The sequence below is a fragment of the Ziziphus jujuba genome, chromosome 3 (assembly GCF_031755915.1).
Source record: "Ziziphus jujuba cultivar Dongzao chromosome 3, ASM3175591v1".
Lineage (NCBI taxonomy): Eukaryota > Viridiplantae > Streptophyta > Magnoliopsida > Rosales > Rhamnaceae > Ziziphus > Ziziphus jujuba.
This window is the reverse complement of record NC_083381.1, coordinates 4,486,410-4,630,588: the sequence shown is the minus strand read 5'-3', so window position 1 is coordinate 4,630,588 and position 144,179 is coordinate 4,486,410. Positions and strand designations below refer to the sequence as shown.

Sequence of the window (144,179 nt, the reverse complement as noted above, 5' to 3'; positions counted from 1 at the left end):
ATATTTAGTGGTTGTTGCTGCTGCCGAGCTTGCTATGTTGCTGCTGGTGCTCCTGTATTACTGCTGGTGCTGTTGCTGGTGCTGCTGAGCTTGCTGTGTTGCTGCTGGTGCTGTTGCTGGTGCTCCTGTATTACTGCTGGTGCTGTTGCTGGTGCTGCCGAGCTTGTTGTTGCTGCTGCCGAGCTTGCTGTGTTGCTGCTGGTGCTGTTGCTGGTGCTTCTATATTGCTACTGGTGCTGTTGCTGGTGCTGCCGAGCTTGTTGTTGCTGCTGTCGAGCTTGCTGTGTTGCTGCTGGTGCTCCTATATTGCTGCTGGTGTTGTTGCTGGTGCTGCCAAGCTTATTGTTGCTGCTGCCGAGCTTGCTATGTTGTTGCTGGTGCTCCCGTATTGCTGTTGGTGCTGTTGCTGGTGCTGCCGAGCTTGTTGTTGCTGCTGCCGAGCTTGCTGTGTTGTTGCTGGTGCTCCCGTATTGCTGTTGGTGCTGTTGCTGGTGCTGCCGAGCTTGCTGTGTTACTGTTAGTGCTGTTGCCGAGCTACTGTGTTGCTGCCGAGCTTGTTTTTGCTGTCGCCGAGCTTGCTGTGTTGTTGCTAGTGCTGTTGCCGAGCTACTGTTCATGTGCACTATTCACCTGTGTTTAAATATCTTTTTTTTTTTTTTTTGGCTAAAATATCTGTGTATAAACATCAATCTCCAGCTTGTATTGTTGCCGAGCTACCGTTTACGTGTACTGTTTATGTGCACTGTTCATCTGTGTTTAAACATTTTTTTTTTAGATTTTTTTAAAATTTTTTTGGCTAAAATACCTGTGTATAAACATCAATCTCCAGCTTGTGTTGCTGCCGAGCTATGTTGCTGCCGAGATACTATTTACGTAACTGTTTATGTGCACTGTTTACGTGTACTGTTCATCTATGTTTAAACATCCTTTTTTTTTTTAGATTTTTTTTTTATTTTTTTGCTAAAATACCTGTGTATAAACATCAATCTCCAGCTTCTCTTTCCTGCTAACTGAAGTAAACCACATTGGTAAATAAACGGCAAACTAGACTAAAAGCAAACTAGCATACATTTAGTCAAATAATTAAACAAGACTTCATGTTTCCAATACATGGCAATTTAAGAAGTCTATAATCATAACTCAACTCTCTTTTAGTAACTAAGCTGATAGTTATTGCAATATGACAAAAAAAGAAAAAAAAATGTAAGAAAAAGAAGAATGTTTAAATGCAGGTAAACAGTTTACGTGAACAGTACGCGTGAACAGTAATCACGAAGCTTGTTTTCTTAAGTTTCTTGCTTTCTTAAGTTTTCTGTACTAGTTTGTACTATGGCTTTTTTATCCTAGTTAACAAATATACCAACCAATGACAGAATCCCATGAAAATAATCTAGTTTTCTACAAAACCAACGAATAAAATATCAGCTTTTTGTTCTATGCAGAACTTACCACAGCATTGAGCATCCTATTCCTTAGAGCAGTTTCCTTTTTCGTTTTGATTATTAATGTCCCATAGGATATTTTTGTGTGCTTCATCTAGCTTAGGACTTTTTAGATCTTTTTTTGAGATGCCAATCTATCCATTGACAAACACACCTAAGTAGAGGCCAGAAAATTCCTAATAAGCATAAGTCCAATAAACAGGCATAGAAAAAACATGAGAAAGATGAAATAAACAGGCCAATAAGTCTTCTAACAAATAAATTAAGGTGGTGAAGTACAATGTGGCATTTTAGAAGTAAATCAATAACATGACAGATTAGAATATTGAAGTAGAGCAAAATGGCAGTGGTATGTGGAAGAAGATAATCTGTTGCAAAAATGGCTGCTCTTCTCTTCATTTATCATGATGTACAGAAATTAAACGTTCCAAACATAAAGAGTAGCACGTGAATATACGGCAAAACCAGTATACATTCAATCCAATAATCAAAACACATCTCTATTTTATATAGTCAACTGATAGTGCTTGCTATAAGATAGAAAATCCCAGACAAGCACACCAAAATAAAAAAACAACTTCTTCTCCCAAATTGTTGCAAGATAGGTCATCCTTTAATTTTCTCATGCAGACCTGCCAAAGTCCAGCACGTCCTTAGATTAGCAGCATGTTAGTTCAATAAAATATCGAAGACCATACGATACCACTTAGTTTCATACCTGTGGAAGACAAACTATCAGCTTTAGAATCATATTCCGAGGCGTGCTGAGGACTTTCCTCATTTTGCGAGGACCTATATAGATGAGCAGCATGCTTTGTACAAAATATGATCATACAAATTGCATAAGAATAATAAATAGTAAATGTATTATTTTCTTACGGATTGTTGAGGAGTGGACAGTTTCCTTTGCGGCATTTGTTGCCTTCTCCTTTCCCCTTTTTAATCTTTGTCCGCATCCCTTTGCCCTCACAGCAGATGGGTCTTTCAAAGCCTCATAGTCATGAGCAGTGCTACCTTTTTCAGAAATGCCTCCACTTTTTGTGTTGCTAACTATGGATTCAATCTTGCCTAGCAAACTTTGAAGACCATCATTCACAATTACACTTGCCTCTTCATATATTATGGCTTTATCAATGACTTCCGAAGCAAGTTGGAATAGTTTAGCTTGCCAAGTCAACATTGAACTACACTGTCCACCTATCTCAACACCTTGCTTATCGGTTATTATTTGACATTTTGCACCTCTAGTCCACCTTTTCATTATATATTGATTTGGCAAAGGAATGTTACCAAACAGTCTCAAGAATGCCAAGATATGTCTACAGGGAAGTCCTTCACTCTCAAACTTCTTACATGTACGAGATGTAAAGTCCAATTCTTTATCATAAGCAATTTCCCGCACTCTACGAACATGTTCTTTTGGACTACTCTCGACCATATACATTTTGTGTGTAGCATTTTCACGAACAAATTGTGGCATTATTACTAAGCTATTCCACAACTCATCTTGAAACTTAAGAAAAATTTTGCATGTGTAAATCTCAGCCATTTGCTTTTCCATTTCCAATGGCAATTTCAAAACAAGCTTCTCATTAATATCAACGTGATCAGCCCCTAATTCTTCGTGACGTTCCTGTGTAAGCGCCCTATTAAATCGAAGTATGAAATCCATCAATAAGTTTCTCTTCGAAACATATTTCTTGAAAAATGCATGGGAGCTTTCCGCACGTTGGCTACTTGACATTCCAGCTGAGAATATATGGTTAACATATGCAGGCACCCATCTTGAACATAGCTCAAATATTGATTTTAACCAATCATTGTTATCTAGGCTTGCCTTCTCAATGGTAGTCACCCATTTTCTTTCAAACTCTTCAGGGCATTCTGATTCCCAAATGCATTGTTGGAAGTCCTTATAAAAATCTCTATAGGTGATCGCATTTAAATACGTAGAGAACTTCTCAAGTATGTACCAACTACAATACCTATGAAATGTATTCGGTAAGCTCTGAACTATAGCCTTTGTCATTGCAGGATCTTGATCTGTAATGATCATTTTTGGGTTGTTCGTCAGCATGCTATCCTTTAATAGCTCAAACAACCAAACAAATGATTCTGTTTTTTCATCACTTAAAAAGGCACATGCAAAAAGCACCGTTTGACCATGATTGTTCACCCCCACCAAGGGTGCAAATATCATACCATATTGATTAGTGTTGTAAGTTGTATCAAATACAACTACATCACCAAAACATTCATAAGCTCTTCTAGACACCGAATCAGCCCAAAAACAACGCTTCAATTTACCATCATCATCTACATCTATTTTAAAAAAGAAGCATGGATCTTTTTCTTGCTCGGTTAGGAAATATTCCTTTAAAAGTTCTGCATCTTGTCCTCTTAATTCATTCCGCACCTTAGCTTCATGGTTATATATATCCTTCTTTGTACACCCAATATTCCCTATACCTCCAGCTTCAAATTCAAGAATGCTTATTTGTTGATGAGTTGGCACATTTGCTGCTGAAAACTGCAAAGTTAGTGACTTCTTGGCTTAAGACACACTACGATGTGATCTCAATAAATGCACTCTTCGAGGGGTTGATAATGGATGACTATGTTCTTCAACAAATACAGTGATGACAAATTTCCCCGTTTTTGACCTAACCACGGCAAGTTTAGCTTTACAATTTTCTCTTGTCATCCCCTGCCACCTTTTTCTCTCACCGTCCTTTATAGAAGATACTCCTTCCTTAAAACACACAAATTCTTTCCTGACAACTTCTTTCGCACCTTTACATCTCTTAGTCAAACTGCTACAAACACTAAACCCCGCCTCTTTTGCATATTTAATGTAGAACTCATGTACCCCATCTATCGATTCAAACTCTTGTCTAACCTTTGGTTTGCAGTTTTCAGCCACTTGGGGAATGTAAACGTCATCCACGGATTTTGAATGTGACAGCAAGGATATGTCTTCAACTCGTCTACAATCTGAATTTGCTTCCAACTGTTCTACACTCATGTTTCCAATCTGAATTTGCTTCCAACTATTCTACACTCAAACCAGCTTCCTATTGATCAATTTGTAACCTAGTAGATGGCAAAGCAAAACCATCTTGAGAGGTGGTAATATCTTTTATTTTAAGAAAGTTTAGTTTCTAAATAGAAGAGAAAAATATTGCAAAAATAAAGGCACTTCAGCCAAAATCTGCCGAGTTTGCATTATGGTTGCTGATCCAGCACACTCTATAATGAAATAAACAAATATGCGTGCACCAACAGAAAAAATAAATAAATAAATAAATCTGAATCATGGGGTTCAAAAAGGTTAATAATACATATAAAAATGAAAAATATAAGTTGCAAAACAATGAAATAATTACATCTTTGCTAGATAAAGGGAAACAAAAATATTGATACATAACTCTTTAATCAATGAGAGGTTAACAAATCTATGCAAAGGCTATTAAAAGAATAAAAATAAAAAGCAATGATATCAATTTAATCTATTAACTCTATGTTTCATGCATATTAAGGGGATTATAATTATTTAAAGTTCTTATTCAAGGATATATATATACATATGTCTTTATGTGTGTGTGTGTGTGTGTGTGTGTGTGTAGATATAGGAATTACAAAATAGAATTACTTTGCATTCCAATTATAACAAACTTATTTTCTCTTGTATAGCATGCATGGATTGGCCATTCGTATACTCCAAAAACAAGTGGTGTAAATATCTCTTTCGTGTTATTATTATGATAGACTAAGTGAATTGATTATTACACAATGAACAATATGCGTGAACAGTGGTATTTATACACCAGGAAAGAAAAATAACATGCATACATTCATGCTTTTTCTGCGAAAAGTATCATTTTCTAAATTTTCAAAAATCATCATGAAGATTGGCCTTCGTTCAAGTTATTTCTCAACCCAAATCACAATCCCACATTTAACAATTTCAATTATGCAAGATTACATAAAATCACCAACATAAAAAACAGAATGAAAAAAAAAATTACAAAACATAAACTCACTCACTCACAGATACGAAGAGCTAGAATATAGACATGCAGAGTAGAAGATTATGAGCTGGTGGGTACAGAGAAGGGTGGCAATCGTGGTGCGAGCAGGTGCGTTTACAAGATGGCAATGCTGTGGCAATGGTGGTGCGATCTGGTGGGTTTGCAAGGATGGCAATGCTGGTTGCTACTGGTGCGATTGGGAATTTTGGCTGGTTACTGCTGGTGCGATTGGGAATTTTGGCAAAGTCCTTTCGAGCTGGTGAGAGCGGGAATGTGAGCGGGAAGGGCTCAGGGGAAATTTGGCCAGTCATTCTCACATGAGAGTTGCTTTGAAGTTGGGCCGTAGATGCCAGTAGTGCAAATCGAAGGGCAGAAAATTTCATCACATGTTTGGTCCGCATATAACCCATGCGGTCGGTCCTCATGCTAGCCTCTCTGTATATATATATATATGTATATGAAAACTAATTATTTGAATTATAACATAATAATCATCAATAGAACTAATAACAACACGAACTTGCCAATCTAAGATATCCATCAAACTGCAAATTATATATAATCAAATAAAAAACATACAGTACTATTATATTTAACTTGTTCTGTAATGCTAAAAGAAGAAGAAATAAAAAAAAGAAAAGAAAAAAAAGAAGAAACACAAAATTGTTAATCACACATAAACTTAATAACAAAGCAAATTACAACGTTATTGATGGCACCATCAAAGATGTACCATATGGCTTGAAGTACTTCTTAGGTAAGCAAACTGATGTAACAATTCCATCCTTCAAGTTGAACACTTTGATTTTGTTGTCAGCCTCACCATAACTTGAGCAATAAATTGCGTTTGATATCAATCCCGGATAATTGGATGCTAAAACTAATATGCTCTGATTATCTCCGAAAAATAAACAATCACCTTCCAAGTTCTCAATTTGAACAAGTTCAACCTGCTCTTCTAAGCTCAATCATATCAGTTTGTACAATCTATATCCCTTGGAAGTCATACTATGAGATCCCACATTGGTTGGAAAGGGGAACGAAACATGCCAGACCCAGATTGGTGTGCCAGTGAGGACGCTAGAGGGGGATGGATTGTGAAATCCCACATCGGTTGGAAAAGGGAACGAAACATGCCTTATAAGAGAGTGTGAATATCTTTCCCTTAAGAGGCCTTCCTGTGAGGAAGCAAAGCCATGAGGTGGTGAGCCAAAGCGGACAATATCTCGATTGGGCCTGGAAGGCCTGGGCCAGTGAGAGTGGCAGGTGAAGGGGTGGGACCCTTAATGTCAGAACCCATCTAAAATTCCTCATCGGAACCCTAGACAAGCCCTGATCCCAGAAAAATCCTACCGGACTTTTCAATGGAAAATCCGGCAGAACCTCCCCTAAGGGTTGGACTTACCACAAATTTCCTGCACTGAAAACACACTTCTATATACACCACTTTATTCCTCCCACATTACTACAATTTAATACCACAAATTTACAGCACTCCAAAATAATAACAAGGAATCAATATATGATTCAATAAATATGTGTCCAATCAGTATACAGAGCATTATACAAATGATTGTGAAACTAATACAATGACAGATGAAGCAATACAAGATGGAGAGGAAAAAGAAAGAAATGCTTCTTGGACTTTCGGTAATGAACTGAGACGTCCAGTTCGCCCGGGACAATCAACGTCAACTAACCTGGACCTAAGGGAATGGAATTTAAAAATATGATATGCTAATCATCTCAGTGAGTAACCCAATCTAATATACAATTGTAATAGTAATAATAATTATAGTACACTTGATTAATTAAGAATAAATAAATATATAAATAATAATTAATGGAAAATAATATTTTCTCTCAAAACCCTCACGATTCACTCAATTAGAAAAGTTTCCTTTCCAAAACGATTTACAAAATCCAATATTTTATGCTCCGAAAACCAAGGAAAACAATTAGTCAATAATTTTCCAATAAAACACGAAAATTCGAGGATCCAAAATTTATAATGAAACAAATAGAAATAAAAATAACTTGTAACGATTACTAAATAGTTAATGCATGTCATAACAATTAATATCGAAATATTAATAAAACTCACATTAAACAATTCATGGAATAATTAAGTAATTAAAATAAATCAATTTATTGAACAATTAAGCAAAGGAAAAATTAATTCAAATTAAAACCTCCATTTAAAATAAATGGTAAGAACATAGTAAGATCTCTTTAAAATCATCAAATCAATGTAAATAGTAAAATCAAGATAAAATGCATTGTTAAAACATTAATATAAATAGGTAATTAAAAACATAATAAAATTTGTATTAAAATCTCCAATTGAAATAAATAATAAAAACATTAAATACATTCTAATTTAAATATAATTTCAAAATATTTATTTTGAAAATCATGTTCCGAAAACTACTTGATGCACCCACTATATACCAGTGGCGCCAACCGTACCCAGCGTCCCAAGGTACCGCCAGACAGGAGGTTAAAGAGAAAAATCGGCATACGGTCACGTGGCGTCCCACCGTGCCATTGCAAACAGGCGTCCCGGCCATGGAGGGGCGGCCTACTCTCATCCGATGGCAACCACAGGACAATCCCATAAATCATCTGCGCGCTACTCACACCCACCTATGCGCTAATCATACCATATGCGCGCTAATCACATCCATATACACAGAACACCAGTACGTGTATGGTGCATCTAAAAACTCGTAAATCATAAATCAATATTTTTCAAAATCTCAAAATTTCATAAATATCATCGGGTTTATTCCATCTAATTAAACATGTAAATTTTCCACAATTCCTTCATAAATCATCGTCATAAATCCATCGCACAATTTCCATCAATTTCAAATCCATCAACTTTCAAATGCATAAATTTTCCAATCCACAATATTCAAATGCGTAAGCATAATTTTTAAAATAATATCCTTAAATCCTTAAAATTCAAAGTAGGTATAATTTCATTAAAATCCCATAAAATTTCCAAAATTCATAAATCCATATAAATGCATTTTTATTCATCAAAATAAACTCACAAATAAATTCCACAATAAATCAATTAATATTAAAATCACAATTCCTTTAAATATCAAATTTCCATAAAATCTAAATTTCCATAATTTGTCAAAAATCATATATGATTTAATGCACATATACATTTCAATTTATTCAAAATGTGCTATCAAAATTTCAAATATAATTTTGCTAAATATTTAACACATAAATATTAAATCTAAACATTTAATTATCATAAAATAAATATAATTTAACATCCAAAATTAATTTTGAAGGTGGTTCACTCACCTCGAGCACGCAATTAACCCAAGATCCTCCATGGGATCAATTCCACAACGCACACGTGCTCCTAGAACAACAATATTACACAACTCAAATAAATTAATATTTTATTCGGATAAATAATACCGGTACCCGAGGGGTTTAACACAAACGTAACCAAAATTCGTGAGTAATATACCGAAACGAAGCATATGGAACGAGGATCACAGATTGAGACTTACCTCCCGAAGATCGGACCCATGGTGGCCGGGATCTCGCCGGAAAGTTCTCGGAATTCAAGTCCTCGATTCTCTCAATCCATTGTGAATTGGAGGAAAACGACCTCGGATTTGGGTTCAGAGGGTCGGAATTAGTGGGAAAGGATGGGCGGTGCAACTGGAAACTCGTCGAAAAGTCGATTTCCCGACGAGCCGCCGTGGTCACATGAATCCGCCACCGCCGGCGGTGCGTCTAGTGGCCACTGGCCGTGATTTTTGGTGGGAAGGTAGATCGGGGAATGGGTGACTCAATGGGACCGGCGGTGAGGCAAACGGAGGTCAGAATAGAGACAAATCTGGGTTTGAAGAAATCGGCGTCGCCGCCAAAAAAAGTCTCGATCCAGGCACGTCGGCGGTCAGTTGACTGTGATTTTTGGTTGGCCGGCCAATTTTCAGGTGGGCTTCAAGCTAGGGTGGCATGTGTGCTATTCTGGTGGCCGGAAATGGGTGAACGGCGGTTGGCCGGTTGGGTTTCTCTCTCTAGCTCTCTCTTTCTCTCTCTTCCCTTCTTTCTCTCTCTTCCCCTCCGGCTCACGTGTTTTTGCCAAAATAAAAGCCACCTGTGGGTGACACTGTTTACTCACAGGATTGGCTGAAAATACGACACGTGGCACACACTGTTCACTCAAGTAAAAAAATATTAAAATAATATTGTATTTGAAAAATTCTACAGGTCCATAACTTTCAAACCACATGTCCAAATCGAACGTACCACTAGTCTATGAACTCGTATCGAGGAGTACTTCACAACCATACATGAGTCAAATCTCAACTTTCCATGAACAAAAAGTCAACTCCGGCATCCCTTGGACAGTTTGGACCTCAACTTATTTTGCTCATAACTTTCAAACCGTAACTCCGTTTTCAACGTGCTATTAGTTTATGGACTCGTGATAATGTGTACATTTTAATGGTACCCCGGTCAGTGTGAAATTCCATCAGGAACAAAAAGTCAACATTTGACCCCTTCTCGGTCAACGACAATCAAACCCAGTCAACCTTGGTCAAATTTTAGAAATTTCTGATGTGCTTTGGGATGGGGTGTTAAACTTAAACCACTGAGAGGCCTTCCCATGAGGAAACAAAGTCGTGCGGGCCAGGCCTAAAGCGGACAATATCGTAGTTGGACCTAAGGTCCGGGCAAGTGAGACTGGCAGGTAAAGGGGTGGGACCCCTAACCACTGCGACGCATTTTCATGAGGGAAAGTAAAATCGTGAGGGGTAGGATTGGGCTCACCATCTAGCTTCCAAAGCGGACAATATCGTGATTGCGCCTGGGAGGCAAGGGCCAGTGGGACTGGCAGGTGAAGGATGGGACCCCTAACCATTGAGACGCGTTTTAACAAAACCATGGGGGCTGGGCCCAAAGCGAACAATATCTCATGCGGATGGACTGAGCTGTTACACATACAATCAGAATCATCATCCAGATCCCATTCATAATGTCTAAGCACCATTAAAAGGTGACCATTTGTGGTTTCCATAAAATAAGAAGATACACAGATATCATCACCCCTCAACTCCTTCTGCGCTCTTGGAATTTCTTTAACAGACATCTTAGAAGGATCAAAATCACAACTGGTTATATGTAAAAGCAAATAATTACAATCATCACGATCAGCAGAAATAGCGAGTATATGGTCTTTGGTATATATAAAAGACTCAAAATCATTATAAGCATAAGATTTCCAATGTTCAAAATAGGTCCAATCTTCATCACCAGATTTGTAATGCCCTAACACATTATCACAACATGATGAAGCAAGTACCTCAAAAGATCCTAATGAAGCGTCTCTTGACAATATAAAAGTATTAAAATGATCTATAGATCTACTCACATCGAGGGCAGGAAGACTAAAGAAGGCGCCAGAAAACGGGTTTGAAAGTCTTGGTACGAAATTTTCCGTAAAAAATAACCAACCATGAGAAGATCCGCAGAAAGTTTTGTCATCAAATTTACGAAAGGGCTTGATATGCAACTTGGATTTGCAGATTTTGCCAGTGCTCAAATCGTACAAACACAGGCCTTTGACATCGTAGGGACCGTGGCTTCGGCTTCGGAGGCATAAAAGTAAGAAAGGAAGATGGTGGTTTGTAAGTGTGATGTGTTTTCTTGTGTAGTGATTCAACATACATGAATTCCATGCTTTGCAGAAAATGCCAAATTGAATATAATAAAAAAGATTAGTGGCTAACTTGTCTAAGATTGAATCTAAAAGATGTCCAGAAACATGCTTAGGAAGACTTGCCCAGTCTGATTCTGATTCTGCTTTGGATGATGATGATGAGAAGATCGAAGAAGAACAGCAACTGCATATCGCCATTGTAAATTTCTTTGTTATGTTTTGTTTTGCTTCTTGTGTTTTTGAATTGGACTCTTATTATTAATAATGAATAAGTTTTTCTCTTTTACTTTGCTTGTCCTACAAGTTAACAACTTGGCAAGGGCGGTTGGTTTATGCGTTAGCCTAGCTAGCCGCCTTCTAAAAGAATTTAACAAAGATTTAAACTCATATAATTATTTTGGAGGTGCCATTTAAAAAGATAATAAGGAACAAATATATTTATTTTACATGATTCAGTATAAGAAAATATTGTCATCCCTTCTTAAGAAAGGTCTTCCCTATCTACCAAATTAGCACTAGTCTTAATAGAAACTATTAATCATCATGAATTCTCTTTTATATATATAGAGAGTCCATCTATGGTTTGGACGTCCGCACATTCTTATCATACAAACCTTCAATGACGGTTTTTGAAAAAACCGTCATCAGTACTATCACACAGAGATAGCATTGACCATTGTCATCAATAACTAAGATCCATATGCAAACTGTCCGTACCGTAAAATTTCCTTACAATATATTTATTTATTTGTAAATATATAAGTTTATCACCAACTTATTAGGCAATTTTTCTATATTAATAGATTTAATGGTGTTGTGTATAAACATAATCAAATAAGATAGATATGTAAAGTTCAATAAAAAGCAATATTGATAAACAAGTTGATATTCAGTAATATTAATTAGGGATTCGTTTAAAATTCCTAAACGAAAAAAAAAAAATGCAAGTTTGATACAAAAAAGAATTTATTATTTTTTTGAAATAAACTTTTATTAAACTCAAGCAAGATTATTGTCTCTCATATCAAACTGGAGTAAACGAGAAAGCCATAGAGGCACCTCACCAAACCAAGAAATAAAAGTTTCAAAGTCATGTTTATAATATATAATGGCTATTTTTCATAAAATTGAAATATCTATTAATAGGAATTAAAAAAGAAAAAAAAAATATTCCTATTGATATATTGGTTATTATCTTAAAGTTATTTAGGGAAAAAGAATAGATATCGCTATTAATTTTTACTTATTCAATGTTTAATTTTTATAAAGATTCTTTTTTTTCCAAAAATATCAAATTTAGTGAAAATCAATTAAAAATGTATTTTTAATTTTGGATAATTAATCTTGATTTAAATATATTTTAAATATACTAAGAATATTTATTATTCCAATGAAGAAATAGCAATTCTGATATTTTTGAAAGTAATAGCTATTTCTTAAAATGAAAGAATAAATATTTCTATGAAATAAATATTCTTGAAATTTAAAATATTATCAAATGTAGTAATAAGTCAGTCCTATGTAATATCTATTCTATTCTTACATCTATTGCGCATGTCAAATGTGCCCTAAGAGTTTTAGCAAATTTAGCAATTCCATGCGCAACTTGTTTAGCTTCCCTACTTGCAAAAGAATTTATTATATTATAGTTTCTCATTATTATTTCTTTTTGAGTATGTGCTCAATGTTTATATTGATGTACTAAGAGCATCTCAAATAACTATGTGATTGCAACATTTTTGTTGCCACATTAGAAATATAGAGAGGGATTTTTATTTTTTATTTTTAAAAACGAAACCTCTCAAATGGGTCCATGTATGAATCATGTCAAGCTGATGTGGCCAAAACTAAAAGACATTGCTAAGGAAATTGTCTATTTTAAATGATAGTTTAAAACATGCTTTATTAAAATATTTTTCAAAAGGAGAAAATAGATAATTAAATTATTATTATTTTGTTAAGGAAAAAATATGTACAAATCATCAATTAATTGAAATTTAAATGAAACCATTGTAGAATTATTTTTGGATTGGTTTTCTATCAAGTAGACATTTATGTCACATAAACTAAAATCGCTTTCAGTCTATGTGCAATAACAATCCACAAATCCATTGGAACTACTCTTATGTAGCTTTTGAAGAAGCATGGTTGGCAAAAAGGAAATGGTCTTGGGATTTCTCAAGAAGGTGAGGTTCATATTATATTTTTCAGTTTGCTTATCTGTCTCGAATTTTGTTGGTTTATTTTATTGTGTTTTTTGGGTGTATATTTAGGCATTTATTTTAATTACTTGTTTTAACGCGTGGAAAGCCAAAATATCCATAGCTTGTTTATTTATTGTTTAAAAATCTTAACTTTTACACTCACATTTGGGAGTACTTAATTATGTTTAAGTTGAATCCATCAAGGTGTGCTACTACAATATATGGGATAGAATTTAAATTTTGCGGGTTTTGTTGGAGCAAACTTGTAAGGATTTTTAAGGATATATGTACCTAATTTGATGATGCATTTGAAACATCTAGTATCACCCATTTTTAAACCCTAGTCATACATATAAAGATAATATATATGCAAAATGACATCATAGGCACATTAGGGAAACTAGTTTAGTTTTATCGTCTTAAGCAGGATTGCCATTAAAATTTTGAACTTATAGTTTCAGTGCTACTGTCTATGTAATCAATGAAGAATGCTAGATGTATCATTTAGTTTATCAAAACATCTACTAAGTGTGTATGAGTCATTATTTGATTGATTTATACTTAACTATTTAAATGAGTCATTCAAGTGTTCACTATGGTTTTTGATAATTTGGTGGTTTTGGAAAGAGAACTTTAAAAAGAAGATTCAAATTAAGAGGTTGAGTTGGCTTGAAAGTATAAATGGAATTTGAAGTATGGGGAAGTAAATCATAACCTTATGCAATAGGATTTCTAAGGATTTTTTGTTATTCCAATGAAGGAATGCTTTAAGAGGAGTCCATTAGATAAACCCATTGCTGATAATTTACTGAGCCATCCATTTATATATTGTGGATTTGGCAATGAGATGACGATGATGATGATTTTGATGAGCTAATGTCTATGCAATCAGATAAGATTTCATCTTTGCCATTATCTGAGCCTCGTGATGAAATCAAAGATGGTTGTAGCTTTATAGCTTTTGGCTGCTCAAGCTTTGGAGAAACAGAAGCTATTAAAGGAGATATCTAATACCTGCAATTTCATATAAAGTGAGGCTAAATAATCAATTTTGCATTCTATGGTGCAGCATAGTTGCACAGTATATACGTACGTATGTATGAATTAATGTATATATCTATGGATGACTTTTTGTGATCGGGTAGGTGTAATGACCCATCCGAAGTAGACACATAGAATTTGAGTTTGACCGAATGGGACCTATAAGGTTAAAAAAATTCACTTTTTCTAGGTATAGAAGTTGCTTTCAACTTTGGTACCATTGCATAAAAGCTTATTGATACCCTGGACTCGTAGGCAACATGATTATGGGGCTAGCTCTACATGGACCACATTGGTTCGCCGCCTCCATATGGTGCAGTATAATATCAAACAATATAACATACAAATACATGTACGAACATAAACGAAAAATACTTGAATAAAACACCCTTAATTTCAAATATCACTTTGAAAAGTATTTAATTTTTTTTAATAATCGATCGGGAAAAATATTTTGACACCTTGAAATTGATCGACACACATCCATACTTGGCAACAAGTATCGATTATGGGTGATGACCTTGCTAAATCGTTAATAGCCGATACACACCTTTAGGCAATCATCTTTCTTCTCCATGTATGAGACAATGCCATTCACGATGATAAGCTTGACCTAGTGAAACCTTTATTCACCAAATCTTGCAGCTAAGCCTTTAAGTCCTTTAACTTTAATGGAGTCGCACGGCATGGCGGTACTGAAATAGATCGATGTCCAAAGCCAATTCAATAATGATTCGATATCCTTTTTACGGTCACCATCTAGATAACTTGCTGGGAAAATGCTTTCGAATTGCTTCCCACTATTAGCAGTTCCAACGCTCACCATCTTTTTTGGCATCAACCACCTGAGCCATAGACCCTTAACAACCATTCTCCGATAGCTCCTTGGAGACGAGGACAGAAATTAACCACAGCAAAGGTCTCCTAACTCCTCCACGAAGCACCACTTCAGATAAGCTGAATCACTTTAACTTTACTCCTTTATGCTAGCGGTCCATAAACATAAGAACTACTCACTCCATATCTAGGGTCACTTCAGATCTCGAAAAGATTCACCGAATTAGATCTGCCCCCATACTTGAGCTTCGAAAAGAAAAGGCAATCCTCGACCATCGACTAGGCCATAGGAATTCCCCGTTAGGATAGGTGATTCTAATTGACACCCTCGAAGATTAGAGTTATTCAAACTCGGGTAACGAATTTGCTTCGAGACAAACGAAAAGAACGCTTTAAGACGGGTAAAACGAGAGATTAGATGCGGATGGGATGCACAACAATGCACAGTCCCTTAGGAATACTAGAACCTAGAGCTCTGATACCAACTGTCAGAACCCGTCCAAGATTCCTCCACGGAACCCTAGACAAGCCCTGATCCCAGGGAAATACCACCGAACCTTCCAGTGGAAAATCCGGCAGCACCTCCCCTAAGGGTAGGACTTATCAAAAATTTCCTGCACTGAAAACACACTTCTATAATCATCCCCTTATTCCTCCCACTTTACTATAAATCGATTCCACAAATTACAGCACTTCAAAGAACAACAGCAACTCAGTGCATAAATAACAACTACATGTCCAACACAGTATACAGAGCATTTTACAAATAAATATGAAATTAATACGATGACAGATAAGAAGTAATACAAGATGAAGAGGAAAAAGGGAAGAGATACTTCTTGGACTTTCGGCAACGAACTGAGACGTCGGGCTCGCCCCGGACGATCTACGTCTCCCAACCTGGACCTAGGGGAACGGAATTTAAAAATGTGAGATGCTAATCATCTCAGTGAGTGACCCTATCTACTGAACACCTTTAATATTAATAATATAACAAATAAAGAAATTTAATTAATACCAACAATTAGATAAATAAATAATAATAAACAATTGAGGTAATAATTTCTCTCAAAACCCTCACTATTCACTCCGTTGGAAATGTTCCCTTTTTAAAACGTTTTCACAAAACCCGATATTCGTACTTCCCGAAAACCAAGGGATCAAATAATTTAATAAACAACAATTAAATAAATAAATACCCCAAATATAAATAAAATGTAATAAATTATAATAAATAATTTTTGTACTCTTTGGGGTTTAAAATTTCTATCCGAAAAATTTTACTTAACGCACCATACCATATACCAGTGATGTCCTCCGATACCCAACGTCCCGAGCACCGACTGGCGGGGAGGTTAAAGAGAGAAATTTACAAACGGCACTTCGGCGTCTCGACAGTACCGCTGCTGAAACCGTCATCCCGGCCAAGGAGGGGAGCGGCTGTGCCCAATAACAAACTTGCCTGCCCACGGTCCAATGGCAACTCACGGGAGATATAATAATACTTGCGCGCTGAACCACATATACATATACCAGAACACCAATACTGTATGAATGCGTCTAAAATAATTATTAAACCAACTGTACCGTTTTCCAAAATTACCGTGGGAAATATACCAAAATTTTACACTTACCATCCCACATATTTTTATTTAACAAACCAGTACGAAAACATCGATAACAAATAAAACCATAATTTTCTCGTAATACGAGGTTCAACAATTAAAATACCGCGGGCATAACTTATAAAATTAAACCACCAATTTAAACAAATATTTTCATAAAATATTTAACCCAATTATGCCCGAAAAATAATACTTAAAACCACGTACGATTATTACCGAAATATACTTTGCTCATGCATAAATGATGAATTAAACCACAATAAAATAATAATTAAATCGTACCACATGAGCATGATTCAAATACCAATTAAACATAATTAATTGCCCAAAATATTTGAAAAGGTGGGTCACTCACCTGGAGCACGCAATTAAACCATGATCCACCATGGGATCAATTCCACGACTCACCGGTGCTCCTAGAACACAGTTCACACACAGTCAAATAAATTAATATTTTATTCGGGTAAATAATACCCAGTACCCGGGGGGTCAAACACAAACGTTATCCAAAATTGACAAATTATATGTCTATGGAAAGCTTGTGAGATGAGGATCACATTACCGACCTCCATTGAGTTCAATTCGACCGACGGTGGTCGGAATTTGGCCGGAAAGATTCCGCCGAATTTAAACTTGAGGGATCTCTCAAACGGTGGGGATTTTGGACAATCTAACCCCGGAAATGGACTCAGAGGGGTTGAAAATGGTGGGATAGAGGTATGGGTCAGGCTGGGTTGGCCGGAAACGGCGAGAATCGCCGGAAAAACTTAACCGGCCGCCGCCGACTTCACCGACCCGATCTGGGGCGCGTCCGGCGACGACTGGCCGGGAAAATTGGAGGCTGAGGTCGCGGGGAGCTGGGCTTCACCGGTGGCCGGAGAGTGTAGCCGTCCGACGACTAAAATCCGGCCAAAAGGTCGATCAAAGAGAGAGAGGGAGAGAGTCAAAGGAGAGAGAGAGAGAGAGAGAAGTCTCTGTGTGTTTCTTGTCTTTGTCGGGCTCAGGGAAGAAGGAGAAGGGAAGGAAAGGAAAAGAAAAGAGAAGAAGGTGTTTTCCCACATGGGGAAAAGAAAAAAAAAAGAAAAAAAGAAAAAGAAATAATTTAAAATTAATTAAACAATATTAAAAATAATATTATTACATAAAACAACAATAATAAAATAATTTGGTATTAAACATGGTTGACATGTGGCATCTCAACATAGTGACACATGGTCACATTTATTAAGTCACATGTGGCACATCGTTACACGTTTAAAAATAATATTAAAATAATACAGTATTTGAAAAACTCTACAGGTCCATAACTTTCAAACCACATGTCCAAATCGGACGTGCCGCTAGTCTACGGACTCGTATCGACGAGCACTTTATAACCATGCATGAGTCAAAGATCAACTTTGCATGAATAAAAAGTCAACTCGGGCACCCTTGGACAGTTTGGACCTCAACTTGTTTTGCTCATAACTTTCAAACCATAGCTCCGTTTTCAACGTGATACTAGTCTACAAACTCGTGCCAACATGTACTTCGTAACGGTACCTTAGTCAACCTAGAATTCCAATCGGGTCAAAAAGTCAACTTTTGACCCTTTCGGTCAACGGTCAACGGTCAAAGTCAAAGTCAATGGTCAATGGTCAACCTCCGTCAACGTGCAAAAATTCCGACATGGTTCGGGACGGGATGTTACAATGGGAGTCTTTTTCATCATCATGTTCATTTGATGTTCTTGACCATCATGCAGGTTCTTTTCTCTAGGTGCGGTCCTAGAAATTTAACCTTCATCATGATGCTTAGAAGATCGTGTATCCACAAAAAAAAAGATATGTTAATTATTTTGTTAACAATCAATGTCTTTAAATGCATAAGAGCATATCATGTTCGAAGTATCAGTAATTTGAAATGAAATTGTAAAACAAATTAAAATGAATAATGCTTAAAAATATGATTTCCATAAACAATTGTGCTTGAAAATAGGAAACTGATTTTCAATGGGTTCTTTTATTCCTTAACAATCAGAAGGACTTAAACAAACAAAATTCGAATGAAATAATAATGAACAATTGAAAGAAATTGGAAATCTGAAACAAAATCTTGAGACTTTAAAAGCTTGAATGATTGAACACTTGTTTAGTGTTGATATGAGAGAATTTCTGTTGATTGAGTGTTTGAATGTGTGTGTAGAGACAGATATCCAAATTCTGAGACTTCACCTATAGGCTCTAGTGATTTTTAATCATAGTTGAATTATAACTCTTTTACATGTAACCCTAATAAAACTAGAATTTTTATCTGTAAAATTCCTAAATCAATAATATTTCTTCATAAGAAGGAAAAACAAATAAATAAAATCCACTAGCATTAGACTTCACATGTAACAATTACTTTGGCCTAACATTTTCAACTTTGATGTTCATACACTGTACGTTGGCTATAAGATTATTTTTGGATAACTAGGATCAACATTATAGCTAAAATTTCATTCCCAACTTCAAAAAACACTTTTAGCCCAATATTTTATTAAAAATTTTGTTCCTAACTCCAAAAAGCGAGCTCTAGGTTCAACATAAAATTGTTATTCCAAAACCAAAAAAAAAAAGGTTTTTAGGCCCAAAATCAAATATATAATTCCAAGACTCAAAAAATAAACTTTAGGCTCACTTTGCTCCAAAAAGTTGTTCCTCTAAAATGTTTTCCCATATATAAAACGTTCCACTTAGATCCAATAATTTTACATGTATTAAACAATTATTCACAAAAAAAAAAAAAAATGTGTTATGTGTTGAAATAGCCAGCCAAAAAACTCTTTTTTTGAAAAAAGATAATGAAAGTTTCAATTTATGGTTAAAAACTTAAAATAATCACAATTTCTCAACAATTCAAAAAAAAATAATAATAAAGTGAAAAAATAAAGAATAAAAAAGGGGATATTGACACTAATACACTATAAAATTCAAAGTTTGATACTTTATACCTTAAACCTTCTTTAACGCGTAAGAACCTGCCCTTGGGAGGGGAACAACAGCTGGAAACGGCTGCTTTTTTGACATTATACGTCCAAAACTTCACTTTGTTTACATTTATTGCACCTTTTTTTTTTTTTCGTTATGTTTTTAACAGACTTGTGGCAATGAATAAGGTAAAAAATAAAGATGCAAAATATAATTTTGTATAATTTAGAATGCAAAATAAAAAACTTCTCAATAAAAGAAAATTAATGAAAAATCAATAAACATTTTTCATCAAAAAGAAATATTATTCTTTTAGTAAATTAATAAAGTTTAAAAGGAATGTAAATATAGTTTTTAAAAAATAATAAAAAATAATAATATGTAAACATTATAGAGTTCAGAAAGTAAAAAAAATAAATAAATAAAAGACTTATCGATTACAAAACCGCTAATCCCTTTCTACTTTCACAGGCCCCACACGAGTCACAACCTGTCAAGCAATCGGGTTGGTTATACCTGGCAATTCGGGTTGGTGGGTCGTGTTCGTGTCAACCCGTTTAATAATCGGATCAAAAATGTCTAATCCGAACACGACCCATTTATTAATCGTGTCAGGTACCTAAAACACTAACCCGACCTGTTTATAAACAGGTCAACACGACACGACCCGTTTAACACGATTATTTTAACGGGTCGTGTTGACCTATTAACCCGTTAACCTGAAATTGACCTATTAACCCGAAAACTAACCTATTAACCCGTTAACCCGAAAATTAACCTATTAACCCGAAATTTTTTTTATTTTTTTTTATTTTTATGTTTTTGTTTTATTAAAGATGTATTTTTTGTTTTTAAAAAATTAGTAATAGACAATTATTTTTATAAAATTTTTAATTTATAATATTTTTTAGTTATTAAATATTATATTAGTGATAAAATATTAATTTAAAATTAAATTTAAATGGGTTGTAATAGGTATATAATCGTGTTAAACAGGTCAACCCGAAAATGACACGATTAATAAATGGGTCGTAACGGGTCAATTTCGAGTTAAACAGGTCAACCCGAAAATGACACGATTAATAATCGTGTTAAACGGATTGACCCGATTATGACCCGAACCCATTTATAATAAACCCAAACCCATTTATTCCGTGTCGTTTTCGAGTCGTGTCGCCGTGTCATGATCCAAATTGCCAGGTCTAGGGTTGGTAGTCCTTTTTGTCGCTGGGTGCCCATTGACGAAAACCCACACTAAAGTGTGAGTCATGGCAGGGGTTAATGTAAGTTGTTTCAAGAAATTTGCATTAAAATATTATTGATAATGAAATTTGCATTGGGAAATTTTCTTGTTTGGTTTCTTATCGATGGGATTTTGTCTTTCAGTGTTTTTCTGTTTTGGAAAATTCTTTTGTTCTTGTGGACTTGAACTGGATTGAATTTTAGAGAACAGTTATATCAGTCTTCATCCTCCCAGAGATTATTATCATTATTATTATTATTCTGTCTGCTATATATATATATATATACACACACATCTGATTAAATTATTTTATTTTATTATTATTATTGTATACATTAATGTAAATATAAATATATGAGACTCAATAATTGAAGGAAATCAACCCGTTTCAGTAAAACCCTTTTTGTATTTGGTTGAATGCCTTGGATCTTGAATTCTTTGGAAGCTGTAGACATAAAGGGTCTAGAGCAGCTCCTATTTGTAGCTTAAGAAACATATGGAGATTAGGCAAGATCGATGTCATTAACAATATGATTACTTCTAATCTCAATTCTGAATTTCTTTTCACCAGTGTTAAATAGTTTAATCAACGGTTGAAGAGGAAATCTGCATTTGTCTGTTGTTTTGTTTGAACTAAGATTGGGGCAGAAAAATGCTTCTAGAGAATTAATGTAAGGAATTTTTTTACATATGTATATAAGAGCATGTGTATATGCTTTTTGGTTTTCTCATCGTTTAGGACTTAGAGAGATATACATCTATATTATAAGACATTCAAGCTTAAATAGCAGTATGTCACAAGTCTTTTAGAAACTTTAGCAGTTTTTGGTCTAATATTATTGCAAAATACTGGATTGGTAGTCGACGATAGCAATTGTGTTCCATAGGAGCAATTGTTCACCCAAAGATTTGGGGATTCTCTCTTGTGCTAGGATTGCAAATGACTTTGATCCCAAAGTCCTCAAACAAGTGCAATGTTTAAACTGCCTTCCTTTGATTTTAGAGGTGAAAAAGGAGACAATTTAGAGGGTAACAATTTTAGAACCAGAGGCATATATTATATAAATAATTATGAAATTATGAAAGCTGATATTGGTCATTTTGATTTTCTATATATTATTTGATCATATATATATATATATATATATTTATATATTATTTTAATGTGATTTAAAGAACCATATTTGGTTACCATCCATTCAAAAGACTAGGTAGATCGTTTTTCTTTTGTTTTTTTAACAATATCATATGAATTTGTATGCAAAAATCCGAGTACTAAATTATGGGTGTAGATCAAATTTCACAAAAGTTACGGAGGCAAGCAGGTGAAAACTAGTAAGCACTTGCACATGCAAGACTGTGAATGGTTGTCATCCACTTATTTAAATTGCTTCTCTACATATCATATCCTGTAATTAATAATTTAATTATAAGAGCTTTCTTAAAAATAATAGAGAGTCGTATAAGCAAAAAGATTTCGCTAAATCCGCCGTTGCTACCTTACCTCAACCCTTTCTTTGATCCTAATCTTTTTCTTCCGTCTTCATTACCCTTTTTCCTTCCCAAAAGAGCCACTGTTGAGGTAATTAAATCAAGCTTTATAAGTTATTTATATCTATAATATATTTATTATGTATCTTTAATTTTACTCATGCTCTCTAGCTAGTTTGTGGTCATCATCATCATCTAGCAGTTTTTCTTTAATATTGTTCATATAAATTTGATTGGCTATAATCTCTTTTGATCAATGATTAATAAATTGAACCTTTCTGATTTTGCTCAACTGAGAAAATGAAACTTTTAACTGATATATTTTTTGGGTGTTGTACAGGTTGCACCACCACCAGCGGCAGTCCCAGAGAATGAGACAACAACTAAGGAGGTAGTCAAAACTGGACACAAACTCAAAAGAGGCAGTTGCGAAATTCCCAGCTGCTCCTGAGCCTGAAACCTCAGAAGAAGAAGAAGCAAAAGAAGCAGTACCTGAAGCTGCTGAAGTAACAGAGGAAACAGAGGCCAAAGCAGAGGATGATAAGCCAGCACCAACAGCAGAGAAAGCAGTTGAGGTGAAAGAAGAGAGGACTGCAATGGCAAAAACTGTATGTAATTTGTGTTCTTCTTCTTATTCTACATCGTCGAAATCAGAACCAGAACTAGAGTCAGACTGGGCAGGTCTTCCTGCACATCTGGTAGATTTAATCTTAGGCGAGTTAGCCATTAATCTTTCTGGTTATATTCGATTCGGTGTTGTCTGCAAAGCATGGAATTCAATAAAACCGATATTTTTTTAAAAAAATATTGGTTTTGATGTGGATCTGCGTCCGAACGGATCGCACGTGGTCTTTCTCTATGGATATATATACAACACTCTTTTAGAACAATAAATAGTGCCTCCTCTTAAAATAATAAATAGTGTTGCTTTATAAAATAGTGCCCCCATTCTAATTTTCAATTTTAAATTACTTGGATTCTATATTTTTTATATTATAAAATTTTTTTGGGGGGAAGTTAAGATTGATTATTAAAAAAAAAAAAGTTAATTTTTTTAAAGAAGTTTGAATTTGATTCAAAATAGTAGCAAATAGTTAAATTCTTATTTAAAATTTATTATATTTAAAAAAATAATAATACGTAGCTATCACAGTTTAATGTAATATTTATATTATCATTGTTTCGAAAAATATATATTACATTATTCAACCGCCCCTAATTAAAATTTCTAAATCCTCCACTAATTGATAGAACATTTTTTTTCTAAGTATTTCCGTCTATATAAATGACATACTTTATTTCGTTGTAAATTAGAGGAAAAAATAAAAAACACCATGAACCTCTCAAGAAGTTTCTTTCTATGCATTTGAGTTTTTGTTGTTCTTGTCTTTTTGTATGGCATTGCAATTAATAAAAACACATTCCAAACCAGCTTAGCTTTTTCTTTTTTAGTTTTCTTTTCTTTTTTTTTATTATATAAATATTTTTTTTTGGAAAAACTGCAGAAACAACCCTCCATATTTCATATATATATATATACAGAGTAATTTTACAGTGCGAACCATTCGTATAAATCGATTTTTGTTGCAAAAAAGTATCGACTTTTGGTATGGTCCGTATGCGGACCGTCCGCACCATAGAATATTTCTATATATATATATATATATAAATATATTTTGTAATACCCTCCATTTTTCATGTTTGTTGCAACAACCATTCTCCTTTAACAAACGTTGGGAAAGATCGTGTTCGTTAAATATATATATATATATATGTTAAAATTTATAATAGTAATGTTAGAGTCATTAAATTTTAAATACCAAATGATGTGGGATGATTTTATTGGAATTGCTTTTTCGAATTTAGTATATAATTTTCTGTCAACTACTAATTTCATGCTACATCATTCGATAAATAAATTTAGTGTCATTAACATAACCTAATTGGCAATGTAATAGACACCAAAATGTTTATCAAATTATACATGTTAATATATTTTTAGTCCGCATACATATATATGTTAGATAGTGATTTTATTGGATAAAGTTTGTACTGTGATTGGATTGAATTTAGCAATTAACTTTTTGTGAGAGAAGAATTCTCTATTTTGCTTTCGGTAAGGTGGACCGAGCCAAGCCAATAAGTGTGGACTTGTGTGCTCTTCGTTATGTTTCATTCTGTCCATAAGGGAAAAATATTTAGTAGCCTTGATTAACCACATCTCTTATTGATAATCTCCAATGCTACTTTAGTGGGACTATTATTATAACTTTAGTTAGCATTCTGCATGTTGCGAGCATCGATTAGCAGTGGGAACTTAAAAAAATAAAAATAAAAAAGATATATGTCACCATAAACTATCTGAATATTAAAGATCACAATTCACAAAATTGCTGAAGTTTCTGGCATTCATCTTTGTTACAAAAAGTAAATGGGTTCTAATATTTGTCTTGGCTATTTATATATTTATTTGTTTAATTTTTATCGTACATATATATAACCCAACTTAGGTCACTTGGATGTTATGAAACAAAGCATTTTCCACCTGAAAATGGAAGAGAGGATTTTGGTTAGAAATCAGGAATATTCTAATAAGATGTCAAACTAGCTATGAGCAAATAACCATATCAAAGTATTAGATACACATGAACAAAAAGATGACAAATAAAACAAAAAAAAAAATGGGAATCAAATTTCGGTCTTTATGGCTCAACAATTTTTTTTCAATAAATAAATAATGACAAATAATTCTTTTATTTATTATTTTGGTTAGGTATATATGTGGCATTAGGGTTTTAAAAATGCTATGCAGGCCATAAAAACAAAGAGAAAAAGACCAGTTTGACGGGGTTTTCAATGTGAGAAAACAAAGTAAAATCTATTTGTTTTAATTAAAGATTTAAAGAACACTTGGGGCTCATTCAATGGTAACAATCTTTATTAATCTAATAAAGTATTTTCAAGTGGAAAAGCAAGACACCAAACTCCCCAAGTAAGCAATCTCTAGTAGCTGCCTCATTCTAATTAGCTTTTTTTCATAATTTTCTTTGAATGTGTCTAAAATTAGAAACCTTGGGACATAGAAGGAAACATAGAAAGCCATAGAAGAAAATGAGAGACGATCTTATAGTTTTCGTGTTAGAGAGCTTAATAAATGTGGTGAAGGAAGAAGCAAGTTTGCTTGGTGGAGTGAAAGATCAAGTGACATCGCTTCAGAACCATCTTCAAATGATAAATGCTTTCCTCCAAAACTCCGAGCAAGAACGAGATGAGAGCGACGTTGTGAAGGAGGTTTTCATCGACCAATTGAGAGATGTTACCTTTGAAGCTGAAGATGTTATATACGAATACATGGTCCACGTTATAATGCAAAAGAGGAGGAACGTGGTAAAAAAATCACTCCATTTTCATGATCTTCATGATGTTGCAGATACCATAACATCCATAGACAACAAGATCGAACAGATTCTGAGGCACAAAGAAACTTATATCACCAGAGGAGCTTTACAAGCAGATCATGATCATGATGTTAAGAGATATTCACTTGACAGAAGCAAATCAAAAGTTGAGAGAGATGATTCAGTTGGATTTTCCCACCATGCAAACAATTTGATAGACCAGCTTCTTGATGAAAAGAATCAACAACGCGATGTGGTTTCGATCATCGGTATGGGTGGCTCGGGAAAAAGTAAGCTTGCTAGAAAAATCTATGACATTGTTGGTGTTGATCATGGTTCCTTTGAATGCTGTGCTTGGGTTTATGGATGTCGAGAATTCAAATACCGAGACTGGTTGCTGGGTATATTGAATTGTCTTGTATCGCGAAGCAGGAAAAAAGAAACGGAAGACAAGTCCGTTGATGAACTGAAAGCTACTCTTCTTGATTGTTTGCAAGGAAAAAGGTATTTTGTTGTCTTGGACAACATGTGGAAGACAGGAGTTTGGAACATCATAAAAGCAGCTTTTCCTGACGATTCAAATGGAAGTAGAATATTAATCACATGCCGTGAAAAGGTAGTATCCATGGAGGATAGTAGAATTCCTCCTTATTTTTTGCCATTTCTTGACGAAGTTGAAAGTTGGGAACTCTTACGCAATAAAGTATTTCAAGAAGAACAATGCCCCAGTGATCTCGAAATCATTGGGAAGCAACTTGCACAAAGTTGTAAAGGATTACCACTTTCAATTGTTGTATTGGCAGATCTTCTAAAGCATATAGAGTTTTCTCATTGGACTTGGTCTAATTACATTGGAAATGTCAATTCCTATCTCACTGAGGATAAAACTAGATGCTTAGATGTTATGGCTAAGAGCTACAAACATTTGCCTAAACACTTGAAATCTTGCTTTCTATATCTTGGTTCGCTACCAGATGGCTTTGAAAACCCTGCAAGGCAGATAATGGAACTTTGGTCGGCTGAGGAATTCATACAAGCAAATGACACGAGGGAGGTAATCAATGTTGCTGAAGAGTACTTGACAGACCTCGTTAATCGAAGTTTGGTCCAAGTCTCGAGTAGAAGAACCGATGGAGGTGTGAAGACATTTCGTATCCACGAAATGCTACGAGAGCTTGCCAAATTCGAGAGTGTCAGAGAGAAGTTTCTTGAGGTTCACTCAACTGCCAGGCCTATTAATTCGTCTATGGGCTGCAAAGTTCGAAGGTTATCCATACAAGGTAACACGTCTCAATACTTTGCTTCAGACGCTTATTGTAATCCATCATTATCTGCTCGTTCTTTGCTTCTTTTTGGTGAAAGAAATGTGTTTGAGACAAAACAATGGCAAAGGGTTTTCAAGATCTTTATTTATATCCGGGTATTGTATCTTTGGGAGGTTCACGTGAATTCCATTCCAAAAGAAATAGATAATCTGATTTCTCTAAGATACATTAGGATTTGGAGTGATGGATTGCTAACAATTCCATCAATCCCATCTTCTATTTGCAATCTTGGGTATTTAGAAACAATTGATATAAGTGGTGATGTAAAAGAGTGTATGCCAAAACATATTTGGAGAATGAAACAATTAAGACATTTGAGAGTTTCTAAACATCTCAGGTTGCCTAAACCTTCAAGAAGAACAGGTCGACATGAAAATTTGTCGAACCTTCGAATCCTTTCGGGTCTAGTTGTGGATAAGAAAACAAAGTTTCTTATGGCTCAGCACAAATTCCCAAATGTAAAGAAACTTCATTTAGTGTATGATATAAAGATGAACATGAATGAAGCTGAAGTGGCACAAGTATTGGAAAGCCTTAACAATTTAAGACAGCTCAAATGCTTGAAACTGATTGGTTTTGCCAAATTCGAACCTCGTCCAAATTTGTTACCCTCAACAATTGAGAAGATAACGTTTATAAGTTCCTATTTGGATTCAGAGCATTTGGAAATCCTCGGAGCACTTTCTAACCTTCGGATACTTAAGATAAGAAAAACATATGGATCAAATGTGCCTAGCCTTCTGATCAGATGCATCAATGGTGAATTTCCTAATCTCGAAGTGTTTGAAATGATGGGACTAAGAGTTGAAACATGGGAATTGGAAAAGGGTGCGATGCCGAATCTTCAACGATTGGTAATCAAGGAATGTTATGAACTTAGAGATCTGCCAAATCAAGTTTACAGCTTAACTAAACTGCAAGTGGTAGAGGTTTCGAGGATGTCAGGATATTTCACCAGGAGACTCATGGGACTAAATAAGAATAATGTTGTGTTTAAGCTCCTGATTGATTCTAATCCATGAGAACATTGGCAATGAATTTTATGGCCGTTGATTCAAATTAAAATGGACAGGTATGCCATGAATACTCTACTTCTTTTTCAATAATTTATTTTCTTCTCACTTTTTTGTTAATTTGTTTTTCGCTTCTCATGTATCTTCAAAATATTCGATTGGGGTTTTATCGTTATTTTCTTACTCAATTTTAACATTATTTGACCACTTTGAAGTTGGATTAAAGGATCGGTAATGTATATAAGCCATTTATCTTTCTTATTTTTCGTGTATGAAATTATTTCTTACAATATTTCAATATTCAATGTTCGCTGTATATTTAAGATTCACACCTTGATGTATATCATTGGATTGTTTTGTCATCATTTTTAGGTAAAAATGGAAAGATAAAAATGCTTAAAGACAATAATATTGTACCAAAACAAGAAACTATTACCTCATATATCTATGATGTGGACGTTTGCATCTTTCTATCATGAGGACATTCCAAAAGATGATAATTAAAAAAAAAAACAATATCGCCAATGCTATCATACAAAGACAACAGTTTCTTTAAAAATAGTCATTTTTGTGAATGTTCGTACAATAAAAAAATACAGATATCTATACCATAAAATTATCCTATATATATACATATATATATATATGTATATATATATATATATCCATCAGGCTCATATAAAGTTCATTTTGTTTTATCAAAGTAAGGTCCACGCTTGATTACTATTGAATCACATTAAGGTTGAAAATTTAAAATTTTAAAAAAAATTAAATATAGATTTAATGACGTACTAAAATTGTATTTAGGAAAAGTAACCTATGTGGAAATCTGATAATTAATAAATATAATTTTAAATTTCAGTTTTTGATATGATCTGAGAGCTGAAAAAAAAAGACCTTGTGATAAACCTCATATTAAAGACCTTATATAATCCTGATTTTATATATATATATATATTCATCACTTAATGGAAATCAAATACCAGACATAATCAATGAAGAACATTATAGTTTTCTTTCTAATGAATCAATCAACCCCGACTGGAGTATTCCTCCAGTTTCCCCTAGTGAAATTTACCACCATAAAACTTGGTCTTTATCCTCATTTAAAAGTGAACCACATATTAAAACTGTTGAACAAGTTTACACAATCAACAAAGATCATGAAACCTGCCAACTAATCAACAAAGATAACATTAAACAACATCTAAAAGATGGTCACCGTTTCTTACACATAGGATTAGTTCAAATTGGAATCAAACCCCTTACAAAATTAGGAACCAATTCATCTATACTACTATGTCTTAGAGATGTCAATTTTAAAAACTTTAATGAAAGTGTCTTTGGAGTCGTAAAAACCAGTTTATGTAATGGTCCTGTTCATTTTGACTGTTATCCATATAATATATATATATATATATATTTAATTGGAAACTTTTTTAGTAAAAATATAGGATTAACTGCATTTTTAGTATTTGTACTTTCGCAAGATTGTATATTTGAACCCTCAATTTATAATTTTTTTTTTTTTTTTTTTTTTTTGGTCCTAACTTAACTAGTAGAAAATTTAAAAATTGAGAAAACTAACTAGTTTTTTTCTATTTCGTAAACAAGATGCAGAAAAAATGGATTAATTAATTAATGAGAAACAAGTCAATTCCTTGAATTTTTAAACTTTTTGTTAATCAATTTAGGAATTGAAGGTCTAATGTGAAACAAACTATAAATTGAGGAATTAATATGGAACATTTTAAACCGAAAGGCCCAATGTACAATTTTATTAATGTATAGAAAACTAAAATGCAATTAACTTAAATTATAATGCCATAGTTGCAAAATTAAATTTGACATAAAAATATGTTGCAGTACAAATGTAACGATGATCAGTAATCATTTGGTGAATATTGTAGTACAAATGTACTAATTATCATTATCAATAGTACTGCTACTAAGACACCAAATTGTTTATCAAAAACATTTATTAAATAATATTTATCAATATATTATTGTAAAATATTGCAAAACGGATAAGTGAACCATTAGTTAATGAATTAATGAATACAAAAAACAAATTAATTAAATATTCAATAGCATTAATGCTCCAAAATGTTTACAAGAAATATTATTGTTAAATATTATCATATTATCTATCATATTTAATTAAATTTAATAAATATTTTGATAACTTTAATATTATTGAATTATAAATAGTTTTTTTTTTTTTTTCCAATCATTAGGATTACTCGAATTAGGACCTCACACATTCAAAAGTGTATATATTATCATTAGACTATTCCCACAGCAATTACCTGCTTTTATTATAGTGTGAGAAGTTAATTAGATCAATTAGTTCTATTAAAATTTGAACTTCAAATAATTTTAAAATGTCAGTCCATATATCGATATCTTAGACAAATAATGTTTCGGCTATAAATTAAACTTCGAAGGGTACATATTAGGTACGTAGAAAGGAAACTAAGATGGAGCATGTGTAGTAATTAAATTCATATTGTTTCGAATTCATTCAAAAGCATTCCGAGTAGACTCTTTCACTAATCCAAAATAGTTAATATAATCTAAAAACCCAGTTTATATTATTTTATACCATATATATTGAGGTGGTTTCACTCCAATTATTATAGGAAAAATCAGCTTTGAAGACAAACTGAAAAATCAGTCTCTGTCCTTCTAGATGATTTTGTCAGGATAACTGACACCAACTTAGTATATATCATGGTTTGGTTAAATTAAAATTGTAAAATAAAAGATAATTTACAGCTTGGCTTCAAAGTTAATTTGTCATATAATAAATGAAAGTTACACCATCTAAGCATATATATCTATAACACATAAGATACATTTTCATAATCCCTACTACAACTATAATTTAATTATTTTTGTGTCATATTAATTCCATATTGATCTTCAATTAATCCCGGTCGACATATTCAGCTCAGTGACGAATATAATCTATATCCTCTCAGCATACTATAGGGAAACAAAAAACAGCAGTTTCTTTCGTTAATTATTAAATGCTCTTCCTCAGCATGCATAGTATTTTTCTGGATAATTAGGACAATATGCAAGGTAATTGTTGCTCGTGGTTATGGGTAATTGGGGCCATTTGTTGCACATCTTACAAATGAGCGAATAATTAAGATATAGTTCAGTAACAAATTCATTATATATTATATCAAATCCACCTTTCAATGAACAAAAAATGAGCATATGTCTAAAAAAAACTTGTAAGAACTCGATTAATCTCTTCTAGACCTTGTAAGAAGTTGATCAATTTTCGGAATCTTTTATAGACCGTTGAATTATACGGGTCATAATATCAGGTCATAATATTATTCCCATAGTCATCCTTTTCTTTATATGGGAGTAGTCTTGTGCACATCCTTTGCAAACGAAATAAATTCTGCCAAAACACTAGAGATATACTTGGACCATCATATAATTTTTGGAAATTAATTTTAATAGTGTAATCCATTTTACGATTCCTATCTTGTAATCACAACTATATTTGAAATTCCAAATTTATAGACAAGCACTTAAATTTTGAAGAATATAAAATACATTTTTCTTATGTAAATTTTAAGATGCATGTAACCTGTAATATGTTTATAAAAATAAAAATAAAAATAAAAAATTGCAATACCTTACATAATAGTCAATTTTACAAACTATATAATTAAAAAACCAAAAAGTGCAAACACAAAATATATATATATATATATATTTGGAGATATATACTACGTCAAAATCTCATTCATTTATTGAATTAAAAAATATTAGATTTATCAAAATATTTATAAAATTTATTTATTAAATAATATAGTATATAATATGGTAACATTTAATTAATTTATTTTTTTAATTTAATTATTTATTTAAGAATTAATATTTTATATTTAATTTATATGAATATATCAACTAATAATATTTTAATATGTATCATTTAGTAAATAAATTTAATTACACTTTGATACATATAGTATTACTATGCATATAGATATTGATTTGTATATATTCTGATATTGTGTCAAATTCTCAACAAAAAAAAAAATGTCTTTTAATATGTATAATATATTGCGGATATGAGGCATAGAATGAAGGATCAAAACAGAGGTTTTTCTTCTTCTATTTATTTTTTTTTTTTTTTTTTTTTTTTTGGTAATGATGAAAAAGATCAAAACAGAGAGTTGAAATATAGTCTACTTACCCATCTGTAAAGTACAGGGACAGGTTTGTCCATATCAGAGAAATTTTTTTTTTTTTTTTTTAAACCTAAAAGTCAATATCGTTGTGCGGAACAAATGTAATACAACAAAAATAGATAATAATTTACACATTTCTTTGGTTGGACTTAATGCTACAAATACTTTGTTATTGTTAATTAATTCCTTAATCTTGGTAATCGTCAAGCAAGTACGTATCAATTCACCTTTCTAGATAACAATCTTCCAATATTAACAAATAAAAAATGCAAATGTTTCCTCCCACGTAATTCATGGCGTATAAGTTTCATTTAGCATTCTTATACGATCAAACTCTCTGAAAGTGCATTATTTACATTTGACCCGACATTTATCATAGTTATACTAAGCTATCTATACCAACAAAATAACAGTGTTCAATTATGAATGATTTGTTAATACTAAAATTATTCAATACAGTTTCGATATGTAAATTAATAATAATAGTTTTTGAGTCCTGCTACGCAATCCCCTCGATGAATTTGAAGCTAAATATAACTGTAGTGGATCAGCGTAGCTAAGAAATAACGATATTTTTACTGTATTATTGTCATCAAGAAATCCTATATTTGCCCGTCATTTGCATCTTCTTCGGTATGTTTTATTTTCATAGTTAGCAAATAAGACATGCAAAGTGATCAGTTGCCGTCGGTCTCCTTCTGCTAAACAAGGGCCGTCGAACTTTTCGAAAAATTAAGGAGATACAAAACAAAACAATGGCCATTCATGGTAACGTTAACCTACTTCCTTGTATATAAAAAGTCTTTCATATTATATTAAGTACAATGAAAGCTGTGATTACGAAATTTTTGGATTTGACCTTAGGCTTGCCAATTAATTTGGAGATGATATGTACTTTGTTAATTTTGAGATATGCTTTTGCAGTTTTAAAAAAAATTTAAAAATTTTCCTCAGATTTCATTTTGGGTTCAAAATCACCCTAGCTATTTGTATTTAACTTAATTAATTAACCTCATTCGAAATTTTAAATAAAATCAATTGATTACAAGTTAACATTTTGTGCATCTTTGTATATCTCTAAATTTATTTTTGTTACAATACCACATGTTTTGTAATTTTTAAATTTTTTTTTTTTTTTACTATATACATAGTATTATTAAGCTCAAATAATATCTTTTAAGTTTAGGATTTGATCCAACTCAACATCCGGCAATATGTCGGAAAAAAATTATCCAACTTACAAATATTTATATTTGTAAAAAAGTTTAAAAATTACAAAACATGTGATATTGTAAAGAAAATAAATTTTGAGGAATATTCTTTTAATTTTATAGATATATATTAATTTATAAATTTCGATCTAATTGAAAATGTGTAATAATATTAGTCCACATTAGACACCATTCAAAGTAATGGTAAACCCATTCCACCTTTCTTCATTAAAATAAAAACTAATCAAACAAGGCCATGACTTATTCAAGCTTTAATTATAAACGACTTTCTTTGTGTTCCAAAGTTTCCTGTAAGGACGGAGGGATAAACCATGGAATCTGGATCTCTATATGGTTTTATCCATGTTTGTTCATCAAATGAATAATATCAAATATCTTATCAACAAAAATCTTTATTGACTTATAGTTTTAATGCAGAACAAAAAAAGACAAATATATACAAATATATAGTAAAAACAAGCTGTGAATAATAATTTCCAAAATTTAAGATAATGACCTAGTTATCATCGAGTCCGTACAACAATAAAATAATAAGCAAAGAAAAATATTTGGTAGATATTATATGCAAAAACGAGTATTTAGTGGATATTATTGGGGGAAAAAAAATAAAACATTTTGTAGATGTGACTTATGAGACGTGCGTGACTTATGAGACATGCGTCAGTCTGATTATAAAGAATTGAACATCTCTGATGCGTATTTGTTGAGTCAGCTGCTAATATGAACTAAAAACACTTCTTAATCCAATTAACCAAAAAAAAATATATATATATATATATATATATATATTTAATCTACTTCCACTTTTTAACTACTGACAACGCCGTTAAATTAATAACGTCAATTGGGGCAATTATATTTCCCTCGTTTTTTTTATTGTTTTTTTTTCCTCGAAATTTTAGAATAAAGTAATTTAATGACCCTCAACGATTAGATATAAATTGGAACAGAATCTTCTTTTGTTTTATTCCTATCTTCATTTTTGCTAGATGAATAATAGAATCTTATTTTATTTTAAAAAAACATTTATTCATAATCATATTTAATTAATTATTATTTTTTTTTTTTTTTTTTGTTAAGGTTTCTAAATTATGCGGTATTGTATTATGGGTGGATAAAGAAGGGGAATTAAATGTGTAGTAATTTTTATTTTTATTTTTTCCATTTATCTTTTTGCTATAATATTATAATTTTATTTTTTGAGCATTAGAATATTATAGTTGGCATGATATTGAAAATGGAAGTCATATGCATGAAGGTGTAGAAAATTCAACTCCAATAGAAATCGAATAATTTTTCTTTTAAAGAATCAAAATAGTTTCACTGTTAAAAATTCCATTCGGCGTATCATTCTTGAAGAAAAATCTCAAATATCCATTGAAGTTTCAGTTCCTCTTCCATATATAACATCGACCTCTCTACTTCATTACCCCCTCCTTCCATTTACTACGAATCTCTCCTACGAAAACCCATCAAAGAAAGAGAAAAAATATTACCAAAAATGGCTGACACCATAGTAAGTTTTCTATTGCATAACTTGGCTCACTATCTCACTCAAGAAGCATATTTGCTTCATGGAGTTGAAGATGAAGTGAAGTCGCTTCAAGAAGAGTTCACCATGATCGATGCTTTCCTTAAAAATTCTGAAGCTGAACAAATTGAATACTATGAAGTCCAAGAGCTAGTCGACCAAATCAGAGAATTTTCTCAGGAAGCAGAGGTTGCTCTTGATGCATATATAGCTAACCAAATAGAGCAAAGAAGAACAAAATCTCTTACAAAGGTGTTGCATGGATATGTCCATGCAAACACACTTCGTCACGTGGCGAACAAGATAAGAAGCCTGAAGAAGATCATCACTCAGATTTACGAGAACAAAAATAGATATGGCATTCAACAAGCTGAATCTAGTCCTGTTGATTTGGAGGCAGATCGAACACCTCACAGAAGAAGGTGGAAAATTAACGTCGATGATGAAGATGATGTTGTTGGATTTATACAAGACAGGACAACATTGATAAAGCATCTAACAGAAGGAGATTCTGGACTTGGCGTCATTTCAATTTTCGGTATGGGTGGCTTGGGAAAAACAACTCTTGCTTCGAAAATCTACAACGATGTTCGTGTCAAGAATCATTTTCAATGCCAAGCATGGGTTTATGTTTCTCAAGAATACAGAAGCAGAGACTTGTTGTTTGGTATCTTAAGGTGTCTGATGTCAATATCGAAGGAAATGTATAAAATGTCAGAAGAAGAATTGAAAATGAAATTGCGTTCGTTTCTTCGCGAAAAGAGGTATTTTGTTGTTATGGATGATTTATGGACAACCAATGTTTGGGATGAGGTGAGTGAATTTTTTCCTAATTCTTACAACGGAAGTAGAATATTAATCACTAGCCGTGTAAAAGAAGTTGCTTTGTCTTCTAGCAGCCAAACACCTCCTTATTCTCTATCATATCTTGACAACAAAACAAGTTTTGAACTCTTTTCCAAGAAAGTATTTCAAGGAGAAAATTGTCCACCACATTTGGAAACTCTTGCAATGAAAATTGTAGAGAGTTGTAAAGGATTGCCACTTTCTATAGTTGTACTTGGAGGTCTCCTTGCAAATAAAGAAAAATCATATGAAACATGGTCTAAATTGATTGGTAATATCAATTTCAATTATTCTCAGAAAACAAGGTACTTGGACATCTTGGCACTAAGTTACAACCACTTGCCTAGAAAGTTAAAATCATGTTTTCTGCATCTTAGTTTGTTCCCAACAGATTTTGAAATCTGGGCAAGTGATCTAATCAAATTATGGGTTGCTGAAGGGATTATACAGGAAATTGATGAAAGGAATGTGGAAGATGTTGCAGAAGAATACTTGGAAGAACTTATAGATCGAAGTTTGGTCCAAGTAGCAAGTAGAAGGACAGATGGAGGTGTGAAGACATGTTATGTCCATGATCTAGTTCGAGACCTTTCCGTATTCGAGAGTGCTAGGGAGAATTTTCTTGAGATCCATTCAGAAGCTAACCCTTCATCTATAAGCAAAGCAAGAAGACTTTCAATCCAAGGGAACACTTGCAAAAACATTTTCATAGACCCTCGTCATCCATCTCTTGCCCGTTCTTTGCTTCTTTTTGGCGAAGGAAATGACTTTGACAAGAAGAATTGGAAATGGATTTGCAAAAACTTGAAGTTCATCCGGGTTTTGTACCTTGAAAAAGTGTTTGTAAAGTCAATTCCTAAGAGCATAGGAAAGCTGATTTTTCTAAGGTACTTAAGGATATGGAGTGAAACACTCTTAAAAATTCAAGCAATTCCAGCTTCAATATGCAATCTTCCGTACCTAGAAATTATGGACATAAACGGTCATGTAGAGGAGTGTTTGCCGATGGGAATTTGGAAGATGAAACAATTGAGATATCTAAAATTTTCTGGCGGAATTTCTTTCCCTGAAACTCCAATATCAATGGATGACGTTTTGATGAACCTCCAATTACTTTCTTACCTACTTGTTGATGTGAAAACTTCATATCTCATGGCTTTTTCTAGAGTTCCAAACATGAGGAAGCTGCATGTTAAGTACAATTTTTTAAAGCCTATGAACGAATTTGAGGTAGCAGAACTATTGCAAAGCTTGGAGAATCTAAAACAGCTACAAAAATTGAAACTTTTCGATATCCCAAAATCTGAGCCTCGTCCAAATTTGTTCCCACCAACACTCACCAAAATAACCTTCCTGAGATCCTACTTGAACTCAACCCACTTCAGAATCCTTGGAAAACTTCCAAACCTCCAGTTCCTCAAGTTAAAAGGTAAGTTTTTCGGTTTCAATATGCTTCACCCTCTCTGTTGTGTTGCAGGGGAGTTTCCTAGTCTCCAAGTCTTCCAAATGATCGATTTGGAAATTGAAAGGTGGGAAATAGAAAGCGGATCAATGCCGACTCTTGAGCGTTTGGTCATTTTTGAGTGCTATAAATTAAGAAATCTGTCAGAAGTGCTCTGGTCCTTGCCTGCATTGAGACTTGTGGAGGTGTCAAGGATGTCAGAAAGCTTTATGAAGATGATCAAGGAATTGAAAATGAAGAATGAATGTAAGCTCCTAATTGACTCTAACCCACAAAATATATGATCAATGTGAATCAGAATTTCCTGTTCAAAAGTGTTATAGCTTGGTTAGACCAAGTACTCAACTGTGCACTTAGTTGAAATTTCCTCTGTTTTTTTTTTTTCCTTTGAAGTTGTTGTTGTAAGTCGTAAAATATATTTGACTTTGTTATAAGTTGTAATTTGCGAGAACATAAGAACTTTATACATTGTATACTGTGTAATGCGCTATGTTTTAATTTGCATTGTTTTGTTTCAAGCTGTGCTTATAGAAATTAGACATTTGATTTGCTATACCCTATCAAAATATTCTATATATGCAGGAATATGGAAATTATGGATGTTTTATGTCATTGGATTTTTGTTTTAGACGAAAAGTTTGCCGGCGGAAAACGGTAATTCAGTGATTCTAGAACAATCTCTTTGACTTGATTCTGTATTGCAAAGTTTAGCATCGAATCCATGCAACTATCACTGTCTCAAAACCATCAGAAAGAGACAACTTTGTAAACCACCACTACCACTGCCTTTACCAAAACGGCGTTAAAAAAATAGAAATAAATAAATAAATGATGAACCAACTCCAACAACCCCAACTCATATATTTTACTCCGTAGGACGAATATATATTTTTTAGGAATTTCTTCTTTCTTTTTTGGTGTGAGATTGTGAGATGCTACAAAATTTTTGACAATTTTAAAATATAGGTTGAAAAACATGAATATGTTATTAGAAAATTAGATTATATTATGCTTTATGAAACTAAGAAAGAGATATTATGTTGTTGCAAATTTATCATAAATCTACTTGGTCCTTACTATCAACTAAAACTCTTAGACAATTCATTCCAATAAATTAGTTGGTTGATGATCAGTTTTCATGATATAATGACTTTCTCATCCAAGTAAAAACTAACCATAGCAAACGAGGCCTTGAGCTCCCATGTTTAAGATCCGATTATGATAATCCAATCATGAAAACTGATTAACTAAAAACTGAAAACATAAACTAAACTAAAAACATACTTTTGGAAATAATTTCCATTGCACATTAACAAAATAGATTAATGCTTTCTTTGGCATGCTAATAAGTTTAATGCTGCTCATCCACTGCCAAAGAAATAGAATTTAGCTGAAAATGAATCAAAAACCCAATTAAAGAACTTCCCAAATTATCTTCAATTTGATCTCCTAATTACAAGCTAATTTGCTAAGTTCCTGTCTGCTAAGATTGAAACAACGTGGTGTCTATGGTTTAAAGGGAAAGATCAAGATTAATAAAAATTACTGAGTATAAAACTCTGAACTTGAGAATGTAAAACATTTGCAAATATCACCTCGTTTCTCGCCTCTCTAGCTTAGGCACGTACTTCCAGAACCCGTAAACCTCAGATAATGTCAGCAGTCCCGAGTATACGTTCCAGGTGTGCCTGCATGATGGAACTTATAGATTAGTTTTCCATGGATAGATCAAGATGTATGACACATATTATTGTTGCATACATGCTGGAATAAGGAAATTATGATTTTTTTTATTTTTTTGGTGGCTTGGATATTTGATTGTAATGTCATAAAAACATAAATAAAAATTCATATCAAACAAGGAATTTGAGTCATTTTAAAATTCGAGTAAACAGATAGAGAACGATAATTACTTTACAACAGGAAATTTTGAATTTATAGCAAATGTTCCAAATTCTTGCCCATCTGTTTGAAATAGGGCAAGATTTAGTAAATTTATTTTATTGCACTGAAAAACGTAAAAAAAAAAAAAATAATAATAATAATAATAATAAAACATTTTACATGAAAAATTTGGGATATGTGTCTTTTATTGTCAGAATATGGTAGAAAATAAATACGTTTTTCCCCTTTAATTTTGCGATTTAATTTCCATTGCACAATTTTATCGGTGAGATCAATTTTATCGGAATCCAGTATTTTCCATTCATGCTTGCTTCCTCTAGAAATTAGGAAGAATTATTTTTTTTTTCGGAAAAATGGGCAGAATTAAGAAGAAGAATTAATGGCCTAAAGTACTCTCCTAAAAAAATAATAATAATAAATAAATAAATAAAAATCAATTATGGACAAAAGTAAAGGGCTAGGCCGGCTGGGAAATTGGGCTGGGGTGGGCTTTGCTAACAAATGCCTAAAATGACAAGGACAATAATATTTTGTTCAAAAAATAATAATAATAATAAAGGGCAACAATATTATTATTTTTGAAAAACAAAAATTTGTTACCGAGGCAATAGAGTATAGGAAACACGTTGCAAGTGGCAACAATGGCAGAAAATTAGTACATTTCTATAGAGGAGGTAGAGGACCAATATATGTTACGGACACAAAGGCATTAAAACTAATTATCAATTTTTTTTTTTTTTTTGCCTCCCTATTTGTTACAGTGCTACCGATCATTATTCAATATGTTAAATTTTAATTGTAATATTTAATTTTATTATTTTTATTTTAAAATTAATTTTTTAACTATAACCATTTAAATTGCTATTCCACACACATATAGATTCCATTAGTAATCATTTATCACTAATAATAAATAATATTTTTCAATCACAAATAATGATAATTTTTATTAAAATCTGCTGATAAGATTCCCTTTCTTAATATAATAATAAAAAGAATCTTTATTCCAGTAGCAGTAGCAACAATAATAATAATAATAATTATCAAATATATATACTAAAGCCTTTACAAATAAATAGCAATAGAATTATGAAAATAAATGAATTTTTATTAATTCAAAAAGAATTTTATAATTTTTAAAAAATATATATTTTGGAAATTTCTAGTTGCAATACCAAAACAACTTTATACAGTTCCAAATTCATTAAATGTACTAAAATACCTTTTTTACTTTTTTAAAACCTTAATTATTAAATCTTTTTTATATTGAATTTATGCATCTTACACCGGAAAAAGTCACCGCCTACAACTGCTAAGGGAGTTAGCAGACCCCTAAAAGCTTCCATGAAAATCCATGCATCATCCGGAAGTCCGTTTAAACCTTCGAAGAGAATATTTCATGTAGAGTCGAAGAGGGTGACCCAGATAGACACCTGGTACAAAGAACTAGCTGTATAAGCCGAGGCAGTGCACTTAATGATATAGAGAATAAGCAACTAATCAGGAAACGAAATGGCAATTTTCAATAATGCAAACCCAATGCCCGAGAATCTAGACATTCCAAACCCACATTTTCCATGTAGCCCAAGAAAGGGCGTTTTGTCATCAATAAAAAATAATAAGTGTTTTTTCCACTTCCTCAGTAATAGATGCAAACATAATTTTTTAACTCCAAAAAGAGTAATTCTCCGTATCCTAGCCTCATTTTCATTAATTGACTCTAAAGCCAGGTTCTTCTCTTGACCTGAAAAAAATAAAAGAATGGTAGAAGAAAAAGCAACTACATGCTAGCCATCCCCTACCTTAGCATTATTGTTATGTTTTTCAAAATGCCCGTGCATTAAAAATATTAAGTATGATAATATTAGTACCTAGAAATCTTATATCCGCATGTCATATGATAATATTAGTAACTCGAAATCTTATATCCGCATGTCATAGCCTTCTCTACAAATATATCAATATTTTGCACATAATACTTCTGATACTTGTGGGTTTTATGGGCTATATAAGTTGGATTATGATTTTGATATGCCACCACAAACACATATGAAAGCAACCTATGTGTTTACCACATGTCAAGAGCAGTAATCAAGTGTTCAAATAAAAGCATTGTCCATAGGCCCATACCCCTATTTCTCTTCTTTTCCACTACAATTAACATGCCTCTGAAATTTTGCTGATACCATTTGATAAGACTGAATTTCTGATGGCTGAACTTGACTAACAGCAGTCTTCAAATGTTGCATCCTTATTTCCGAAGCATTAAAATTCTCCTGATAGCATGAAATAGCAAGAACTAGCGAATAAGTTTCCAAAAAAAGGGGGGGGGGGAAATCAAAGCCCATTACTAGCTCAACAAACCTCCAAAGCTGCAAGAGCTGCTTCCCGGCAGATTAATGATATATCAGCCCCAGTATAGCCTTCTGTGAGACAAGCAAGATCCTTAACGCTGACATCAGGATTGCATGGAGTCTTGCGCAAATGGATACAAAATATTTCTTCCCGGTCACTCTCATTTGGAGGTCCCACATACAGCAGCCGGTCAAAGCGACCTTTACAAAATTTGTAACAACTCTTAAAATTATCTAATGTTTGTAAAATAATACTACAATTATGGTGAAAACCAAATTTGCAAGCAGGTACAGGTGTTCCAGTGGGTGGTGAACTACTTTTGGGGTGTGCATGTAATCAAGTGTCTATGTTTGCGGGTGTAGCTATGTGAGAAAGAGGGGAGGAGGTGAAGAAAGAATGGAGCATAGTACCTTGTCTTAGGAGGGCAGGGTCGATCTTGTCAGGCCGATTTGTTGCCGCAATAACAGTAACATTCACTCTTTGATGCAAACCTGAAATTCAATCATAGATTTCTTCAAGACAAAATGTGAAATAGTGAAAATAAATATTTATTTAGACCCTGATTGGTTGATGTCTCTGCATTAAATTGAGCCAAGGAAACACCTTTACATAGACTTCATGGGGTGCATATGAGATCGAAGATCAAAACTTTGCATGCTCACATCTTAGTGAGCATCATAAATGATTGAAATTCTTTGTCTAATTGAATTCAAAGAGACAGAAAAATTCAATTTTTTGATAACAAGGATAATATTAAGATTATTAATTTGTTTACTAACCATCCAATTCAACAAGAAGTTGGCTTATGACTCTATCGGATACTGAAACCCCATCACTTTCCTTCCCTCTAATGGCAGCAAGACCATCAATTTCATCAAAAAATATGATTGATGGAGCATTGGCTCTTGCCTTTGCAAACAGAGATCTAACAGCCTTCTCAGATTCACCAACCCACTTACTAAAAAGTTCTGGACCCTTAACAGCAAGGAAATTCAGTCCTGCTTTAGAAGCCACTGCTCGAGCAATGAGGGTTTTGCTGCAACCAGGAGGACCAAACAACAAGACCCCTGTTGGGGGCCGAGTCCCTATTCGGTTGAATGCATCCTGGTGTTTTTGAGGCCATTCTACAACTTCCATTAATTGATTTTTAACCTCCATCTGGCCACCAACATCTTCCCAATTAACCTTTGGAACCTCAAGTATTACCTATAAGAGAGGGGGAAAAAAAAAAATAGTAAAAATAATAGAATGAGATTATGATGGAGTAAAAATAATAGAATGAGATTATGATGGGTTGGATTAACAAGCATATTCCTTTACTATTTTTTTGGTTTTTGTAATGGTTTGAACTACTGTCTTTTCCAAGTGTACTGAATGAAGCAATATAAAATAATACAAAACCATTCTAGTTATATCTCCGTCAAAACTAGGTGAGAGGACTCGTATAGATTAAGCTAACTAAGGAATATTGAGCCTTACTACCACGACATAATGAACCATAGTAGAGCACCTAAAAAGAAGGAAGCATTTAGCATACCTCTCGCATGGCACTGGGCCTCACTCTCATCCTTGCCTTTTCAAAATCTTCAAAAGTCACTTTTAGCATGTAATCTTCTTCAATGCCATTCCGAACATCTTGTATATTATATGACATTGTCTCCTGGAGATGCAAAAATGAAAGATTTTGTGCCAAATGTGACACTGGCAATGCTTCAGAATCTGGGTAGTCTCTCAAGATGTTTCGTGTAACTTTTAAGTGATTAGATTCTGTCACAGCATCAGAACATTCTTCATACGCAAAAGGTGTTCCATGCACATAGGAATGTCTAGACCCGGCATAACGATTAAGACAAATGAAGACTGCCTCATTGCAAAGTGCAGCTAAATCAGCACCAACAAAACCATGTGTAACCCTAGCAAGGTGTTGAACTTGCATTTCCAAAAGTGTGTGGTCCATTCCACCAAGAAGAGATTTCAATATATCTAATCGTTGAGTGGGAGATGGCACACCTGCATATAAGTATCCAAACAACATATGATATATCTGGCAAAATACGTTAAGCTTCAAACAACTTTGCGTCAGTAAAACAAGTGAGCACCAGAAGACTTCGTTATATGCTTATACCTAGTTAAAAAAATTTATGTTTGAGGCCCATATTTATCCTTGATATCTTTTCAGGGTACTAACATGTTATTTAAGTTCTCTCAAGTGAAGGGTAGGTTCTAAGGCAAGGAAAAAGAATATTTTTACAAGGTAGAAACATATTATTAGGTTCTCCCAAGTGAAGAATTTGTTCCAAGGTAGGAAAGCAGCAAGTTGGCAATGCTATATTCATGGGAAAAAATCATGCTTACAAGGCAATATATGTTGTGAAATCTCAAATGCAAAAGTTCAGAAAAATTCTGGAGATCACCATTTTAAAAAAACTCATCACTACAAAGACATACCACATTACCTATTTCAATTTCCCTGTCAAGCCTTCCAGGTCGTCTGAGTGCAGGCTCAATGGTATCAGGCCTGTTGGTGGCAGCAATTACAAGTAGTCCTTCAGTTCTACAAATCCCATCCATCAAATCTAACAATGTAGCAACCATTCTCTGAGATAGCTCTTCATTCCCATCTTTCCTTGCAGGTGCTATGGCATCCAACTCATCAATGAAAACCTGTAAATTAAACCAATAAGTTGTCCAACGGGAATTTCAGAAAAAATAAATAAATAAATAAATAAATGTCAAAGAATTGAAAATTAGTTCAAATAAATAAGACAACATCTTTAGACATCAAATACATGTCCGTCTCTTAAACAGTACAGTCAAGCTCTAAACGTCATGGTAAAACCTCCCTCTGGTAATGACATTGCCAAGGCTAAAACATCTTCCCAATTGAACCAGTGACTCGGTCAATAAATAGAAGTATGAAGAAAACAGGATGAGATTATGGTGAGTCAGACCAACCAGCACATTCATTCATCAAACTAATTGGCTAGGATACAAGGATGTCAAGTGGATCATATCACATGAAATTTCAGGCTTACCTCTAGGCTCACCATATCGACAGACTGGTGTGAATGTGACACTCCAGAAGCTTAAGAAAAAATTTAAAAACTAATTGTAAGTTTGTAACTACATGCATTTAATTGCAAACACAGGATGATAGTAATTCCTTAAATAGAAGACAAACTATTTAAAAAGGGAATAAGTCTCACCACAGCAGGTGCAGCTTGGCGAGCTGAATCAAACACTTTATGCAAAGATTGCTCACTTTCACCATAATATTGACTAACAATCTCAGATCCGTTTACAGAGAAAAGTTTAACACCAGCGTCATGAGCACATAGACGAGCCAAACACGTCTTTCCTGTGCCAGGTGGGCCGTGAAGAAGCACTCCCTTTGTAGGTCGTAAACCAAATCTGACATAGTTTTATCAATAGTCTTAATGTCATATTATAGGCATACATGAATTTGAGTAATTAAAGAATGAAAATAACTTCTCATCATGTCAAGAACTATCTGTTTCCAAGAAATAACTTGTGTTAATTTTCTGTACTTCCAAGATTACTTGTAGTTTAAACACTGTCCAAACAAGAACAAAGAAACACTAAAATAATATCATCCAAATTAACGAGAAAGGCAAGCACAACTTAGAAGGTATAGAAAGAAAATACATGATTAAATATGATGAATACATGATTAGACACATAAGAAAAATAGCTTAATAATATGGGGACACCATGATTTCTTCTTCTTTTTTTTTTTTTTTTTTTTTCCGATAGCATGGGGATACCATGATATGTTATATGAAATACCTTGACAAAATGTCTGTTGATGAGGAAACTATAATTTTCTTCAAAAGTAAATATTCTTTTGAAAGACCACCCAAATTTGAAATAGTACCTCCTGTATTAGCTTCAGCATCACTACATTCAATGTCAACCGGTCTTTTTGGATTTCGTGAGGCCAATTTTGATGGTAAACATATAGACATTTTTGTTTCACGTTTTACCAAAAAAGCCTCATTTGCGTGATCTAGAACTTCAGAGCAATCCTTACTTCCATTTGTCAAATCATAAGTACCATCTACAAAAAACCTTTTAGCATCCATCACATGAAAATTATAAAGGTGCGAAAGCATTGGAACCGTCACAATATTTCCACGAAGTAAACAACAAGAATGCAGCCAAGTAGTAGCACATATCTGCAGAAGCCTTCTAGAATTTTCATCCGCCAGCACTTCCATAATATTTAAAGAATCAATAGATGAGCCATCTGAATTGGTTAAATTTACTGCAGGATCTTCACCTGCAGATGAATTTAACGGACAAAAATTTGACTGATTCAATGGTGTCCTTGGGGATGCAGGCACCTCATTTTCAGAATGTTCATAAGACTTTTCCAAGGAAATGTTCATGGAAGTTCTGCTCCTGCCTAATCTATTCTTAGAGTGAATCAGCTCTAAAACTATTTCATTGCAGTCAGACATCAAGAGATGATTGACTTTAGAGCTATTTGATTTTTCACCTTTGCTTACAAGACCAGCTAGCAATTGACTTTGTGCAGGGTACACAAACACAACTCTACCAGCTGTAGGACATCCCATTGTGTTTGAAAGGTTAGCAGACAATGTCACTTGATTCTTTGCAACCTGATGAAGACAAGAATAAAGAAACTGACTTAACAAATATAAACATGTAATTCCTCAACAGTTTTCCCATTATACACCATGGGCAAAAAACAACAAAAACAAAAAAACCCTCCTATTTTTCGAATATCACCTAAGCATTTCCTCAAGAAAGCTATCCATATATTTCCTTCTTTATTCTTGTTATTTTAATATCTGAAACCCATAAAGAGTGTATAAATATAAATATCTCAAAATTAAACTCAACAAAGAAATAAAGAATGAAAGTACATCTGAGGACCCTTCTGAATCAAAATTAAGCTTCAACTCTATAAAAGAGTGCTCCAAAATTAAAAATAAAAATCTAACATTTCTTTTCAGCCATAAGCACCTACAGGGACTGAGGCATAGAGGAGGAGCCTTCCACCCCAGCTCATCCCAATCATGCACTTACTGAATTTTGCACTGCATTATCCAAAGACTGTTCACGTGAATGGCCTTACCACTACAGATTTAACAGAAATATTGCACCTAACCAATGTAATAATTAGATTTTACAATGGTCACTAAAAAATATCCCTCTGATTTTCCATGATGCAGTTCAAAAGGTAAAGCGGTGAATTACAATCTCATGATCTTTCATGTAATAAATATTTTAAATTAGTACTTTCTCCATTGCATATTAATGATGTCTCTTGAATTACATATATTGCCAATCGTGACCAAGACAAACATTTCATTGTACAAAACTTGAGCAGCTTTTGCAGTAATTGCCATGTGAGATATAGTTGTAAATAATAGAAACACAGTAAAACAGTAACATGATTGCCTTTTCCAACCTTACTAGAAGGAAAAATTCTTGCAAGAGCAAAGTAATTCCCCGCTTCATCAGCGAACTGGTCACCTGGATCAATTCCAAAATGTCTAGCACATTCATCTGCTAATGAGCTGAGAGGGAATGTATGTGAAAGTTTACTATTCAAAGAAGGAAGGGACACCTGTCAATGAGATTTGTACATTAAATATCAATTAGCAAGGACTAGGAGTACAAGAGTGCAAGAATTGGATGTGAAAAAGGAGAGATAAAAATCAAATGAAAAAACAGGAGAAAAAATTAAAAAAAAGGGATTAGAATAGACATCAAGAGCAGAACAAAATACAGTCATATATACAAAATGTTCCATGATACACCAAAATAATCGCAAATTAGTTGTAATATGCATCTTTTCTTCTTCTACTTTTTTTTAACCAGTAGTTGATTGGCATATGCTTCAAATAAAGATAGCCCCAAATGAGAAAAAGAAAAAAAAAGGGAAAACAGGCATTAGCCGCATTACCATGGGCAATAATAACCTCTAACTGTCCACAATATTTCTGGCCAAAATAAAATTTTCACAGTTATAATTTGAATCAAACCAGAATCACCACAAATTCAACACACCAATAAACTACAATTATAGAGAGCTCCTACAGAAATACAAACACACGAAATTGCCAATAAGCTACTAGATAAGTATACTTGAAACAATCCATTTACTAATAAGCATCTATATTATACGTTTCAACCTTATAAGCTACTAGACAAGCAAACTTTAACACCAACTGTATTTACCAAAAAGTTGAAACAGACTTTTAACAGTTTATCATGAATAAATATGCAAATATTTATATATGTATGATTTGAGATGAGGATAATCCATATTATTTTTTATTGCATCCTTTATTTTTATTTTTATTTTTTTTTCTCTTTGATAAGATTATTGCATTCCAAGTTCCACTTCACTTGTTTGTTCATCAGTTCACTTAAAATTTATGACTTTACATTAAACAACGAAATGGGTAAATTTCTAGTTCAAAAATTTCATATATTAACTGTGGAAGATGACAAATTACCGAGACAACAGAACCAGGAGTGAAGGAAGAGGCGACCATGGAAGGCTCAGAAAGCCAAATTTTGAATCCTTTAGAAGCATGATCAGCATCATCAACAGCGGTGAGTTGGCCAACGAAAGCGGATTTCCCAATCAATGAAGGGTATTTTTTAGAAGCTTCTTCCAGAGAGCAGAGAAAATCCATTTCAGTAGCTTCGACATTTAGACCACCTGATGAGGACGATGATGGAGTCCGAGGTGATTCATAATTCGAATGCCTTGCTGATGATGATGATGGAGTCGTCGGAGTCTTTGAGTGTTTCTTCGCCTTTGAAGGCATTATCTCTCTAAACCCTAAACCCCAGCGCAGAGGCAGCAGAGAGACTGGAAGCCGCGGGAATTTGCTGCTGCTTGTTTTTTTTATTTTTTATTTTTTTGGTTAATTAAATTTTAGGTATACGAATTAAATCTGAATTTTAAAATTGTTTGAATTAAATATAAAGTTTTAAATTATTTAAAATAGTTTAATTATTTTACTTTATATGATGTCACGATATAATAATTTATTTTAATAAAAAATTTAAAACTAATTTTTTATTTTTATTTTATATTTATTATTTTTTATAAAAATTTGTATCCAACTTTTTTTTAAATTAAAATTTTAAAAATTTAAATTTAAAATAAAATTAAAATTTTGGTCTAATAAAAATATTTTTAATAGACTAAAAATTAAACGAATTATATTATGAATCAAAAATTAATAATATTTTTATGTTAAACCATAAAAAAATAGTTTAAAATAAAAAATAAAAATTAGATCAAAAATAAAGATAAATTTTAATTTTTTTATTTTAATCTAAGAGAAAAGGACAATAAATCTGCCTATACTTATTTGTAAATAACTAAATTTTATAAAAAAAAAAATGAACAACTATAAAAAAATTTAAAAGTAAAATAAACCACTCTCACTTAAAAAATAAGGATCTAAAAACAATACAACTAAATTATTAAACTAAACAAAAGTAAAAATAAACAAATAAAATCAATAATAATAATTTTATTTTTATTTTTATTTTTATTTTTATTTTTATTTATTTTTTGTTTAAATTTTTTTATGGTTTGGTCATAAAAAATTATTATAATTTTTTATCTGAAATTATTTTATTTTATTTTTGATCTAATAAAAATATTTTTACTAGAACAAAAAATCCAATTTGATTTTTTTTTTGTCTAATTTTAAGTCTAATTTTTTTTGGGTCAAATTTTTTATGGTTAAGGTGAAAAAAATATTATTACTTTTTATCTAATAAAATTATTTTATTTAATTTTTTATCTAATAAAAAAAATTTATTAAATCAAAATTTTTAGTTTTATTTTTATTTTTTTGTCTAATTTTAGGTCCAAAAATATTTAATTTCTTTAGAATTTTAATTGAAATAAAGTAAAAATGGATAGAATTTTCAACTAAAAAATAAAAAATAAAAAATAAATTTAAAATTTTTTTTTGTTGAAATATGAATTATGACATTAGTATGATGTTAGCATATTAACATGATCTAATGGTAAAATTAACAACATTAGCCAATTGGATTAATTTTCAACAAATTTCAATTTTCAAATTCAATTCAAGTAATTCCAAACTTTAAACTTCTATTACTCTGAAACCTCATGATATTAATAAGTAACTAACCTTGATGTTTTTCTTTTAAAGGAGAAAAATAAAAATAAAAAATACATTATACATTTAATTTACTATTATTATTATTTTACTTTGCCCTTTGATTGTAAAAAAGTGAGTTTTTCTACTTACACATTATAATTTTTTTCTCATATTTACCAAATTACTTCTTTTGTAAAAGATCAATAAATATACAATAATCCTAAATTTTAGACGTGTTTGAAGTTATAGGGTCAAAACATTGGCAAAGGAATTGTTATAAATAAATAAACAATAGAAGAAGAAGAAAAAGACGTATTTGGACACAAAATGTGTGCTATAATGTATTTTTTTATTATTATTATTTTTATCAGGTGTTTTACAAACTTGTCTGCTAATAAGCTTTTTAAAGTAGATTTGAATCTGTATCAAATTGATATGGTGTCGAGATTTCAAGATATCATTTAAGCATGGTTAAATCTAAGATTTAAAATTGTATTTTCAATAATTTCATCATGGGATCGATTTTACTAATATTTGACTTATTTAGTTGTTATTACCAACTAGATTGTCCAAATTAAACCTTATATGTTTAGTTTATTGTATATAAAAGGTTAGTAACATTCATAGATATTAAAGTTGTTTTTTTTTTTAATTATAGGGATATACAATTTTTTTAAGTAGAGGAGTTTTTTTCACAATTCCAAAATAACTATATTCAGTTCTATTCTTTATATATTACTATTTAAATATATAAAAAAATATAAAATTACTTAATACAATATTATTGATATCTTAAATATTCTTATTCATACCATCTTAAAATTACATATCTTTTATAAAAAAAAATTTTTTTTTTTTACGATTCTAAATTGACTATATACAATATCATAAAAATTAATTTTACTAAATTACTCTTCTTTTCTTCTTTCTCATTTTGAATTAGGGTTAGTTTTCATTTTCTTTTTTTTTATTTTTTTTTATTTTTTTAATGGTATGAAGTATTATTTATTTGATAGGTAAAAACCAACCATTATAAACAATGGAGGATAGTTGGCGACTGGGATGGGATTGATGTGACTTATGAACATATTTGAAATATTTAAATTTGCTCAATTCAACAATTTCGTAACTTTTTTGTGAAGTATATTTTTAGATAGTTCGATCGTTAAATTTTGTATAATTGAAGATGTTTGGTTGTAAGCTTCTAAACATATTAAATTTGTTCCATTGTGTACTTCTGAACATCTTCAAAATTATAATTTATTATTTGGAGCATTCGGTCATAAACTTCTGTCCAAATTTTCAAATGTTATGTTGGAAACTTCTAAAGGTTGTCATTTTGTTTCGTTGTATACTTCTGAACATGCAAATACACATAGATACAACTTTTACATGCTCGGTTTTAAACTTTTGTGAAACTTTAAAATGATACCATGTCTATTGTAAATGTATTGGTGTAATCAACATCACATTCTAATTCAACGCTTCTATTATCTATTTTTTTTTATCCTACATATATTTTACATTTAATGAGATGTAAACCATCGATGATTAAAAAAAACAAAAAGGGCATATTTCATAATGTGTCCAAATTTTCAAATGTTCTATTGACATGTTGTTTAATTGTATATTTCTTAATATGCAATTCCACACGAATATAGCTTTAGATGCTCAGCTGTAAACTTTTGTGCACTTTTAAAATGATTACCATGTCTATTGTAAATGTATTGGTGTAATTAACAACACATTCTAATCCAATACTTCTATTATCTATATCTTTTTTATCGTGCATATATTTTACGTTCAATTAGATGTAAACCATCAATGATTAAAAACAAAATTAGCATATTTCAAAATGCGCAGTACTTAATATCTATATATATATATATTATATGTAATGTTCGATAGATAAATGCCAAACATATTAAAAATGTCCAGATGAATACTTTTGAACAATTAAAAAATATTCAGTTTTAAATTATCAAATAAAAGACGACTTTTAATATACCAGGATTAAATATAAGAGTATTGTTCTGATTTGGTCGTTGGTAAGCGATAGAAAAAAAAAATCCAAACTAAAGCAATCATCACAAAATAAAAATTAAAAATTAAATACATCTTACTTTATCATATTTTTTGACTAATTTGTGAATAATTGTTGTATCTGTAACCCTAGTTTATAATAGAGTATAAGTTAGATGGATATATAACGTATTATTTGAGAGGAATAATGAGACTGTATAAACAAATTATTTAAATAAATATTATTAATAAATATCCTTAATAGTAATTTTAAATAGAAATAAAAATGTATATTAATAATCAAACTGTATAGAGTTTAAACAGTAATGCGACTAGAAATTCTCTTCATTCTAATGCACACTTTCAATTATTTGCCGCCTTAAATAAAAAGGCAAGTCCCTAGAAAATAGGCAATACCATGGAGATCATATCTAGGGACTTCAAACCACAATTATCAAATGGGATTATTTTTTTGGATAACACTATTAACCCTTCAAAACAGTATCCCCATTTTAGCAAACATTGTTAACCATAAAAAAATAAATAAATATATGTATATATATTAATTTCCACATTTATTAGTTTAAGTTTTTAGGAAAAATGATAATTTAAATTGATAAAAAGTTCTAAATTCACAATTTAGCAACTACAATAAAAAAATTAAAAACACATGCGATCACTCTAATATCATAAAGAAAGGCCTACATATGAGGAGATGTTAAAAAATTAAGTACAAAAGAATTGTGGTAATCCTCATGTACGAGATTCAAAACCCAATGATAAAAGCGTCCTTCTCCGATTCATCAAAAAGGCAAAAAAAAAAAAAAAGTAATAATAATACATGATTATGACCTAAGAAAAATCAAGTGTATCTTTGTTTTAAATGGCACAACCTTTTCTTCTTTAACGTTTTTTATAAATCCAATTACTTAAACTTCCATAAAGATAGATTGGAAATCTTTTAGCGATAAAATTTATCTTATTTTGGAGTTAAAGAATAGGAATCTTAAAAAAATTCTAATGGTAAAACTACCGTTTCGACTTTATAGGGATATACGGAAATTCTATGGTGAAGATGGTCCGTATGAGAACTGTAGTATTAGTGACGGTTTTTCATAGTATTAACGACGATTTCCTATTAACGACGATTTCCTAAGAAATCGTCGTTAATACTATGAAAAACCGTCACCAATACTGTGGTCCGCATGAAGACCGTCCGCACCATAGACGGACTGTAAGAATATATATATATATATATATATATGTATATATATGATGAATCAAGTTCATATAAGGCTAACTTAATATTTAACATCAGATTTCCTACCATTAAATGGTTTTGACATTTATGTGTCTCGTACAAAATGAAAAGAGAGATATAAATGGTGGTTGAAGAATTTGGAACCCTAGAATCGATGATGAGTAGGCTGAATTTTTGGTACTGCTGCTTTTTTCTTTTTTTTTTTTTTCTCTCTTTTAAAATAGAAGAAAAAAAATACATTTTACATTTTCTTTTTTTGTTTTTTGTTTTTTCTTCACTTTGCCCTTGATTTTAAAAAGTGAGTTTTTCTACATGCACACTCTGATTTCTTCTCATATTACCAAATTAACTTTTTGTAAATAGTTCAATAAATTATGCAATAATCCACATTCTAGACATATTTGGACACAAAAGGTGTCCTCTATGTTTAGGTTTTTACCTTTATTTTTTTGGCTCACCCTATATATTTTTAGGGATTACAAACATTCTAAATTAAATAAGAGGAGATATCATCTAGATATGGTTGAACCCGGTTCTAAAAATGTATTTTTAGTAGTTTTACTACTGTATTAAATCTATGAATACTTGCTCACCCATATGTGTAGTTTTTTTTTTTTTCTTATTAATTTGGGAGAGAGATTTTATGACTAATTTTTGAACCAGTTTTAGAAGTTATCATTAGCTGTAACTACGAACTGAATCATCCTAATGAATTCCTATATGCTTGGTTTATCATGCATATAATGGTAGCAATGATCATATAGATATTATGAGTTGATCTTTTTTTTTTTAAATAAATAGATGTACAAACTTTTATTCCAATGCACAATTTCAATTATCTGATGCCTTAAATAAAAAAAGCAAGTAGATAGAAAACAAGCAATTACCGTGGAGATCATATAAAGGGAATTTTTTTATTTTGCACAAACCATCAACTTTACAAAATAGGATTCCCATTTTAGCATAAAAAATGCTATTTATCATTATTGATAAGCGATCAACAGTTGAATTTATATGTAATATAGCAATTTAAATAATTACCACTAAAAAGCTCACTTTTAGAGTTTTACTTAAAAAAAAATAACAAAATTAAATATCCTTAATTAAAATTTATCACATAAATTAGTTATGTTCATCAATAATAACAAATATTTAAAGATTATAAAGTATCATATCTAGGCACTACAAACCACATCTATAAAATAGGATTGTTTCTTTGGCACACACCACTCTTGACAAATATCTAGAAACTATAAAATATCATATCTAGGGATTGCGAACCACATCTATTGAGTGGGACTGTTTCTTTGGCAGACATCATCAACCTATAAAATAGATCTCATTTTGAGATAAAACATACTTATTTATCACCACCAGTGAATAATTACTATTGAAATATATAAATAATATAATAATTTAAATGATTATTATTAAAAATAATCTACTTTTAGGCTTTTAGTATAAGAAATAATAGAATTAAATGATCTCAATTAAAATTTTCCATATCAACTGGTGATCATCACCTATGGTGACAAATATCTAGGGACTACGAACCACATCTATCAAATGGGATTGATTATTTAGCACATACCATCCACCCTACAAAATAGCATCTCCATTTTAGCATGAAAGATACTATTTATCACCATTAGTAAACAATTACTAATAAAACGTACAAAATCATATGACAATTTAAATGGTTATATTAAATGGTTTATTTTTAAAGTTTTAGAATGTTTTAACATAATAAAAATAGAATTAAATACTGTAATTAAAATTTGAAATATAAGCCGGTAATTGTTCCAAATGGTGATGAATATCAAAATTGTTTTAGCATATCATATACTGGTAAGCCCAATAGACACAATGGAAACTTCAATATCTATATCTAATGAAAAGAATAATAATTAAAAAAAAAAGATAGAAAAAGAAAATAATAATAATTAAAAAAAAGAGTTAAGAACATTTGTAAACTGTTTCTTATTCCGAGAATATAGATTATTACAACTACTCTTTCCTGCCAAAATCAATTAATTTGGCATGTATCCAACAAAAAAATAATAATTTGGCATGTATGCTTAAATGCTTATTAGTAATATGCATAAACTAAATCCAAATGGAAATGTAATAAAAATGAACCATTTGCATTATGTGGAGCATGATTGAATTTGCATGTAAGTAGCAAGATATTTATTATGAAAAAAAATAACAAAATGCTTTACCAATATTTGATAAAATTTGTAATATATATCTTATATATTTTTATATTAAAATCAAATAATATTAGTTCAGTTAATAAACTATTTATATTTATTATTGAAAAATCATTATTCAAAACACCGGGTACAGAAACGGATAAATATTGTAAACAATCAAAAAGAATATTTATATTCAAGTTATTTACACTATAGGATATTTATCACTTTTATACATGAATTTTTTTTTTTTTTGGGGCAATTGTGTCCCTTAATGGTTAACGGTGGTATTTGTTGCACTTCTCTTATTTTGTTATTTTTATTTTTATTTTTATCTTTTGCAATCATTATATATTTTTTAAGATGTTTAATTCATTATGCAACTATATATTGAACTCCAACCACGTAAGAAAAAATGAAGTGCCAAAAAGTGAAAAGATAAGAAAAGTACAAGAAGCACCATGGAAGAGGGACAAAACTGTTATTTTCTTTCTTTAATTTTTTTTTTTTGGGGGCAATTGTGTCCCTTAACAGTTAACTATTGCATTTGTTGCACTTCTCTTATTTTAACTTATTTTTAAATTTTTATTTTTTGCAATTAATATATTTTTTTAAAAATGTTTAATTCATTATATAAATGTATATTAAACTCCAATTACCTAAGAGAAAATGAAGTGCCAAAAAAAAGTGTCAAAAAAGTGCAAAATAAGAAAAGTACAACAAAAACTGCAATAGAGGGACAAAACTGCTGGAAAAAACGAAAGCAGGTTAATAGTGGAAATACCACAAAAGCCTATGGGCAAGGGAGTAAAAATAAAACTAATCCGGTATTATTTTATATAATTTAGTATATAATTACTGTTAATATATTGTGATATTTAAGCTGAGAGAAAAATTAAAATTTTATGAGAAACATTATATAACTAACTCATGATTATTTATGATAATTTAAATCTTGGATACAAGATTAAAAAAATTCACGATTATGACATAAAAAGGTATGTTAGAAAATAAAAATCATGCGTATCTTTGTCTTAAATCGTGCAACCTATTTTCTTTAAAGTATATATATATATATATATATTTAAATCCAATTGCTTAAACTTACACAAAGATAGATCTAAAATCTTTTAGCTTCCATTTGGTAGAAGGGGAGGAAAAGTAAAGAGATGGAAAAATTCATATTTATTTCTCCTATTATTTGATTTGATATCCTTTGTTGATATAAAAAAGAAAATTGAAGGAAATAACACTTTACTTGTCAAATCACTTTTTTTTTAATCATAATAGTTAAATCAATTTAATCATTATATAAGTTTACATTTTTATAAATAAGATATTCTTAATTTTGCTCATATATATATTTTTATAAATTGAATATTCTTAATTTTTTTTTATAAAATTATATATTTTTATAAAACAAACGCCTTCAAATTATATTATAAATTGGATATTTTTAATTTTACTTGGTTCTATTCACGTACAAAATTTTAGGAAGAAAAAATAAAAGAAAGTCATACAAGATATAATAAAAAAAAGAAAAAAAAAAGACTTGAGTTAAAAAAAAAGAAAAGAAAATGAAAATGGGAATACTTGCTAAAAATTAAAAACGCATGAGTGAAAAAAAAAAAAATTTAAGATTAAAAAAATAGTTAAATGAGTATGTATAAAAATACAAAATGCAAGGAAAATGAAAATAATTACATATAAAAGATTTAAAAAAAAAAAAAGAGACTTGAGTTTTCTTTTTCCTTTTTTTTTTTTTCAAAAAAGACTTGCTAAGCACTGAAATGAAGAAAATACGATTGCTATGAAGGGAAAAAGAATCAATTTAAAAATATGGAAAATGAAAAGAAAAAAGAAAGATTTTATGAATATATGTAAAAATATAAAAATAAATGTCAGGGAGAGAAAAAAAAAAAAACACATACCAAACAAATAATGAAAAAAATGATAGAAGTAAAAAAAAAATAAAAATACGAAGAGTACATATAGTACAGGAAAAGGGAAAGAAAACTTTCCTTTGGCAAATTCTTTCAATTTGATATAAATTCGTTTGGATAGAAAGTTTTACATTCATATTTCTATCATTCACTTTCTTCCTCCAAATCAAAAAACCACAACATTTTTACTTCCTCCATTTTTTCATTCTTTCCTTTTCATCTTTTCAATTTTCCACCATACCAGACATAGATAACACCACTTAATATATTAAAGTATAGGACTTTAAAAAAAGTCCAGATGATAAAATTAGTGCTTAGTCCAGATGATAACGTCAACTTTATAGGGGCTTGGCTCTCTCTGTCTCTCTCTCACACACACAAACACACACTTTATAGGAGCTAACACACACACGCACAGACTTCATAGGAGCTTGGTTCACACACACACACACACACGCGCGCGCTCAAATAATTATTTATTTATTTTACTCTCAGACTTGCATAAGGTTGATTTGATGGTTTTAATCATTATAATTTTTATTATCAATGTTTGAATGACAACAAAAAATTAATATTTTAAATTTAATTATTGACGAAAACAGGTGTAAGAACATATTAAAATTTTACTCGGGCAAAATGAACTCTATAAGCCCTACATTATCATAAATGATTTTTTTCTCAAATCTTAAAATAATCTAAAAATTGAAAAAAGGAAATTATAATAGTAAAAACTAATAGAACAAATTGAGCCGCTTTATTTCTATGATTAAATGTTACTTAAGATTGGTAACTTTTAAAAATTTAAGCATTATTTTCTTTTTAATGTAACAATTTTTAATTTTTGATTCATATTTTATGTTTTTGCTACTTGTAAATAGTTTATAATTTTCTATTAAAAGATTTTGTTATACAAACATAATTTTTTTGAATTTTGAATATTGAACATAATTACACTTTAAACTATATCAAAGTTGCATTTTGACCCCCTATAACAAGTTTAAAGAAGTAAAATGACCATTAAAGCTCATCTCATGTGCCATTTCCGTCAAAAAATTAACTAAAGGTTTAAAAGGTCCTTAGAGTGCCAAAAACATTAAAATTTAGAGGGCCTAATGCAGTAGAAAACCTAAGTGCAAAATATGATACCTTTTATAGAGGTTTCATACCTTTTATGGAAGAATGATTTGCTTGTACCAAGGCTTGCACGCGTTGGATATCAGTTATCTAAATCTGCTTCGAGAAGTCTTGGGTAAATTTTTTTTAGAAAAAGGAAACAACTTTTTAACAATTATTTTTAAAATGATTTTTTATTCTCTATATTAAAAATAATCTTTAGTCAAAATTTTTAAATTTAAGAAAAATAGCCAAAGAATAATTACATATTTATTTTTTTTCTTCTTCTTTAATTTTATTTATTTATTTATTTATTTTGTTTTTTCCTTGTCGGGGGAGTTTGTAAGATGAGTCGATGCACAAATTTGCGAAAAAGAAAAAGCAGTTTTTGTTGCTTTTGCATATTATAATGAACTTTTTAAAATGGGCCCAAGTCAATTCTATAAAATCATTTATTTTGTTGGGAAAAATACAAACTATCCCCTAATCTTTTAACACTTGTGGCAATTTGCCTTGTGCATCTTATTTTGAAGCAATTTTACCTCTTAAATTTGATATAATGTTAAATTGCTCCATTTTTATAAATTTTTGTTGAACTATTTTGTATGACTGAAATTGAATGCTAACCGAAGCAAAATATACTTAAATTAAATTTTATTTAAATCAAAATTAATAAAATTGAGAAATTGCAGCAAGGATAAATTCTTTTTGCCTAATTTTTCCACCAATTTTGTTGCCAAAATTATTGTAATTTTGACATTTGGTTAATATAAGCAATTTTCCGTTATTCTAAATCACCATTCAGACCAAAAGGCAAAAAATCAAACCGATGCAAGTATTCTTGTATAATAATATCAACTTTCACATCATGTTGAAAATAAATTGATGTTCTTTAAAGTAGTATCATGCATAAGCTCTTTTGTGTCACTTTCAAAAGTTAATATTTTTTTCACCAGAAAAAGTTAAATCTGTATCTATCTTTGAAATCATATAGAAAACTTGTATTATTGAAATCACAATACATTCTTTCTTCCATGATGAGAGATAGAATAAGACAATAACAAATCAAAAATAAACATTGAGTGAAGTAAAATAATTGAAGGTAGATGACCATTATTCCGAGTTTGGATAGCCTCCATTTGGTATTATTTTCTTCTTTTTTTTTTAATAAAAAGCTTTATTAAATTGTCATAAACTTTTTTATTTAAAATATTTGATTACAAATTAATAAATATTTATTAATTAATTTTTTTTAAAAACTATTTTAAAAAAGTTCAAATTTTATGGTTCTATTAAAAAAAAAAAATCTTATTTTAACTTAAAAAAATTGAGACTAGGGTTATAAGATATAATTAATGAATTTGTTAATATATTCTATTTTGTCAAATTTCAATAAATAAATAAATAATTAAATAGGGGCAATTTGACATTATACCAAAGCTGAGAGGTAAATTGCTTTAAAAGTAAAATATATGGGGCAATTTCGCACAAATATAAAAATTGAGGGGACAATTTGCAATTTTTTCAGCGTGAAAAAAAAAAAAAAAAAGGAACGGCCAAAAATACTAAAAAAAATAGAAAAAAGTAAAAAGGGAATGAGAAAAACATGTTTTGATATTTGTACATTTATTATATAATATATCATATAATAGATGGTTTAGTAAATATAAAAAAAAAAAGAAAAAAAAATTGAAAATTGAAAAAGGGAGAGAAAGACAGATCTGTATTGGTGTTGCTTTGGGGTTGAATATCCAAAGGAGGAAATTTTTTTGATATTTTCTTTCTTTCTGTTTTTTTTTTTTTAATTTTATTTGTTTTTGGTTTTGGGGGGTTTCGCTGAAAACCCTAAACACCCACCACAAGCCAGAGGGAAGAAGAAGAAGAAGATCAAAGAAGAACGGAAATGGATTTGGAGCAGTGGATCTCTAAGGTCAAGGAAGGCCAGCATCTTCTTGAGGATGAGCTTCAACTTCTCTGCGAATATGTTCGTCTCTCTCTCTCTCTCTCTCTCTCTCTCTCGCTTCTATTTGCCAATCAATCTCTCTCTGTTTCTTCGTTTCCATTATGTTTTGCTCTGAACTCCCAAATTTTTTTTTTTTTTTTTTTTTTGTTTTTTCTTGTGAAAGCGTTGGCCAAATTGTTGCTTCGGCAGAGGCTTTTTGTTGAGTAGCTAATGATCTAGGAATTTTAATTTTATTTTGTTTTCAAAGAAAAATATAGGAAATTTCAACGTAGTTTTTGCTCTTTCGGAAATTCCAATGCAGTTTGAATTATTTTTTCCTTGATTTAATTTCTATGGAACGGCATAAGATTGAACTACAATGGGCTTTTTAGATCAGTTTTGATATTAGGGCTAGAGACAAAATAAAGGAAATCTAGCTGTTATGTCCAAAACAATTTGCTTACTGTAAGTGCTTTTTTTTTTTTTCTTTTTTTTTCATGGTTCACTTTGCTGGGGTAAAAAAATATTCACTAATATTTGCTGCCTAACAAAAATCATCAAGCTTCTTTCAGTTGGTTCCTCATGGTTTTGGTTTTGGTTAATTGATGGTGCTTGTACCCCTGTTGGCGATCATTTACTAGCATTAAACGTTACTAATTAGAAATGAATGCTAAATGTAGATTGTAGGCCTTTTTATCAGCCTCGGGCCTTAGTTTTAGAATCCTAAGTCTAATAATTTTAGTTTTAGAATCCTAAGTCTAACCATTTGTTTCTACTTTTGCATTGTCTTGGTAAACTGAGGTTGGAATAATATGAAATAAAGAACCATCATATTAATTTCAAAGCTTAAATTAATTAAAACGCTGCATGTAACTCAATTACTAAAAGTTAATAATCTATGATTAATTATAGATTCTAGATCATGCAAGGTTGTGAGTTGATATTTTATCTTAAACTATGTAGTTTGATGCTATTCTGATTTTATGTGTAATTTTTTATGCTTTATTTTAGTTGAATTAAGCGATGTCAAATTGAAAGTATTGAACTGTGTATGTATACATACATTCACATGTAGGAGGCAGTCTAGGTTATAAAAGTTGTTATTAACATCATTCTTTCAATCTTGTAGGATATGCAGTCATTACCAATTTTACATATGCTCTATTTAATGAATATCCATTTTTAAAGAAACTATAGATAAAACTGGGTCCCATCTGTTTCTGAGGATTTTTTATTTGCCTTGTACACTAATTAATGGAACATTTTGACAGGTAAAAGAGATTCTTATTGAGGAGTCCAATGTACAACCTGTAAACAGTCCAGTCACTGTTTGTGGTGATATCCATGGCCAGTTTCACGATCTAATGAAACTTTTTCAGACTGGAGGTCATGTGCCAGAGACAAATTATATATTTATGGTAGTGATTTATATTTTCCGATAGAGTTTTGATGTATATTTTTTGAAATGTTATTGTGTAGCATTTGCATGTTTGTCAGGGTGCTTAATAGTCTTAAATCTTTGGCAGGGAGATTTTGTTGATCGAGGTTACAATAGTCTTGAAGTATTCACAATCCTCTTGCTTCTTAAAGCTAGGTATATCATATATGTCCCTCATGCAGGTTTTCATTTCTTAGAATTAGTTCATAATCGAATTTATTTTTGTAGTTAGTCAACTCCACACTGAGTATATCAATTCTTTTTTTTTTTTTTTTTTTTTTTTTTTTTTTTTTTTTCTTTCCCCTTGTTTTGTTGATGTTACATTGTGTACCATTAGTTCCATTGTTAGAAGGTTAAAATGTTGTTTACGTTGTTTTATGTGCTTATACTGAATTTTATATGCTATGATCTAAATTGTATGTAGGAGTTAAAATATTTATTTAATCAAGGTAGGAATAGGTTAAGAGGTTCTACATTGGGAAAGAGATATAAATGTAAGTTTTGTATATTTGTTTTACCATTACACAGTAATAAGAGAAAATTTTTTGTGAATTAGTCTCGTATGTGTTAGTAATCTGCAGTATATAAATCACTTCTTGTTGCACTGCTCAAAAGCTAGGGAGTTATGGTTTGATTTTTATTTGCGTGTGGTTAATAGGATAATGCCAAAATGGTTGTTTATAATATGGAAAGTTTTTAAGCAAGTGCAGATTTATTCCAAGCTTCTGCACACTTATGTCATGCCTTATTACATGCTTACATGGGCCTGGATGTGAGTGGAATGCCATGCCCAGCCTTTCTAGAGTGTGCTCAGTGCTCCATGAATAATGTGGCCGGATTCTTTCACCTCATGGACATAACATGCTTATTATCTCCTTGTTGGTGGCAAACCTGCAAAAGAAGTCACAGAAAACACAAAGCCACATTATGAAAGCAATAGGTTAGCTCAAAGTAATAGATGATGCGATAACAATGGGAAGGTAAAAAATTGGTTGAAATAAGCCACTTGGATTGATTTCAGGAGATGTTGGGAAGATGAGAGGCCATAAAAAATGCTTTTTGTTTTATACTCAAACTATTCACTGACTAGTTAGATGCTATGAAACAATTCAGACATTATACAAGGAAGCATCAAAAGTATTAAGGAGACAAGAAGTTAGAGAAAAGAGAATTAAAATGAGTTACTTTTTCCCTTACCACCCCCCTCTTCTAAGGATTCCATAGAAAAATTTACAAGTACAAGCAAGTGGACATGGGCTTCAACTTGCTGCACAACAAATTGACAAGCATAGTCCTTTGCAGCATCCAACACTTCATTTCATTCCTATGCTGGAGCATGTATCACTATCATTGGTGCTTTCTGATTAAGTAGTTGCTTGTCATACTTTGATGGTCAAAAGCCTTAAGATTATGAAATTAATGCAATTTCTTAGTTATATTATAAGGCTGATGCTTATTCATTTACTATTAATATTTTGACATTATAAGCTAATGTTTCCTCCTGTTTTTTCTTATTGATATGCTTGTTGACAGATATCCTGCTAACATTACACTTTTGCGTGGAAATCATGAAAGCAGACAGCTGACTCAGGTATGCTTATGACTTGTGTTCTTTATGCCGTATCTGCTTGATTTAGTAGTGCTTTGTAAAAGATGATAATAAAAGGCCATTTAGGTGGATGTACCAAGTTCAGTTGTAATTTGAAAGTTAATTAAGAAGTTAAATCTTGTATCTCATTGGTTTTTGGATAAAAACAATACGTAGCATGGGTTATTGCCTTGATTTATCTGTTTTTATATGTTTCGGTTGAGTGCATTATGTGCCTAAAGCTGCTGCTGTTGGAATGATATTGTGATTGATGGTTAATTTAAAGGCTTCTGGAAGTAACATAGGTTTTTTACTTTTATTTTATTTTTTATTATTTTTTTCCCGTCCGATCACATATTCAGTAAAAGTTTGCTTGAGCCGTGAATGTTGTTAGCACATGAGTGCTGAATGTTGGGGTACAGGAAATTCATAGATGTTGTACAGTAGGGTTAGAAGGGCTGCAGGCTTTAGGCACTAGAAATCTTTAGTTCTCTCATTTACATACAAAATACTCAAAAAGAAAAAAGGAGTAATTCTTGATCAATTACATTTGCAATTTCAACGCACGTGATTATAGGGGTATTTTATTTTTGCGATACATTAGTTTAATCGTTTATAGAATAAACAAAAGAGATTTTGAGATCTGGATTTCTTTTGAAATCATCACAAGTTTTTGGTTTCACTTTGGGCTTCTATTGGCAATAAAGTTAAAGGTTTCCATTCTGTTTCTTAAGTTTGAGTTGGATAACAAATTCATTGGTGGATAAAAGGTCAGCTTAGTAATTTTACTTTTTATCTTCTTCTCTTCTGCTTTGCCCTTGGCTTTGACATCAAGGCCAGTTTGATGTTCAAGGTGCAATTTATAATTTCTGAAAGCAAAGCCGAATTTTTGTAATTTGAAAGAGCTTCATGAGGTTTTGTTTGGTTTTTTGTTGGATTCATTAGTTTTTCTTAACCATTTATTACTATGGTTGACATGATCGAAAGGAATGGTGATATCTGTTTAATAAGAGCTTCATTGATGCATAAATATTGAATGTGTTTGGTTTAATAAGAGTATCATGAAATTATATTCTGTGGCATTATTAGTGTTCCTTTTAACATTTGCATCTCTGCTAGGTATATGGTTTTTACGATGAGTGCCAGAGGAAGTACGGAAATGCTAATGCATGGCGGTACTGTACAGATGTTTTTGACTATCTGACGCTTTCAGCAATTATAGATGGAACTGTAAATCTCTACTTCCCAGGATCTATATATAAATGCATATGTGGATAGATATGTAATATGGATAGATATGTAATACATGGTTGGTTCCTTTTCTGATGTTAAATATGTTCATTTGCTTTGCTATCCAGGTGCTTTGTGTCCATGGTGGTCTTTCTCCTGACATCCGAACCATTGATCAGGTCAAACCCTTTCTTAATTGTTGATTGGTTTAACCTTTTTTTATTATTTATTATTACACTGATCAATACATATATTGTAGTTTTTGCTATATTAATGCTGATAACCCATTTTCTGCAATTGGTTGCTATGCTCTTTCACACGTGTATTGTGTAACAACTAAGTAGTTTTATGCACTTCACATTTTTGAACTGTTCGTAGAACACTTGTTCACTTTACTGCTTACATTTTTTGTTCTGGTCCTTTCTAATGGTGCTTTTAACCTGTGAACTTCATGTCTTATGATGTCTTCTTTCCATTCCCCCCCCCCCCCCCCCCCCCCCCCTCTCTTATTGATCCACCCTTTATATGCACATACAATCAAGATATGACCGTATTTGATTATGATAAATAAGGTTTCTTAGCATGATTTCTGTGTGCATGCTTTTCGTTGAAGCCTAGGAAACCTTTTATGGCTATCCATTTACATGAGTTATCATCACCAGCATATAAACTTTTCATTTAACAGATAAGGGTCATTGATCGAAATTGTGAAATTCCACATGAAGGGCCATTTTGTGACCTCATGTGGAGTGACCCTGAAGATATTGAAACATGGGCAGTCAGTCCACGTGGGGCAGGTTGGCTTTTTGGGTCCAGAGTCACTTCTGAGGTGATTATCTGATCTCTACTCTTTTAGCACATTAATATTCCAGCAAATTTTATGAATACAATTCCATTATCTACATACCAGAAGAAAAACAGTAGTTCCTTTTATGCAGTTTAACCACATAAATAATCTTGATCTGGTTTGTCGAGCACACCAACTTGTACAAGAAGGCCTCAAGTACATGTTTCAAGACAAAGGCCTCGTAACTGTAAGATTATGAACTTTTGCATTATACAAATTGTTTTGATGATTGTAACAGTTTTATGGAGTGGTCTAATTCTCAATTTTTTGCAGGTCTGGTCTGCACCAAATTACTGTTATCGTTGTGGGAATGTCGCTTCTATATTGAGCTTCAATGAGAATATGGTAAATATACAAGCTTTTTGCATGTTAAATTATGAAATAATGCTTACTGGCCCATCAAGTTAAAATTGCTTATGAATATGAACATGATTATTAGTTCTAAAATAATGAAGATTCTGTGGATCCATGCACCTGTTGTGTGTGAAAGTAACTCACTAAATTGAGGCAATTAAGGCAAACTTTCTTTCTTTTGTCATTAAGGTGAAGTCCTTCTCGTTTATTTAAAACTTGTGGTTGTCAATTCCTCCCTCCCCCCCAACAATCTCGATGCGGTTCTGATCTTTTCAATCTTTAGATTTTCGATCATGCTGTAGTCTTCACTTTGTGATGACATAAATGCCAGTAGTTCATTAAAAAATTAGAGTGTACTCTTCTTTACACTTTTAGCAGCCTATCATGAGCTCGAACCAAGTTTTACTACTTTGTGCAATTGTGATAAGAGATTTCTTATGGTTCTCTTGATTGAACGGCCTTTGGTACTTTCTGGAAGCTGTTCATCATTATATTTTTTCTTTTTCTCTCTCATTATAACAGGAGAGAGAGGTGAAGTTTTTCACGGAAACAGAAGAGAACAACCAGATGAGAGGGCCGCGGACAGGAGTCCCATATTTCTTATAATCATTTGGAGTCACTGCTTGCATTAATTGTATAATTATTGGACCATTGACATAGGTGTTGAAAGTACTGTATGGAAGAAAAAATTGAATACGTCAGCTATATGCAGGTGGATCTTTCTTATACTTGGCTGGAGGAGATTTTCCATCCTGTCTAGGTTGCTCTTAAAGTTGTGGGTTTTTGTATTAGTTGCCAATTGTTATTTCATTATTAATCCATGTTTCATTCGATTATGTTTTTTGCCTTCCCAGAATTTAATATTTTCTACATTAGTATTCTGTTGCTTATGCCAATGCGGTAGAGGATACATTTGTTATTTCCAGATTGGTCTTGTGTTTTTAGCCTAGATTCTCTGCGTCTAAGGTAACATTTTCTGTAGGTTAGTAGACATTGAGAATGCATAAATGAGAAACGTACTATTTGTGTGCAGTTGTTCAAGGCATGCATGAGGAGCTGAACTATTTTTCTCTATTGGAAACTGAGTATGGGAATAATCTTAATGTATTTATAAATTTTTAAATGCTCATGATATGATGGTGAAAATTACGTCATTCACTCTACGGGTGAGGGATTATCGAATTGGCATGCTATGATTTTCAGTTTTTTTATTGGTGACCAATCTCAGGGAAGAGCTGACCAATTGACACGTGAATCCATCTTCTGTCAGGCATGTTGAATCAGTCTGTAAACAGATTTTTACTCTATGAGCCCAACCATCGAAGTTCTCTTATAATGACACAGGGAAAACTTCCATCTTTTTTTGGGGGGTTCCCTCTTGAAAACATTTTTGTGCAGCGGTTTCTGTTGGATGTTTACTGTCCATTTGAGAATGATTTTAAAATATCCAAAACCACTTAATAGTGTTTGCCTTTTGGTAAAAAAATGTGAAATTACTTTTCGGTGATTGTTCATGAATAGTGATTTTAAAAGAAGCGTTCAATTTGGTGATTTTGGAAAATTCACTTTCTAAATGATAAGCGATTCCTAGTAATCAATTCCTAGACGGGGCTTAAAAAATCTTTCCACTTTGGAAAAAGTTTTGTGCATGTATATTCATAAACCATCATTATTTTATCAAGTTGATTTGGTAGTATTATATTAAAGAGCCATCAGATCAACTTTCTACATTTAATTTAAGAAATGTGACAAAATAAATTAAACAACTCAAAAGGAAATACAGTGTTGAGATTAGAAATCCGTTTGGAGATTGGTAATCAGTGTTTTATTTTTGGAATGTGTTATGGGTATGATAGTGATAAAGTTTTGATGCCCTATGGACTGAGCTTGATCGTAATTCCTGACTTGGGCATGGAAGAGTCGAATTATTATGTTGCAGTTAGATGTTAAAAGCCAACCCCAAGTTGATAAACTAGATATTTTATTTTATTTTATTTTATTGGGGACAGTTGAAGGGAAAGACGGTGATAAGGAGATGATAGGGACAAATTGCTTTCTATCCAATACTCATCTTGGCATGGTGAGAATGTCAAACATTGTTCCAAATTAGAATCTGAATGAATTTGGCTAAACTAGCACCAAAATGCACAATCTTGAATTGCCAAAGCACATGGTTGAAGAGTGGTAAAAACAAATGATGTGGGTGCTTATATGGTGGCTACTGGTTGGTTTCCATTTAAATTCTTTTTTAACTTCAATATGGGATCCATCACTATATAAGTAATAAAACAATTTGTTGCCACAAATGACATTTCTGTTGAAATAATATCAGCGTGACACAAGCTTTTCAATAATTGTATTGACAACCTTGTTGCAGCTTCTTACTTGGCTGTATGGATCACACTTTAACTTATGCTGGTGATGAATTTCGCACATTATAATAATATTAAGGGGGGAAAAAAACAAAAGAAAAGAAATGATGGGAATTCAACAAATCGATATGCTCTTTATTTTCAAGTACTCGAGTAAGTTAGAGGGTTATTTTACGTGTGAGAATGTTCAAATTTTTTTGTCTTTTGTTGTTGTGTGAAAGGAAGATTTGCTTTGATTCCATTAGTAGTAGATTTTGACAAATTATGTCTATGTATTGTGAATTACTGGTAGGTACAGCTTGTTAAGAATTTTTTTTTTCTTTTTAAATATATTTATACCCATTATACCCATTATATTAATGTTTAATCACTTATTTTAAGGAACAATTTATTGCTAACCATGCTTACCTGACCTATGAATGTTTCTGTTGGTGGCTATTGTCATGGATCACCATTACCCACTACAAACTTCTCACTGTACGAGCATAATCATGACTCTTTGTTTTGTGGTCCTGCTGCTTCGAGGGTTATTACATTCTCCCATTAAACATATATTGCATACACGCATGCATTTACGCGCACAGAGAGTATATGATATTAGATATTAATAATGATTCTCAAAAAATGGTCAACCTAACTGTTTAAAGTCAAACTTTCCTTTTTCCGTCCTTTAAATTTTTATATGCTGAGATTCAAAATGTATCAGGGTTCTTTAGGAAAGAGTTCAGTTTACCCATCTAGTGTTTAGAAGTTTATTAAACATATTTAGGCTGCTACACATTTTTAAATCTCAGATTTTAAGGTAATTCAAAGGTGACAAAAAAATTCTTTTAAAATTGTCAATTGGATTTAATAAAAGATTACATATATATATATATATACATGCTTATCCAGGATTTTGGACAAAAATTTTGTCTATGATGACTGGGTTCACACAATTAAAGTCGTAAGTGATCATATATGATGACTTGGCCCATAAAATAGAAGATGCCAATTAAAAGCAACAAATTCTGTTACAGTGATCAATGATTGTGAAATCCAATTGCTTCCACCAATCTAATTAAGCTACATACTTTTATTGTTTACAAAAATGCAGAAAAATCACTTCCCAGAAGGGAAAAACACAAGTAAACCATAAAAAAATGAAAAAAAGAAAAAACCAATATAGTTCTGTGCAAAAAAAAATCTTGAAAGCTGTTAATCATCACCTAGAGTGGAAGAAGATATTCCCAAAGAAGAAGCAAATGTAGTAGTGGTGTCCCCACAAAGGTACCTCTTTAGCCTATCTAAATCATCAGCAGCATCCAACATTGTAGGCCGAGTTGAAGGGGACTCTTGCGTGCAAAGAATACCCAATTCAATCAATTCTCCAATTGCTGCTTCCCACATCTTTTTCACCTCTGGTGATTGATTTCTTGAATCTCTCATCAGTGAAGGGTCTACTACTTTTTCAACTCTTCCATGATAATGGTTCTTAACCCACCTGTGAAGGCTTAGACCACCACCAAACATGTCATCTGTTGGCCTTCTTCTTGTCACCATCTCTAGGACTAGAATCCCAAAACTGTAAACATCTCCTTTTGTGGATGTGTTAGTACCAAATCCATACTCTGCATAAGCAAAAACAAAAATCAAGTTTGATTTTGGGTTAATATTATTTTGATCCTTGAGGTTTGGTTTAAATTCAATTAGACCCCTCTAATTTTTAAAATATCATCTCTAGGACTAGAATGCTGAAACTGTAAACATCTCCTTTTGTGGATGTGTTAGTCCCAAATCTATACCCTGCATAAGAAGGAAAAAAAAAAAAAAAAAAATCAAGTTTGAATTTTGGTTCCCTAAGGTTTGCTTTAAATTTAATAAACTCCTCTGGTTTAAAAAATATCATCTAACTCTCCAATGGTTTTGGAAAGAGTTTCATCTACCTCTCCAATTGTTATATTGACATTTATAGGAGTATAATTGATATTTTCAAAACCAAAGCGGTCTTGTTGAAATAAAAGCAAACCTCAGGGGAATGGGGAGAAATTATCCCTTGATTTTCACTTAGTGGACACGAGGAAGGAGCATAAGTAGAGATTAGGGGAATTACTTAGTGGACCACCAACTTTTGTTGGGATTAAGATTGATGTGATTTTTTTCTCTTTCCTTTTTATGTTATTGTAATTATTTGTATAAAGTCATACTCTTATGTTTTTATATGAATTGAATGAGCCAATAGTTTATTTTCCAATCAGAAAATGGAGAGCAAATTCTGTTTGTTTTACAGTTCTAAGAAATGTAATAGATGTAACTAAAGCATGGTTCAAGTTGGGAATATTAGAGTTCTTTTTAAAACCAAACTTTGCAGGATTACCAACAAAACTATCAAATGTGATTCAAAACAAAAAAATTGTTATCTTTTTCTTTTTTACTAAAATAAGAAGGAGAAAGCTGCATTACCTGGTGCAATGTATCCAATAGATCCACACAAATTCACAGTAGAGTTTCCCATGTTCTCAGCAGCCGCATTTCCTCCAACTGTCATAACCAGTCTTGCAATCCCAAAATCTGAAACTAGAGCTGTCATGTCGTCATTGAGAAGAACATTGCTTGGCTTGAGATCACAATGTATGACTCTAACCGGGGAGTGGTGATGCAAATAGGCCATTCCTTCAGCAATGTCACTACAAATGTTTACCCTTTGGATGAGACTCAAATCCGACGACCCTGATCCTAAACCTGTCTGTGAATGTGGATAGAGACGCCTATCCAAGCTCCCATTTGCCATGTAAGGAAGAACAAGAGCCTTGAAATCAGGAAGACTGCATGCTGTCACAATCCTTATCAGATTTCTATGTCGAATTCTCTTCAAGACTTGGCATTCTCTGTTGAAACTCTTTGTTGAATCTCCAGTTTGTAACTGTAACACCTTGACTGCTATGGCTGATCCATCTGGAAGAACTCCCCTGTAGACGCGTCCATAGCTGCCTGCACCAATTAGTCTTTGCTCGTCAAATCCTCCAGTGGCCTCTGACAATTCTCTATATGTTATTCTTGGGAAGTTGTGAATCAATTCAAGTGCTGCTGGTTTTCTCACAATTTGAGTCTTCTGAGATGACATTAGTACTTTTATGTGCCGGAAAGCAATCACACAACAAATTGTTGACAGGAATCCTGCTATGAATATCACCACGACAAATATGGCTAAGAAAATTCGTGAACGAAACAAACTCTTCCGAGAGCACTTGGGGATGCCAGGAACTGCCCCACAAAGATGCTTGTTTTCTAAGAATGACGTGTATGTGACTGAATTGAAAACAACTCCTAAAGGAATCATCCCCTCAAACTTGTTAAATGAAAGGTTAAGAAATGTGAGGGTTCCACTCTTGTTGAGGTTTACCGGAATCATTCCGCTCAAGTGGTTTCTTGAAACATCGAAAACTTCAAGGTTCTTTAGCTCACCTAAGGATTCTGGAAGATTTCCTTGAAGTAAATTGTTGGAGAAATTTATCAGCCTTAATGCAATGCAGCTTGATATCTGTGGGAAGATACTTCCACTCAGATTATTTGATGATAGATCCATCTCTTGAACATCTTCTAATTTGCTCAGCTCAATTGGCAAAGGCCCTTCAAGTTGATTATATGAGAGATTTATAAAAATTCTAATCTCACTCATACCTGATATTTCTGGTGGGATTGCTCCTGTTAATCCATTATGTGACAAGTCAAGCTTGTAGAGGTCTGTGCACTTTCCTAATGTGGAAGGTATTTTCCCGGACAAGAGGTTGTTGTTAAGGAATAGATAGTTGACTCTAACCAAATTTCCTAAACTCCTTGGGATTTCACCTGAGAATTTGTTATGCGATAGATCAAGCAGACCCAGATGAGGCATATGGCCTAATGCTTTAGGAATTGAACTGGTGAAGAGGTTATGTGACAAGAAAAGCTGTTCTAACTTTGACAACTGGCTTATCTCATCCGGAATTGTCCCATTAAGAAGATTGGTTGTCAAATTCAGCACCATAAGACTCGAAAGGTTTGCTATACTTGGAGGAATTGATCCGTAGAGTTTATTCTCTTGCAGCAACAAAGTTACTAAGTTGACACCAAGTTTTGCAATGGAATCAGGCAATGTTCCTCCATGTCCCATTCCAGCCAACTCAAGCTCCATTAGTTCTGTGCAATTTCCAAGGGAGGTAAAGAATGGACTGAGATTTGTATTTCCATCATGGCTTACCATATCATTGTATGATAGATGAAGATAGCGAAGCTTAGGCTGGTTTTTGACAATCTCTATGGGTAATTCTCCAGAAAAATGATTATATTCTACATCTAAATTTACAAGTGTTGTATTGGACAAAGACAGAGGAAGTCTTCCACTAAATTGATTATTGTACAAGTTGAGGTTCCATAATTGCCTACATTTTCCAATCTCTATTGGGACTTCTCCTGTAAAAGAGTTACCAGAAATGTCTAGAATTTCTAACAAAGTGCAGTTGGAGAATAAGGCAGGTGGAATTTTACCTGAAAAGTTGTTCTGCAGAAGAGTTAATACAGTAAGGTTGCGAATAAGTGCAAGTGAACCTGGTATAGGACCATGTAGATTGTTCTTTTCAAGCCGGAGATGATGAAGATGTCTAAGGTGAGAGAACTCAGGAGGAATGGTTCCATACAAGTGACTGTTAATGATGGTTAAGTTACGAAGGCCGGTGAGATTGGAAAGGAAAGGTGAGAGAGTCCCTACAAGTTCACTGTCATTGAGGACGAGTTGTGCAACGCGGTGACGATGCTTGTCACAGAAGACACCATTGAAATCACAGACAAAAACAGATTCATTCCAGTTAGAAAGTATGGCATATGGATCATATACAATAGTTCTCTTGAATGCAAGGAGAGCAGCTTTGTCTTTGAGAAGAGAATGGTGAGGATTTTGGTGATAATCAAGACAAGATACTAGAAGAACCAAATGCAGTCGGAGTAGAACAAGTAGAAACATGGTATTGTTGAAAACCATGTTGAAACTTATGGTTGAAATTTTCAATTGTGCCTTAGCTGATCTTCCTCTCTTTTACTTTCATCTTTGATTCGGAATAATGAATGAACATGAAAAGAAAGAATTTGGATACCCATATAGAATTGAAGGTGGGAAAAGATATCTTGAAAATGAAAAGGAAGAATTTCAACGGAGGATATGATTTGAAAAGGGACAAAAAAAAGTATTGTGGATATTTCATTTTTTTTTTTTAAACAAAAAAACAAAAACACTTGTGGAGTTGCAATTAAAAATGATGAGTAGATTGTCAACTTGGCATGCATATTTGTATACCCATATAGAGGACAAAAAAAAATGGTATTGGTTCTGTACAGTAATTTTTCATATAAGTGTATACAATCTTTTACATGTTCCTCGGCCTTAGTATGATATGGAATATGCATTACAAATTACATGACTACACGCGCACACATGATTAGGCAATGGAGATCTAGAGAGAGAGAGAGAGAGAGAGAGAGAGTTGACATTATAATGATGTGAAATATATGCGTGTGGCACTGACTTTGATTACTGATCTTTGAGGACTTAAAACCTCTCATTATTGTTTTGAATTGGTGTACACCATTTGCCTCTTATGTTTCTTTCTCTCTCTTTCTTCCTGTTCATGCACAGTACATATTGACTTTCAAATGTAAAATAGCCATTGATCGAAGGAATAATTAGGTGTTATAAATGAGATGTGGACAAAAGGCAGGAGTTGGGCTTTTTATTTAGATTGTTGAGGTTTTAAAATGAAAAAAATTAAAAGAAAAAAGCAAATTAATTCCATTATTTCTTTTTAATAATTTTGAGATCAATTTACTAGTTGCATGCTTTTTTAAAAGGGTATAGTCCAGTTTTTCTTGCATATTCCGACCAGGCTACCACTTGCTTGCTCTGAAGCTGATGCAACAATAATGATATTTTCTATTCCAATAATTAATTTTTATTCAATTACAAGCGAAAAATAGAAAATAGTTCAAATTAATAACTAATTCCATTTGATTATTCCTTGGTCAAGCTTAAAATTGATGTAACCTCGGTGGATGGAAAGTTTGTCAAATTGGCTCTATACGTGGCTTAATCCTCATAACAGGCATCTCAACATTAATGCTTTGTTTAATATATTTTGATGAAGGACTTGGGTTTTCAAATCCAGGTTGCAAAAAATTAGAGGATATAAATGAATAACCAAAGTTTCCATCAAAAAACACAAAAATGAATAACCAAAGTATGCTTGGTGGAATTCCCATTTCCTTTGGCTGGTAGAAATTTTTACATTAACATGTACTTCAATGACCAGGCTTAAATCGATGATTATTCAAATCTTATGTTCGATGAAAATACTATAGATTTATCCACTAGTGGTTTCTCTTGAACGGCATACGAGCAATGCCCAAACCTCTTATGATTTATTCTTATTTGTGTTTAGTATTTTTCATTTTTAGGCAAAATTTATCAAGTGGGCAATAGAATAGTATTTGTTTATTTTTTGTAAAATAAAAAATAATAAAGCAGGAAAGATCTTTACAATATTGGCAAGCAAGGGAGACCTTATAATCCACCAGAAAGTATTAGACCACACTACTAAACCACAACTACTACAATCCACTACGGAAAAAGGGTACTTTTAGTCCTAATGAAAGCTGTGATTAAAAATGAAAAAGCCTAGTAACTAAAAGCATTAGTCACGAAACTTTAGATGTTTGTGACCAAATGCGTTTTTACAGATAGGGATGTCAATTTGGCCCGCCCATCCCCGAAACCGCTGTGCACTGCCCCTAACGGGGCGGTTTTTCCCCGAAAATTCGGGGATGAGGGGAGGGCTCAGGGCAAATACCTAAAAACCGAGTCGGGGACGGGCCGGGGACGGGGAATAATAACCCCGCCCTGAACCCGCCCCGATATATATATATATATTTATTTATTATTATTTTTATAAAATTTTATTTATGTAAAATCATTTTCTTCTTTTTTTTAATTTATTTTTCTAAATATGTATTTTATTATAATTGTAAATTTGTTCCTTGATGTATTTTATTATATTTTTATTGTATTGTAGTCATTTTCTTTATATTTTAATCATAAAATAATTTTTTTATATAAATTTTTTTAAAAAAATATCAATTAAAAAACAAAATGGGGAAAACCGTCCCGCCCCGTCCCCACCCTGCAAAATCCCCGATCTCGCCCCGCACCTAAAGAAACGGGGAAAATCGCGGGGATGGAATGTAAAATTTCCCACGGAGACGGGGACGGGATTTTAAAAATCGGCCCCGCCCCGCCCCGCCACGTTGACATCCCTATTTACAGAGTACCTTCACGACCAAAAATCAGAACTTCAATAGAAATATTAATTAAAATATTAATTGTGACCAAAAGTATACAAGTCACAACCGTAGACCGTTGCCAAATGTGCTTTTAGTCACAAACGAAGGTCGCGACCGAAATATTTGCATAACTGCTAATTGCTTTTTTAAAATTTATTAATTTATCATAATAACCCATAAAATCTATATGACCAAACAATTGCAATCAATTTAAAACAAATTTTATTAATATTTGAATCAAATTGGCAGTCTAATACATCAAAATAACAAATTGCAATTGCTCAAGTAAAAGAAAATATTTCAATTCTCCATAACTAAGAAAATGAACAGATGACATTATATTTTGTATCCTAAATGTAAATTAATACATCTTTAAATGAGGCACAAAAAAAAAAAAAAAAAAAAACACCAGGAGCCCCATTTTGTTGTCTGAAGACAATAGGCACGGATAGTTGGCCAGCAGACATATAATTTGACTGTCCAGCAGAATTAATGATGTGGTCAACTGCCTAAAGTACATGACGCTGAGTTACAATTCAAACTCTCAGACAAATGTATATGATCCATAAAGTGCCTTTTTGAAGAGATAAGGAATTACAATTCAATTAGTCTAACCTTGTAGTTGTATGTACCCTTATATTCCTCAACCTGCATGTACAAAAAACAGAGTCTAAGAAGCTATGTCCTTTCTTCAACAAGTGCATATCCCCATCAAGCACTTAAGGCTCTAGGTGACTTCCATCATCTGTAACTCTTCCTTGTATAGAATCCTTCAGCTGGAGAAACTCCATTGTAGCATTAACCATTGTCTAACAAGTAATACTTCAGCCCAGTAAATTCATTCTTATGTTCTACACACTTTAACTATGGTGGTAAATATAACAATACAAGATTCTAGATTTAAAAAAAAAAAAAAAAGAAGAAAAAAAAGGAATAAATTTGCCTTTCATGTAAAGGCTGAATGTCACAAGTAAAGTGAAGCCAAACAACTACCATGCTCTCAGAAAGACCTGTTGACTCCTTTAAAGACCTATCATCCTGCACATTTTAAATAATAAAGATGGAACATTATAACTAGAAAGAACTTTACGAACTCTGATTTTTATAAGGTGCCGTACTATGAAATCAGAAGAAAATACTTAGGAACCTAAACATCCACAAAAACCAATTTCAAACCATGCTCCAAAAACATATACATTTTTTCATACTTAGATAAATAGCTCAAGAATTCAGTAAACATGCAAATCAATTTAACACAACAAAAACTAATATTAATCTTATTTTTACTAGTATGATCTATTTTATCAAGTCTAGATAATGGCTCACTTAAAGTATCCCCATGAACTTGATTATCACAAGCAGCTCGGAACTTCTGCAAGCAAGAAAATAAAAAATCAGGGGGGGAAAAAAAACATTAAAAAAATGAACATTCATGGAATATAGGACCTTTTGCAGTTCATTATGATTTGATAATTGTTACTGATCCACACCTAAGATTGGCAGTTCGAGATACACACTTTTTCTGACTAAAAACTTGCCAAAAAGCTGCAAAGATAATTGTAATTTGGTAGCCATTAAACAAGCAACTCTGGCAACATTATTCTATGTGCTTCTTGTAGGGGTCCAGCCTTTTTTTCCTAAAACCCGGCCTATTAGGGTTTCAACCCTAGAGAGCATTATAAATAGATGCTTAATTTCAGTCTTGTATATCATAACACACATTAGAGATAACATCTTTTTCTTCTCAATTTCCTTGTTTTTTGTCTCTCTTTGTTTTTGTGTTGGTTTTGTGTATTTTTCGTGATCAAATGATCACAACAAATGGTATTAGAGCCAAGATTTAGAAATAGGGTCCACTGTCCAAAAGCTCAAACAAAAGATTTGAGCATATCAGGAGGTAGATCTCTCCAAGACGAAGAGAGCGAGCCAATCGGACCTCCATTTGCCCACTGCACGCACCTCCATGCACCGGTCAAATTTTTTTATGTAGGTTTTTCATGTGTCAGTCAATGCACACGTGTCATCCACGTGCCAACAGGCCTAGTCGAGCCGAGCCATGCCTTCAAGCAGAGTCAAGCCCCAAGCCAAGCCGAGCCGAGCTGAGATGAGCCGTGACACCGTCATCCTGCCATGTCATCCGATCCGCCACATCATCCACCATGTCAGAAATACCCCTATATTTTTAGTATTTGCAGATTTTCCTAGAAATTTTGATATTTGCAATTTGACCCATGACTTTTAGAAATTGCACTTTGACATCAAGTTTTAGATATTCAAATTTTGACCCAAGAAGAGTCAAATCCAACGTTTTTTTACCATTTCGGACGCATTGGTGGACTTTATTTTTCTGAATTCAGCTCCTATTTTTTTTTATAAATTTATTGTACAGCAAGATGTCAATGTACGAGTCATATTCGGGGGCTATGATAAAGCTTACTGCCACCAACTATGTACTTTGGAAACTTTGGATGAAAGATTTTCTAAATTGCAAGGACTTATTTGACCCTTTAGATGCCAAAGGAAGGAATCTCGATCCCACTAGAGAAGCAGAATGGAAGAAGATGAACAGGAAAACGATCGGTTAAATCTGACAATGGATCGACCACAGTGTCTGCCATCACATTGCATAGAAAACAGACGCATACACCTTCTGGAAGAAGTTGGAGGACATGTACCAAGACAACTTAGAATAAGGCCTCGTTGATGAGACGTTTGGTGAATTTGAAGTTGAAGAATGGAACTTCTGTAGCTGAGCACACCAGTATGTTTCAAAACTTGGTAAATGAATTATCTATGGTGGAGTTACAATTATGGGATGAGGAGTAGACATTTTTACTCCTTAGCTCTTTTCTAAACAGCTGGGAGACACTAGTAGTCTCTATCAGCAATTCGGCCCCTAACGGCAAACTTACCTTGGCTATGGTGATGGATGTCCTATTCAATGAGGAGGTCAGGAGAAAGGACATTGACAATGATCAATCACATACCCTTGTCATAGAGAAGCGGGGGAGACAGCAAGAAGATAGTCATGACAGAGGGAAAGACAGATCCACAGATGGAAAAAGGCCAATATATAAGTGTCATTATTGTGGCTTAGAAGGTCACTTGAAGAAGTACTACAAGAAGATGTTACAAGAGGAGGGACAGAAAAGCAATAAGCCAAAGAAGGATGGTGAAACTTTGGTCACTGTCAAACGAGAAGTGGCATATTGTTCCACACATGAAGAATCATGCCTTCACACTTCAAGTCAAAAAGTAGAATGGGTAATTGATACTGTAGCATCCTACCACGTTACTCCACACATAGAGTTTTTCAAAACATATAGAGCAGGAGACTTTGACACAGTGAAGATAGAAAATAATAGCTTCGCTAAGATCATTGGAATTGGTGATATTCAGATAAAGACCAACATTGGACATATTACTTTGAAGGATGTCCGACATGTTCCAGACCTTCGGCTTAATCTGCTTGTAGGAATAGGCTTTGACAATGAAGGTTTTGGTAACCACTTTTACAACGACATATGGAAAATGACAAAAGGTGCTATGGTTGTCACTCAAGGACATATTTATAGATCACTTTACAAGACTCATGTGAAAATTTGTACAGATAGTGTCAATATTATAGAAGGAGAGGTATTTCAAAATTTGTGGCACCAGAGACTCGGCCATTTGAGTGAAAAAGGTTGGTCTACCCTGACGAAAAAGAAGTTTATCACTATTTTCAAGGATGCTGTGCTAGATACTTGTAATCATTGCTTGTATGGTAAGCAACACAGAGTCTCATTTAAGTCCTCTTCAACGAGAAGATCATAGTCGTTTTGACCTTTGTGGACTTTGGAGGAGGAATCTCTAGGTGGTAACAAATATTTTCTGACTTTTATTGATGATGCTTCTAAGAAATTGTAGGTTTATTGCCTGAAGATGAAGGATCAAGTTTTAGATCACTTCAAAGAGTTCCATGCTATGGTAGAGCATGAGACATGAAAGAAGCTGAAGTGTATTCGCTCAGATAATGGAGGTGAATATACTTTTAGAGAGTTTGATGCCTACTGTAGAGGACAGGGCATTTGGCATGAGAAGACGGTCTCTCGCACCCCACAACATAATCGTGTAGCCGAGGGAACGAACCAGATGATTATGGAGAAGGTTAGAAGTATGATCGGTATGGCTAAGCTAACAAAGTCATTCTGGAGAGAAGCTATTCGTGCCACCTGCTATTTGATTAGCAGATCACCATCAGTACCATTAAAATTTGAAATTTCAGAGAAAGTGTGGTCTGGTAAGAATCCCTCATACTCTCATTTAAGAGTATTTGTGTTTAGTCTTTGCATATGTATCCAAGGAGCTTAGACAGAAGCTTGATACAAGGACTACTCCATGCATCTTTATCGGATATGGAGATGAAGAATTCAGATACAGATTATGGGATCCAAAAGCAAAGAAGATTATCAGAAGTAAGGATGTAGTATTACATGAAAACTATAATATAGAAGACATTGAGAAGTCAATGAAGTCTTCTAGTACCAGTGACTATGATTTTGTTCCTGATTTAGCACTAGCACAACCCACCACAGATGATGACGAGGTGTATAGAGAACTATCAGAAGTAGAATAGGAGAGAGAAGAGGATGTTGAGTAGGAAAAGACTCAAACACCAGAAGCTATAGGACCATCACAGCAATCAAATGATGGTATACCTCTTCAAAGATCTAAACGAGGCCATATTCCATCAAGAAGATATCCAGAATCTCAATATATTTTGCTTACTGAAGAGGGAAAGCCAGAGAATTTCTAAGAAGCTAATTCTCATCAAGACAAAGAAAAATAGCTGCATGCAATGCAAGATGAAATGAACTTTTTGCGGAAGAACCATACTTATGAGTTGGTTGAGCTTCCAAAAAAAAAGAAGGCACTGAAGAATAAATGGGTGTTCAAGCTTAAGAAAGACAACAATAGACATGTGGTTAAGCACAAAGCCCAATTGGTTGTCAAAGGTTTCCTTCAGAAGAAAAGAATTGACTTTGATGAGATTTTCTCACCAGTGGTGAAGATGACTTTGATACGTATTATTCTTGGTTTAGTAGCCTGTTTAGACTTAGAGCTTGAGCAGATGGATGTGAAAACAACATTCCTTCATGGTGATCTACATGAAGAGATTTATATGGAGCAGCCATAAGGTTTTTAGGTTTCAGAGAAAGAGAACCTTGTTTCCAAGCTGAAGAAGAGTTTGTATAGCTTCAAGCAAGCACCTAGGCAATGATACAAGAAGTTCGACCCTTTTATGATGAGTTAAGGATATAAGAAGACCGATGTAGACCGGTGTGTTTATATTCAAAAATTTTCAGATGGAAAATTCATTGCACTTTTGCTGTATGTCGACGACATGTTGACCGTTGGACAAGATGCAATGAACATTAGTTAGTTGAAGAAGGAACTTTCCAAGTCATTTGATATGAAGGATTTGGGACCAACTCAATAGATTTTAGGAATGCAAATAGCTCAAGATAGGAAGAATCATAAGTTATGGCTATCTTAGGAGAAGTATGTCGAAAGAGTGATAAAGAGATTTGGCATGGAGAAGGCCAAACCAGTCTGCATTCCATTAGCTAACCATTTCAACTTGATTAAGAGATCGTGCCCTTCATCTAAAATAGAGATAGAGGAGATGGCTTCAGAGCTTTATTCTTTAGCGGTGGGAAGTCTAATGTATGTAATGGTATATACTAAACCATACATTGCTCATGTAGTTGGTACCATGAGCAGATCTCTTTCAAATCCTAGGAAGGAACACTGGGAGGTAGTCAGGTGAATTCTTAGGTATATTAAGGGTACATCAAAAGTATGCTTGTATTACGGAGGAGGTGATCCAGTTCTAAAAGGCTATGCATATATGGCTGGAGATCTTGATAGTAGGAAATCTACTTCAGGTTATCTTTACACTTTCGCAGGAGGAGCTGTGTCATGACAGTCAAGATTACAAAAGTGTGTAGCTTTATCTACGACAGAAGCAGAGTACATTACCGCAGCAGAAGCCAGTAAGGAGATGTTATGATTAAAGCTTTTACTTCATGAGCTGGACATTAAGCAGAACGACTATAAAATACATTGTGACAACCAGAACGCTATGGATTTGAGCAGGAATTCAATGTATCATTTCCGAACAAAGCATATTAATATTCGCTATCATTGGATACGCGACGTGATAGAGCATCAATTGCCCAAATTGGTAAAGACACACACACAAAAGAGAATCCAGTAGATATGTTTACAAATGTTATCATGCTAGAGAAGTTGAAGCTGTATAGAAACATAGTTGGTTTAGATGGTGGGTGACCATCAAGTTTTGAAATACGGTTGGAGGGGGAGAATTGTGGGGGTTTAGCCCTTTTCTCCTAAAGCCCAACCCATTGGGGTTTTAACTCTAGAGAGCATTATAAATAGATGCTTAATTTCAATCTTGTATATCATATAACACACATTAGAATAACATAAGTTTTTTTTTTTTTTTGGTGATTATAAGAGAGGTTTTTAGAGATAATAATAACTATCCAAAAAGGGATGATGCCTTCCTTCATATTGAATGAAGGTCTGTTTATAGGAATACAAGATAATATATACCTGGCAATTCGGGTTGGTGGGTCGTGTTCGTGTCAACCCGTTTAATAATCGTGTCAACAATGCCTAACCCGAACACGACCCATTTATTAATAGTGTCAGGTACCTAAAACACTAACCCGACCTGTTTATAAACAGGTCAACACGACACGACCCGTTTAACACGATTATTTTAATGGGTCGTGTTGACCTATTAACCCGTTAACCTGAAATTGACCTATTAACCCGAAAACTAACCTATTAACCCGTTAACCCGAAAATTAACCTATCAACCGAAATTTTTTTTTATTTTATTTTTATTTTTATGTTTTTGTTTTATTAAAGATGTATTTTTTGTTTTTAAAAAATTAGTAATAGAAAATTATTTTTATAAAATTTTTAATTTATAATATTTTTTAGTTATTAAATATTATATTAGTGATAAAATATTAATTTAAAATTAAATTTAAATGGGTTGTAATAGGTATATAATCGTGTCGGGTTGAAACTGACACGTTTAATAAATGGGTCGTAACGGGTCAATTTCGAGTTAAACAGGTCAACTCGAAAATGACACGATTAATAATCGTGTTAAACGGGTTGACCCGATTATGACCCGAACCCATTTATAATAAACCCAAACCCATTTATTTCGTGTCGTTTTCGAGTCGTGTCGCCGTGTCATGATCCAAATTGCCAGGTCTAAGATAATATCTCACCAACTTACTTTACAAAAGGTGAATAGTATTTCTACTATATATGAATAGTTCCTTTTTGGATAATGTTGTAGAGGATACAGATGGAATCTTTCTTTTTATTCTTGTCGGTAAGCTTTCTGGGCCTTAAATTTCTATCGGTAAAAATCTAGCCCTACATTTGGTTGATAATGTTGTCCTCTACCATGGAGTCAAAGGATAATGCTAAAGATTGCTGATCTGGCGTTAGCTTGAGATGAATTTTTTCTTCCATCTCTATTGCTAAGTCTTTTAGAACATCCAAAGTGCTTAATTGATATGCTATTTTTTTTCAATAGACTTTGCTTTCATTTTTGTTTATTGGAAAGAAAATATTTACTAATAGATATGTTAAGGAAATTCTTCTATCATCAGTGATTTTAAATAAATAATTTTATTTAAAATTCCTTATTGTTTCAATTAAATGTTTTGCACTGTTGATCCAGTATTCTTGTGAATGAACACCTTGTGCCAAAATCAAATTATCCGAATGTTGTTCCTCCAACATTTCTTTTTTTGTTGTTTCAGTCAACAAGCATAGCGATAAGTTCTAAAGAATTTTTCTCTATATCTCCATCTAATGGTGTTAGCGATTGAAAATGTCAAATATTTTATTCTTTTGTGGTTTTTTACAACATGATGTTATCATTTGGAGAAAGTTTTTAAGTTGGTCAAAAGCTAAACTTTAAAAAATTATTAAATTAATAATTTTCCATTCAATAGATATTAAACTCTAGGGTTCATGGTTCATGAAACATGGAGTTTTGATTGAAGATTATCAGTAGTATTATAGTATTATTTATATTAGTTACCTATTCAACTAATATATTCTTAATAATTTTTCCGTGATTATGAATTCTTTCTTGTATTGAAATGAATAAATGTCAAGGCAAAGTTTGTTTAGATTTTTCAAATAAGCATATTCTTTTAATTTTTCCAAAGAAAGATAAGTGATTATCATTTTCTATGAAAGAGATTAGGTTAAAATATTTATTAATCTGTTCATAAAAAAAATCTTATGACTGAAGCATAAGATTTTGAAAACCTTCGACTCCATACCAGAGGATAAGATCATCAATCGGCTAGAGGATTAGATTTTTATTGATAGAAATCTAGGATCAAGAAAACTTGTATACAAAAATAAAAAGAAATATTCCCCCCATATCCCCACACAACACTATCCATAAAGGAACTATTTTTTAATAGTAAAAAAATACTAATCTTTGAATAGTAAAAATACTATTGACCTTTTATAAAGTATATTGGTAGGGTATTATATTGTATTCCTATAAATAGACATTCATTCAACAAGAAGAGGGTATCATCCTTCTTATCATATTTTTCCCTTTATATTCTCTTTCTTTTTATTTCTCTTTATCAAATGACAATTCAAAATCTCCCCTAAAAAACAAAAGAAAATTGCATACTTCAAATGAATCCAAGGTTTTACATTAGATTTCATCGAAATTCAACCAAACATGATTGGCCATAAATCCAACAGAAACACCTTCTCGTCTGCCATCAAAATGGACCTTCATTCTTAAGCATATATCAAAAACACCAAGTGTGAAGGAAATGGAATGGTCAAACAACACTATAAAGTACAGTTAAGAAAGCAAAGGTATAGAATTAAAAAATTAACAATGAGAAGAAAGATTTAAACTAGGGCTGTTCATCGATCAGTTTTGGTTGGTGAACAAATTTGGTCGGTCGGTTGGTTAATTTTCCGACAACCTTTTTTTTTTGGGCTATGAAAAACCAATTGAGGCTGACTGAGTATTAATCGGTCAATTTCGATCGGTTTTGGTTAGAGTCAAAAGCTCAATAAAAAAATCAAAATTCCAGTTAAGTTTGGGAACTTTCTTGATGAGTTTTGTAGTCAGCGCAATGGCTTCACTCAATTTTGGACTCCAAGAGCAAGACCAATGTAATTCCAAGAGGAAGATGACTTCACTCAATCCCAAGAATCAGAACTCCCAAAAGCAATTAAGAATTCCATGAATTTTGAGATCACCCACCACATCTAAGCTTTGTACTCCATGATACATTTTTGGTTAATTTGTACAGCTAATCACCTGTAAATGGAAGCAAAAATATAATTCCACAACTCAAATGCCAAAATAAATGAATAAATAAATACACAATAATTATATATCAGCAATCACATGTATATTTCCACACATATTTTTTTCTATCTATAGTCGATGGTATGTCTACAATGGAGGCAAGAGAAAAAAAAGAGAGCTATTCCATTCACTCTATATTTTATTCAAAAACTAATTTCTTGCTTTTAGACACAGATCTTTACCCAGCCATGTCAAAAGGCCTTGTTTAGATATTCTAGATCTAAAATCATGGCCTTGCAGGTGGCAAAATGTCAAACATACATTAAAAAATGATTAATTCTAGTTAAGTTTGCTCAGACAAACCCATGCTAACTTAGTTTAATAAAACCAAATTACTGCACATTAACTTTCGGCATCCACAAAAACTCTTCTCTGTCTCTGATAAAACTAGCAAGAAGCTGAAATAGATGAACCCCAACTCACCATTGCAGCTACCACGATGACAACCTCCATGACTTTGAAGCGGATCACTTAAGAGAAGAAGTTCCATAAGAAGCTTAATGTTAAAAGAAGATTCAGATTAAAAAGAAGCTTGATGAAGTGCCAAATTCCATGAAAAATATTCAGTTTATATTGTTTATAATAATAATATATGTATATATATATATATATATAAATATGAATACACTTAGTACGACAAGTTGTTAAATATAACGTATAAAGGATCTTCAAAATTGGCACATACACGAGTAGTCTCTGTCTTCCTACCAGTTGTCAAACCATAAGTAAAAACCATCATTGTAATTTAGATAACAAAACTATTAAATCCATTCACCATTTTACAAGGATGTTATGGCTCTAAAAAAAATAAAAATAAATAAATTACACAGAGAAGATTCCAATTCCATCACTCAGGTTTGCTGACATATATATGGAATAAATAAAACGTTCTAATTTAACAGATTTTCTACTAAATATTCAATTCTTGATTATCACCTTTTACTTTTTTTTGGAAATAAAATCATTAATCGGCCTCTAGAAGTCTACAAATCAATATTCAAGTTATGAATAGTAATCATGCACACTTTTTACAGTTAATATTCAATAATGCCATAATCAAATCATGCATACTATATAAAAAGAAATATTTCATCAGGATTCATAATTCAAAAGCAAACAAAAACCTGAAAAAACGAAGTGACTCGAGCCCCATAGAAATTGTACCAAAGTTGAAATAAAATTCAATGATAAAAAGGAATTTGATCCAAACAAACAAATAAACCAGTGCGAGATGATGAAAGGTAAAGGCACCATGGAAGCTCTGCTTTGGACTGAGCACCAAACGATCGAATGTGTTCCAAGGATGATAGACAACCAGAGATGAGATGGCCGGCAACGATAGAAGACTGGGATGGTCAGCGATGATGACATAGGACAGGATGTACTCCGGTGTTGATTCGATTCCGGTGCAGGCTCAGTCGGACGATCAAAGAATGATCAGCCATTGACAGTGTGAGAACTTAGGGGCCATTGGAGAGTGTGAGAACTTAGGCACAAGGAGAGAGAAACGAAATATATTTATGAAAACCAAATTACAAAGAAGCTGTTTTTTTGGTGAAATATAGAAAGCTATTTAAAATGCCAAAAAAGTATTACACATGATAAAAGATATTTTTCAGATTTTAGTCGCAGTGTATCTATTGGCGGCTAAATGACCTTTTGGTCAACCAATTTTGCGTTGTAACCAAAAATCAGGTTTCTTGTAGTGGTCGGTAGCAAATATACATTTCTTTTAGTCAACAGCAAACAGCATTAAGCATACAAACACAGCGGCAGGCACTATACCATAGAAAAACGTAAATTCAGACCGCACTGCTTTTAACCAGTTGAGAAATTTTTTTTATAACAGCAATTGCATCTAAGTTCACTATTTCCACAACCCGAATAATTATACACTCATCATATATAATAAAAATTTGCATCTCTATGATGCGTACATGTTTATTAACCATAACCAAGAAAGCAAATGCCTGCAAAATATTCATGTGTAAATGGGCCAAAACAATGAATTGAATCACAATTGTATGACCTCACTCATCAACCTCAGCTTTAATTTCTTTCTGTAGCTCCTCCTTGTAATCCTCAAAAGTCCCGTCGAATTTCTTCACAGTACCATCTTCAACAACCCAAATTTCACTTCTCTCTTCATCATCACACACACGTGATATCAACCTTGAGTCATGACTGACAAGAACAACTCCACCAGTGAATTCATCAAGTGCATCAGCAAGTGCATCAATGCTCTGCATATCTAAATGATTGGTGGGTTCATCCAATAGTAAAATGTGGGGCCTTGACATGGATATTGATGTGAATACAACTCGAGCTTTTTGCCCTCCGGATAATTTCACAATGGGGGTAAGATGATTGTGGCTGGGGAGTCCAAACTTTCCAAGCTTTGCACGGACAGCTTCTTGCTTACTAAATCCTTCTTGGTCGGGATGGAGCCGAAGAAGATACTGAACCGGTGTTTCATCCATTGTCAAGAGATCCACAAAATGCTGGGAGTACCTACCAATCCTCAACTTCTGACTCCTCCGCACTTCACCCTCTGAAGGAACCAAATCACCTGCAAGAAGGTTGAGCAGGGTAGATTTTCCAGCTCCATTAGGCCCAACAATCGCAACTCGAGTCCCCATATCAATACCCACGTCAACATTTGACAACCTGAAATCCTCACGGTTTGGATAACTGAAGCTAACTTCAATAAGTTGCAAGAGTGGAGGTGTAAGCTCAGTAGGTTCTGGAAAGTGGAACTCCACACTGTAATCCCTCCACTTCTTAGGAGCCTCAATGGGAGTGTCATCCTCTTCCACTTTGCCCTTGCCCTTCTTCTTCGATGCTTCTTTAGCTGCCACAAATTTTGCTCGATCCTTGACCTTATCCTGCTGAACTCGGTCCCCACTCCTTTTGGCAGCTTTCATCTGCTTGTCAAAAGTTTCAAACTTCTTGTTTGCCTCTTTGCGACGCTGCTCATACCCAGTTTCAAAATCATCAAAATTTCCACGGTAAAAGTGGAGTTTCAGGTCATGAAGATGAATAATCTCATTGCAGACTGTGTTGAGGAAATCACGATCGTGTGAAACAACCACCAAAGTTTTCTTCCACCTGCACAGGTACTCTTCCAACCAGAGAACAGCCCTCAGGTCGAGATGGTTTGTGGGCTCATCAAGCAACAAAAGAGTTGGCTGCACAAAAAGTGCCCTAGCTAATGAAATTCTCATCCTCCAGCCACCACTAAATGACCGAGTAGCCCGACCTTGCATATCCTTTGTGAATCCCAGACCAGCAAGAATCTTTGAGGCCTGTGCTTCAGCAGAATCTGACCCAACTATCTGCAATTTCTCGTATAGTTCAGCAAGCTTTTCTCCCACATTATCATCATCATAACCATCATCATTTTCCTCACCCCCTGTAGCAGAAATAGAGTTCTGAAGAGATGCGACCTCTTGCCGGAGTTTGACAAGTTCTTCATTAGCTGAAACAACTGCTTCAAGTGCAGTGTTATCATCACCAATTACCTCCTGTTCAACCAATAGCACATCAATGTTTTTTGGTACTGGAATCTTCCTCCAAGCAAGAAGCTTTAAAAGGGTAGACTTGCCCATTCCATTTGGTCCGACCAAACCATACCTCTTCCCATGAGATATTTTAACTGACGTATTTTTTAGAAGTTCTTTACCTCGTGCTGCCACAGAGAAATTTTCAATTGTTATGTCTTTTACATTAGCATCAGCTTCACCTTCCCCATCAAGAACTGATGCCCGACTTCCAATTACAACAGTGAAAGCATCATGGTCATCCTTAAGAGCCTCCTCCTTTGCCTGCTCGATGGCACGGGCAGCTTCAATAACCTTCTTCTCACGCTTTTTTAACTCTTTGCCAGTTATGGATACATCTAGTGGCTTGAAGTCAGCTCTTTTGTGCTGATTCGATTGTTCATCTCCTGAGACATACTCTTCTTCATCATCAGAGGGAGGAAGATCAATACCTTCAGTGTATGATGAAATTTTTGGAGCTGATTTTGCCTTAGCAGTTGAGGAAGTTCCTTTCTTGGGCTTTTCGGGTTTTTGGTCCATGCTCGCTAACATGGCAGACACAGAAATTTTCTCTTTCTTCACATCTTTAGAACTGTTGGTCTTAGCTTTTACTGCTGCACCAGATTCTTCTGTCTTCTTCTTCCCCATGGCAATGACTAATATAATAGAGAACAAGATGTGAGAAGCTTGAGATTACAAATTTGCAACATATGAATCTGCATACTTAAGGAACTGAAATATAATCAAAGCAAGGTTCTTTTGGAAGGGATTCGGCATACAAAAAGATTACAAGGAAAAATTGAGGTATTCAACCAAGTAGACATGAAGCTTTTAATCTGATTATGAGAAACAAAAAAATCGACTAGTTTACACGCTACACATAAAAGAATATGGGATTTATTTTGAGCATGATGAGACCAAATAAAATTAACATAATATTGTATATGATCAAGTATACAATAATATATTCCAACACGTAATATTGGTATAAAACTCAAATGAAAATGCATGGTGATAATAAAATATAGAAGACATTAAATTGTTGTTTGTGCACATCACAGCTCCATCCAATCACATAAATTAACTTCTCCATCATTCACCAAATTTTCCACATTCAAAATGGATAATAAGTCTGGGACATCATGCTTATGGGTTAAATCTCCAGATCTACATCATTAAACCTATTGAGGTAACTGATAGTTACAACCAAACTAGTAATACTTTCCCACCCAAATTCTCCAAAGCATAGATTTCACCATGTTTGTTTCCAATTTCAACTAAAGTTTAGTAAAGCTCAGAATCACAATTAAGCAAAACAGAAGGCTGAAAGACTAAGAAAAAGGGACTTAAAAACCCAGCACAACCAATGCCACCATATAAAATGGATATAATTAGCAGCCAAAAAAAAAAAATTCATTAATTATCATAACAGACCCTGACTTTACAAGATTAAAAATATTAAATTCTGAGATCAATCAATCAAATGAAAAAATCAACGCCAATATATGAAATGAATAATTGTGAGCAAAACAAAGAAGGATTTTAAATCAACCAACGCCTCCATATATAAAATGAATAATTAGCAACAAACAAACAAAAAAGAACCGCAGCACTACCTAACGAGATTAAAAAATTAATTCATGCAAGTTTGAACAGTATCATATCAATGTAGCAGATGAACAATATGAAAACATAGCCATCAAAAGTCCCTCTTCATCCACTCAGTGTTCACTAGTACACTATAAACTCATCCTAAAATGGATTGGATTGCACTTAATACCTTATTCCTATCATTTCTTTTAAGCAATACTAATGTGTCTCACTCATGGCCAAATCATATCCAAATTAGACCTCATTTGTCTCTCTAACAAGCAACAATTGCAGTCGTAACTAAAGTACTTTTTTTTTTTTTCTTTTTCTTTTTCAAAACAAGCGACAATTGTGGTCGTAACTAAAGTACTTTTTTTTTTTTTTTTTTCCCTTTTTCCCTTTTTTTCTTCTTCTTTTTTTTTCCTTTTTTTCCTTTTTTTTTCTTTTTTTAATTTAAAGCAGGGGACTCTAAGTTAATGGCAACTTAAAAATTCAACCACGCAATTACCAATTTTTTCAAACCTTATTCAATACAACAATACAAAGAACTCAAAAAACAATCCGTCCAACCACGAACATAGCAAGCAGGAATTCAACTTGTATCGAAATCCTTAATCTCTTTCTATTTTCCTTTCAAATTTAAATTCCAATATGACCAAAACAAATTCAATAGTGGTTAAACTTAAAAAGTATCCAAATTCACATACACATTTTATAGCTCAACAACTGGGAAGAGCAAAACTAAAACAAACCCAAACAAGAAGTTCAAATCACGCACAGAACAAATGAAGAAAAAAAGGGGAAAAACCACTTGATTCTTGATAAAATAAAAAAATAAAAAAATAAAAAAATTCTGAAATCAACTTAATCACTAGAACCCTAAATTCCGAAAGTTTCCCAAAATAAATACAAGTATCCATGGGCGACAACAACATCAAAGATCATTTTTTTTTTGTTTCTCCTTTCCTATCAAATATCCACAAAGACCAGCAATTGAATTTCAATCTAACGAATTCCATTAATAACGGATTCCAATACAGAGCAATCAAACAAATCAAAATATAGAGGGTTTGAACCTAGCAAATTCAAATACCCACTTGATAATTGAAAACCTATTGGGGAAAAAAACAAAGTAAAAACCAAACCCTAGACAAGGATTTGAGAGAACTTGGAAGAACAAACTGACCTGACTAAGATTTTGGGTTTGGGCTGCCGGAGAGATCAGCGGCAGGTCGGTGGCTTTAGCTTGGCTGCGCTGCTCGCTCTTTCTGTGTGCATTTGCTGGTGGGTTTGATAAAAAGTGGGTTTGGATTTTAATGGGTCTTTTTACGGTTTTAATAAGCCTGTGATTTTTGGCTATTACTATTACTTTTATTACTAATGTAATTTTATTTTATTTTTACCCACAAAATTTATAATTAGATATATTTAGATTCATATCTTATTTTATAATTAAATTTTATGTACTTATACATTTTTTTTTTACGATTTTTAATAATATTTCTTTTGTTTATTTTCTTAAAAATTTATTTCTTCGAAAAAAAAAATATTAAATTTATTAGATAGATGGTTTAAACTTGGGCCCAAAGTTCTAGCCATATCTTTAAAGCCACGTAGCCCTCTACCCAATAAGCGCGGCCCAAGCTCGTTTAGATCTTGAGTTTAAGGATTATTATTTTTTTTTAATTTTTTAATTATATATATATATATATGTATATATAAATATAATTGTTAATATAACACATACTTTGTTTTTCTGAACTAGTACACATTTTACATTTTATCTCGCAAACTAAGTGCTACATGGCTCCTGATATATTTACCTGTTTTGTCATTTTTATTTCAATGCATTTTTCAATAATGAATTTTGTGAAATTAAGCATATACATAAGTAATGTAACTTCATTGAAAAAACTATTCTATGCTATTTATAACATTTTAAATTTTGTCAAATTTATTAAAGAAAACAAAAGAGTTGGACTAAAGTGACAAAATATCAATAATTCAGGGAAGTAATATGAGATTTTCAAAAGTTTAAGAGGTAAATTACAAAAAATGTTATAGTTTAATGAGTTACATTATAGTACTTTATTTGTGGATGCTTGAGTACAGATACCGGCTTCTTCTTCTTCTTCTATTTATTTATTTATTTTTTGGGGGGATTGTAAGATTCAAGAGTAGAGTCCTTATACCTCCTCTTGAATCAAGTTTTCTGTGCCCCTTTTGGTTCTTAGTGAAGCCCCTTTTCTCAGCGGAAGAAGGGGGGAGGGGGGGGGGGGGGGGAATCTTAAGCAAATCTTGACGGTAATGAAAATTTTATTAGTTAGGAAATAAAAATACAGCTAATTAATTAGTAAAAATGAGCATTATCCTTTGATATATACTTACAATTACCACAACACATTAACTTAAAATACAATTTTTTTTAAATGCAATACAAGTACAATAAACCATAAATAGAGTTAATGTTGCTCGAACTCGTGTGTAGGTATCGAATATGGGTACACATCTAAGAGTCGGATTTGCCAATTCTCAAAATTTAGAATAAATATCCAAAATTTGAATACGGGTGTGGGGCACGTTTGACAAAAATAAAGAAATTTTATATCTTTATATCTATGGACAAAAATTAACTACATAATAATAAATAGAAAGCTTGTAATGCATATCGAAGTCCCATTTAATTAAACAAAAAAAAATCTAATGCATATTGACGTTTAATAAAGACTAGAATTCATTATATAACATAATTTAATCAATTAAACCAATAAAAAAAAAAAGTTACAAAGACTCTTGAGTTCTTAAATAAAGTGCAAAAGTTACATGTACACATATTCCTATCAATTCCTCTCTTTGCTTTACTCATTATCATCACTCAATGTCATAATCTCCAACTCAGGTTCATTAACTAGAAGTTCTGTAAGCTCAATAGTGGCATGTCTATCCAAATCAGCTTTATCTCCACCTATATAAATGATGTAATGTATAAAAAATTAAACTCATTAATGGTTAGATTGATGATTAAAAAAATAGTTAAAATAGTTTTTGTTATTCTTTAAGTTCTACATAAAAAAATATATATATAATGACAAAAAAAAAAGATTTAAAAAAATTACATAAGTTCTAGTATTTTGTTGACCCAACCTAGTTTCCTCATTATTAGGTGAAGATTACAATGGATAAAACAAGTCGTCAGCTCTTTTAATACTTTGTATGTGGAGTAAGTACTCCAGTTTCTCTCAAAGTAAGATGAAGATACTCGCAGCGAAAGCAATTTGAAGGTTAAAGCTTGCAATAATGGTATAGAATCACCATGATTAATCCACCATGACAATGGTTCCTTAAATATTTCCACTTCAATAACATATCCCTGATTGAAATAATTAGATCCACTTGAGAAATCTCCAAATTCAGTATAAACTTTCCTCAAATCATTTGAATTTTGAAACAGTCTCTTGAAGCATTTGCTTCTATTGGTAGACACCTCTTGATCCTCATGTGGTGCTATCCTTATAATTCCATTATTTCCACTTTGAAGCCAAGAATCACAATAATATTTTGGCACCAAAGATTGTGCCATACAATTTAAAAGGGTGTTACTTTTGTTCCATCTACTTTCCAAAATTTCATGAACAACATTAAAAAAGAAACTGAACTACCACCAAATAAATCTTTCCCTTCGTGTGCAAGTATAATCTTTTTCACTCTTTCAATCATACTGTCCCACATATCATAAATCAAATGCAAAACAGGAGTATCAATATTAGTAACCCGCAACATATCAAGTGTAGGTTCAGTAAAAGAACAAAAATAGTCTAATCTATCCTACCACTGATAATTAACAATGCATTTTTTTACTTCTTGTGCTTTACTTCCAACTCCCTATGTGATTTCCATTTAGAAACCATCATCATTTTTTCTAATGCCATCTTCACTTCTTTTAGACGTCTACTCATCAAAATACTTGATGCAAACCTAGTATCAACAATCGTTAACAAACTTAACTTATAATACTTGTTGTATATATATAATGCCATACTATGATTGACAACAAAATTATGAATTGTTTGCACATTAGACACTAAATATGCAATCCATTAACATTGGGTGTATTGATGTGATCTTTCAGACGAATCACGTATATTTTTTAAGCCAAATTCAAGCTATGTATCATGCAGGGAGTCCAAAAGATGTAAGGATATATGGATTCAATGTTTAATTTTGCTTACTTGAAATTGCTTGCGTTGTCAGTAATTATTTGAACAATATTAGCATCTCCAATCTGATTGACCACCTATAGAAATCAAGAAGCTACATAGTCCTTGTCTTTTATATTGCCACTAACATCAATTGATTTGATAAACATTGCTCCACTAGAAGATGCAGTCATCATATTGATAAGAGGTCTTCTTTGCTTATCCGACCATCCATTCCCTTCTTCCTCCATGAATCTCTAATTGGTTGAAGTTTTCTGTTAATATGTTCTTTCTCTTGTGCAAGCAAAAATTATCCTCAATCCGTTATAAGTAGGAGGAGTATAACCTGCTAAATTGTTATTTGCTTATGTCTTTGAGTATTGCCTAAAATAGGAAGACTTTGCAAAATTGAAAAGTAATGCCCTGGCATAAAACATCCTAGCAGCTTCCTTGTCAGCAATATCTCATTTTGCAGTGTTGAAAGATTTCTCTAAAGATTCAACCATTGCTCCTTTCCTCACCGCACAGCCACCCCAATAAAAATACAAGTAATTAATTAGTAAAAGATTTCTCTCATTTTGTATGTTTATAAACATTGAAAGCAATTTTGATAGATAGTTTGAATTCTTATGTTTTGTATTACATGCTTATAAACTTTGGAATGATCTCGATAGATAATTTGAGTTCATAAGACATACAAAAGTCATAAAAGTTAGAAATTAATTTTATATTTATATGTTAGTTGAGTTAGTTATATAAGCACATGATTACATGTGTAATTATAGCTTACGAGTAAGAATTATTTGCTATAAATTAATTAAGATCTAATGATATTTTAGTTTAAAACATTATAGAAGTCATGTCATAATTTTATATTTATAGGCTAGTTCAGTTAATGTTAGTTATATAAACACATGATTACATATTTATACATTTTGGAATGATCTCAATAGATATTTTAAGTTTATTAGATACACAAAAGTCATAAATCTAAAGAATTGGTTTATATTATAGGCTAGCTGATTTTTTTTTTTTTTTTTTTTTGGCTATAAAATAAAATGAGCCTCCTAATGGGTATAATCGCCCTAGGAGACTTGGGGACCATGGGCCATTAGTAGCCATGGCTTAAGCAATCTGTGAAGGAGTCCATGTACTGTCCAGCCCATCACCGCACGATTGCCCCAATATCCCTCCCCAACAGTGTATGGTGGCATGTGGGGTCCACACCAAGGCGTTTAGTGAGCTACTGAGAATTGAATCCACAACTCCTACAAACAGGTGTGATAGATCGTCAGTTATTACAAATAAGATTATCTATCATATATTTAAATCTAATTAGAATAATTGGTAGAAAAATACACTTAAAATAAATTATTTCAACATTATAAAACAATTTGCTTTATTAGCTAATATTATATTAGAGAAAAACTAGTAGATCCACATTAATAATCATGTCATAGTTTTAATTACGTTCAAAGTATCACATGCTTTCAATATGTATTGTAATTCATAAGAAAAAGTATGAAATGTTTTCAAAATAGAAGTATGACATTAAAATTTTAATATATTATTATTTCGAAAAAAAAAATCTAAATTATTATTAAACTTAATTTAGACTTTCTAGCTAGTTATATATATTTTGAACATTAAGTGAATATTATTGAATAGTTTTTTTTTTCTTTTACTGATAATATAATTCAATAGTTAAGTCAATGTGAATTTGATATTTTAAAATTTCTATATACATTATTTTAATAGGATATTGGACATGGAGTTATAGTTGTTGTCAAAATGATTAACCACCTTCATTGGTTGAAAATAGGTTCTAATTGTTGTACTAGTTATAGTCAATTTGATCATATTTATATTATTATTATTATTATCATCATCATCCGATGGAATATTAAAAGTTTAAAATTAAACAATTCATCTTTAATTGAAAACTTTTTTTGTTTATTTTCTGATATTTTTTGTTATATATTCTCTTTTTATTTATTTTTAGTTATCATTTATGATTACCAATTTATCTTAAAACTTATTGTATTATAAGATCACTCAATTGATCTATTACTAGAGTGTAAAACTTTTTTCTTTTATTTGATAAAAATAACATCTAAACTTTAAAAAATATTTTCTTCGGTCTTCAAAAAAAAGATCTTTTTCTTTGTTGAAAACTTTATAAAGCATTTGAGACCCATTTTATTTTTCTTATTCATTCTCTGTTTTTTTTCCCCTCTTTCCAAATATTAAATTACATATATTTTTGAGAAGAAACATATAATTATATATATATACACTTTCAATAGAAATACATTTAGTATTAATAACTAAAATAAATTATTAAAAATTATTTTGTTTTCATTTTTGCATTCATCATTTTTTGAATAAAAAAATTCAACATATTTGGTTGGAGACGTATTAAATATATAAAATTATAGCAAACAAAAAAATTATAAAATATATTATTTATCAGAAAATCAATAATTTATTTAGGTATTGTTTTTTATATTTCTATTAAAATTAATATTTTATTTAGCTGTCAAATTGTTAGTGAAATATAATAGGTTCCAATAATATTCTTATTTTGGAAGATGGATATCTTAATCCCTTTAAATGTCGTCTCTTTCCAAAGTTTAATACACTGCTAATAAAAAAAAGAAATTAAAAGCAACAATTTTTATTTAACATAAAATTAATAAAATAATAGTAAAAAAAGGGTAATTGGTGGGTTAGGTATACGTTTTCTTCTCAAAACTTCTAAAGCCACATTAGTAAATATATAGTAGCCAGATTGGCGACTCTACACGTCTCTTCGCTACACGATGCGTTTCTTTTTCTCTTCCCTATGGTTTTCTTCAACCTTTCTTATCTCTCTTCTCTTTCCAGATCCACCATGGAAGCTTAGCAGGCAAGAGCCTCTATTATCTTTCTTTATGCCATTGATGCTCAGATCATTTCTTTTCTATCTCATTTCCATCTCTTTCTTTTTTATTCTCTTTATCGATGCTTTTCTTCTCTTTTTTCTCCATGGATGGATTCTTTATTTTTTTCATGGAAACTCTGTAGATGTTGATTGTACGAAACAACCGTACCAATTTTTTCCGTGGTGTATTCAGAATGGATTCTGCACTCGTATTTGTGTCGTGTTGTGTCGACATAGGTGATTTAGTGATTTTGAAGAGTTCAAGCATCAATGAGACCTTTCAACACTTTTGCAGCTAAGGAATCTAGATTATGAACTACACACCAACATTATTTTGCTAGCAAGGCTCGATTAGACTCCTCTAGAGATTGGCAACCTAATCCACCCATTGATTTTGGCAAACACATATTCATCCAACTATCCTAACAAATATTCATTTTACCACCAAAACAACCCCACCAAAAGTGAGCCATTAAGTGCATTCAAAAAAACCTTAGATAATTTGAAACAGCTTAAGGAATAAGTGTATATAGACAATGCTACTGTTTTATTAAGAACTTTCTTCCCAACCTGAGACAGCAAATGCTCTTTCTAACCTTCTAACTTCTTCCAAACCCTATCTTTTATAGCTCAAAACAATTCTTTTTTATTTTGGCCTACAAATGAAGGCAACCCTAATTGCTTTAAATGCCCTTGATCACAACTAAGTTGGAAGAGACTATTAATGGAATCTCATATAGCAAGTGATGATGTATTTAGACTATAACTAACCTTCATCTTATTGAAGTTTATCTTCTAACCAGATTAGCCTTATATTAGCTCAATAATTCCAAAACAACATGGAAGTCACGTAAAGAAGCTTGGTAAATAAAACTGTGTCATTTGCAAAACACAAGTTAGTAATAGAAGGACTTAATAGAGAAACCTACACTCCCTGAAGCAAATCATCACATCTTGCTTTTTGAGGTAGACTTGTCAATCCCTCATAAGAGAAAAGGAACATGTATGGGGACAAAATGTATTCTTAACAAAGACCACAACTAAGATTGATCATGACATACCGAGAACCATTAATCAACACTGATTAGGAGACTATAAAGATATACCTTATAACTAAATCCACCTAGGCACCTATAAAACCCAACTCTTTCATCATTCTAAGAATGTCAATTTGCCCCCCATACGCCGGAAATAGTGGTGCACCACCCCTAACAGGGAGATTTTTCTCCAAAAAATCGAGACCGCGAGATGAGCTCGGGATAAATCCTTAAGCCTCGAATCGGGAACGGGCTGGGGCCGGGAATAAAAAAACCAGCCCAAATCCGGTCCGTATGTATTTACTTGTTATTTTTTTTTATATTTTATATATTTTAACTATTGTATTTTTTTAAGGATGTGTTTTATTATATTTGTAAATTTGGACTTTGATGTATTTTATTGTATTTTTATTACATTTTAGTCACTTTATTTACATTTTGTTCATAAAAGAATGTTTTTTTTATATAAAATTCTCAAAAAAATATATCAATTATAAAAAAAAAAAAAATAAAGGGGGAAAACCGCCCCGCCCTATCCCGGATTGGGAAATCTCCGTCCTCATCCGGCCTCTAAAGAAATGGAAAAAAACCCAGGGACGGGATGAAAAATTTCCGCGGATATAGGGACGAGATTTATAAAATCGGTCCCGTCCCGTCCCGTTGACATTCCTATATCATCCGATCAAGAAAGCTCCATTTAGCATGATAGAAGGCCTTGCTCATATCAAGTGTCATTTCCATAAGGAAATCCCTCCTGATTATACTCTTCATAATTAGATGCATGGTTTCAAGAGTGACTATTATGTTGTCTGTGATCTGGTGACCTATTATGAAAGCACTTTGTTCTTCAGATATGGTAGAATGTAATACATCTTTGAGTCTATTCACTATTGTATTAGATATAATCTTGTAAACAACAATGTATAGACTAATAGGTCTAAATTCGCATTCTAAGTGGAATTTTTAACCTTCAAAATAAGTACACTTAGAGTATGATTCAAAGACCAAGGATTACCATTGCCATTAAAAACATGGAGACAAGTCGCAGTTAATTGGTCCCCAACAATATCCCAATATAATTGGAAAAACTTCACTGGCATACCATATGAACCTGAAGCTTTCAAATGACTCATCTAAAACAAACTAGTGCTCACCTCTTCAGCAGTGCATGGATGACATGAAAAATTATTCATCTCATCAGCTACCCTCCTTTAAATACCATGAAGAACATCCGTAGCAACCACTAAACTAGAAGATGCAAACAAATCTCAATAATAATAAACAAAGACGGAAGGAAAAAGTGTTTGATCTTTAATCCAATCACCCCACATATTATAACCCTTTTTATCAAATTATGTTGTCTTCATGAACTTTTAAAACTATCCTTTAACTCCCTTTAACTAACCAATATTCTCCGCAGTTGATGTTTGTAATTGTAGTTTTGTAAGTTGCCAAAAACATTCATTCAGACAATACTAAATATGATGGAAACAATATTTAATCCAAACTTGGAATCGTTTAGTGCAAAGAGATAAGGCTGAATGAACCTTATCTAAAGAAGCAACCCTAGTACAAGTCAAATTCCATGACTCATCAATTATTTGCTCACACTCAATCTGATCAGTCCAAATAGCCTCATAATGAAAACGCTTACCAAAACAAACATGGCATACTATCAAGCAATCCAACAACAACAAAATTATTTAACGATCATATACTAAATTAGGTTAGTAACATACTCCAGCATGTGCAAAAATAAATTGACCATCAAAAGTTAAAAAACATAAATCAAGATATTCTTGAAAATTAGCTTTTCCAGTATGCCTATTTATCCAAGTAAACTTTTATCTAGAGATTGGAAATTGCCAAAGTTGACAAACATTCCCAACCTTTTGAAACCCATTCATCTACGAAGAAGAACATGGTTGTCCACCCAACCTGTTAAAACCAATCAAAAGTTTGTTAAAATCACTGAAAAGAAACCAACCCAAAGAAGATAAAGACTTCAATCAACATAATAAATCCCTAGAGAAGTGACGCAAAGTTGCCTCTAAATTGCTTGCAAAGCTAGTACCTGAAATTGCCTTTTAAACGATGAGAAACAACGGAATCAATATGCCCAAACCAAGAATGATTGAATCTGTAAGAAGATAGTTTGTTTTTAAAATAATGTCAATCCTATTCCAAGATCTACATGATCAAGACCAAACCATCCCCCCATATGTGTACTATAAGCACACTTTCTAGTTGACAAGCCAATATACAGGTTTCCATGACAAAAATAATATCAAGATCTTCATGCTTGATAATTTTTATAAATGCTACAAATGTCCTGGGATTGCTAAGCCCCTAGACATTCCAACTTAATATTTTCATAGCTAGTGGTGCGGTTGTACCATGAGATACCACAGTTGAAGACTCCATCATCATTAGAAACCAAACCAAAAGTCCATGCTCTCTTCCCCTTCAAACTCAATGTTTTACGCAAAACCTACCCATTTTGTGGCTAAATTGTTTCCTGATCTTTGAAACATCTAAATTTTAGGACATTAGGAAAAGAAACACTTGGTAGACATTGATTCCCTCCTGATGTCAATAAGACAAAGTCTCCACATTATCAGCCACATCACTAACCATATAAAATAAAAAAACCATATACATTACTAAAGAATCAGATACAACACCAATATGGTCCATGTGTTTCCATTCTAACAAACAAGGAGAACAGCGAGTCAGTACGTAGAACATCTTTCCCTAACTGCACATCATCGAAAACTACCATAATTAAAGCCTTATGCATCTCCCCTCCATATTTTCAACCATTAACCTCGACGATCTCTTGATATTACTAGCACCAGAGATAGATCGTGAAGCAGTCAATGAATCAACTCCTATAACAAATCATTATGATCACCTAATTTACTCTTCAGAATAGGAGGTTTATTATTTTAATCCGAAAAGGAAATCAACAAAGCAAGCAAATAAGCACTATATTGAGTATCCAAAGCATCACCAATAACGGTACAATCCTTTTACAAATGGCCTGGAAATCCTCATTAAAAATAGAAATCAAATAAACACTTACATTGGAATTCAACCCAAAAAGTGTCAATACCCTCCAGCGAAATCATCATGCCTTGCCTTAAAGGCTTCTAAATATTAATCTTCACACAAACTCGCATATACTTCACCAACAGAAACCATCCTCATGAGAATCAATTGTAATAAATTCACCCAAATGTTCACCAATCTCCTTCCCAACAACTCGCATCATGCATTGAAGTGGAATATTATGTAACTGAATCCAAAACACAGCATGAGAGATGATAAACCCACACGATAGAACTGCCCTTCCATCACCTCCATCAACACCAAAGACCTATCAAATTAAATTCCATGGTGCACCATGCATAATTCTAAGCTTTTCACGTGAATTCTCAAAAATGACATAAGAATTGTTTTCATTCAATTCATGAAGATGGATTAGGGAAAAATTACTCCATAAAGAAAGCATCATGTCAATAAAAACCCTTTTATTGAAATGTGTTCTAGTAAGAACTTGGACTAATAAACATAATAAAAAAATAAACAATAAAAAATAAAAAATAAAAAGAATCTCATCATTCTATTGAAACACATTTTGTTTGATAACCAATGAGGATTTTTCTTCTGAAGATGTGAATATGTATTTGAAACATATTTATGACTTCCTCCAATTATGAGAGTAGAAGAATACAACAAACCTTCTCCACAAATACAAAAAGGATGAATGACAAGAGAAATGTAAACCTTCTTCAGAGATACGAAGAAGACAATCGAAAACTCATGCAAAGAACCATAAGAGACAAAAACTCTTCATGTAGAAAGGACAATTTTCTTTAGAGGTTACTCGTAAAACAAACAAAAACAAAAAAAACAAAATCCTCTTTTGGCAATTATTAATATAATGATGCATTATTTGGTAAGCAAAAGTTTGGTGTATGAATTCAATGGTCTTAACACTAGTCAATTCAATAAATATATATATATATATATATATGTGAAAAATCATGTTGACCTTTCTCCCTAATTTATCAAAATATTAACAAGACTAAGATTAATTCAGTAATATCAATAATATACTTCAATTAAAGAATTGGTTTGCACAAATAAGAGAACACCTTTGGTTTGTAGAAGGCAAGAATGACTTAAAGACATAATTAACTGCAATGTTTGTAGAAAGCAATTTTTGGTATAAGCATAGTTTAATAGCGACTTTATAATAGAAGAAGAAGAATTAATGAATATTGAAGAATTTCAATGTTAAGAAATTATTTACCTCATAATTAGAAAGAGATAGTATGTAAAAAAAAGATTATTAACTCATTGATTAGGTCCCCAGGGGACAACTTAGTTGTGTTTTTATCACTACTTTCTTAGATAATGATCCAAATTTGAATATCCTTGCCCTTAATATTTTTTTTCAAAAAAAAAAAAAAAACCTCATTAATTAATTCTAAAGTAAACTCATTTATGATAAATTTTATTTTTTTAAAATTTTTAAAATAATTATATTTTATATTCATTTCTTTTAAGAGTTGTCCAATTAGATTACAAATTGTGATAAACTGTAATACAAATTTAACCTTAAATATCAATAAATTCATTAATTTTTATATTTTTTATTATGTGCCTTTTAATTCGTGTATATAATTCCATTTTTTACATATTTAGTATATACTATACATACATAATATTTAACTCGGACCTTAGTCAATTGCGCTTGTGACCTTGCCCTAAAGTTGACAAACAATTATATTATTCTCTTTATGAAAGTATTGTAAAGTGATAATGTCAAAGAAGGCCAAATTTATATTATTCAATGTTTGGGACCCAATAGACCACAAGAAAGCCAATGTTGTTGTTGTGAAAATTTTTGCAAATGTACAAATCAAATCATAAGGTGGTTTTAGGTAAACTGGATTGTCAAACCCAAAGGAATAACGGATTATTAATTCTTATTAAATTGTGATATAAAATTGAACACTTCAAGTTTGATGAAAAGTTGCAATTAAATTAAATTATTAAACAAAGTAAATTAAAAGATAAAACAACGAAGAAAGCAAATTAAATTGAGATTTAATTCAATAATGATGAGTCAAGGGCTATGAAATTCACCGCTAGTTAATCCAATTTATTAAATATCATGCTAAGTAATGGAATTGAATAATTTATAATTTAACCAAGCTTAATCCTATTATCGTCAAAAGTTGATTTCTCAAATAATTTAATGTAAACATACTAGGAGATTAGTAGATTTCTCATATTAGTTACAAGATCCTTAATTAAGATTCTAAAGTCATGCATTTCCATTAAAAACATGATTATATAATCTTGGCATGCGTACTAGCATGGGAGGGCGTAATCATGCAAATCAACCATTAAACTACAATATAACCTAGATATTCTACAATTATATTGCTTAAATCAATTACAAAAGAAGTCAATCAAGAAGCATTAAGAATTAGTTGATTAAATCACTTAAAGCATGAATATTCGTTCATAAAAATTAAATCATAATAACAAAATAAATCTTCATTACTAAGCCTACTTTCATAGCCATGGTTATAACTTCGATCATGATTAGAAACAAACTCAAAAATCATTAAATCAAAAGACATGTTCAACAATTGAATTGAAGAGTTAAAAGAAGAAAAACCGATCATGTAGTCAACTTGCTTTATGATTTAGTGGCTGCCAATGTCAGGACCCATCCAGAATCCCCTACCAGAACATTAGATAAGCTTTGATCCTAGGGGAAACACTACTAGACCATTCTACGGAAAATTCGGTAGTATTTCCCCTAAAGGTTGAGCATGCCCCGAAAACTTCTTGCACAAAACACACTCCTATATATCATTGCATTATTCCTCCCACCTTATTACAAGATATTTCACAAATTTTTAGGATTTCTATCATAATAGAATAGAGATAAAGACATGAGAAACAATTTATTAAAACATAAATACCTTTATAATTCATATCCGCCTATACCACTTAGTATAATTCTATACCTCTATACCACTTTAAGAACATATGAAACGCATAAATGTAGAAAGAAGGGTAACAAAACAGCAACCACAATAACAATAATATTAAATATTGTTTTAATGATAATAATGATAATAATAGTATTAGTACAACTTATCCGTGGACTATCATACATGTCTAAAGGCTACCGCTTGCCCAAGGGCTATCATACTTGCTCAATGGCTATTGTTCTTGCCCATAGACTATGATACTTGCCTGAAGGCTACTGTATAATAATATTAATAATAAATGATAATAACAATAAAAATCATAATCATAATAATAATAATAATAATAATAATAATGAATAAATAAATAATAATAATATTAATAACAATTATAATAATCACAATAATTAATAATAACAACTACGATAATAATTGACAAAATTTTTACTGGTAAATACCACTAATAAAAGTAACAATAACAACAACAACAATAATAATAATAATAAATAATGGAAATAACAATAAAAATAATCATATTAAATAATAATAACAAATATAACAATAATAATAATAATAATAACGATAACAATGATGATAATAATAATAATAATAATAATATTAATAATAATTATAATAATCACAATAGTTAATAATAACAACTACGATAAAAATTGACAACAGTTTTAATGGTAAATATCAATAATAAAAATAACAACAACAACAACAACAACAACAACAATAATAATAATGATAATGATATTAATAATAAAGATGATGATAATAATAATAATAATAATAACCAATAATAATGATAATAATAGTCAATAAATAAATAATAATAACCATATCCATTACATGTCTCTCACTGCACATTACAATAATAATCTTATCACTGATACTTAGACTTCCATCCAAAATATCAATTACATGTCTCTCACTGCACATTATATTGATTTTAACTGGATGCTTCACAAATGAATTTTAAGTTTTTGTGTGGTTCATAATCATAAATGAGTGACAATAGGGAAGGTAATTGAGAATTGTTTATATGAATGGGGTGTTGAAAGGGTGTTTACAATCACAGTTGATAATGCTTCTGCAAATAATGTGGCAATAGACTATCTTAAAAGAAAATTGAATAATTGGAAAAGGGTGTATGTTGGATGGTGACCGCTTATACATGAGATGCTGTGCATATATTAATAATTTGATTGTGTTGGAAGGTTGAGGGAAGCACATGACTCTATTACTAGTATTTGTAATGCAGTGAGATATGTTAAATTTTCTTCTACTAGATTACAAAAGTTTAAGGAATGTGCTATTCAAGAAAAAATTGAAAGCAATTCTCTTGTGTTTTTTTGATGTTCCAGCTAGGTAGAATTCCACCTACTTAATGTTCGAAACAACTTTGAAATTCCAATAAGCTTTTAAAAGGTATGAAAGGGATGATGGTCATTATGTATGCTATTTTAAGGAGGATGATGTTGGTAGAAAAAGGGCTGGACCACCCAAACACATTGATTGGAACAATGCTCTTGTTTTTGTTAAGTTCCTTAAAAGCTTTTATGATGTAACTTTAAAGTTTTGTTCTTCATTGCATGGTAGTTCCAATGCTTATTTCCATAAAATTTGTTCAATTCAATCTCAATTAGATGCATGAAGTTTAAGTAGTGATCAGCTTTTAAGTGATATGGCAACTAAAATGAAGTGAAAGTTTGATAAATATTGGGGTAAAATGGATGATATTAATCCATTTTTGTTGATTACAGCTGTGCTTGATCCTGGATATAAATTGGACTATATGGAGTATTGTCTTGATATTTATGTTGAAGATGTTGTTGGTATCATGACTAAGAATTTGAAAGAAACTCTAATGTCTTGTTATGATTGGTATAAGGTAAGTGAAGTGATTCTTGATTGCAGTCAAGATTCAAAGGATAAAGAACTTGAAATTGTGCGACTAATGAAAAAAATTCAAATGTTAATAGTATTGTCTTGTGAATTTAAATTTAAAAGGAAAAAGATAGCAAAGGAATCTATTGAGATTAGAAATGATGTGGATAGTACTTATTGGAACCTTGTGAAGATGTATCAAATAAAGATTTTGATATTCTTAATCGGTATCCTATCTTGTCCAAACTTGCAAAAGATGTATTTGCAATCCAAGTGTCAACTGTGACTTCTGAAAGTGCATTTAGTATCAGTGGAAGGATTCATAATCCCTTTCAAAGTTCTTTAACCCCCTAGAATAGTGGAAGTTTTAGTGTGCATCTAAAATTGACTTAAAGCTTCTCCGATTGTTATAGATTCTATATTGAAGATGTGGAATATTATAACAAATTAGATGTAGGTAATATGTATATATATACCATATGCAATTGTTGCTTATATATAAATTTTTAAATATAATTTATTGCTAATTTTACTGTCTTGATATCTATAGAGCTTATAGAATCAACTAAAATTAGTGAATCTGTCAAAGTTAATTGGCTTATGATTTACCAAAGTTTTGAGGTAAAATAATTATGCATATGAATGTATTATTTTATATTTTTTGTTCGAACAATTTTAATTTGATTTTGTAGAAGTGAGATGATGAATATTAATATCTGCTACTTGATGAAATGTATAATGTGCATTTGTTGCTCCTTTTCTTTTTTATTTTGTGTTTTTTGTTTTTGTTTTTAACATTGATGAGTGTTTATAGATATTATAATTGCATATTGAATTACTCTAATTGTATTTTATGCTTGGATGACTATGGTTTATTGTTTATATCTTATGTTTGGAAGACTTTTAATTTGTATTTTATGTTGAGTATAGTAAGTTTCAAACTATTAACCAATCCAAATTAAACTGATCATAAATGATTTGGGTTTACAACTGCAGTGGTTTGGGCTGGGTTCTTCTATTAGGTAAATCAAAAAGTATAGATTGGGTTGTGTTTTGGTCTAAAACCAAACCAACCCAACCCATGCCCATCCCTACTTAATGTATCCTTCCTAGACAAAGCACATTAATATTTACTAATATTAGATATGCAATATTATAGAGCATGAAGATTCATATAAAGGGAATCTAGCAGATATGTTTATAAAGGTTGTCACACCAGAAAAGCTGAAGTTGTATAGAAATATAGCTAAAATGGATGTTAGGTGACCACCAGTTTTAAAATACAGCTAAATGGGGAGAATTTTGATATCCGATCGATCTCCTAAAGTCTAGCTCATTAAGATTTTTTACTTGTTCTCTAAATTTACTTAGTGGCTAAGTTAGTTTATAGAGAACTCAATCTTATAAGCCTATAAATAAGTGTAAGGCTTTCAGTTTAATGTCATAGGTAATAAAAAATTTTGAGACTCCAAAGAAAGCCTTAAGAGAAGTTTTTTTTTTTTTTTTTTGGTATTAATTTCTGAAGAGAAATAATAATGCATCTTTTTCTTCTTTATCTTTTTTTTTCTATGTTTTATTTTTTATGTTTTTCGTGGTCAGAAAATAAATGGTTGTACAAAAATTATTGAGTCCTTGAGAGGGTATATTAGACTTTTTCCTTGGCAAAAACATGGAAATCACAGCCTATTCCTCACTAATTTATATAAGTGTTTTTATTATTATTTTAAGCCATTTTCAACTCCTCATGCAAAATCAAAACCTAGAGCTCTTCTCTTTAACCTTTTCTCTCCCTCGCTTTCAAAAAGCTCTCCACCTCCTCTTAAAATTCATCCTTTCCTTCTTAGTATCTTCTTTACCAAACCTACCACATCATACCTTCAATCTCTAAGCTTGTTCTTGTTGAAAACCATTAAAAATGTATGGTTTTCTTGAAACCTTTTTGGTTTTGCTTTTGTTGTCAATGAGACTTGCTTTGAGAAAATGGGTTGATTTTGTTGGGTTTTGGTTAAAGATTTTCAATAATTTATGTTTTAGAGTATGAATATGATGGCTTATAGTATCTTGCTCTTGATGCATGGTGCATGTTGGTCTTAATATAATCTAGCATCTTTGTTAAAGAAAAACTCTAGAGTTTGAAGCTCGATGAACTCGAATGGCATGGAAGCTTCATCATGAGTTTTTCTTGTTCTTTTCCTTATTTCTTTTTGAAAATCTTACTTAGCTTTTGTTATGAAATTTTGTGTGTGGTGGTTCTTAACTTTTAAATCTTGATGCAAGTTAATTTTATTGAGGTTTAAAAGTGAAAATGTTTGTTTGTTGGGAATATGTTGAAACCTGGACTATGTGAGCACTTGAGCATGAATTTCTTTAGATTTTCTTGTGAACCAAGGTTTGAGCTTTTAATATGCTTTGGGTATTTGTGTCTAGATGCTTATTCTTGCCTTGCATGTAATGATGTATGACTTTTGAAATAAGTTTTTGTTCATTTTCTAGTTTATGTTCAACCGAAAAATTTTGTCCAGATTTTTCCCATTAAGGTCGTTGCAATTTCTTGACATTTTCTTTTGAAATTTTAGTTCTACGTTGTTGATAAGTTAATATTGGCTTGATTTTATTAGTGCATGTGGAAATGTTGAAATTTTGTGAAGGGAAATCTTGTTTTGGAAGTATTTTGGAACGGGTTTAGAAAAATGCTTGTTCTTAATAAATTTCTTTTGATTTTGTTTAAAACTCCTCTAAAAGTCATGTTGGAAATTTCAAAACTAGTTTCAGAATAACATCTTTTTGGCCACTTTTGATCCTTCTTAAACCATGAGTTTTTCATTCTTGTTTTGTGATTTTTGTTAAAATCTTAAACTAAATTTACTTGAAAGTTTTCAATGAGTAAACTTTCTCTTGCTTGATGTTCATTTATATACTATACAAGAACTAAGTTTTTGGCATAAAAGTTTTAGTTGCTTTTAAATACAAACCCAAGAGCCAAATCTTAGGTCATAACATTTTCCTTTTGTTTTCTTTTAAAATTTAAATTGGTTTTGTTAAGTGTTTTGGAGCACTGGTAAAAAGTGGTGTCTTTCAAACTTGCATGTTGTGGAACAAGTTTAAGAGCTAACACTCCACTTATGGTTTTTTTAGCACTTTCAATCGAGTTGATGTATCTCAAGTGTGTTGTATGTTTAAATCCTATTAGTTTAACGTTTGATTAAATTCTTTGGCTTCTATTTAAAAATCTCTTTGAGTTTCAAATTGTTTTGGGAACATTTAGTGTTGATATTTTCCAAAGCTTTCAAATGGAATCTTGGACCTGTTTAATGGTGTCAAACAATCTGAGATAATTCTTGTTATATTTTGTGTTAGTCTTTTGATACTTCGAATGGAAGTTGTAGTTGCTTAGTGTGTTAGGCCTGTGAGCTATGCTTTATTATTCCTAAAGTTTTCATTGCATGACTGTCCAAGATTTAAGTTTAATTGGCTGAATCCAAAATAGAATGTTGCAGCTTATTTTACCTTGCATGGTGTTTCTAAAAAGTCTCATTAGTTTTGTTTGAAATGTATTTCTTTACAATTTAAGTGTGCATTATGGTTCCTAAATTTGGTGATAAATTATGTGGTGAACTTTAGTTTTATTTAATGGAATTTAGTTTTCATGGCGATTTGTTTAACGGAGTATTTCCTTGCCCGACTATTAATTTCTTTGATTTCTTCGTTAAATTTATTTTGTAGTGATAAAGGCATGAGTTTTAAATTTTTGTTTGAGTTTAAAGAGTTATAAAAGAACTTATTCTAGCATCTAAGAACCATAATGAATTTTATCAAAAGAACTTATTCAAGCATCTAAGCACTATAATGAATTTTTTTAAACTTGGAATTGGAATTGTAAAGTTGGGCATTTGAGCATGTGGTGGACAGCTAATAAGGAAAGGCTATGGTACAAAGATGAGTAGAATGGAAATGTGAAATGGTTAAGGTTATAATCGGATTTGTATGTTTGGAATTGATTTAATTATGGCTTGGACTTGTAATGTGAATTAATGTATTGCTTGAATTATTGGGAAAGAAATTTATTTTGGGATTGGCGGACTGAAACTACAAAGGGTTAAAAGAAACTATTTGGTTTTGGTTTGTTAAAGCGGAAAAGAAAATCAAGTTCTATTTTATAATTTGAGGTTAAGAAATTTTTCTTAAAATAAATAACGATTATTAGACTTGCAAAACCTACTTTTATTTCTTAGTTAATATAATTTTATAAACTTCATTGTGGAAGACATTTGGAGTTAAAAATTATTTTTATAAGGTTAAGAAATGAATTTTTCTTAAATTGGTGACTTATGGACTTGTGTTATAAATTATGATACTTATAAGGTATTTTGGAACTTTAAATGATTTGATTTTTGAAGTTTAGTTTTGGAAAAACTTATTAATAAATTTTTTTTGGACTTTTAATTTATTTCTTGGAAGATAAGTTATTTTGCTTGGATTACAAGTTTTCTCTTTAATTAGATAATTGGTTGATGATCGATGTGTTGAATTGAATGGTGAAGCTAAGTTTTATGTATCAGGCTTGTTTGATGTTGGGTTTTTTGTGGCAAAAGACCAAATTCAATAAATGGAAAATACAAATAGGAAGAAAAACTGTAGATAAAATGGTATATTGTTTTGGTTAGTTTGAATAACCTATAATAGAAATGATGATATGTAAAGTTCTTGTTGTAGTCTGAGAGGTTTGGAAATAGAAGCTAATTAGAAGATATTGGTTACTGTACATATTAGGGAGCACCACTGTAGGACTAAACAAGGGGATATTGTTGGACTAAGAATTTGAACTGTATTGTGAGTAAGGTTCTCCTTAAACCCTATTTATGTTTGGTCTATTTATATAATGCAATGTTTCATTCATGCATCCATGAGCATGACATATAGAAATTTTATGTGACTTGCATAGTTTTAGTAAAAGCTTTCTAATTTATAGTTTGTGATATTATAATTACTACTTATCTACTTTGAAAAGGTTGCTTCAGTGATATATTGTGATTGAAAACATTTAGAATTATATAAGCAATTTATATCAAGCATAAAACATGTATCTATTATGTCATATGAACCTATTTTATAAAAAGTGATTTTTCAATGGATTCTATAAGGTGCACTGGCTTAATTTCATAAATTTGTTTTAAATAGACCTTAAACCTTAGTATACAACTAATGACATATGGATATAGATATGACTATGATTTGATTATGATTGATTATGATTTGATTTATGAAATTACCTCTGATTGGTAGACTTAATCGAACCAATTATAAGGTCTAGAGATAAGGCTATCCTATAGCCCCAACTTGATCACCTAGAGAGACAAACAAAGGTTGTTCTATGGTTGCGGGCTTGATCACCACTTGGAGACAGAGAAGTCTTACCTCTAGATTTGAGGTTGGACACCAAATAAAGGTGGTAATCCATGTTCACGTGTCGGGTTTGTGTCGACCTGTTTATTAAATGTGTCAGATATCTAAAATACTAATCCGACCTGTTTATAAATAGGTCAACATGACACGACTTGATTAACACGATTACTTTAATATATCATGTTGATCTGTTAACCTATTAACCTAAATATTGACCTGTTAACCTGAAAATTAACTTGTTCATTAATATATCTATTCTACTAACTTAAAAATCAAGCTTCTTATTTGAAAATGATTTTAAAATAATAATTAAAAAAACAACATAAGAATAATTTAAGCATTAAAAAATTAAGATACAATATTTAAATTTCATAGTAATATACCCTCTAATTATATTTGTAATATTTAATCGTGTGGTGGAAAGGAGTTTTAATGATCTGAATTTTTTTATGTTTTTATTTTTATTTTATTAAAGAATTTTTTTTTTTTGTCTTTAAAAGATTAATAATAGAAAACTACTTTTATAAAGTTTTTTTAATTTATAATATCTTTTACTTATTAAATATTATATTATGCATAAAATTATAATTTAAAATTAAATTTAAATGGGTTGTAATAGGTATATAATTGTAGCGGGTTGAAACTGACACGTTTAATAAATAGATCATAATGGGTTAATTATGAGTTAAATAGGTCAATTCGAAAATGACAAGAGTAATAATCGTGTTAAACGGGTTAATCCGATTATGACCGAACTCATTTATGATAAACCTAAACTCATTTATTCCGTATCGTCTTCGAGTCGTATCACCATGTTATTACCAAAATTGTCACCTCCATCACCAAAGACTGAAAGCAAGGTTATGGTATGATGAGTATGATTATAAGATGATATTGTGATTATGTTAAAACGGTATTGTTTTTCTTCCTACTTGAGTTAAGTATGCCTTCCAAGTAGTTTAGCTGTTATTGTAATCTTCCGTATTAGATAATAGGATATTATTTTATTTAAATACCTACTAAAAATATATAGCTTGATGCAAATATATGCTTATACTTTAAGACATTTAAATATATAATAAATCAAATATAACTTTTCTAAGTTTCTTTTAAACCAATTTTAATACACAATATTCTCAGCTAAAAAAATAAATAAATAAACAATAATTTAAATTTTCTAGAATATTAAAAATATCTAAAGAATGATTTTAATATATAACAATTTCTTTCTATCTCTGTTTTTCAAATTCCCGACCTCCCATGTATGGGTATAAGTGATATACTAACTGAATCGATCGCACTTAACTCTCTCTCTCTCCATATATATATATATATATATATTTCTATATTTATATTTCTTACAAAAAAAAAATTAAATTATTGACACGTGTAATTTCAAAACTATATATTGCATTTGCATTTTGGTCCTTAAATACTATTGTTGTTGTTTTTTGTTTTTGGATACAAAATCCCTCTGAACTACATCTTTTGATATATTAATGTTCTTTTGATAGGGCAATTGGGAGGAATAAAATACAACTTAGTAGTTTAGAAGTACACATGTAATAATGATTAAAAAAAGTACAAAAAAGGAAAAAAAAAACCATTAAGATAGTTTGGAGGAGATGGAATTGAAATATATGGTGAGGAAGAGAATTAAGATGATGATGGCATGATTTGGTTTGAGAAAGAGAGAGAGAGAGAGAGAGAGGAATGGAAGAGTTTGGTTTGGAAGGTTGTTGGAAGAAGATTTAATTTTGTATTTTGCATGTGAGTTTAAATTGATCAAGGTTCGAATAAATAGGTAATATCTAGTACTTCATAAATTTAAAAACTAGTAAGGCAAAATTTGAAATTGATATATAAATTAAATCAAAAAAAATTATGGGGGCCACACTTAAATTAATATTCAATTTTATTTTATATAAATATATTTTATTTAAAAAAAAATTTGGGGATAATGCCTCTCCCCATTAATAGTTCCATCAATGTCCATCGGCAAATTAATGACATCTCACTTGTTGAAAGCAGACAACTACAGAGCCTTATCTCTAGGGGTGCCAATTTGCCCCTTGGTGCTCCATCTCCACAATGCCACACCTTTATATGTACCCATCCAATATATATTATATATAATATATATATATATATATATATTTTTTAATACATTGATTATAAATTCAAATTTTTTTGTTTATTTTTTCAAAGTGGAAATAACAATATTTTAAATAATATTTAAAAATAAATTTGTTTATATTTTTTTCATAAATAAAAAGTTCAAAAAATTAAATGAGGAACTGGGGTGGGAAATGGGGAAACCTATCCTGACTCGAGGAATCTCCACCCTATTCAGCCTCCGCTATAACCATGGAATGAGACGTGCACAGGTATGAAAAATCCACATGAGATAGGGTACAAGGAAAGCCGCTATGGTTCTGCCTTGCTTTGTTGCCATCTTTACCTATCTCTTCATCAGGACTGAACTCTCTATTTTGTTATATTATATATCTTCTCCTCCTCCATCTTTTCATCCATCTCTTCCAACAACCTTCCAAACCAAACTCTTCCATTCCTCTCTCTCAAGCTAAACCATGCCATCACCATCTTAATTCTCTTCCTCACAGTTCCATTCCCTTCAAACTATCCTTATTATTTTATTTTATTTTTTTACTTTTTTTAATCATTATTGCAGGTGTAGTTCCTAAATAAATAAGTTGTATTTTGTACATCCTAATTACCCCAACAGATGTAGTTCATAGGGTTTTTGTATCCAAAATGAAAAAAATAAGAACAACAACGTTTAAGAACCAAAATGAAAATGCAATATATAGCTTAGAAATTACACATATCAATAATTTTGTTTTATTTTATTTTTTGTAAAAATATATATATATATATATATATAATAATCAAGTGAAATTGGTTCAATTGATATAAGGAAAAGTTGTCAGTTCAAGAAATCAAGAAAAAATGAAATTATTCTTTATTAAAGTTATTTTATTAGATATTTCTAATACTTTAGAAAATTTAAATCATTTTTGTTTATATATATACTTTTTTTGCTGGGATATTGTTTATTAAAATTGGTTTATAAAAAATTTTGAAAAGTTATAATTGATTTATTATATATTTAAATCTCTTATACTATACATTTATCTTAAGTTATGTATATCTAAATAAAATAATAGCATACTATCTGATAGGGAAAAATTACAATAACACGCTTTCTAGTTTAAAATTTTTGCAAGATCGCCATGGCACTGTTTTTTTTTTAATTTTTCTTTTTTTTTTTTAAAGAAACTTACCTTCTAGTTACATTTGTATTGCAATTTATCATTTTTCACTTAAAAATAGATAATTATAGTCAAAATATCTAGTGAAAAGATTCCACCTAAAAATAAATAAAGCACCAACAAATTGTAACCTTAAAAGCCCATAATCAATTGTCCAACAGGCTCCTCAAAAATAAAAAATAAAAATAAAAACTGCCGGACAGGCAAACGCCATTGCAGAGCCATGGATTTTCTCATTTTTGAATGAAGGAAAACAACTATTTCATCAAATCTAAAGAATAAATTAATCCAAGATTAATAATTTAGCTTAGAAGTTTTAGAGAACAACAATTGTTAAGAGCAAATATGGTGATCCTGTAAAAATTCTAAACCAGAAGGTATGTTATTGTTATTGTAGTTATCCGTATTTTATATCTACAAATTTGGTACTTAACGCATTCATGTCCCTAATACTAGAATATTGATGGTATTATTGTTTTCGACTCATATTCCAATAAGTTTCAATCTGACTGGACAGTGCAAAGTAGACACCGCATTACACAATCAATTGTTAACCACTAAGAGCCGAAAATATATATTTAAATCAACCCTATTATATATATAATTGGAATTTTTATATTTTTGCACTCCTCACATTATTTGACATGATAACAAGAAGATTTTCAACATGCATAACTATATATATATATATATATATATGACTTCTACAGTATGAATGCATTCAAAATTGATGTTTTTTTATGAAAATATTGATTTTATTATATACTGTATATGCAAACGTCGATGCTTTTTTATTTAAGAAATATCAATTTTAGATGCGGTTTGCACTTTTTCTATATATATAGATCATTAATTTATTTTTATATAATTTATTTATTTATTTTTTTTAACAAGGGATTAAAAAGAAAAAAACAAGGAATGTAATTATTGATAGCTAAGTAATTGAATTTGGTGTTTTGTCATATTTCATTCTAAAAATTATTTTACGGAAAGCACAATAGCTACGATTGGTTTAATTGATGATAGTATTCTGCATAATACCATCGTGATGATAAGACTTTTCGCCCGTGAACACTTCTGGGTTTATAATCGTGTTATAACCGATTGATGACAGCTCAGTATATGAGTTTAGAACTAGATAATTTGTTGGGATGTGATAGCCTTAAGGGCTTTCAATAAAAGTTAGGTAATAGTTCTGAGATCAAATCTGTTGTCATCAAGTTGGCTAAGATGCTGATTTTATGAGTGACTACATAAACGCAAAATCAACAAATCACGGATGCGCCTAGTGAAAATATGAGAGAAATAACTAAATTTTTTGTATTTCCTAGTTTACTCATATTTAATTTTGTGCCACGTCCTTGTAATCCATTATAACATCCCACTATAATAGCTAATATATATAACCCATTACATACTAGCTAATTCTACACAAAATTTTTGAAGGTTTTTGGATTGCATATAATAATTTTCAAATAAAATATATATATATATATATATAGTCCGTTGTGATCCGAATATTTTTATCATATAAATGTTCATAAAGATAATTATTTAAAAAAAATAATTATCAATATTATTATATAAATATAAATACATAAATATAAAAATAATTATTTAAAAAAATAATTATCAATATTATTATATAAATATAAATACATAAATACAAATATTGACAGCGATCTTTATGAATATAGGTACAACAAAAACATGTGTGGATGTCCCCGTTATAAAATTTATATATATATATATATAATAAAGAAAAAATAAACTGCAAACCTTACCTTAAAAAAATAATAATGATAAACAAAAGATTTTAATATCTGTGTATATGAGAAATATATGGACAAAATGCAAGGCCTTATCTCTTTCAACAGAAAGAAATTCCATTACGTTTCTTTGTTGTCGTCTTATATCGTACATCATAATCATCACTTCCAAACCTTCTCATTTCCTTTGTTTTTCTCTTTCTCTCGCACATACAACACACAGATACAAACCAAAATCAAACAATGCCATCATCATCATCACCACCATCATCGTCGCTCTCTTCTCAATCCAACCCCTTCCAAACCATCCTAGACTCGGCCCGTCCATTCATACGTGGAGAGCTCGAATCCATTGACAAAAACCTCCCTTCTCTCGTCGCCGTCTTGCGCTCCGTCGGATCCGGCGAGTGCTGGCACAAACACGGCAGCTTTCTCGAACACCTCGTCGACATATACCGCATTCTCAAGCTATGGAAAGCTCAGGACTCCGTCTGCCTCTGCGGTCTTTTTCACTCTGCCTATTCCAATTCCTATGTCAATCTCGCCATTTTTGATCCTTCAACCGGCCGCGACGTGGTTCGTAGCCATGTCGGAGAAGCTGCAGAGCGGTTGATCCACCTCTTTTGTATTGTCCCTCGGCAGCCATTGATCCACGACGATCTTCTATTCCATTACACGGATTCGGAGCTCGAAGAACATCTCAAACAGTCTGAGATTTCGCTCAGAAACGCAAAAGAGAAAGGTCTGTTCAACGAAGAAGAAGGCTGGAGGAGGAAACTTCAAGCTTTACTTCCTTCCGATGGGGTAATTGTGAAGCACATCAAGACTGGCGAAGATGTTAGAGTTTCGAGAAGGTTGGTTGCAGTGTTTCTGATGATGACAATGGCGGATTTCAGCGACCAGCTTTTCGGTTTCCAAGACGAATTGTTCGATAACTCGAACGGGAAGCTCGAGTTCAAAGGCAACAACTATGTGGCTCTTTGGCCTGGAAATGGAAAGCCAGGGTTATGGATGAATTCGATCTCTAGGATGGGAGCTTTATACTCGTTGATTATGAGAGAGGAAGAGATATTCATCGAAAAGAGGAAAAGGGTTGGTGGGGAAGATCATGATGGAAATCGAGATGAAGATTTGGAACTTGTTATACCCCCGGTGTTCGAGAATTGCACAAAAGTTTTGGATGCAAAAGACCAAATAATTGCAAGAGATATGTATTGGGAAGCTGTTTGTGAAGAATCCAACAAAGGGTTGGAGAGAGCAGAGGAGTTGCTATTAAAGTGTATAGAGAAAAACCCATTTGTTGGAGAGCCACATGTGGTATTGGGTCAGGTTTATTTGGCGAAAGGGAGATATGAGGAGGCTGAGACAGAAGCTGAAAATGGGGTGAGATTAATATTGGAATGGGGTAGTCCATGGGATAAGAGGACGTCTTGGGAAGGATGGATTGCTTGGGGAAGAGTTTTGTATATGAAAGCAAAAGAGAAATCTTGGCCACAACATTCATGGGGAATTCTCAATTTGGGACTTGTCAAGTAAGATTATTGTATGGGGTTCTGGTTTGTTTTGACATATGGTATGGGACTCCCGAATTTAATAATCAAAATCCCTTTCTAGGTTTTTTTTTTTTTTTTTTTCTTTTTCTGGTTGGGGAAATGATCACTCAAGTTGTACAGGAAGGTTATTAATGAATAAGGGATGTCTTTTCATTTTGTGTATGTTCCAGATCCAGAAATGGTTTTTTACTTTTATTTCTCCTTGTCATTCATGGATAGTTTCATGTTTTTAAATTGTCTTGAGCTTATGAAATTTGAGGAGAAATAATTTGTTAATTTCATCTTAGTTCTAGTTTCATGAATGCTTTCTGCCTGATTTCTGATTATGTTTATTCAGAAAATGATCATAAGTGTACTTTCTGATTTATTTTTATGCTGAAAATATTTATATAAAATATACAAATTTAATACTTGACAGTGTGTTTTGCATTTTGATTATTTATATCAAAGTGGCTTAAAAAACAAGGGTTGGAGGGAAGATTCATGTTATAAAAAATAAAAAATAAAATAAAAAAAAACAAAACAAAGCAAAAAAGAAGGCACTAATTTGCTCCATTTTTTTATTTTTTTATTTTATTGAACGGCCACTCCACTTTAACTTTATTGGCGAGAAATGACGTGTAGGCCGGGGGATCATGTGCTTTGATGTTGGGTCTATTTTAAATTTTTTATTTTTTCTTTATTTTGGTTTTTATTATCTCCCTCTTAACTGCCACTAGAATATTTGTTATTTGTAAACAGTTTTTGATATCAAAAGATTAAATTAATAATAATTTATGCAGTAGACTTTTTAATTAATATATACATATATATATATATATATATTTGTTTTTGGTACTCACGGTTAGTTTATACGCATTTCAGCTAGCTTTTTATGGTTCTGGGTGATGCTAAAGGCACTCCCGGCGTGGTGTATTTAGTTGATAGCATTTGATGTAACTGAATCCTTAGTGTCCGGTGTGGTTGATATTTGTTTGAAAAGTCAATCAAAGAATCAGATAGAGATATGCTATGATATGATGTTGATCATTTTCACTTTTTCCATGTTATCTTATAAAATTAAAATATTTTAATTAAATAATTATTTTATGTATAATTTATTTTAAAAATATAAATTTATATAAAAGCGATCGACAATTTATTTATGTTAAAAAAAAAAAGAAAAAAAAAACTGTATATAGTAGTAATAATGAATGAATGGTTAAAATTCCATTAGGAACTAGCAATTTGGTCCCAAATGTATTACTATTTTAAAGGACTAAATTATAATTTGTCAAATGTAGAAGGTGTTTATAAGGGGATAATACAAAACCTTCAGGGGAATATTACTTTATAACCCCTAAAATTTAGATTTATTTGGATGTAGCATTAAAAATGAATGAATGGAAAAGGTTGGGAACTAGCAATTTGGTCGATCCCAAATATACTATTTTTTTAGAGGACCAAATTATAATTTCTCAAAAGTAGAAAGTGTTGTACTATGGGGTAATAATACAACACATTCAGGAGAATATTAGTTCATACCCCCTAAAGTTTAGATTTATTACAAATAAATCACTTATGGCCTGTTTGGCCAGCTGTTTTCAGAACAGTTTTCTGTTCTTGAAAACAGAAATTTGTTTCCAAAACAATTTTATACCTGTGTGGCCATTTGTTTCTAAAAACAAATTCTGAAAACAAGTTAAAAAAAAAAAACAAAATTGGGAAAACATCAAAAAGATGTTTCCACCTGTTCTCTCACCTTGGCCTCTCTTCTCTCTCACCTTCGTCACTCGACCAGCTCCTTCACTGGCCTGCGAAACGTTCACCGCTCGTCGACCCACGCACACCAGCTAACTTTCATTGAACAGATCTCGAATAGTCAGCCGTGCCTTCAACAAATTCGAACAGATCTCTGCTGAAGTTCACCGATCTCTGCTGAAGTTCACCAATCAGGTTTTCCTCGCTTCTCTCTTTCAATACTGGTTGGATTCTATCTGTTGATAAATTGTGTTTGTAATTTTTTTAGATTTGGGTTTAATTGCTTATTATTGATTGTGAATTTTTCTTGGTTAGCCTTTGAGTCTCATACCAATTCCACGATATGGCAAAAAAAATTCAGTAGGGACAATAGTGATTCCAATTCCATCAAAGAAATTAAATTAGGAAGTTCTGAATAATAATTGCTATTAGTTAATAATACAGCTATTTCACTTCACCCACCTCTTTTACAATAGCGGTTTTTGGTAAAACTCTCTTTTTCTCATGGAGATGTTGATGATGATGATGAAGAGGTTGGCTCAGTTTCTGGTTCTGGACTTATGAAGAGCAGAGTCTTTTAGAAATATATGCAGGAGGAGTAAAGCTAGTTTCCAGCTCTTCTCCATTTTTTCAGTAGAGGACACCCAAGATGATTATTTGATGGATCCTCTTGTAAGGTTGTTCAAATACGGCTGCAGCATTAAAGAGAGTGAAAAAAAAAATGGTGGGGTTAATTAGTCCTTCAATAAGTCCCGACTGAATTTTTTTTGCCATATTGAATTTCCCTTTTCTATGCCTTTGCTTTTTTGGTGATCTGGGTAAAAAGCTATACAGAAGATAATTTTGTGTGGGTATTTTCTTTTTTTGCTGTGAGACAAGGACGCCTAAAGCTTGGTCTGCAACACTCTTCCACTTAGTTAAAGTAGTGAACCAAAATACAGGACCAGTTGATAATTAAATCTTAATAGTTTCTTTTAACAAATTAATTTTCTTTACAATCAATTTATATATAAACTGGCAGGCTGCTCTGCTCATGAAGAAGAAATGACTTACCACTAGGAGCAAAAGAACTATCCCAAATGCTGGGAGTCCTCCCATCTTCGTTTGCTGCTCCTTCCACCTTCCATGGAATAATATATTTAACATAAACATCATTAATTACTTCTATGACTTCTTGCATGTATGTATTTATATATATATATATAGTAGGGGTGGGCAAAAACCGAATCGGACCGATCAAACCGACCAAACCGACATATTTGGTTTGGTTTGGGTTGGTTTTAATTTATTAATCGGTTTAGTTCTATTATATATATAAAAAAAAAACCGAAACGGTCGGTTCGGGTTGTAGGTTGGATGAAATTTATCCAACCCAACCCGCACCAAACCGATCATCAATTAAACTAACATTTTATTTTACTTTTATATATAAATATAGTATATACTTATAAAATAAAACTATTATTTTATTTATTGTGAGAATGGGATTGAAGAGTGTGGAAGAAGACTTTTTAAAATAATTTTTATTTTTATGGATTGTTAGTTTATTTAATTATAAGTTCATTTTAAAATTTAAGATTTCAAATATTGATTGTATTCTATTTTATAATTAATAATGGTTGTAGATTTGTTATAGAATTTATTTGTTGGTGTATGATGTATTTGTATAATTAGGTTGTAGTTGTAGACTTATATTATAGTTATATCATTTTATTTTGTATTATCTTACTTGTATTGTAGTTGTATGGTTTCATGTTGCATTGTAGTTAATAGTTAGTTTATTTGGTATTTTTGCTAGTTGAATGTATATTAAAATTATTTAATTTAGATAATAGCTTGAAAAAGATGCTTAATTCAAAATATAATGCATGAATATGATTGAAAATTGATAATTAAAAAGGCCTAAAAAAATTTTATACAATTTTGAACCCAATGTGTACAATTTTTGTTTCAAAATAGCATAAATAAAAAAATTTGGGCCTAGATCCAAACCGATCTAAACCGTTAACCCAACCCAAACCGACCAAGAATCATCGGTTTGGTTTGGTTTGGGTTGAAAATGGTGGTCGGTTTGGTTTGGTTCGTATCCAATCCAAACCGAATTGGTCGGTTCGGTTTAAAAAAATCTATAAAACCGAACCAAACCGCACCGAGCCCACCCCTAATATATAGTCCAGCTCTTATCATGAGATTTTATTTTTAAAAAAATGCATATATTTAAAATGATATATATGAGTCCGTACCACAATTTCATCAGGTATCCTAATGAAAAATTGTTTTATATATATATATATATATTATTTATATATAAAACAAAAAATATAAATGGACCTGATTAGCTGAGGTTCCAGCGCCAAAGACAAAGCCAGTAGGGAAATCTTGTCTGCTAAAAGCCTCAACCGCTAAGACCCCAACACTGGTATTTAGCACAAAAACAAGCAACAAACAGACTCTCGACAACCGCTAAGACCCCAACACTGGTATTTAGCACAAAAACAAGCAACAAACAGACTCTCGACATTTTTCTTTCTACCGATCACTACTAATTATGATTTAGAGAGAGAGAGAGAGAGAGAGTTTTTTGATCGAATTGCGATAAATACACATCGAATACACAGTCAATATAGTCAATAGTGATTTATCTTTTCATGTACCATGGGTTTTCTTCCTCCATTTCGAGGTGAAAGATATCATTTGCAAGAATATCATGGTAGAGGTCGCCAACCAAGAGGACCAAAAGAATTGTTTAATTATAGGCATTCTTCACTTAGAAATGTTATTGAACGTTGCTTTGGTGTGTTGAAAGCACATTTTCGAATTTTGAAAATGATGCCACCTTACAAGCAAAGTAGACAACCTTTGATAGTTATAGCTTGTTGTACACTACATAATTTCATTCGAAAGTGGGCACAAAATGATGTTATGTTTACACAATGGGAAGAAGAAGAACAAGAGATTGAAGATAAAGAAGCTAGTACAAGTGGATCAAACAATAGTATAGATTTGTCAGACAAAGCAGCAACAGCTATGGCAGCTTATCGCAATCAGCTTTCACAAGTAATGTGGCATGACTATGTTATTCATATGTAAAATTAGTAATTTAATGGATATTTATAGTTGGAGATTTTATATATTAGACTTATAAAATTTAATTTCCTATTAGCAACAATTATTTTATTATATACTATCAACTACGTTTTATTATATAATAATAGACAAAAAAATTCAATGGAAAAAAAAAGTTATATTAGATTTCAATACATATTTTATATTATATATGTATATAATTCATTAATATGGAAATGAATTAATATTATGTAAATATATATAAATATATTATAGCTACATATATTATATATAAATGAAAGAAAAATAAATAAAAACCTTGTATGTAACCCAAAAAAAAATAAAAAATAAAAATAAAAACAAAAAACTGTTTAAAAACATGTAACCAAACATATTTTCTATTTTTTGGTATTGAAAACTATTTTCAAAAATCAATGGCCAAATGCTCCTTGTTTTCATAAAACAAGAGAAAACAGTTTTCTGTTTTCATTTCTGAAAACAATGTTTCAAAAACAGAAAACAGAAAACATGGCCAAACAGACCCTTAGGTTTTTAAAATATCAAATTTAATCCCTGCAAGAATTTAATCCCTTTCATTCTATGTCCTATTGATAAGGACAAATATATCATTATACTTTAGAACATTTAATTATATAATAAATCGAATATAGCTTTTCTAAATTTTTATAAACCAATTTTAAATAAACAATATCTCAGCAAAAACAAATTAAACCAAACAATAATTTAAAATTTCTAATAAAATAATTTTAATAGATAACAATTTTAAATTTTCTAAAAAGATTTAAAATTGAAATAAAAATTTAAAAAATCTGACAAATCAAATACAAAATTTAAAGTATGTAACATAGCATTTATCAAGAGAGTGACAGAGAAAGGAGAGAGGAGTAGTGGATGACTAGGAAAAAAATAAATAAATAAAAGTGTCTGCATCCTCACCGAGCCCATGGCCCTCAGCAACCCTTATTTTTTTTCTTTTTTTAAAGGTTAGATTTAATGGTTTAATAGTGTTTTACTTGTGGATATATTGTGGAAATGACTGGAATTTTGGAGAAGATTTAACATTATCAAAAAAAAAAAAAAAAAGTTGAGTCCACATACGACATTCCAAAGCATTTCCAATAAAAATACAAATCCAAACAATAATTTCCCCTTGTAGAAAATAGAAAAATGCAAATCTATTCTCTCTCTTTCTCTCTCTAGAAGCAAGAGCACAGATCACTTAACAAAAAGAAGGAAAGAAATATAACAGTAAGAACTCAAAGTTTAGACAAAAATTAATCTTATTAATTTTCGCCATAATTTTTTGGTTAAAAGCCAATCTTAGAGATTTCAAGTAACATATGAATTTGTGGAGGCCACATTATGGTTCATGTATTTTTATTTTATGTTATTTTATTTCATTTTCTAGGACTAACATCCATAACACCCTACTAATTCTATGCGTTTAATAATGCCAAGAAGAGAAAGAAAGTAGATTTTGACTTTTGCATCCCCAGTTTTGATGTTGATGTATTTATTGCAAAGTAGATGTATTGTTTTAGGTATCTATCAAATCGGTATGATGAAATCGGCACCCCTCATAATAATAATAATATGTTGTCATAGAATTTGAAAATATATTTTATTTTGAAGAATTTCTATAGACAACAACTTAAATAATAATAAATGAAGAGTTAAATACATTTTATTATCCTCGTGTTCTTTCCTCCGATAACTTCTTCCTCTTTTCTCCATATTTTTAGCCATCATGACCATTATAGAAATCATAGGAAAAAAATTTTTCTTAACAAAATGTCTAATAGGAGAGGAAAAAAAAATGCCCATGAGGGATAGCTAGTAAAGAAGAATAGCAAAGAGAAATATCAGTGAAACTTATGTATTGTATTGATTCATTAAAATGTATATAGAGGGCTATATTTATAATTTCTACACATTCTATCTAAAGGCAGGACTTAATATGATAACCACTTAATTTATCTCTAACGGATTGGGTTTTAGTAGCGCTTAACACGTGTTGCAGCAATTCATAGTTCTACCATTTTGATTTGGAAAAATTACTGAACCATCTCTCTCTGTAAAATTGATATGCTTTGTATTTTCAAAAGTTACCGAATTATAAGATATATATATATATATATACAAACAATCCATCTTCCAACATATTAAACTTTTGAATAGAATATTTACCAAAAACAAAATTTTGAATAGAATAGTAATTCGTATCAATGTCAGAAAATTCACGAGATCAAAAAGTTGCCAGTTATATAATGTAAGGGGGAGTGAACAGACTAAATACTAGGGGGAGCAAACCTTGGATAAATACCATTGATAACATAAGAAGAAAATCTTATGCTGCCATTGATGCTATTGCATCTTTTATCCTTCTGCTCCTGCAAGTTGATGCCTCAGCTGCTATACACGACAACGATCCAATCATTATACAATTCATGCAAGCAATAGCTCCATATGATTAGAAGAAATATGGAACTCCTGTTATAATCTGGTTGCCGTCTCTTTCCTTTAAAAAAAATAAATAAATAAAATAAATGATATCTCTGGTTAATTGTTAGAACAGCACTAGTTAACGACATCCTTGACTTGCCTCCTCTTCAGTTTTAAAATTGTAATGAAGACACTTTCACTTACAAATAAACTACTGGGATGTCAGTATAATGTGAGGATTCTAATACAGTCTAAATCATGGAAAAGATCAGAACCATATTTACATAACAGGTTATGACAAAAAAAAATAATAAGAATAATAAAAATAAAAAAATAAAAAGTAACAAAATCAAGCAAAATAAAATGGGAACAACTATTTTTAAATTAATAGCAAGGACACAACTGAATGATTTTACTTCAAGATACTACAAAAGCATGGTTCCATGGAACCTCTATTGTTTAAGAACTAATAAGCATGTTCAGGTTTGTATGCAATTCTCACTTGATGGGGCAGTAAGCATTTCTTTCCATACACTTAACAAGTTAAAGAGCAATATAAAATGATATCATGCAAAAAGCTTGAATATTTACCACATTCTCATTGAAGCGCAATATAGAAGCAGCATTCTCAGAAATATAACAGTAATTTGGTACAGACCACACCTGCAAAAATTGAGAACTTGACCAGTCCACAGACCTATTAAAATCATTGAAACAATCAGTATAAAAGTTCATAGTCTTGTAGTAATAAGGCCCTTGTCTTTGAATCATGCACTTACAGTGTTTTTCTTCTTGGATGTGGAAAATGGCACCCAATTCATAATTTTTTCTGGAAATACTTTTGTTAAAGTTGAGATCAGATCATCAACTTAAAGGTGACTGTGGACCCAAAAAACCAACCGGCTCACAGAGACTAACCGCCATATTTCAATATCTTTGGGATCACTTCTCATCAAGTGAAAAAAATGGCCCCTCATGTGGAATTTCACAATTTTGACAAAGATCCTTACCTGTCAAATGAAAAGTTCAAAGCTGATGATGATGGTAACTCATGTAGATGAAGCGCAATAAAAGGCTTCTTATGCTTCAAGGACAATACAGTCTTACCCTGGTTGTAGGTGTAATAAAAGATGGGCAATTAAAAAGTTACGTTGAAAGAGGACATCCTAAGACATGAAGTTCATAGGATAAAAGCACTACTTAAATGGAACAAAACCAAATGTTTGCATTCTTATGAACAAAGGTTATTTGAACAGTTATGATATTAAAAAAAACAAAAATTCTTTGAAAAGTTCATATATCTGAAATGGAAATAAAAGTACATGATTGCTATGAATTTTAGACGTAAAAAAGCATATCAACTAATTAAAGAAAGTGGGTTGTGGCAATTATATGAACGAAATTATTATAAATACAGTAATCAGTAAACTTTAAGATACAAAATTGCCAATTAATCAACAATTTGAAAGAGGGTGTGACCTGATCAATGGTTCAAATATCAAGAGAAAGAGCACCATGTACACAAAGCACCTGGATAACAAAGAAGATGGACATATATAATGTATAAAAAAAGTACCAATACAACCAAAGAATGGAAAACAGATGCAAAAACATAACAATACATGTATTTATGTATGTATCTACGTATGCATTTATATGTAGAGCCCTGAGGACAGAAATTTTATGTTCCACCAATAATTCCTGAAAGTGTTTGATTGTCAGAAACGTCTGTAGATTCTGTACAATACCTCATACATACACTAGCATTTACATGCTTCCTCTGGCACCCATCACAAAAACCATATACCTAACAGAAACATGGAATATTACAAACATTAGTGATGCCACCAAAGCCTATACATTGATTTCTTTTATACACCAAATATGCTAGGTATTTATGCATACTGAAGTTCTTATTGCACAAATATTAAATTTCCTCTTATTGCACAAATATTAAATTTCCTCTTATTGCACAAATATTAAATTTCAAATAAGCCTACCATAGGAATTGATGGTTATAAAAACTTATAGATCTAAAGAAAACTACAACAAAACCTATCAACAGTGGAGTTCTTTCGAATAAAAAATTGGAGTTCTTTCAAATAAAAAAGTGCAGTTTTGTTTCAAGAAACTATAAAGCATACCTTGAAAATTAAACGAGCTTTGACGTCAAAGCGAAATGGTTTGTGGAACAATAAAAAGTAAAACCACCAATCTGATCTGTTATGCACCAATGACTCCTTGGTCTTTACCCAGGCTCTGCATTGAAGGCTAAAAGTGTCAATGTCATCACCTACACATCAGAAGTAAAATGGAATTCAAATATATGCACAATTTCCACCAAAGTTTAAGAGCCAATGATTAGGAAGGAATCTTCTTATAAAAGCATTCAGTCAAAGAGCAGGGGCAAGTGTTGTTTTTCTGTTACGTACCTTCATTTTTATTTTCCTTCTCTGCAAACTTCTAAAACTAGATCACCAAAAATCATGGCAAGAGCAAGTGCCAGCCTTAAAATGATGGAACATCTTAATATCACGAACAATTATCTCCCGATTCATGATGTTTGAGATGAGCTTCATAACATCATGGCAATTACCACAGATGCGTAGATTTTTGAAAATCCGTATTGTTTTCAGAGGATTGGTACTTATAAGGGCAAAACCAAGAGCCAACCTTTCACTATGGTATTGAAGGTGTTCCTTCTTTTCTGTTTCAGTTACATTATGAAGTACATTTGCTGTCTCCGGTATATAACCTGCTGATGCCAATTTTTTGTCTAGTTCCTCTAATTTTAAGTAAATATCCCCAATTCTAGGGTGTGAACAATCTTGAGAGACAAACACATGGACTTGTCCATCAACCTCAACCCAGCTACACCCAGGTTCCTTTTTAACATCCTGACTAGACATTAATTTCCTGACCTTTCTAACATCATCCCATCTACCTTTGGCAGCAAAAATATTTGATAGCAAAATATAAGTAGCATCCATCTCAGGTTTGATCTCGAAAAGCTTAGCTGCAGCTCTTTCTCCTAATTCCACATTACCGTGCAGTTTACAAGCTCCAAGAACAGTCTCCCAAATGATGGAATATGGTGCTAATTTCATAGCCTTGATAAAGTTTTCAACCTCATCAAACCTTCCAGCTCGACCAAGAATATCAACAATACAAGCATAATGCTCAATTATAGGATTAATCTTAAAAATTTCAATCATAGATTTAAAGTGCTTTTTTCCTTCGTCAACTAAACCCAGATGGCTGCATGCAGAAAAAATACCTATGAAGGTGACCTCATCCGGAATGATGCCTTGATCTAACATCATCTCAAACGCTTCAAGAGCTTTCTCTTCTAGCCCATGTTGGGAGTATCCACATATAATGGTGTTCCATGAAATTGTATCCCGTGAAACCAAGCCCTCAAAGATAGCATCAGCATCTTCTATGCATCCACATTTTGCATACATATCTACAAGTGCACTACCAACAAATAAATCTTCTATATGGCCATGCTTAATTGCCATAGAATGGAGCTGTCGCCCATTTTCCAGGGTAGCTATGTGCGAGCAAGCACTTAAACACCCAGCAAGAGTGAATTCGTTTGGTTTTACACCTTCTCGCTGCATCTTACGGAAGCAATTAACAGCCTTCTCTGCCTGACCAGTCTGTGCATATCCGGTGATGATGGCTGTCCAAGTGAAGAGGTCTGGATTAGTTAATCTATGGAAGACTACATCTGCATCTTCCAATAGCCTGGTTTTGGCATACATGTCAACCAGAGCTGTTCTGACAAAATCATTATCATCAAGACTGTTTTTGACAGTATGTGCATGTATTTGTTTTCCAAAGCCTACATCCATAAGGCTTGAACAACACCTTAAAATGCTGATGAATGTGTAGATATTGGGTTTGAAACCTTCTACGAGCAATTGATGAAATATTCTTGGTCCTAGATTGCAAAGTTCTTCATCATGGAATCCAGATAATAGGGCATTCCATGAAACTAAATCACGAATTTTCATTGCCTCAAACACTTGAGTGCCATCTTGAATACTTCCATTTTTTGTGTACATTGAGATCAAAGCATTGCTAACTAACACCTCATTTTCAAACCCAAATTTCCAAATACAAGCATGAATGCTTTCACCAAATCGAAGGTCACCCAGATGACTGGCAGAACTAAGGATACTTGAGAAGCTAAAGTGATTTGGTCTGACGCCTTTGCGTCTCATCAGACGAAAGAGGTAAGCTGCTTCCTGCCACAGTCCTTGCTTATCAAGGCAAGTTATCATTGCACTCCAGGCCACTACATCGGGATTTTTTATCCTCATGAACACATTTAATGCATCAATCGCCAGGCCACACTTCGAATACATATCAACAAAGCTACAACCCAGAATTTCATCAAGTTCACACCCTCCTTTTATGGCTAGGGAATGCACAACCTGACCTTCTCTCAACCTTCCCGAATTTGCACAACCCTTGAGCACAGTGGATAATGTGAAGTTGCTTAACCTCATTTCAGATTCAATCATTCTGTAAAACAGTTCCAGAACTTTTTCCCCATTGCCTTCCTGAGCATATCCACTAAGCAATGCATTCCAGGACACAGCATTCTGCTCAGGCATGCAAAAGAACACTCCATCTGCAAGCTCCATTGCACCACACTTTCCATAAAGGTCGACAAGAGCAGAGCCAATAAACAAATCTGAGAAGAAGCCAACTTTGATAGCTTCTGCATGCAGCTGTTTCCCGAATTCTAAATCTAAGCAAACAGAACAAGCCTTTAAACCAGTAGCCAAAGTAAATTCATTTGGCTTTATTCCATCTTTCTTCATCTCAGAAAACAAATTAACACCATCACTACCATATCCTTCAGCTACAAATCCTTGAATCAAAGCCGTCCAAGACACAACATCTCGTTCAGGCATCTTATCAAGCACTTTCCATGCAATGACGGGTCTACCGCATTTCGCATAAACATTTACCAGGGAAACCCACAAATGAGAATCTGGGTCTATCCCACTCCTGATTACCTGTCCGTGAATAGCCATGGCCTCATTCAAACACCTTTTTGAAGCGCATGCATGAAGCATCTCAGAAAAATGTCTAAGCCTCTCTTTGCTATCAAACTTAAAGGGCTTGCTTCTAACATTCGTCTCAATTTTAATTGAACTAGGCGAGCTTCCATTACTAAACTTTCCAGGTATTACTTTGAAAGCTAAATCATCTGTGGGGTTTGATACTGTCAAATTAACTGCAGAACAAGACTGGTATGTCACTTGAAAAAAAGATGGTACTGAACTCCAAGGGGGACTAATGCGTACTTGGCAAATGGGCAACAAGAGGCTTCGAAAGCCAGTTGGTGGACCAACCATTTTCAACGCATTAAAACTGCAGTCCATCGATTGGAATCAAAACTTCGTCTCAGAAAAACTGTTGGAGTATCAAATGCATCAAAGACAGCTATTTGGCATGATAGATGTAAAATGACTTTCCACATATTCAATCAATTAAAAATTAGAATTTCTTGAGGTATCCGATCTGCAATTGAGAAATATAGTGAGTACGATGAGTAACAAGCAGTGCCAAACCATCAGACAAAATGTAATAACTAAGTAGGTCTCTGCAATTTCTAAAGATTAACCTACAAACCCATCCACTTAAAAACTACAACATGTCCAGCCTGAATCAACCAAACCATGACAATGATCCAATCAACATCTACATAAATAGGATCCCTTCTACCTCTTCTAGAAAGAGAAGCTATTCCAATCAACCAAATGCTAATATCAAATGCATTTGGCATCATCCATGCCAACTGAAAAAGAACCTCAAACCCCAACTGTTGACAACCAATCCAAATCCCATAGAAAAATTAACACTGTCTCATTAATCCTCTCCAACATAAAATTTTCCAGTTCAAGGGAAACACGTTTAAATTTTGGACACCCAATAAAACTCTGTTCCACAAAATATGAAAATTTGTGTTGATATTCATAACTAAAACTATCAGATGAAATTATTTCTACATGATCATTTACAACCATGATAGATGTATGATGACTCCCTATCTTTAGTCAATTCAAAAAGAGAATTACCCAAAAGAGAGCCAATCAGCAATTAAAATATATAGCATGTACGTTGATACAGCAACATATACAGAGCAAGCAGCAAGTAGTATCAACTAATCCAACACAATGCAATGACTCACTACACTAGTTCTCCACTATTTTCTGAGAGTAAGCTAGAAATCCATCCACTTACAGAACTGCAACATCCCCGGGCTGAATCGACGAAACCATTAAAATGATCCACATGGTCGAACATTTAATTGAACAGCATCCCTCCTTCCTTCAGAAAACCGACAAATTATTAAGATTCTTTCTTTCTCTTTTTGTCTAACAGAAACGGAAAAAATAAAAACCAGCTCTCACAAAATTCCTCATTCCACCTCAAGACTAAATTTTTTTTTTCCCAGTAATTTACGATTTCACCAGGCAACAAACGAGGATGATCAATCAAAAGCCATCAAGAAAACCAAAAATCTTAGCCAAGTCATGAAGAATTGAAAAACCAATTGCAACATACAAATTTACAAAAAGGCACTAACTTTCCAACGAATTTAAGGCTTTGAACAACCAAAGAAGAAAAACCATTAAATTTATAACATAAAGCACGGAGATTGCAGACATTTTTGGTTACCATGATAGTGAAACTTGAAGTGAAAAACCCAAAAAAAAAAAAAAAGCTTCCAAAATGACGGCATTAAAATAACAAAGAGCGAGAACGCAAATGAGGGGGCATACCAGAAAGAGAAAGAAGCCGTACCTGGCTTGACTGCCGGCGGTGGTTGGACTCTTTTTATAAGGTTTGCAGAGAAGAGAGCTAGAGAGAGAGAGAGAGAGAGAGAGAGAGAGAGAGAGCCAAAGCCAGCGTTTGGAGCGACGGAAGCGAAAGAGATCCTGTATGACCACACGGCCACCATATCTATTACTCTGAAAACACGTGCTATTTATTTATGTAAAATCTTTTAACTACATATTAATAGTTTCTTTTAAAAAAATCATATATTAATAAGTGCTTTTTTTTAAAAAAAAAAAAAGAAAAGGTAAATTTTAAAATTAGTTCCTCTTTTTTTTTTTTAATGTCTCTAATTTGTTAATTACTATAATAAATCTACTACCTTGATTTGAAAATAATAATATATTGTACCAATTTATATATATACTTTGTTGTTCACGTGTATTGCATGTGGATTAAGCTAAATTAGGCACATCAAATTATTTCTTTTTATGTTGGATTAATTTTATAAATTTATATCAAGAATGATATAATTTAATATTTTAAATTTTAGGTTCATAGAAAAGGTTTTTGTTTTACTTTTTGTTTATATTTTATGCTTTGTTTAATATATATAAACTTATTCTACTATGAATCATTTAAAATTTTTACATAAAATTTTTTTTACTTAAGATAGATTAGTTTATTTTGTAAATAAAAGTTTATTTTGCCATATATATGCAAGCTCTTATAGCTATTCGCATTAGAATTAATAAAAATATAATTTATACAGAGAAAACAAAGAAGAAAAGAAAAGAAGAGTAAAACAAGTCTCAAATTTTTTCACGAAGTCATGCAACTAAATCTCTAAATCTTTATTTTTGTCAAAAGTACTACACACACATTCATATTTTTTCCTACGATGGGGCTTCATTTTTATATCTCCACTAGCATATGGCACCTTTCGAGTCAGCTGCAATATTAAAATATTAAATTCAAAATTGTTCCTAAATTCATTTTTTTAGACTATGTTTAGTATTCAGAATAATTATTTCTTTAAAAATAAAAATAGATATTCATAGGAATAGAAAATAAAAAAAATAATTAATAATTTTTATTTATATATTTGGTAAAAATATTGATTTCAAATCAAGGTTTAGCCTTTATAAATATTTTTTTCTAAAAATATCCAAATTTGGTAAAAATTAGTTAAAAATTAAATTTTATATTTATTTATATATTTTTAATATGTAATAATTAATTTAAATCTAATTGTGATAAGGATATTTTAAAGTTCATCCAAATTAAAACATAAAAAGAAAAAATTTAAAATTTTAAAAAAGAATTGTTCCTAATAACGTAATGGTTTTAACACTAGATTATAGTGTATTCTATTGTCAAACTCAAAATAAATACTTAAATAAATAGTGTATTTACAGTCGATTATCAAAATATATATATATATATATATTCAAACTTATATCATGATAATCTAATGGTTTTAACACTAAATTTTTTTAATTAGGGATTCAATTTGAAGCTGACTCTATATGTATATGTATATATATATATATATACACATATATATCTGCATGTTAAATGTTGGGCTAGGGTAGTAGGACAAATAAAAGTATATTGTATTAGGTTTGACATTATAATTGCAATGTTTGTTTGTTAAATTCAAGGGTATTAAATGACTAAAAGGCAAAAATTATGAATAGTTTAGAAAACAATAATGTCACAAGAAAAAAAAAATGACAAATTCAAAAATAGGGTTAGGGTTATATATAAGTCAAATAGTTTGAGATCAAGATTAGTTTGGTTTTAGTTTACTCGAATGCAATTGACAATAAAAAAATCTGAAATAAGAAATAAAGCTCTATAACATACAAGTCAATCTCAAATAGCTTCTGAGTAATTCGAATTTGCATTTATACATATCCATATTAAAAATATATTAATTATTATTTAAAACATATAGAATACTTATAATACATGATAATATTATTTATATCTATACTTAGTAATTCTTTAAAAATATATATCTAAAGAAATGGAATAAATAAAATTTATTAACAATTTAGCATGAGAAGAAAAAAAAAAAAAAATCAAATGTTCAAATTTTTTAAACTTTCGTATTATAATAAGATGAATGGAGTTAACTTCAAGTTTATCCATAAACAAACCGAAACCAATGTTGATTAATGTATTTTAATATTTTATGAGCTTCACAATAGTACACATGATACCCAAAAAGGATGGGCATATGGTTGCCTGTCGATGAACAAGCATGTCATGGAAAAAACAGAAATGATAGCCTTGTAAGAGTTCATCTTTTAAAAAATATCCCATCCACATATAGAACACACGTAAGGCTCAAAGCTAATAAATAATAGAGCATATATGAAGCCTGTTGTATTATAAAACTATTCACAACAGGCACAAGGCATGCCGTTCTTAGTCCCTACGATATCATCTTTCTCTTTTCATCGTTTTCAATTTTCTTTTTTTCATCTTACAGCTATCCTTTTCTCTATTTCTTCTTCCATCAAACACGTCTTCCACGTCACTTTTTCCATCTCTCAAATGTGACATTGTGCTTTCGCTCTTCTTTGTCTTGGTGTTGTTGACTCTAAGAATGGCAACAAAATAGGGCAGGATCAGAGAAAATCCATTGTCACCCCACTTCCCTGCTTCTTTTGAAGCGAGACGGCAGGGCAAGACAGGTAGTCCATATTTCCACGCCCAAAACAAAACAAAGAAAAACAAACACGGTTTTTATTTTTATTTTAGTATATAATACACATATTTATGTAATTTTCATTAATATAAATATATTAAGATATAATATAAATACTATAATATATAATAGGCAAGTTCGATGCAAGAATCCTAATTTTCGTCTCCACTCCTTTTTACTTTGGTCCTAGATAAAGTTTTTTGGGCCCTGCACCCCGTTTTATCCGCGGCCCATTAGGAATGGCTCCATGCCTTAGCTCCTTCGTGTCCAGCTTTTTCCATATTCCTTTTACTTTTGTATGTTTGGTTAAAAAGAAAGTGTTCGTTCTCTCGCCATTTCTACTGTACTTAACAATGAAAAATCCTTTTGCCCATTGTTAATGGTGATTTTTAAAGGATTTTCAACATTTTTGCGATGATTGCATGATTATGCACATCGCAAATACCAAACTTTTAGACAGTCTTTATCCATCATAAAAATATATTATGTTTTTACTAATTAAATGCGAGGCATTTTACCCATCCTTATTGCTGTTTTTTGGTGTTTTGAAGAGAGAATGAGGGGGAAAAAAGAAAAAAAAGAAATGGTAAGAACAAAAAAGCATGGTATATTTATATGGCATGAGTTAGTGTCACCATATAATTGGGACAAGCCCCCCTAGAAAGTTTAGGCTATGTACCATATAGCAGTAGGTCAAAAACGCATAGCATCATCTTCTATTATACATGTAGGCCAACCAGACTTGATAATACATATATATAGCTTGCAATTATATGGAACAATTTCCAATTACCCTACCAATTATTTATTTTTGCTTTGACAAGACGTGAATAATGTGAATCCTTTGGACCATCAACGGTACCCCTTGATTTTAACTATTTGTAGATCCTAATTAATCGTTATAATTAAACAAATAATTTAATTGCTGGTGGGTTGGAATACAAAAGGACGGAGTGGTTTTGATTGGTTCTAATTCTAAAATTTAAACGTTTTTTTTAAATATATAAGAGAACAAATTAATTCACCTAATCATCATAGAATGCACATTATGGTCGTGAACACGAAGAAGGCCAATTATAACCAAAGTATGTTTTGTACTTTTGTGAAGGATAACAAAATTTAAAACAAGCAGCAAATTTGTTCAAGTTAGCAAAAGATTCTAACAAGAATCTATATATCTTATAGAAAAATAAATTTTCAAGACTGTTCGGAAACATATCCCCTGTTTATACCAAATTATATATCTATACTGTTAGAAGAATATATATATATATATATAGACGAATTCTACAGTACGGACTGATCTGCATATGATCATACCTAAGTTGATGCTTTTTAGAAAAAAAAATATTGACTTTTGATGTATACATATAGATCAAAATTGATGTTTTTTTTTTTTCAAAAAACTTCAACTTAAATGTAATCTGTACCATAAAACTATTTTATATATACATATATATATTCCCAGATATTGCCCAAATCAAAATATTTTAGATGTAAGAATTGCTGTACATACACATGCTCCATAGTACCGTATACTCCATATATATCCATGCATTATTCTTAGGGCAACAAATATATGCGGCTAATTTGAAAACCCCCTTATGTATATATATATATATATATATGTTACATATTAAAGGGTAACAGCATACTTTTGCGATCTCCTTTATTTATATATATTATGTATTTTTTTTATCAAAATACTTGAATGAGAACCTTTCTTTTGAATCATGCCATGGAACATGACTCATAAATCTTTAGTACTGTCTAACTAATTTGATTATTATTATTACTACTACTTTATTTCCTCTCATAGTTGGCAAGTAAGACGCAAGCAACCGGTTGAATATGTAGGTAGATTTTAAAGCAAGAATCGAGATCAAATGGACTTGGTTTTGAATCATTTGTTGTGCAAGGCATTACACCTGCTGTGATCCTTGTATGCTAAATGATCAGCAACTCAAAATTGTTGCTTTTCATTTTTCTCTCTTTTTGAGTCCTTGACACTTCCTATTCCTATAAACAAAGAGGTTGTAATTGAACATAAACAAATTCATCAAACATTTCACATCATATGGTCAAGATGCTTTGAACATGAATACTAATCATTGATCACAGGTTATGAATAAAGGTCTAGGACCCATTAAAATGACAGGGAGGATGGTGGGGTCATCAACCACCAATTTGGACTATTATCTTATAGCTTTTACGAAACCGGGGACCATGCCCTAAAATCTTCAACATAAAGACTCCAAAATCAAAAATTTTCAAGTTGCAGCCAAACCACCACTATCTAGTCTACGTTGTATGTCCACTTGGCCAAGTACCCTTTCTAGCGCAATCAACGCGACCTAATCCATTAAATTTTCTTTTCTTTGATTTTTTTTTTTTTTTCTACCACCATAAAGAATAACCAATAAAAAACTCCATTATCATAGTCGTATAGCTAGTGACACCTGGAAAGAAGATTGGTCAGTATAGTTCATCTCTGGAAACCACTATACTTGGGATAGCAGCAAGCTGGCAAACAAACCCAGTCTTAATCCCATATGCATATCTCTGTTATAATTTTTTTTATTGTTTTTTCTCTATAATTCTCTCCAATTTAGGCTCCGTCTCCATCGCATTGTTATTATACATATATATATATATATATATATATGTATGTATTAAAATCATATTTTTAATATCCAAATTAATATAACTTATTTTTACAAATTTTAGATTGTATTATAAACTTAGATTTAAAACTCCTATAAAATTTATTTTTTTAAATAAAATTTAATATCTTACTAAACTAATATTTAACCACTTTTTAAATTTTAAATTATAATATTTTATATAAAATGAAGGTTAATAAAAAGAAGACCAAATATTAAAACAAGTCACCCTATCCTAGTATGAACCTTACTCTCTCTCTCTCTCTCTCTCTCTCTATATATATATATATATATAAACTCTATAATCCTCCTTTCTAACCAAGACTCTGGAACCGTTGTATCCTTCATTATGTCAATTTTCTTCTTTTCTTTAATTTCAAGATATATACATAATTTAATTGTTCTCCTTAGGTGATAAACTATATCAAGTCTTATTAGAGGCATCTTAATTAAAATTTAAAATTGAAAACTTAATTGAACAAATGGTAACTCTTGACATTTATTATAGTTTCATGTCTTTCATTGTAAGATGAAAAATAATTTATAAAAAATTTAATATATATTCATATATATATATATATATACTAGCACTCTATATATATATATATAGTAATACTATAATGTGGTCTGTTTGCATGTGGATCTACATTTTTAAAAAGAAATATCATCTTCGCTATTACAGATACAACAAAGACGATACCTTTTTTTAAAAGCATAATTTTTTTGTGCGGATCCATAAACGGATGTACTGCACCATAAATACGCCCTATATATATATACATATATATATTTCCTAGAGAATTGTTATATAGAGAGAACTATTTTTGTGGGACTATTTCCAAATTATAATGAATGGCATGACTACATAAGCAATTGTAATAACACCTTAATTATATTTTAAAATTAAAAATTTAGTTTGCTAAGAACATGATGACGGTAAAAAGTTGTATATATGTGAGTTAAAAGATAGCTTGACGAAATCAAATTTATATACATTAGAAGAAGGCAGACATTTATCTTTTTCAGTACACAATGTGTACTAAATTGAAGTATGGCCTGGTACACTGGTACACTTGGTCAAATGTGTACAATTAATTGCATATTACATGTATAGTTTTTCAATTCATCACCATTGAAATGAACATCAATAAAATTTAATGCTCAAATGGAAAATACCAATTGAATTTATTTAATTATGTTGATTTTATATATTAAAAATCTAATAGAAAAAATGAATAGTCTTTTTAAAAATTAATTAAATTGTTATATAAGATATATATATATATATATAGATCCCATTTTAAATTATATATATTTAATATTATTCCATGAATCTCACACCAAAAAATGAAGTTTGTAAAGTACAATGATGTTGTAACCCTTAAAATCGTACGATAGTGGCGCTTAACAAATACACCAAATCCAATTAAGCAAATCTAATGGCCATTGTTAGGGGTAAAACTACTGCAAGTACACATGGCCTGATACTGATCATTTATTCTAACAGTACTAAATCTAGTGGTGCGATGCTCGATAAATCAGAAATTTTGATTCATCTAGTGGCGAGATACACGATAAATAAGAGATTTTTGGTGCATGCAATTGACAAGTAATCTTTGAAAATCGACTATAGATGCACTTAACAGAATATATTTGCTTTATTGCCCCAAAAAAATAAAAAAAAATAAAAAAAGAATATATTTCCTAAATATGTGGTTGAATACTATTTTTAACGAGAATATGGTTTGGATCTAAGATATTACGAAGCAAAGCTTTTGGGCGTTCATGGTTCAAACAGGAGCAAAATTTAACTACATTTGAATCAATTATTTACTATTCAAATATATCAGAAAAATTTCATGAATTTTTTTTTATTTAAATTAATATTCGATCAAGAACTTTTGGCATATGTTTAATAAATCTTTATTTTGTGAAAAAACTCTACTTAAAAATCAAAAATATTTTAGCATAATAATAATAATAATAATAAAATAACTTGATTGTTGGGTTACCGTTAATAAGTATTTGCTGTTAAGCATTTGTTGATAAAGAAAATAAAAAGTTTTGAAGCCAAAATTTTAAACCTTTTTTTGTTTCCCCCCTGAAAAACACACTCTATTACAAGAAGCCCAATTACTACTTTATTACGTACCATAATTATAAAAAACCTTTATTATTTATCATTTTCTCCTCAGTTAATTTAATAAAGTACCTAATATATCCTAACCCTACATGAATATTAAATTGCTAAATTTATTTTCTTTTAATTCCTAAACATTATTTTTTAAAGTTTTTTTTGTATATATTTAAAGAACTAAATAAGCTAATATCTAAAAACTAAAATTAAAATAATATAATCTATAAGCAGTAATATTTACCACATTAATTTTGTATTATTAATTTTTATCAGCGTTATACATTTTTTATTGCATAAAAAATTATTAAATGTATAATAAAAAAAATACTCTTGTAGATATTTAAGTTGTAAGCACTTTTATATCAAGTAAAATTGATTCATTTACTAAACTACAAAATTAGTTCAGTTACTAAACTATTCATATTTATGTTTACATATGTTTTGAAAATTATAGGTTTGAGACATCAGAATGAGGATAATTATTGTAAATGACTAAAAAAAAAAAAATCGAAAGCACTTTTATAATCATGTTGTCAAACACTCAATTTGATATTCACTATATTGTTTTTAATCAACAACCAAATAATTATTAGTTTTTTAATAAAAATTGCTTTTGAAAAAAAGTTATTATGAAAAATTTTATTGATAAAAGTTTTATTTTCATCAACTATACCAAATTGTTTTGTAATCTTTAAAGGTCAATCACGTGCTATAATTAAACCATTTTTCTACAAAGCAGGGTACAATATGAAATTCTTCCTACCATCTTTAATATTAAACACTACACTTTTTTAATTAACAATCAAATAGTTATTAATTTTTTCAATAAAAATTATTTTTGAAAGAGAATCTACCATAAAAATTCTATTTTTATTAGCTGTATCAAATTGACCTTTATTCAAATCGAGTTTTCATCTTAAAGATCAATCACTCACTGTAAATAGACCATCGTTCTACGAAAACAGGTACAGTATGAAATTCTTCCCACCATCTCTAATATTAAATACTGCATTGTTACAAATTTGAGCATGAAAATGTCTTTGGATGATACCACGCAGTATCCCAATAAATATTTTGGCTGACAGGTCAGTAATTGATTTTGATGAAGATCTAGTCGATGTGGTTTTAGTCGACAGAGTTTTGGTCGAATTGACGAAGAAACAAACACATGTAAATTTTCTGCGTCAACAACTAAAGTCTGTTTGTATTATTGTAATACTCTCTAATTATTGCGATTTAGGATTCATTATGATTGATAAATAACATACATAATGACAAATAGAGATATTAGGTTCTTTTCTTACTATTAAATATTAATTATATATTCTTTCTTTAAATACATTGAATGTCACAGGAAAGGATCTAATTTAATGCCAAGAAAGTAATGAAAATAAAGATATGCATCAATACGCATATACTTTTAGAAAAATATGACTTGTCTTTGAAGACAAATTTAATATTCATAATTGAGAACTTTTCTCATTTTCACTTATTATCAGCATTTAGCAGCGATTGGACTGAACCATGAAATATAGTCCTGAATAAACACGTCTCGTTTTCTTAATATTCAATTCTCATCATTCGCTCTACTTACTTTTTAATGAAAATGCTTGAAAATTGCATCCTTAATTATAAAGTTCAATATCTCAATACAATTAATTATTTTTTCATATATAGTTTTCGTTTGGATCATATCCTGAATAAAAGGAGAACATTTTAACAAAATGATAAGCTCAAATTAATTTTTGACAAAGTGACAAACCATACTTTTCTTGAATTGGAAGCTATAGCTCTTGACATGAATAAAAGTGAATAGTAAAATTTGTCTTCTTAAGATCTTAAGAACAAGCTAGTTTATTATTTATCCTTTAGTCTTTAAAACCGAATATAGGTCAGCTTGTTTGATTCTCCACTAAAAAATTGTTTTTAAATTTTTTAGTCTTAAAATTTATTAACTTTAAAACTGAATAATCTTTTCGTTTTTATAACCTAAAAAACTAATAAATTAATCTTTTTGGTAATTTTCCAAATATGATAATAGTTGTGTCTTTTGAATATGTAGAAGAAATTGAGTATATACGTATGGAGACGGATACGCCATGTCAATTTCCACATAGAAAATAAAATTTCAATCAATTTTTGTATAAAAAAATATTATTTTTCATAATTCATAATCGATTACTAGTTAGAAGTCATATGTCATTTGATAATTTAATTAATTATCTATAAAAGATTGATTTTTCTTAATTATTTTTTTATATTATAAAAGATTAATCTATGATTAAATGCATTCAATTAATATGTATTGTTTCAGTATAAATCCGACTAATAATAAATATGAGAAAAATCTTGCATAATGACAACAAATCAGAAGGCCAAAAGCACAGATTTCAAGAAATCCGAACGGTTGAAATTTTTGGTTAAATATTTAATAACGACCCCATGATATGGAGGTCCTACATGTAGACGTTCATACACCCAACTAAAAGGGGATGAATATTGTCTCCCCAGTGGAAGTTTTCTTGTTTTTCTTCCACACACCCACACAACACCCCCCCCCCCCCCCCCCCCCCCCCCCCCCCCCCCCGCGATTAGACTTACAATGGCAAAATACTTAACTTGTCATCAGCTTGTCGTTGATATTGAAGACAATTGTTATAGAGGTTCCATACGCTAACCAAAAATCAAATCAAAATCACTAATTTTAAGAATTTTGTTATTCTTTATAATAGTTTATAATAGTATATAATACTTGTACCATATATATAGATATAGTGAATTTCTACAATACAAATATATATATTTTATTAAAATATAGATACTTTGTATTTGTTATGGGGTTATGTAATCATTACTTATGACTATATGCAATTTCATAAAATTATATGGTATGTACATGATAGAATGGCTTTATTCATATATAATATAGCCTTGCTGTCATACGCCCCAATCAGAGTGCATGTAACATATATCTTCCCCATAGATTATATGTAATTTGACTAGTAGACATATGTACCTACTATAACAAAATTTTACGTATATACCATCAGATTCAAATTAGATCCTTAATAATAAAATTAATATTAGAATTTATTTTTTCAATCCCTTAATTATATGAATGGCTGAGATTTCAAATTATATTTATTATTTCTTGGATCTTGATAATATTCATTTTCTTTAAATATGATTTTATTATATCACTAAATTCATATTGAATCATTTTTTTAATTTTAAATTCTAGACTTTTATGTTATTTAAATGTTAATAAAGAAAATTTTTGACGTTAAAACCATTAGTTTGTCTTGATATGATTGTTTCACACACACACACACACAAAAACACATTTTTGTAATTTTAAATTTAGTTCTTTATGTCATTTAAAGATTAATAATAAAAAATTAATATTAAAACTATTAATTTGTCTTGATAGAGCTTCACACACACATACATACATGTGTGTATGTGTGTGTGTGTATGCGATGTCAATCAATAATCACTTATATAAAACATGTGGATCTATGAGGAAAAAAAAAAAAAAAAACTTATGCATGCTCAATATAATTAACAATATGTCATGAGAGTATCATATATTCATACTTCCATACTTCTGCCTTCTTCGTATTTTGAGGTTCTATTTGAGAAATGTTGAAATTAATGAGAATTTCAATTTAATGAATTTTTTTTTGTGTTTATATGGTTTTTAGAAGAAAAAAATTATGGATCCCAGGAGAAACTAAAGGCCTTACAACATGGAAAAATATGGTGAAAAATGAATATATAAAAAAATGTGTATTTTAAAATTGGTTATTCTATTCATACTGTAAATTTTGACATCCACACTAATTTTTATTATTTATACTAATCATTTATACTTAATTTACCATTAAATATAATTAAATGCATATACTATATTTTATTACCCCTGATTCCTTTTAAATTAAATTGATATATTACACTACAGCTCTAATTTCCAAATCCTGATCATCTTCAACTATCTCTATTAATATTTTTTCTTATGTGTAACAGTCAAGAACATCTGAACCTACGGTCACATTCACTTATTTTCTTGTTCTTTTGTTCCTCACGGATCAATTTTTTGGCATCTTCTGCTTTCTTTTTATTCTTTTTTCCACTTTTTTATAAAAACAACAATAAATCTAAATGGGAGAAAGTTGTTTGACTAGGTTTTTTGTTCTTCATCTTCAACAATTCTTTTCAAATTAGTTCGTCAATAAAAGGTATTTCATTCTTTTCCTTTTTTCTTT

At 31.6% G+C, this 144,179-nt stretch overlaps 9 protein-coding genes and 1 long non-coding RNA gene across 38 annotated transcripts; 4 read left to right on the top strand and 6 right to left on the bottom strand.

The window, feature by feature from the left end:
* Positions 1-1,576: 1,576 nt before the first annotated feature.
* On the bottom strand, positions 1,577-4,467 carry LOC132803271 (protein FAR1-RELATED SEQUENCE 5-like). Its single transcript, XM_060815864.1, has 5 exons — positions 4,078-4,467; positions 3,046-3,972; positions 2,322-2,955; positions 2,161-2,234; positions 1,577-1,618 (listed from the first exon to the last, which is right to left on the bottom strand). Exons 1-5 carry the CDS (start codon positions 4,465-4,467, stop codon positions 1,577-1,579), a joined length of 2,067 nt encoding a protein of 688 aa, XP_060671847.1.
* A 21,213-nt stretch (positions 4,468-25,680) lies between these two features.
* LOC107421874 (putative disease resistance RPP13-like protein 3) lies at positions 25,681-28,314 on the top strand. Its single transcript, XM_016031221.3, has one exon. It carries the CDS (start codon positions 25,681-25,683, stop codon positions 28,312-28,314), a length of 2,634 nt encoding a protein of 877 aa, XP_015886707.3.
* Positions 28,315-35,148: 6,834 nt separating this feature from the next.
* On the top strand, positions 35,149-38,132 carry LOC107421873 (putative disease resistance RPP13-like protein 3). The gene has a single exon (XM_025075781.3). It carries the CDS (start codon positions 35,259-35,261, stop codon positions 37,878-37,880), a length of 2,622 nt encoding a protein of 873 aa, XP_024931549.3. The 5' UTR covers positions 35,149-35,258; the 3' UTR covers positions 37,881-38,132.
* A 2,456-nt stretch (positions 38,133-40,588) lies between these two features.
* LOC107421887 (calmodulin-interacting protein 111) lies at positions 40,589-48,791 on the bottom strand. The gene is made up of 11 exons (XM_016031236.4): positions 48,369-48,791; positions 47,315-47,473; positions 45,664-46,499; positions 45,063-45,267; positions 44,313-44,520; positions 43,394-43,866; positions 42,636-43,062; positions 42,267-42,347; positions 41,866-42,056; positions 41,632-41,777; positions 40,589-40,934 (listed from the first exon to the last, which is right to left on the bottom strand). The coding sequence occupies exons 1-10, from the start codon at positions 48,684-48,686 to the stop codon at positions 41,634-41,636; spliced, it is 3,042 nt and encodes a 1,013-aa protein (XP_015886722.3). The 5' UTR covers positions 48,687-48,791; the 3' UTR covers positions 40,589-40,934; positions 41,632-41,633.
* An 11,432-nt stretch (positions 48,792-60,223) lies between these two features.
* Positions 60,224-66,775, top strand: LOC107421889 (phytochrome-associated serine/threonine-protein phosphatase). Its single transcript, XM_048477879.2, has 10 exons — positions 60,224-60,524; positions 61,754-61,900; positions 62,009-62,076; positions 63,454-63,511; positions 64,628-64,738; positions 64,867-64,917; positions 65,424-65,567; positions 65,677-65,772; positions 65,859-65,930; positions 66,462-66,775. Exons 1-10 carry the CDS (start codon positions 60,444-60,446, stop codon positions 66,543-66,545), a joined length of 912 nt encoding a protein of 303 aa, XP_048333836.1. The 5' UTR covers positions 60,224-60,443; the 3' UTR covers positions 66,546-66,775.
* A 2,512-nt stretch (positions 66,776-69,287) lies between these two features.
* LOC107421872 (putative leucine-rich repeat receptor-like serine/threonine-protein kinase At2g24130) lies at positions 69,288-73,431 on the bottom strand. Of its 2 annotated transcripts, none has more exons than XM_016031219.4 (2): positions 70,754-73,430; positions 69,288-69,921 (listed from the first exon to the last, which is right to left on the bottom strand). In XM_016031219.4, the coding sequence occupies exons 1-2, from the start codon at positions 73,305-73,307 to the stop codon at positions 69,509-69,511; spliced, it is 2,967 nt and encodes a 988-aa protein (XP_015886705.3). In that variant the 5' UTR covers positions 73,308-73,430; the 3' UTR covers positions 69,288-69,508. The 2 variants fall into 2 exon arrangements, with proteins under 2 accessions (XP_015886705.3, XP_024931324.3); XM_025075556.3 differs by having other exon boundaries at positions 69,779-70,096; positions 70,754-73,431.
* A 13,494-nt stretch (positions 73,432-86,925) lies between these two features.
* On the bottom strand, positions 86,926-91,587 carry LOC107421884 (ABC transporter F family member 4). Its single transcript, XM_016031234.4, has 2 exons — positions 91,428-91,587; positions 86,926-89,307 (listed from the first exon to the last, which is right to left on the bottom strand). Exon 2 carries the CDS (start codon positions 89,297-89,299, stop codon positions 87,143-87,145), a length of 2,157 nt encoding a protein of 718 aa, XP_015886720.3. The 5' UTR covers positions 89,300-89,307; positions 91,428-91,587; the 3' UTR covers positions 86,926-87,142.
* A 25,091-nt stretch (positions 91,588-116,678) lies between these two features.
* Positions 116,679-118,487, top strand: LOC107421883 (uncharacterized). The gene has a single exon (XM_016031233.4). It carries the CDS (start codon positions 117,016-117,018, stop codon positions 118,306-118,308), a length of 1,293 nt encoding a protein of 430 aa, XP_015886719.3. The 5' UTR covers positions 116,679-117,015; the 3' UTR covers positions 118,309-118,487.
* A 1,402-nt stretch (positions 118,488-119,889) lies between these two features.
* LOC125423490 (uncharacterized) lies at positions 119,890-122,542 on the bottom strand. The gene is made up of 4 exons (XR_009638373.1): positions 122,397-122,542; positions 121,119-121,185; positions 120,528-120,757; positions 119,890-120,301 (listed from the first exon to the last, which is right to left on the bottom strand). It is a non-coding gene; the product is annotated as an uncharacterized LOC125423490 (long non-coding RNA).
* Positions 122,543-125,327: 2,785 nt separating this feature from the next.
* LOC107421882 (pentatricopeptide repeat-containing protein At3g24000, mitochondrial-like) lies at positions 125,328-132,585 on the bottom strand. 28 transcript variants are annotated; one of them, XM_060815687.1, is made up of 8 exons: positions 132,423-132,585; positions 131,806-131,941; positions 128,027-130,985; positions 127,739-127,887; positions 127,074-127,401; positions 126,374-126,604; positions 126,186-126,291; positions 125,328-125,670 (listed from the first exon to the last, which is right to left on the bottom strand). In XM_060815687.1, the coding sequence occupies exons 2-3, from the start codon at positions 131,919-131,921 to the stop codon at positions 128,069-128,071; spliced, it is 3,033 nt and encodes a 1,010-aa protein (XP_060671670.1). In that variant the 5' UTR covers positions 131,922-131,941; positions 132,423-132,585; the 3' UTR covers positions 125,328-125,670; positions 126,186-126,291; positions 126,374-126,604; positions 127,074-127,401; positions 127,739-127,887; positions 128,027-128,068. The 28 variants fall into 28 exon arrangements, with proteins under 28 accessions (XP_060671670.1, XP_060671674.1, XP_060671669.1 ...); XM_060815691.1 differs by having other exon boundaries at positions 131,859-131,941; XM_060815686.1 differs by having other exon boundaries at positions 131,806-131,945; positions 132,423-132,584.
* Between the last annotated feature and the right edge of the window lie 11,594 nt (positions 132,586-144,179).

Excerpts from the sequence above, each read along its gene's own strand:
- LOC132803271 (XM_060815864.1), bottom strand. The coding sequence starts at position 4,467 with ATGAGTGTAGAACAGTTGGAAGCAAATTCAGATTGTAGACGAGTTGAA. Across the intron at positions 2,956-3,045 it reads AAGAATTAGGGGCTGATCAC|TTTCAAGATGAGTTGTGGAA; the intron begins GTTGATATTAAT and ends ATTTTTCTTAAG. Across the intron at positions 2,235-2,321 it reads TGTCCACTCCTCAACAATCC|GTCCTCGCAAAATGAGGAAA; the intron begins GTAAGAAAATAA and ends TCATCTATATAG.
- LOC107421874 (XM_016031221.3), top strand. The coding sequence starts at position 25,681 with ATGAGAGACGATCTTATAGTTTTCGTGTTAGAGAGCTTAATAAATGTG.
- LOC107421873 (XM_025075781.3), top strand. The coding sequence starts at position 35,259 with ATGGCTGACACCATAGTAAGTTTTCTATTGCATAACTTGGCTCACTAT.
- LOC107421887 (XM_016031236.4), bottom strand. The coding sequence starts at position 48,686 with ATGCCTTCAAAGGCGAAGAAACACTCAAAGACTCCGACGACTCCATCA. Across the intron at positions 43,867-44,312 it reads TGACAGGGAAATTGAAATAG|GTGTGCCATCTCCCACTCAA; the intron begins GTAATGTGGTAT and ends ACTTATATGCAG. Across the intron at positions 41,778-41,865 it reads CAGCTCTTGCAGCTTTGGAG|GAGAATTTTAATGCTTCGGA; the intron begins GTTTGTTGAGCT and ends TCATGCTATCAG.
- LOC107421889 (XM_048477879.2), top strand. The coding sequence starts at position 60,444 with ATGGATTTGGAGCAGTGGATCTCTAAGGTCAAGGAAGGCCAGCATCTT. Across the intron at positions 65,568-65,676 it reads GGTCCAGAGTCACTTCTGAG|TTTAACCACATAAATAATCT; the intron begins GTGATTATCTGA and ends CCTTTTATGCAG. Across the intron at positions 65,773-65,858 it reads AAGACAAAGGCCTCGTAACT|GTCTGGTCTGCACCAAATTA; the intron begins GTAAGATTATGA and ends AATTTTTTGCAG.
- LOC107421872 (XM_016031219.4), bottom strand. The coding sequence starts at position 73,307 with ATGGTTTTCAACAATACCATGTTTCTACTTGTTCTACTCCGACTGCAT. Across the intron at positions 69,922-70,753 it reads TATTGGATACATTGCACCAG|AGTATGGATTTGGTACTAAC; the intron begins GTAATGCAGCTT and ends TTGCTTATGCAG.
- LOC107421884 (XM_016031234.4), bottom strand. The coding sequence starts at position 89,299 with ATGGGGAAGAAGAAGACAGAAGAATCTGGTGCAGCAGTAAAAGCTAAG.
- LOC107421883 (XM_016031233.4), top strand. The coding sequence starts at position 117,016 with ATGCCATCATCATCATCACCACCATCATCGTCGCTCTCTTCTCAATCC.
- LOC107421882 (XM_060815687.1), bottom strand. The coding sequence starts at position 131,921 with ATGTTCGACCATGTGGATCATTTTAATGGTTTCGTCGATTCAGCCCGG. Across the intron at positions 130,986-131,805 it reads AATAGTGGAGAACTAGTGTA|TTTTAATGCGTTGAAAATGG; the intron begins GTGAGTCATTGC and ends GATGGACTGCAG.